Source organism: Xenopus laevis, chromosome 5L, assembly GCF_017654675.1.
Source record: "Xenopus laevis strain J_2021 chromosome 5L, Xenopus_laevis_v10.1, whole genome shotgun sequence".
Classification (NCBI taxonomy): Eukaryota; Metazoa; Chordata; class Amphibia; order Anura; family Pipidae; genus Xenopus; species Xenopus laevis.
In genome coordinates, this window is record NC_054379.1 from 108,843,201 (window position 1) to 108,987,379 (window position 144,179).

A 144,179-nucleotide genomic window follows, 5' to 3' on the forward strand; every position below is an offset into this window, starting at 1 on the left:
GCCAGTAATGCCTGGCTCTACAATATGTTTAGTGAATAAAAGTGATTGTATATAATCCCCTCTATAGTTTGGCTATTAAAGGTGCCCTTTATGGATGGAGTAATTCTCTTATTATAATGCACAACCCCTAGCTTTCCCGAGCTTGGCCACTAGGTGGCAGTGGGTTTCAATATAAAAGGGTAAGTCATGCATCTCTAGTGGCTTTTTGCCATAGTCTTTTTCCAGAGACTCCCCTAAGTGAAAGGGAGTCACTTTTGGAGTACATTCTTTGTGCCGGATAGTGTAAGGGGCAGCTAGAGCCTATCACAGTTCTCTCTAAAGGGTATAGTTATCAAAGAGTGAAGTTAATAGTGAAGTTCCGCCACTAGAGTGAAATTCCGCCACTTTCTATTCATTTCTATGGTATTTTTAAAGGCACATTTATCAAAGGGTGAACTTCCACTTTCACCCATTGATAAATATGCCTTTCAAAATCCCATAGAAATGAATTGTGAGCTGCGGATTTTCACTCTAGTGGCGGAACTTCACTCTTTGATAAATTTACCCCTAAGAGAGATAGCCAGGTTTAGGGCTACCTATATTAGCAGCTCTTGGCTCCACCAAGGACTGTTAGAAGGGGTTAGATCCCCAATGGTATTGTGGCCTAGAGAGGGAACCAGTTGACAGAATAAGGGAATTAGATAGATTGACTGATCAAGCAAAGTGAAGTTTTATTTGTCAACGTTTCGGTCCAGTCTGGACCTTTCTCAAGACATGTCTTGAGAAAGGTCCAGACTGGACCAAAATGTTGACAAATAAAACTTCACTTTGCTTGATCAGTACTCACCGTTTATAAGGATATAATTGACAAGATATTCATAGCTTTTGTGTATTTTTATATATATATATATATATATATATATATATATATATATATATATATATATATATAGATGCTGTATATACAGTATACTAATGGAATGTATTATAGGAATCTATGGAATCTTTTGGTAATATATACATTATTATGTAGCAGTTCTTAAATTGAATGTGGTGTTAAATTATACTGGACTAACACTTCAACATTATATTTTGAGTTAAAACATGTTTGGACAAATAGCATGGAGTGCTGACAGAGTACATCTGTAAAAGTACATTTCAAATCATACTTATCATGGAAGTTTGTAGTTGGCTACAAACTAAAGGATCTATACAACAATTTAAATCGAATCTGCCCAAGTAATGGTATGATAAAGCTGTGAAATTATAACTATACAAAGTGTACACCACTCTCACTGTTGTTTTCATACAAATGAATCTTATTAACATGATTTATTTTAGCAATGATGTACTAATGAGCACCACACCAGCCCTTTACAGCATTTCATAAAAGTATAATACAGTTTTGGGACCTGTTATCCAGAATGCTTGGGACCTGGGGTTTTCCAGATTGGGAAAAATTATTCAAGTAGAAGCTACTGTTTTATTATTATAGAGAAATAATGTTTTAAATGTTTAATTATTTTAAATGGAGTCTATGGGAGATGGTCATGTCATAATTTGGAGCTTTCTGGATACAGGGTCCCAGGTAAGAATGCATCCCATACCTGTACCAGAAAACCAAAAATGTACATTGATATGACTATATTAAGTTGAAATGAGTAAAAGCAGCATTAAAAACTCTGTTATATTTTCAGACTCACATCCATTTATTAAACATGATGTACGTTTACAATTTTAACACACTCTTTATTTCCCCTTGTCTCTAGCTTTTGCTCCAGCCTCCAGCCATAACTATACACCTGCATTGTAATTAATGTCATATTTGGAAGATTTGATTCTCCAGCCATTGCTCTACCCATATTTATGACACCCATATTGTAATTAAGGTTATATTTTTGTAAGCTTTTAACATATGACCTTAGTAAGAACATGGGTGTCATAGCTATGGGTAAAATAATAAGTGGAGACTTAAGTGGACTTATAGGTATAGTTGTAATCATTTTAAAAGTACATAATATTTGACAGAGGGGCGTGAGTCTCAAAATGTCACACATTTTTATACTGCTTAAATTTATAAAAACAATTAGCATATTTAAGGAGTACAAGTGACGTTTGTTTTGTATAAACTTTACCTTACCTTGCCTTAAATGTATAACAATTTTTAGGTATAAAGAAGTAACACGTGGAAATGTACAAGTGATAGGAATTATACCACCCATATTTGTATTTTTATTACAATTCCCAGTGCTACTGTAGCAAAAACAACTGTGAAGGATTTCTGTAAGGTAACAATTCATCTACAAATTGTAGTAAATTATATTCTTAATCATTTACCAGAATTTCTAATATACAAAAATGTATATACAACTAGTACCTGTTCTTTTTCCACATCGGACCAGTACAACCTTAACACTTGTAATCAATCTACATATATAGTTTTTTTTAAAAATAAGCAGTTTTTAAAAAAAACCTTACTTTGTCAAATGGGTTCTTTTACTGACAGAGTCCATACTGTGACTATAACATGCAAATGAGCTCACAAGCATGTTCAGATTGAAGAACTGCCCTGATTATTCTACCCAGAATGCATAGCTTTAGTAAACTCCTTCATTAGAAGTATCACAAGTTTTCCCTATCTTGTACCCTGCTGGTAATGTCATTATGCAAATGAAGGGCACACACTAACTTCCAGACAGGTGGCAGCATTACTGAACAGCAGCTGACGGGTTGCTAGGCAACAAAGGAATTTCAACTGAGCATGTGTGAGATTTCAGAGCTGCAGTTGGTTGTGAAGATATAGGTAGGAGGATACAGTGAAATCAAAGATGGCTGCCTCAGCTAGAACTGCAGTGGAGATAGGGGAGATTTTGCAGAAGGTATAGTGAGCTTACTGTTTTAAAAATCAGATTTCTAGAACCTTTACATAGTGTCTTTACTTAGTAAATTATTTTAGTTATAACTCGTTCCCTTGAAAGCAAGGTGACCTCTGTCTCTTCATACACAGAATCTTCAGCGACATCCACACCACTAATAAGAACCCCTGGCTCATCATCATCTACTAGTTTTTTGCCTTCAATAGTAACTTATGAAACAGGGGAAACTAGCTCAAGAACAGTACCATGGCCAACGGCAAGTTCTGCCATGGAAAGTGATTCAACCTCTGTCTATTCATCCACAGACTCTACACCTACAGTGATGACCATACCACTAACAAGCACCCCTTCCTCATCATTATCCACTAGTTCTCTGTCTTCAATGGTGACATCTAAAAAAGGAGAAACCAGCTATAACTCTGTATCAGAGCAGACAACAAATTCTGTTGCTGAAAGCGAGTTAACCTCTGTATCTTCATATACAGAATCTTCAGTGACATCCATACCACTAACATACACCCCTGACTCATCATCTTCTACTAGTTCTTTGCCCTCAATGATAACTTCTGAAATAGTAGAAACCAGTTCTCAAACCTTATCTGGGCAGACAGCAAGTTCCACCATAGAAAGTGAGTCAATATCTGTGTCTTCATTCAAAGTTTCTTCACCTACAGAAACATCTACACCACTAACAAGCACCCCTGCTTCGTCGGCATCAACTAGTTCTTTGCCTTCAATGGTGACATCTGAAAAAGGAGAAACCAGTTCTAACTCCGTATCAGAGCCGACAAAAAGCTCTGTTGCTGAAAGTCAGTCAACCTCTGTCTCTTCATACACAGATTCTACAACGATATCAATGCCACTAACAAGCACCCCTGACTCATCATCTACTAGTTCTTTGCCCTCAATGGTAACTTCTGAAACAGGAGGAACCAGCTCTAGAACAGAATTTGGACAGACTGCTAGTTCCACCATGGAAAGTGAACCAACATCTGTCTCTTCATCCACAGATTATTCACCTACAGCAATGTCCATAACACTAACAAGCACCCTTGACACATCATCATCCACTAGTTCTTTGCCTTCAATGGTGACAGCTGCAAAAACAGAAACCAGCGCTAACTCCGCATCGAAGATGACAAGTTCTGTTTCTGAAAGCGATTTAAACTCTATCTCTTCATACACAGAATCTTCAGTGACATCCACACCATTAACAAGCACCACTGACTCATCATCTTATTCTAGTTCTTTGCCCTCAGTGGTAACTTCTGAAACAGTAGAAACCAGCTCTAGAACAGTATCAGGGCAAACAACAAATTCCGCCAGGGAAAGTGAGACATCCTCTGTCTCTTCATCCATAGGCAATTCACCTACAGAAACATCCATACCACAAGCAAGCAACACTACCTCGTCATTGTCCACTAGTTCTTTGCCTTCAATGGTGACATCTGAAAAAACAGAAATCAGCTCTAACTCTGTATCAGAGCTGACAACAAGTTCTGTTGCTGAAAGTGAGTTAACCCATGTCTTTTCAGACACAGAATCAGCAGCGGCATCCACGCCACTGATAAGAACCCATGGTTCATCATCATCTACTAATTCTTTGTCGTCAATGATAACTTCTGAAACAGGAGAAACCAGCTTTAAAACAGTATCTGCAAGTTCTGCCATGGAAAGTGAATCAACGTCTGTCTCTTCATCCACAGAATCTTCCCATACAGCGACATCCATACCAGTAATAAGTACCACTGCTTCGTCATCATCCACAAGATCTTTGCCTTCAATGGTGACATCAGAAAATGGAGAATCCAGTACTAACTCTGTATCGGAGCAGACAACAAATTCTGTTGCTCACAGCGAGTTAACCTCTGTCTCTTCAGACACAGAATCATCAGCGATATACACACCACTAATAAGCAATCCTGACTTATCATCTTCTACTTTTTCTTTGCCCTCAGTGGTAACTTCACAGACAGGAGAAACCAGCTCTACAACGGTATCAGGGACAACAGCAAATTCTGCAAGGGAAAGTGAATTAACCTCTGTCTCTTCATCCACAGACTCTTCACTTACAGCAACAACCATACCACAAGCAAGTACTCCTACCTCATCATTGTCCACTAGTTCTTTACCTTCAATGGTGACATCTAAAATAGGAGAAACCAGCTCTAGAACAGTATTTGGACTGACTGCTAGTTCCACCATGGAAAGTGAACCAACATCTGTCTCTTCATCCACAGATTATTCACCTATAGCAACATCCATACCATTAACAAGCACCCTTGACACATCATCATCCTCTAGTTCTTTGCCTTCAATGGTGACATCTGAAAAAACAGAAACCAGCTCTTACTCCACATCGGAGATGACAACAAGTTCTGTTTCTGAAAGCGAGTTAACCTCTGTCTCTTCATACACAGAATCTTCAGCGACATCCACACCACTAACAAGCACCCCTGGTTCCTCACGGTCTACTAGTTCTTTGCCCTCAATGGTAACTTCTGAAACAGGAGAAACCAGTTCTCAAACCTTATCTGGGACAACAGCAAGTTCCACCATAGAAAGTGAGTCAACATCTGTCTTTTCATTCAAAGATTCTTCACCTACAGAAACATCCATACCACTAACAAGCACCCCTGCTTCGTCAGCATCGACTAGTTCTTTGCCTTCAATGGTGACATCTGAAAAAGGAGAAACCAGCTCTAACTCTGTAAAGGAGCCAACAAAAAGCTCTGTTGCTGAAAGTCAGTTAACCTCTGTCTCTTCATACACAGATTCTTCAGCGATATCAACGCCACTAACAAGCACCCCTGACTCATCATCTGCTAGTTCTTTGTCTTCAATGGTAAATTCTGAAACAGGAGAAACCAGCTCTAGAACAATATTTGGACTGACTGCTAGTTTCACCATGGAAAGTGAACCAACATCTGTCTCTTCATCCACAGACTATTCACCTACAGCAACGTCCATACCACTAACAAGCACCCTTGCCACATCATCATCCGCTAGTTCTTTGCCTTCAATGGTGACATCTGAAAAAACAGGAACCAGCTCTAACTCTGTATCAGAGCTGACAACAAGGTCTGTTGCTGAAAGTGAGTTAACCTCTATATCTTCATATACTGAATCTTTAGAAACATCCACACCACTAGCAAGCACCCCTGGCTCATCACAGTCTACTAGTTCTTTGCCCTCAATGATAACTTCTGAAACAGGAGAAACCAGTTCTCAAACCTTATCTGGGCTGACAGAAAGTTCCACCATAGAAAGTGAGTCAATATCTGTGTCTTCATTCAAAGATTCTTCACCTACAGAAACATCCATACCACTAACAAGCACCTCTGCTTTGTCACCATCCACTAGTTCTTTACCTTCAATGGTGACATCTGAAAAAGGAGAAACCAGCTCTAACTCGGATTCAGAGCCGACAACAAGTCCTTTTGCTAAAAGTGAATTAAACTCTGTGTCCTCATACACAGAATCTTCAGTGACATCCACACCACTAACAAGCAACACTGGCTCATTATCTACTAGTTCTTTGCTCTCAATGGTAACTTCTGAAATAGGAGAAACCAGCTCTAGAACAGTATCTGGCCTGACAGCTAGTTCCACCATGGAAAATGAGTCAACCTCTGTCTCTTCATCCACAGACTATTCACCTACAGCAACGTCCATACCACTAACAAGCACCCTTGCCACATCATCATCCGCTAGTTCTTTGCCTTCAATGGTGACATCTGAAAAAACAGGAACCAGCTCTAACTCTGTATCAGAGCTGACAACAAGTTCTGTTGCTGAAAGTGAGTTAACCTCTATATCTTCATATACTGAATCTTTAGAAACATCCACACCACTAGCAAGCACCCCTGGCTCATCACGGTCTACTAGTTCTTTGCCCTCAATGATAACTTCTGAAACAGGAGAAACCAGTTCTCAAACCTTATCTGGGCTGACAGAAAGTTCCACCATAGAAAGTGAGTCAATATCTGTGTCTTCATTCAAAGATTCTTCACCTACAGAAACATCCATACCACTAACAAGCACCTCTGCTTTGTCACCATCCACTAGTTCTTTACCTTCAATGGTGACATCTGAAAAAGGAGAAACCAGCTCTAACTCGGATTCAGAGCCGACAACAAGTCCTTTTGCTAAAAGTGAATTAAACTCTGTGTCCTCATACACAGAATCTTCAGTGACATCCACACCACTAACAAGCAACACTGGCTCATTATCTACTAGTTCTTTGCTCTCAATGGTAACTTCTGAAATAGGAGAAACCAGCTCTAGAACAGTATCTGGCCTGACAGCTAGTTCCACCATGGAAAATGAGTCAACCTCTGTCTCTTCATCCACAGACTATTCACCTACAGCAACATCCATACCACTAACAAGCACCCTTGCCACATCATCATCCGCTAGTTCTTTGCCTTCAATGGTGACATCTGAAAAAACAGGAACCAGCTCTAACTCTGTATCAGAGCTGACAACAAGTTCTGTTGCTGAAAGTGAGTTAACCTCTATATCTTCATATACTGAATCTTTAGAAACATCCACACCACTAGCAAGCACCCCTGGCTCATCACGGTCTACTAGTTCTTTGCCCTCAATGATAACTTCTGAAACAGGAGAAACCAGTTCTCAAACCTTATCTGGGCTGACAGAAAGTTCCACCATAGAAAGTGAGTCAATATCTGTATCTTCATTCAAAGATTCTTCACCTACAGAAACATCCATACCACTAACAAGCACCTCTGCTTTGTCAGCATCAACTAGTTCTTTACCTTCAATGGTGACATCTGAAAAAGGAGAAACCAGCTCTGTAAAGGAGCCAACAAAAAGCTCTGTTGCTGAAAGTCAGTTAACCTATGTCTCTTCATACACAGATTCTTCAGCGATATCAACGCCACTAACAAGCAACACTGGCTCATTATCTACTAGTCCTTTGCTCTCAATGGTAACTTCTGAAATAGGAGAAACCAGCTCTAGAACAGTATCTGGCCTGACAGCTAGTTCCACCATGGAAAATGAGTCAACCTCTGTCTCTTCATCCACAGACTATTCACCTACAGCAACGTCCATACCACTAAGCTCTAACTCCGCATCGGAGATGACAACAAGTTCTGTTTCTGAAAGCAAATTAACCTCTGTCTCTTCATACACAGAATCTTCAGCAACATCCACACCATTAACAAGCACCACTGACTCATCATCTTATTCTAGTTCTTTGCCCTCAGTGGTAACTTCTGAAACAGTAGAAACCAGCTCTAGAACAGTATCAGGGCATACAACAAATTCCGCCAGGGAAAGTGACACAACCTCTGTCTCTTCATCCATAGACAATTCACCTACAGAAACATCCATACCACAAGCAAGCACCACTACCTCATCATTGTCCACTAGTTCTTTGCCTTCAATGATGACATCTGAAAAAATAGAAATCAGCTCTAACTCTGTATCAGAGCTGACAACAAGTTCTGTTGCTGAAAGTGAGTTAACCCATGCCTTTACAGAAACAGAATCAGCAGCGGCATCCACGCCACTGGTAAGAACCCATGGTTCATCATCATCTACTAGTTCTTTGTCGTCAATGATAACTTCTGAAGCAGGAGAAACCAGCTTTAAAACAGTACCTGCAAGTTTTGCCATGGAAAGTGAGTCAACGTCTGTCTCTTCAACCACAGAAGCTTCCCCTACAGCAACATCCATACCAGTAATAAGCACCCCTGCTTCGTCATCATCCACAAGATCTTTGCCTTCAATGGTGACATCAGAAAAAGGAGAATCCAGTACTAACTCTGTATCGGAGCAGACAACAAATTCTGTTGCTCAAAGCGAGTTAACCTCTGTCTCTTCAGACACAGAATCTTCAGCGACATACACACCACTAACAAGCAATCCTGACTTATCATCTTCTACTCTTTCTTTGCCCTCAGTGGTAACTTCACAGACAGGAGAAACCAACTCTAGAACGGTATCAGGGACAACAGCAAGTTCTGCTAGGGAAAGTGAGTTAACCTCAGTCTCTTCATCCACAGACTCTTCACTTACAGCAACAACCATACCACAAGCAAGTACTCCTACCTCATCATTGTCCACTAGTTCTTTACCTTCAATGGTGACATCTGAAAAAGGAGAAACCAGCTCTAACGCGGATTCAGAGCCGACAACAAGTCCTTTTGCTAAAAGTGAATTAAACTCTGTGTCCACATACACAGAATCTTCAGTGACATCCACACCACTAACAAGCAACACTGGCTCATTATCTACTAGTTCTTTGCTCTCAATGGTAACTTCTGAAATAGGAGAAACCAGCTCTAGAACAGTATCTGGCCTGACAGCTAGTTCCACCATGGAAAATGAGTCAACCTCTGTCTCTTCATCCACAGACTATTCACCTACAGCAACGTCCATACCACTAACAAGCACCCTTGCCACATCATCATCCGCTAGTTCTTTGCCTTCAATGGTGACATCTGAAAAAACAGGAACCAGCTCTAACTCTGTATCAGAGCTGACAACAAGTTCTGTTGCTGAAAGTGAGTTAACCGCTATATCTTCATATACTGAATCTTTAGAAACATCCACACCACTAGCAAGCACCCCTGGCTCATCACGGTCTAATAGTTCTTTGCCCTCAATGATAACTTCTGAAACAGGAGAAACCAGTTCTCAAACCTTATCTGGGCTGACAGAAAGTTCCACCATAGAAAGTGAGTCAATATCTGTGTCTTCATTCAAAGATTCTTCACCTACAGAAACATCCATACCACTAACAAGCACCTCTGCTTTGTCACCATCCACTAGTTCTTTACCTTCAATGGTGACATCTGAAAAAGGAGAAACCAGCTCTAACTCGGATTCAGAGCCGACAACAAGTCCTTTTGCTAAAAGTGAATTAAACTCTGTGTCCTCATACACAGAATCTTCAGTGACATCCACACCACTAACAAGCAACACTGGCTCATTATCTACTAGTTCTTTGCTCTCAATGGTAACTTCTGAAATAGGAGAAACCAGCTCTAGAACAGTATCTGGCCTGACAGCTAGTTCCACCATGGAAAATGAGTCAACCTCTGTCTCTTCATCCACAGACTATTCACCTACAGCAACATCCATACCACTAACAAGCACCCTTGCCACATCATCATCCACTAGTTCTTTGCCTTCAATGGTGACATCTGAAAAAACAGGAACCAGCTCTAACTCTGTATCAGAGCTGACAACAAGTTCTGTTGCTGAAAGTGAGTTAACCTCTATATCTTCATATACTGAATCTTTAGAAACATCCACACCACTAGCAAGCACCCCTGGCTCATCACGGTCTACTAGTTCTTTGCCCTCAATGATAACTTCTGAAACAGGAGAAACCAGTTCTCAAACCTTATCTGGGCTGACAGAAAGTTCCACCATAGAAAGTGAGTCAATATCTGTATCTTCATTCAAAGATTCTTCACCTACAGAAACATCCATACCACTAACAAGCACCTCTGCTTTGTCAGCATCAACTAGTTCTTTGCCTTCAATGGTGACATCTGAAAAAGGAGAAACCAGCTCTGTAAAGGAGCCAACAAAAAGCTCTGTTGCTGAAAGTCAGTTAACCTCTGTCTCTTCATACACAGATTCTTCAGCGATATCAACGCCACTAACAAGCAACACTGGCTCATTATCTACTAGTCCTTTGCTCTCAATGGTAACTTCTGAAATAGGAGAAACCAGCTCTAGAACAGTATCTGGCCTGACAGCTAGTTCCACCATGGAAAATGAGTCAACCTCTGTCTCTTCATCCACAGACTATTCACCTACAGCAACGTCCATACCACTAAGCTCTAACTCCGCATCGGAGATGACAACAAGTTCTGTTTCTGAAAGCAAATTAACCTCTGTCTCTTCATACACAGAATCTTCAGCAACATCCACACCATTAACAAGCACCACTGACTCATCATCTTATTCTAGTTCTTTGCCCTCAGTGGTAACTTCTGAAACAGTAGAAACCAGCTCTAGAACAGTATCAGGGCATACAACAAATTCCGCCAGGGAAAGTGACACAACCTCTGTCTCTTCATCCATAGACAATTCACCTACAGAAACATCCATACCACAAGCAAGCACCACTACCTCATCATTGTCCACTAGTTCTTTGCCTTCAATGATGACATCTGAAAAAATAGAAATCAGCTCTAACTCTGTATCAGAGCTGACAACAAGTTCTGTTGCTGAAAGTGAGTTAACCCATGCCTTTACAGAAACAGAATCAGCAGCGGCATCCACGCCACTGGTAAGAACCCATGGTTCATCATCATCTACTAGTTCTTTGTCGTCAATGATAACTTCTGAAGCAGGAGAAACCAGCTTTAAACAGTACCTGCAAGTTTTGCCATGGAAAGTGAGTCAACGTCTGTCTCTTCAACCACAGAAGCTTCCCCTACAGCAACATCCATACCAGTAATAAGCACCCCTGCTTCGTCATCATCCACAAGATCTTTGCCTTCAATGGTGACATCAGAAAAAGGAGAATCCAGTACTAACTCTGTATCGGAGCAGACAACAAATTCTGTTGCTCAAAGCGAGTTAACCTCTGTCTCTTCAGACACAGAATCTTCAGCGACATACACACCACTAACAAGCAATCCTGACTTATCATCTTCTACTCTTTCTTTGCCCTCAGTGGTAACTTCACAGACAGGAGAAACCAACTCTAGAACGGTATCAGGGACAACAGCAAGTTCTGCTAGGGAAAGTGAGTTAACCTCAGTCTCTTCATCCACAGACTCTTCACTTACAGCAACAACCATACCACAAGCAAGTACTCCTACCTCATCATTGTCCACTAGTTCTTTACCTTCAATGGTGACATCTGAAAAAGGAGAAACCAGCTCTAACGCGGATTCAGAGCCGACAACAAGTCCTTTTGCTAAAAGTGAATTAAACTCTGTGTCCACATACACAGAATCTTCAGTGACATCCACACCACTAACAAGCAACACTGGCTCATTATCTACTAGTTCTTTGCTCTCAATGGTAACTTCTGAAATAGGAGAAACCAGCTCTAGAACAGTATCTGGCCTGACAGCTAGTTCCACCATGGAAATGAGTCAACCTCTGTCTCTTCATCCACAGACTATTCACCTACAGCAACGTCCATACCACTAACAAGCACCCTTGCCACATCATCATCCGCTAGTTCTTTGCCTTCAATGGTGACATCTGAAAAAACAGGAACCAGCTCTAACTCTGTATCAGAGCTGACAACAAGTTCTGTTGCTGAAAGTGAGTTAACCGCTATATCTTCATATACTGAATCTTTAGAAACATCCACACCACTAGCAAGCACCCCTGGCTCATCACGGTCTAATAGTTCTTTGCCCTCAATGATAACTTCTGAAACAGGAGAAACCAGTTCTCAAACCTTATCTGGGCTGACAGAAAGTTCCACCATAGAAAGTGAGTCAATATCTGTGTCTTCATTCAAAGATTCTTCACCTACAGAAACATCCATACCACTAACAAGCACCTCTGCTTTGTCACCATCCACTAGTTCTTTACCTTCAATGGTGACATCTGAAAAAGGAGAAACCAGCTCTAACTCGGATTCAGAGCCTACAACAAGTCCTTTTGCTAAAAGTGAATTAAACTCTGTGTCCTCATACACAGAATCTTCAGTGACATCCACACCACTAACAAGCAACACTGGCTCATTATCTACTAGTCCTTTGCTCTCAATGGTAACTTCTGAAATAGGAGAAAACCAGCTCTAGAACAGTATCTGGCCTGACAGCTAGTTCCACCATGGGAAAAGAGTCAACCTCTGTCTCTTCATCCACAGACTATTCACCTACAGCAACGTCCATACCACTAAGCTCTAACTCCGCATCGGAGATGACAACAAGTTCTGTTTCTGAAAGCAAATTAACCTCTGTCTCTTCATACACAGAATCTTCAGCAACATCCACACCATTAACAAGCACCACTGACTCATCATCTTATTCTAGTTCTTTGCCCTCAGTGGTAACTTCTGAAACAGTAGAAACCAGCTCTAGAACAGTATCAGGGCATACAACAAATTCCGCCAGGGAAAGTGAGACAACCTCTGTCTCTTCATCCATAGACAATTCACCTACAGAAACATCCATACCACAAGCAAGCACCACGACCTCATCATTGTCCACTAGTTCTTTGCCTTCAATGATGACATCTGAAAAATAGAAATCAGCTCTAACTCTGTATCAGAGCTGACAACAAGTTCTGTTGCTGAAAGTGAGTTAACCCATGCCTTTACAGAAACAGAATCAGCAGCGGCATCCACGCCACTGGTAAGAACCCATGGTTCATCATCATCTACTAGTTCTTTGTCGTCAATGATAACTTCTGAAGCAGGAGAAACCAGCTTTAAAACAGTACCTGCAAGTTCTGCCATGGAAAGTGAGTCAACGTCTGTCTCTTCAACCACAGAAGCTTCCCCTACAGCAACATCCATACCAGTAATAAGCACCCCTGCTTCGTCATCATCCACGAGATCTTTGCCTTCAATGGTGACATCAGAAAAAGGAGAATCCAGTACTAACTCTGTATCGGAGCAGACAACAAATTCTGTTGCTCAAAGCGAGTTAACCTCTGTCTCTTCAGACACAGAATCATCAGCGACATACACACCACTAACAAGCAATCCGGACTTATCATCTTCTACTTTTTCTTTGCCTTCAGTGGTAACTTCACAGACAGGAGAAACCAGCTCTACAACGGTATCAGGGACAAAAGCAAGTTCTGCTAGGGAAAGTGAGTTAACCTCTGTCTCTTCATCCACAGACTCTTCACTTACAGCAACAACCATACCACAAGCAAGTACTACTACCTCATCATTGTCCACTAGTTCTTTACCTTCAATGGTGACATCTGAAAAAGGAGAAACCAGCTCTAACTCGGATTCAGAGCCTACAACAAGTCCTTTTGCTAAAAGTGAATTAAACTCTTTGTCCTCATACACAGAATCTTCAGTGACATCCACACCACTAACAAGCAACACTGGCTCATTATCTACTAGTCCTTTGCTCTCAATGGTAACTTCTGAAATAGGAGAAACCAGCTCTAGAACAGTATCTGGCCTGACAGCTAGTTCCACCATGGAAAATGAGTCAACCTCTGTCTCTTCATCCACAGACTATTCACCTACAGCAACGTCCATACCACTAACAAGCACCCTTGCCACATCATCCGCTAGTTCTTTGCCTTCAATGGTGACATCTGAAAAAACAGAAACCAGCTCTAACTACGCATCGGAGATGACAACAAGTTCTGTTTCTGAAAGCAAATTAACCTCTGTCTCTTCATACACAGAATCTTCAGCAACATCCACACCATTAACAAGCACCACTGACTCATCATCTTATTCTAGTTCTTTGCCCTCAGTGGTAACTTCTGAAACAGTAGAAACCAGCTCTAGAACAGTATCAGGGCATACAACAAATTCCGCCAGGGAAAGTGAGACAACCTCTGTCTCTTCATCCATAGACAATTCACCTACAGAAACATCCATACCACAAGCAAGCACCACTACCTCATCATTGTCCACTAGTTCTTTGCCTTCAATGATGACATCTGAAAAAATAGAAATCAGCTCTAACTCTGTATCAGAGCTGACAACAAGTTCTGTTGCTGAAAGTGAGTTAACCCATGCCTTTACAGAAACAGAATCAGCAGCGGCATCCACGCCACTGGTAAGAACCCATGGTTCATCATCATCTACTAGTTCTTTATCGTCAATGATAACTTCTGAAGCAGGAGAAACCAGCTTTAAAACAGTACCTGCAAGTTCTGCCATGGAAAGTGAGTCAACGTCTGTCTCTTCAACCACAGAAGCTTCCCCTACAGCAACATCCATACCAGTAATAAGCACCCCTGCTTCGTCATCATCCACAAGATCTTTGCCTTCAATGGTGACATCAGAAAAAGGAGAATCCAGTACTAACTCTGTATCGGAGCAGACAACAAATTCTGTTGCTCAAAGCGAGTTAACCTCTGTCTCTTCAGACACAGAATCATCAGTGACATACACACCACTAACAAGCAATCCGGACTTATCATCTTCTACTTTTTCTTTGCCTTCAGTGGTAACTTCACAGACAGGAGAAACCAGCTCTACAACGGTATCAGGGACAAAAGCAAGTTCTGCTAGGGAAAGTGAGTTAACCTCGGTCTCTTCATCCACAGACTCTTCACTTACAGCAACAACCATACCACAAGCAAGTACTCCTACGTCATCATTGTCCACTAGTTCTTTACCTTCAATGGTGACATCTGAAAAAGGAGAAACCAGCTCTAACTCGGATTCAGAGCCTACAACAAGTCCTTTTGCTAAAAGTGAATTAAACTCTGTGTCTTCATACACAGAATCTTCAGTGACATCCACACCTCTAACAAGCAACACTGGCTCATTATCTACTAGTTCTTTGCTCTCAATGGTAACTTCTGAAATAGGAGAAACCAGCTCTAACTCCGCATCGGAGATGACAACAAGTTCTGTTTCTGAAAGCAAATTAACCTCTGTCTCTTCATACACAGAATCTTCAGCAACATCCACACCATTAACAAGCACCACTGACTCATCATCTTATTCTAGTTCTTTGCCCTCAGTGGTAACTTCTGAAACAGTAGAAACCAGCTCTAGAACAGTATCAGGGCATACAACAAATTCCGCCAGGGAAAGTGAGACAACCTCTGTCTCTTCATCCATAGACAATTCACCTACAGAAACATCCATACCACAAGCAAGCACCACTACCTCATCATTGTCCACTAGTTCTTTGCCTTCAATGATGACATCTGAAAAAATAGAAATCAGCTCTATCTCTGTATCAGAGCTGACAACAAGTTCTGTTGCTGAAAGTGAGTTAACCCATGCCTTTACAGAAACAGAATCGGCAGCGGCATCCACGCCACTGGTAAGAACCCATGGTTCATCATCATCTACTAGTTCTTTGTCGTCAATGATAACTTCTCAAGCAGGAGAAACCAGCTTTAAAACAGTACCTGCAAGTTCTGCCATGGAAAGTGAGTCAACGTCTGTCTCTTCAACCACAGAAGCTTCCCCTACAGCAACATCCATACCAGTAATAAGCACCCCTGCTTCGTCATCATTCACAAGATCTTTGCCTTCAATGGTGACATCAGAAAAAGGAGAATCCAGTACTAACTCTGTATCGGAGCAGACAACAAATTCTGTTGCTCAAAGCGAGTTAACCTCTGTCTCTTCAGACACAGAATCTTCAGCGACATACACACCACTAACAAGCAATCCTGACTTATCATCTTCTACTCTTTCTTTGCCCTCAGTGGTAACTTCACAGACAGGAGAAACCAACTCTAGAACGGTATCAGGGACAACAGCAAGTTCTGCTAGGGAAAGTGAGTTAACCTCTGTCTCTTCATCCACAGACTCTTCACTTACAGCAAAAACCATACCACAAGCAAGTATTCCTACCTCATCATTGTCCACTAGTTCTTTACCTTCAATGGTGACATCTGAAAAAGGAGAAACCAGCTCTAACTCGGATTCAGAGCCTACAACAAGTCCTTTTGCTAAAAGTGAATTAAACTCTGTGTCCTCATACACAGAATCTTCAGTGACATCCACACCACTAACAAGCAACACTGGCTCATTATCTACTAGTCCTTTGCTCTCAATGGTAACTTCTGAAATAGGAGAAACCAGCTCTAGAACAGTATCTGGCCTGACAGTTAGTTCCACCATGGAAAATGAGTCAACCTCTGTCTCTTCATCCACAGACTATTCACCTACAGCAACGTCCATAACAGTAACAAGCACCCTTGCCACATCATCCGCTAGTTCTTTGCCTTCAATGGTGACATCTGAAAAAACAGAAACCAGCTCTAACTCCGCATCGGAGATGACAACAAGTTCTGTTTCTGAAAGCAAATTAACCTCTGTCTCTTCATACACAGAATCTTCAGCAACATCCACACCATTAACAAGCACCACTGACTCATCATCTTATTCTAGTTCTTTGCCCTCAGTGGTAACTTCTGAAACAGTAGAAACCAGCTCTAGAACAGTATCAGGGCATACAACAAATTCCGCCAGGGAAAGTGAGACAACCTCTGTCTCTTCATCCATAGACAATTCACCTACAGAAACATCCATACCACAAGCAAGCACCACTACCTCATCATTGTCCACTAGTTCTTTGCCTTCAATGATGACTTCTGAAAAAATAGAAATCAGCTCTAACTCTGTATCAGAGCTGACAACAAGTTCTGTTGCTGAAAGTGAGTTAACCCATGCCTTTACAGAAACAGAATCAGCAGCAGCATCCACGCCACTGGTAAGAACCCATGGTTCATCATCATCTACTAGTTCTTTGTCGTCAATGATAACTTCTGAAGCAGGAGAAACCAGCTTTAAAACAGTACCTGCAAGTTCTGCCATGGAAAGTGAGTCAACGTCTGTCTCTTCAACCACAGAAGCTTCCCCTACAGCAACATCCATACCAGTAATAAGCACCCCTGCTTCGTCATCATCCACAAGATCTTTGCCTTCAATGGTGACATCAGAAAAAGGAGAATCCAGTACTAACTCTGTATCGGAGCAGACAACAAATTCTGTTGCTCAAAGCGAGTTAACCTCTGTCTCTTCAGACACAGAATCATCAGTGACATACACACCACTAACAAGCAATCCGGACTTATCATCTTCTACTTTTTCTTTGCCTTCAGTGGTAACTTCACAGACAGGAGAAACCAGCTCTACAATGGTATCAGGGACAAAAGCAAGTTCTGCTAGGGAAAGTGAGTTAACCTCGGTCTCTTCATCCACAGACTCTTCACTTACAGCAACAACCATACCACAAACAAGTACTCCTACCTCATCATTGTCCACTAGTTCTTTACCTTCAATGGTGACATCTGAAAAAGGAGAAACCAGCTCTAACTCGGATTCAGAGCCGACAACAAGTCCTTTTGCTAAAAGTGAATTAAACTCTGTGTCCTCATACACAGAATCTTCAGTGACATCCACACCACTAACAAGCAACACTGGCTCATTATCTACTAGTTCTTTGCTCTCAATGGTAACTTCTGAAATAGGAGAAACCAGCTCTAGAACAGTATCTGGCCTGACAGCTAGTTCCACCATGGAAAATGAGTCAACCTCTGTCTCTTCATCCACAGACTATTCACCTACAGCAACATCCATACCACTAACAAGCACCCTTGCCACATCATCATCCGCTAGTTCTTTGCCTTCAATGGTGACATCTGAAAAAACAGGAACCAGCTCTAACTCTGTATCAGAGCTGACAACAAGTTCTGTTGCTGAAAGTGAGTTAACCTCTATATCTTCATATACTGAATCTTTAGAAACATCCACACCACTAGCAAGCACCCCTGGCTCATCACGGTCTACTAGTTCTTTGCCCTCAATGATAACTTCTGAAACAGGAGAAACCAGTTCTCAAACCTTATCTGGGCTGACAGAAAGTTCCACCATAGAAAGTGAGTCAATATCTGTATCTTCATTCAAAGATTCTTCACCTACAGAAACATCCATACCACTAACAAGCACCTCTGCTTTGTCAGCATCAACTAGTTCTTTGCCTTCAATGGTGACATCTGAAAAAGGAGAAACCAGCTCTGTAAAGGAGCCAACAAAAAGCTCTGTTGCTGAAAGTCAGTTAACCTCTGTCTCTTCATACACAGATTCTTCAGCGATATCAACGCCACTAACAAGCAACACTGGCTCATTATCTACTAGTCCTTTGCTCTCAATGGTAACTTCTGAAATAGGAGAAACCAGCTCTAGAACAGTATCTGGCCTGACAGCTAGTTCCACCATGGAAAATGAGTCAACCTCTGTCTCTTCATCCACAGACTATTCACCTACAGCAACGTCCATACCACTAAGCTCTAACTCCGCATCGGAGATGACAACAAGTTCTGTTTCTGAAAGCAAATTAACCTCTGTCTCTTCATACACAGAATCTTCAGCAACATCCACACCATTAACAAGCACCACTGACTCATCATCTTATTCTAGTTCTTTGCCCTCAGTGGTAACTTCTGAAACAGTAGAAACCAGCTCTAGAACAGTATCAGGGCATACAACAAATTCCGCCAGGGAAAGTGACACAACCTCTGTCTCTTCATCCATAGACAATTCACCTACAGAAACATCCATACCACAAGCAAGCACCACTACCTCATCATTGTCCACTAGTTCTTTGCCTTCAATGATGACATCTGAAAAAATAGAAATCAGCTCTAACTCTGTATCAGAGCTGACAACAAGTTCTGTTGCTGAAAGTGAGTTAACCCATGCCTTTACAGAAACAGAATCAGCAGCGGCATCCACGCCACTGGTAAGAACCCATGGTTCATCATCATCTACTAGTTCTTTGTCGTCAATGATAACTTCTGAAGCAGGAGAAACCAGCTTTAAAACAGTACCTGCAAGTTTTGCCATGGAAAGTGAGTCAACGTCTGTCTCTTCAACCACAGAAGCTTCCCCTACAGCAACATCCATACCAGTAATAAGCACCCCTGCTTCGTCATCATCCACAAGATCTTTGCCTTCAATGGTGACATCAGAAAAAGGAGAATCCAGTACTAACTCTGTATCGCAGCAGACAACAAATTCTGTTGCTCAAAGCGAGTTAACCTCTGTCTCTTCAGACACAGAATCTTTAGCGACATACACACCACTAACAAGCAATCCTGACTTATCATCTTCTACTCTTTCTTTGCCCTCAGTGGTAACTTCACAGACAGGAGAAACCAACTCTAGAACGGTATCAGGGACAACAGCAAGTTCTGCTAGGGAAAGTGAGTTAACCTCAGTCTCTTCATCCACAGACTCTTCACTTACAGCAACAACCATACCACAAACAAGTACTCCTACCTCATCATTGTCCACTAGTTCTTTACCTTCAATGGTGACATCTGAAAAAGGAGAAACCAGCTCTAACTCGGATTCAGAGCCGACAACAAGTCCTTTTGCTAAAAGTGAATTAAACTCTGTGTCCTCATACACAGAATCTTCAGTGACATCCACACCACTAACAAGCAACACTGGCTCATTATCTACTAGTTCTTTGCTCTCAATGGTAACTTCTGAAATAGGAGAAACCAGCTCTAGAACAGTATCTGGCCTGACAGCTAGTTCCACCATGGAAAATGAGTCAACCTCTGTCTCTTCATCCACAGACTATTCACCTACAGCAACGTCCATACCACTAACAAGCACCCTTGCCACATCATCATCCGCTAGTTCTTTGCCTTCAATGGTGACATCTGAAAAACAGGAACCAGCTCTAACTCTGTATCAGAGCTGACAACAAGTTCTGTTGCTGAAAGTGAGTTAACCTCTATATCTTCATATACTGAATCTTTAGAAACATCCACACCACTAGCAAGCACCCCTGGCTCATCACAGTCTACTAGTTCTTTGCCCTCAATGATAACTTCTGAAACAGGAGAAACCAGTTCTCAAACCTTATCTGGGCTGACAGAAAGTTCCACCATAGAAAGTGAGTCAATATCTGTGTCTTCATTCAAAGATTCTTCACCTACAGAAACATCCATACCACTAACAAGCACCTCTGCTTTGTCACCATCCACTAGTTCTTTACCTTCAATGGTGACATCTGAAAAAGGAGAAACCAGCTCTAACTCGGATTCAGAGCCTACAACAAGTCCTTTTGCTAAAAGTGAATTAAACTCTGTGTCCTCATACACAGAATCTTCAGTGACATCCACACCACTAACAAGCAACACTGGCTCATTATCTACTAGTCCTTTGCTCTCAATGGTAACTTCTGAAATAGGAGAAACCAGCTCTAGAACAGTATCTGGCCTGACAGCTAGTTCCACCATGGGAAAAGAGTCAACCTCTGTCTCTTCATCCACAGACTATTCACCTACAGCAACGTCCATACCACTAAGCTCTAACTCCGCATCGGAGATGACAACAAGTTCTGTTTCTGAAAGCAAATTAACCTCTGTCTCTTCATACACAGAATCTTCAGCAACATCCACACCATTAACAAGCACCACTGACTCATCATCTTATTCTAGTTCTTTGCCCTCAGTGGTAACTTCTGAAACAGTAGAAACCAGCTCTAGAACAGTATCAGGGCATACAACAAATTCCGCCAGGGAAAGTGAGACAACCTCTGTCTCTTCATCCATAGACAATTCACCTACAGAAACATCCATACCACAAGCAAGCACCACTACCTCATCATTGTCCACTAGTTCTTTGCCTTCAATGATGACATCTGAAAAAATAGAAATCAGCTCTAACTCTGTATCAGAGCTGACAACAAGTTCTGTTGCTGAAAGTGAGTTAACCCATGCCTTTACAGAAACAGAATCAGCAGCGGCATCCACGCCACTGGTAAGAACCCATGGTTCATCATCATCTACTAGTTCTTTGTCGTCAATGATAACTTCTGAAGCAGGAGAAACCAGCTTTAAAACAGTACCTGCAAGTTCTGCCATGGAAAGTGAGTCAACGTCTGTCTCTTCAACCACAGAAGCTTCCCCTACAGCAACATCCATACCAGTAATAAGCACCCCTGCTTCGTCATCATCCACGAGATCTTTGCCTTCAATGGTGACATCAGAAAAAGGAGAATCCAGTACTAACTCTGTATCGGAGCAGACAACAAATTCTGTTGCTCAAAGCGAGTTAACCTCTGTCTCTTCAGACACAGAATCATCAGCGACATACACACCACTAACAAGCAATCCGGACTTATCATCTTCTACTTTTTCTTTGCCTTCAGTGGTAACTTCACAGACAGGAGAAACCAGCTCTACAACGGTATCAGGGACAAAAGCAAGTTCTGCTAGGGAAAGTGAGTTAACCTCGGTCTCTTCATCCACAGACTCTTCACTTACAGCAACAACCATACCACAAGCAAGTACTCCTACGTCATCATTGTCCACTAGTTCTTTACCTTCAATGGTGACATCTGAAAAAGGAGAAACCAGCTCTAACTCGGATTCAGAGCCTACAACAAGTCCTTTTGCTAAAAGTGAATTAAACTCTGTGTCCTCATACACAGAATCTTCAGTGACATCCACACCTCTAACAAGCAACACTGGCTCATTATCTACTAGTTCTTTGCTCTCAATGGTAACTTCTGAAATAGGAGAAACCAGCTCTAACTCCGCATCGGAGATGACAACAAGTTCTTTTTCTGAAAGCAAATTAACCTCTGTCTCTTCAGACACAGAATCTTCAGCGACATACACACCACTAACAAGCAATCCTGACTTATCATCTTCTACTCTTTCTTTGCCCTCAGTGGTAACTTCACAGACAGGAGAAACCAACTCTAGAACGGTATCAGGGACAACAGCAAGTTCTGCTAGGGAAAGTGAGTTAACCTCTGTCTCTTCATCCACAGACTCTTCACTTACAGCAACAACCATACCACAAGCAAGTACTACTACCTCATCATTGTCCACTAGTTCTTTACCTTCAATGGTGACATCTGAAAAAGGAGAAACCAGCTCTAACTCGGATTCAGAGCCTACAACAAGTCCTTTTGCTAAAAGTGAATTAAACTCTTTGTCCTCATACACAGAATCTTCAGTGACATCCACACCACTAACAAGCAACACTGGCTCATTATCTACAAGTCCTTTGCTCTCAATGGTAACTTCTGAAATAGGAGAAACCAGCTCTAGAACAGTATCTGGCCTGACAGCTAGTTCCACCATGGAAAATGAGTCAACCTCTGTCTCTTCATCCACAGACTATTCACCTACAGCAACGTCCATACCACTAACAAGCACCCTTGCCACATCATCCGCTAGTTCTTTGCCTTCAATGGTGACATCTGAAAAAACAGAAACCAGCTCTAACTCCGCATCGGAGATGACAACAAGTTCTGTTTCTGAAAGCAAATTAACCTCTGTCTCTTCATACACAGAATCTTCAGCAACATCCACACCATTAACAAGCACCACTGACTCATCATCTTATTCTAGTTCTTTGCCCTCAGTGGTAACTTCTGAAACAGTAGAAACCAGCTCTAGAACAGTATCAGGGCATACAACAAATTCCGCCAGGGAAAGTGAGACAACCTCTGTCTCTTCATCCATAGACAATTCACCTACAGAAACATCCATACCACAAGCAAGCACCACTACCTCATCATTGTCCACTAGTTCTTTGCCTTCAATGATGACATCTGAAAAAATAGAAAATCAGCTCTAACTCTGTATCAGAGCTGACAACAAGTTCTGTTGCTGAAAGTGAGTTAACCCATGCCTTTACAGAAACAGAATCAGCAGCGGCATCCACGCCACTGGTAAGAACCCATGGTTCATCATCATCTACTAGTTCTTTATCGTCAATGATAACTTCTGAAGCAGGAGAAAACCAGCTTTAAAACAGTACCTGCAAGTTCTGCCATGGAAAGTGAGTCAACGTCTGTCTCTTCAACCACAGAAGCTTCCCCTACAGTAACATCCATACCAGTAATAAGCACCCCTGCTTCGTCATCATCCACAAGATCTTTGCCTTCAATGGTGACATCAGAAAAAGAAGAATCCAGTACTAACTCTGTATCGGAGCAGACAACAAATTCTGTTGCTCAAAGCGAGTTAACCTCTGTCTCTTCAGACACAGAATCATCAGCGACATACACACCACTAACAAGCAATCCGGACTTATCATCTTCTACTTTTTCTTTGCCTTCAGTGGTAACTTCACAGACAGGAGAAACCAGCTCTACAACGGTATCAGGGACAAAAGCAAGTTCTGCTAGGGAAAGTGAGTTAACCTCGGTCTCTTCATCCACAGACTCTTCACTTACAGCAACAACCATACCACAAGCAAGTACTCCTACGTCATCATTGTCCACTAGTTCTTTACCTTCAATGGTGACATCTGAAAAAGGAGAAACCAGCTCTAACTCGGATTCAGAGCCTACAACAAGTCCTTTTGCTAAAAGTGAATTAAACTCTGTGTCCTCATACACAGAATCTTCAGTGACTTCCACACCTCTAACAAGCAACACTGGCTCATTATCTACTAGTTCTTTGCTCTCAATGGTAACTTCTGAAATAGGAGAAACCAGCTCTAACTCCGCATCGGAGATGACAACAAGTTCTGTTTCTGAAAGCAAATTAACCTCTGTCTCTTCATACACAGAATCTTCAGCAACATCCACACCATTAACAAGCACCACTGACTCATCATCTTATTCTAGTTCTTTGCCCTCAGTGGTAACTTCTGAAACAGTAGAAACCAGCTCTAGAACAGTATCAGGGCATACAACAAATTCCGCCAGGGAAAGTGAGACAACCTCTGTCTCTTCATCCATAGACAATTCACCTACAGAAACATCCATACCACAAGCAAGCACCACTACCTCATCATTGTCCACTAGTTCTTTGCCTTCAATGATGACATCTGAAAAAATAGAAATCAGCTCTAACTCTGTATCAGAGCTGACAACAAGTTCTGTTGCTGAAAGTGAGTTAACCCATAACTTTACAGAAACAGAATCAGCAGCGGCATCCACGCCACTGATAAGAACCCATGGTTCATCATCATCTACTAGTTCTTTATCGTCAATGATAACTTCTGAAGCAGGAGAAACCAGCTTTAAAACAGTACCTGCAAGTTCTGCCATGGAAAGTGAGTCAACGTCTGTCTCTTCAACCACAGAAGCTTCCCCTACAGCAACATCCATACCAGTAATAAGCACCCCTACTTTGTCATCATCCACAAGATCTTTGCCTTCAATGGTGACATCAGAAAAAGGAGAATCCAGTACTAACTCTGTATCGGAGCAGACAACAAATTCTGTTGCTCAAAGCGAGTTAACCTCTGTCTCTTCAGACACAGAATCATCAGCGACATACACACCACTAACAAGCAATCCGGACTTATCATCTTCTACTTTTTCTTTGCCTTCAGTGGTAACTTCACAGACAGGAGAAACCAGCTCTACAACGGTATCAGGGACAAAAGCAAGTTCTGCTAGGGAAAGTGAGTTAACCTCGGTCTCTTCATCCACAGACTCTTCACTTACAGCAACAACCATACCACAAGCAAGTACTCCTACCTCATCATTGTCCACTAGTTCTTTACCTTCAATGGTGACATCTGAAAAAGGAGAAACCAGCTCTAACTCGGATTCAGAGCCTACAACAAGTCCTTTTGCTAAAAGTGAATTAAACTCTGTGTCCTCATACACAGAATCTTCAGTGACTTCCACACCTCTAACAAGCAACACTGGCTCATTATCTACTAGTTCTTTGCTCTCAATGGTAACTTCTGAAATAGGAGAAACCAGCTCTAACTCCGCATCGGAGATGACAACAAGTTCTGTTTCTGAAAGCAAATTAACCTCTGTCTCTTCATACACAGAATCTTCAGCAACATCCACACCATTAACAAGCACCACTGACTCATCATCTTATTCTAGTTCTTTGCCCTCAGTGGTAACTTCTGAAACAGTAGAAACCAGCTCTAGAACAGTATCAGGGCATACAACAAATTCCGCCAGGGAAAGTGAGACAACCTCTGTCTCTTCATCCATAGACAATTCACCTACAGAAACATCCATACCACAAGCAAGCACCACTACCTCATCATTGTCCACTAGTTCTTTGCCTTCAATGATGACATCTGAAAAAAATAGAAATCAGCTCTAACTCTGTATCAGAGCTGACAACAAGTTCTGTTGCTGAAAGTGAGTTAACCCATGCCTTTACAGAAACAGAATCAGCAGCGGCATCCACGCCACTGGTAAGAACCCATGGTTCATCATCATCTACTAGTTCTTTATCGTCAATGATAACTTCTGAAGCAGGAGAAACCAGCTTTAAAACAGTACCTGCAAGTTCTGCCATGGAAAGTGAGTCAACGTCTGTCTCTTCAACCACAGAAGCTTCCCCTACAGCAACATCCATACCAGTAATAAGCACCCCTGCTTCGTCATCATCCACAAGATCTTTGCCTTCAATGGTGACATCAGAAAAAGGAGAATCCAGTACTAACTCTGTATCGGAGCAGACAACAAATTCTGTTGCTCAAAGCGAGTTAACCTCTGTCTCTTCAGACACAGAATCATCAGCGACATACACACCACTAACAAGCAATCCGGACTTATCATCTTCTACTTTTTCTTTGCCTTCAGTGGTAACTTCACAGACAGGAGAAACCAGCTCTACAACGGTATCAGGGACAAAAGCAAGTTCTGCTAGGGAAAGTGAGTTAACCTCGGTCTCTTCATCCACAGACTCTTCACTTACAGCAACAACCATACCACAAGCAAGTACTCCTACGTCATCATTGTCCACTAGTTCTTTACCTTCAATGGTGACATCTGAAAAAGGAGAAACCAGCTCTAACTCGGATTCAGAGCCTACAACAAGTCCTTTTGCTAAAAGTGAATTAAACTCTGTGTCCTCATACACAGAATCTTCAGTGACTTCCACACCTCTAACAAGCAACACTGGCTCATTATCTACTAGTTCTTTGCTCTCAATGGTAACTTCTGAAATAGGAGAAACCAGCTCTAACTCCGCATCGGAGATGACAACAAGTTCTGTTTCTGAAAGCAAATTAACCTCTGTCTCTTCATACACAGAATCTTCAGCAACATCCACACCATTAACAAGCACCACTGACTCATCATCTTATTCTAGTTCTTTGCCCTCAGTGGTAACTTCTGAAACAGTAGAAACCAGCTCTAGAACAGTATCAGTGCATACAACAAATTCCGCCAGGGAAAGTGAGACAACCTCTGTCTCTTCATCCATAGACAATTCACCTACAGGAACATCCATACCACAAGCAAGCACCACTACCTCATCATTGTCGACTAGTTCTTTGCCTTCAATGATGACATCTGAAAAAATAGAAATCAGCTCTATCTCTGTATCAGAGCTGACAACAAGTTCTGTTGCTGAAAGTGAGTTAACCCATGCCTTTACAGAAACAGAATCAGCAGCGGCATCCACGCCACTGGTAAGAACCCATGGTTCATCATCATCTACTAGTTCTTTGTCGTCAATGATAACTTCTGAAGCAGGAGAAACCAGCTTTAAAACAGTACCTGCAAGTTCTGCCATGGAAAGTGAGTCAACGTCTGTCTCTTCAACCACAGAAGCTTCCCCTACAGCAACATCCATACCAGTAATAAGCACCCCTGCTTCGTCATCATTCACAAGATCTTTGCCTTCAATGGTGACATCAGAAAAAGGAGAATCCAGTACTAACTCTGTATCGGAGCAGACAACAAATTCTGTTGCTCAAAGCGAGTTAACCTCTGCCTCTTCAGACACAGAATCTTCAGCGACATACACACCACTAACAAGCAATCCTGACTTATCATCTTCTACTCTTTCTTTGCCCTCAGTGGTAACTTCACAGACAGGAGAAACCAACTCTAGAACGGTATCAGGGACAACAGCAAGTTCTGCTAGGGAAAGTGAGTTAACCTCTGTCTCTTCATCCACAGACTCTTCACTTACAGCAACAACCATACCACAAGCAAGTACTCCTACCTCATCATTGTCCACTAGTTCTTTACCTTCAATGGTGACATCTGAAAAAGGAGAAACCAGCTCTAACTCGGATTCAGAGCCTACAACAAGTCCTTTTGCTAAAAGTGAATTAAACTCTGTGTCCTCATACACAGAATCTTCAGTGACATCCACACCACTAACAAGCAACACTGGCTCATTATCTACTAGTCCTTTGCTCTCAATGGTAACTTCTGAAATAAGAGAAACCAGCTCTAGAACAGTATCTGGCCTGACAGCTAGTTCCACCATGGAAAATGAGTCAACCTCTGTCTCTTCATCCACAGACTATTCACCTACAGCAACGTCCATACCACTAACAAGCACCCTTGCCACATCATCCGCTAGTTCTTTGCCTTCAATGGTGACATCTGAAAAAACAGAAACCAGCTCTAACTCCGCATCGGAGATGACAACAAGTTCTGTTTCTGAAAGCAAATTAACCTCTGTCTCTTCATACACAGAATCTTCAGCAACATCCACACCATTAACAAGCACCACTGACTCATCATCTTATTCTAGTTCTTTGCCCTCAGTGGTAACTTCTGAAACAGTAGAAACCAGCTCTAGAACAGTATCAGGGCATACAACAAATTCCGCCAGGGAAAGTGAGACAACCTCTGTCTCTTCATCCATAGACAATTCACCTACAGAAACATCCATACCACAAGCAAGCACCACTACCTCATCATTGTCCACTAGTTCTTTGCCTTCAATGATGACATCTGAAAAAATAGAAATCAGCTCTAACTCTGTATCAGAGCTGACAACAAGTTCTGTTGCTGAAAGTGAGTTAACCCATGCCTTTACAGAAACAGAATCAGCAGCGGCATCCACGCCACTGGTAAGAACCCATGGTTCATCATCATCTACTAGTTCTTTATCGTCAATGATAACTTCTGAAGCAGGAGAAACCAGCTTTAAAAACAGTACCTGCAAGTTCTGCCATGGAAAGTGAGTCAACGTCTGTCTCTTCAACCACAGAAGCTTCCCCTACAGCAACATCCATACCAGTAATAAGCACCCCTGCTTCGTCATCATCCACAAGATCTTTGCCTTCAATGGTGACATCAGAAAAAGGAGAATCCAGTACTAACTCTGTATCGGAGCAGACAACAAATTCTGTTGCTCAAAGCGAGTTAACCTCTGTCTCTTCAGACACAGAATCATCAGTGACATACACACCACTAACAAGCAATCCGGACTTATCATCTTCTACTTTTTCTTTGCCTTCAGTGGTAACTTCACAGACAGGAGAAACCAGCTCTACAACGGTATCAGGGACAAAAGCAAGTTCTGCTAGGGAAAGTGAGTTAACCTCGGTCTCTTCATCCACAGACTCTTCACTTACAGCAACAACCATACCACAAGCAAGTACTCCTACGTCATCATTGTCCACTAGTTCTTTACCTTCAATGGTGACATCTGAAAAAGGAGAAACCAGCTCTAACTCGGATTCAGAGCCTACAACAAGTCCTTTTGCTAAAAGTGAATTAAACTCTGTGTCTTCATACACAGAATCTTCAGTGACATCCACACCTCTAACAAGCAACACTGGCTCATTATCTACTAGTTCTTTGCTCTCAATGGTAACTTCTGAAATAGGAGAAACCAGCTCTAACTCCGCATCGGAGATGACAACAAGTTCTGTTTCTGAAAGCAAATTAACCTCTGTCTCTTCATACACAGAATCTTCAGCAACATCCACACCATTAACAAGCACCACTGACTCATCATCCTTTTCTAGTTCTTTGCCCTCAGTGGTAACTTCTGAAACAGTAGAAACCAGCTCTAGAACAGTATCAGGGCATACAACAAATTCCGCCAGGGAAAGTGAGACAACCTCTGTCTCTTCATCCATAGACAATTCACCTACAGAAACATCCATACCACAAGCAAGCACCACTACCTCATCATTGTCCACTAGTTCTTTGCCTTCAATGATGACATCTGAAAAAATAGAAATCAGCTCTAACTCTGTATCAGAGCTGACAACAAGTTCTGTTGCTGAAAGTGAGTTAACCCATGCCTTTACAGAAACAGAATCAGCAGCGGCATCCACACCACTGGTAAGAACCCATGGTTCATCATCATCTACTAGTTCTTTGTCGTCAATGATAACTTCTGAAGCAGGAGAAACCAGCTTTAAAACAGTACCTGCAAGTTCTGCCATGGAAAGTGAGTCAACGTCTGTCTCTTCAACCACAGAAGCTTCCCCTACAGCAACATCAATACCAGTAATAAGCACCCCTGCTTCGTCATCATCCACAAGATCTTTGCCTTCAATGGTGACATCAGAAAAAGGAGAATCCAGTATTAACTCTGTATCGGAGCAGACAACAAATTCTTTTGCTCAAAGCGAGTTAACCTCTGTCTCTTCAGACACAGAATCTTCAGCGACATACACACCACTAACAAGCAATCCTGACTTATCATCTTCTACTCTTTCTTTGCCCTCAGTGGTAACTTCACAGACAGGAGAAACCAGCTCTAGAACGGTATCAGGGACAACAGCAAGTTCTGCTAGGGAAAGTGAGTTAACCTCTGTCTCTTCATCCACAGACTCTTCACTTATAGCAACAACCATACCACAAGCAAGTACTCCTACCTCATCATTGTCCACTAGTTCTTTACCTTCAATGGTGACATCTGAAAAAGGAGAAACCAGCTCTAACTCGGATTTAGAGCCTACAACAAGTCCTTTTGCTAAAAGTGAATTAAACGCTGTGTCCTCATACACAGAATCTTCAGTGACATCCACACCATTAACAAGCAACACTGGCTCATTATCTACTAGTTCTTTGCTCTCAATGGTAACTTCTGAAATAGGAGAAACCAGCTCTAGAACAGTATCTGGGCTGACAGCTAGTTCCACCATGGAAAATGAGTCAACCTCTGTCTCTTCATCCACAGACTATTCACCTACAGCAACGTCCATACCACTAACACGCACCCTTGCCACATCATCATCCACTAGTTCTTTGCCTTCAATGGTGACATCTGAAAAAACAGAAACCAGCTCTAACTCTGTATCAGAGCTGACAACAAGTTCTGTTGCTGAAAGTAAGTTAACCTCTGTATCTTCATATACTGAATCTTTAGAAACATCCACACCACTAGCAAGCACCCCTGGCACATCACAGTCTACTAGTTCTTTGACCTCAATGATAACTTCTGAAACAGGAGAAACCAGTTCCCAAACCTTATCTGGGCTGACAGAAAGTTCCACCATAGAAAGTGAGTCAATATCTGTGTCTTCATTCAAAGATTCTTCACCTACTGAAACATCCATACCACTAACAAGCACCCCTACTTTGTCAGCATCAACTAGTTCTTTGCCTTCAATGGTGACATCTGAAAAAGGAGAATCCAGTATTAACTCTGTATCGGAGCAGACAACAAATTCTTTTGCTCAAAGCGAGTTAACCTCTGTCTCTTCAGACACAGAATCTTCAGCGACATACACACCACTAACAAGCAATCCTGACTTATCATCTTCTACTCTTTCTTTGCCCTCAGTGGTAACTTCACAGACAGGAGAAACCAGCTCTAGAACGGTATCAGGGACAACAGCAAGTTCTGCTAGGGAAAGTGAGTTAACCTCTGTCTCTTCATCCACAGACTCTTCACTTATAGCAACAACCATACCACAAGCAAGTACTCCTACCTCATCATTGTCCACTAGTTCTTTACCTTCAATGGTGACATCTGAAAAAGGAGAAACCAGCTCTAACTCGGATTTAGAGCCTACAACAAGTCCTTTTGCTAAAAGTGAATTAAACGCTGTGTCCTCATACACAGAATCTTCAGTGACATCCACACCATTAACAAGCAACACTGGCTCATTATCTACTAGTTCTTTGCTCTCAATGGTAACTTCTGAAATAGGAGAAACCAGCTCTAGAACAGTATCTGGGCTGACAGCTAGTTCCACCATGGAAAATGAGTCAACCTCTGTCTCTTCATCCACAGACTATTCACCTACAGCAACGTCCATACCACTAACACGCACCCTTGCCACATCATCATCCACTAGTTCTTTGCCTTCAATGGTGACATCTGAAAAAACAGAAACCAGCTCTAACTCTGTATCAGAGCTGACAACAAGTTCTGTTGCTGAAAGTAAGTTAACCTCTGTATCTTCATATACTGAATCTTTAGAAACATCCACACCACTAGCAAGCACCCCTGGCACATCACAGTCTACTAGTTCTTTGACCTCAATGATAACTTCTGAAACAGGAGAAACCAGTTCCCAAACCTTATCTGGGCTGACAGAAAGTTCCACCATAGAAAGTGAGTCAATATCTGTGTCTTCATTCAAAGATTCTTCACCTACAGAAACATCCATACCACTAACAAGCACCCCTGCTTTGTCAGCATCAACTAGTTCTTTGCCTTCAATGGTGACATCTGAAAAAAGAGAAACCGGCTCTAACTCAGTATCAAAGCCGACAAAAAGCGCTGTTGCTGAAAGTCAGTTAACCTCTGTCTCTTCATACACAGATTCTTCAGTGATATCAAGGCCACTAACAATCACCCCTGACTCATCATCTACTAGTTATTTGCCCTCAATGGTAACTTCTGAAACAGGAGAAACCAGCTCTAGAACAGTATCTGGGCTGACAGCTAGTTCCACCATGGAAAATGAGTCAACCTCTGTCTCTTCATTCACAGACTATTCACCTACAGCAACGTCCATACCACTAACACACACCCTTGCCACATCATCATCCACTATTTCTTTGCCTTCAATGGTGACATCTGAAAAAACAGAAACCAGCTCTAACTCTGTATCAGAGCTGACAACAGGTTCTGTTGCTGAAAGTGAGTTAACCTCTGTATCTTCATATACTGAATCTTTAGAAACATCCACACCACTAGCAAGCACCCCTGGCTCATCACAGTCTACTAGTTCTTTGACCTCAATGATAACTTCTGAAACAGGAGAAACCAGTTCCCAAACCTTATCTGGGCTGACAGAAAGTTCCACCATAGAAAGTGAGTCAATATCTGTGTCTTCATCCAAAGATTCTTCACCTACTGAAACATCCATACCACTAACAAGCACCCCTACTTTGTCAGCATCAACTAGTTCTTTGCCTTCAATGGTGACATCTGAAAAAGGAGAATCCAGTATTAACTCTGTATCGGAGCAGACAACAAATTCTTTTGCTCAAAGCGAGTTAACCTCTGTCTCTTCAGACACAGAATCTTCAGCGACATACACACCACTAACAAGCAATCCTGACTTATCATCTTCTACTCTTTCTTTGCCCTCAGTGGTAACTTCACAGACAGGAGAAACCAGCTCTAGAACGGTATCAGGGACAACAGCAAGTTCTGCTAGGGAAAGTGAGTTAACCTCTGTCTCTTCATCCACAGACTCTTCACTTATAGCAACAACCATACCACAAGCAAGTACTCCTACCTCATCATTGTCCACTAGTTCTTTACCTTCAATGGTGACATCTGAAAAAGGAGAAACCAGCTCTAACTCGGATTTAGAGCCTACAACAAGTCCTTTTGCTAAAAGTGAATTAAACGCTGTGTCCTCATACACAGAATCTTCAGTGACATCCACACCATTAACAAGCAACACTGGCTCATTATCTACTAGTTCTTTGCTCTCAATGGTAACTTCTGAAATAGGAGAAACCAGCTCTAGAACAGTATCTGGGCTGACAGCTAGTTCCACCATGGAAAATGAGTCAACCTCTGTCTCTTCATCCACAGACTATTCACCTACAGCAACGTCCATACCACTAACACGCACCCTTGCCACATCATCATCCACTAGTTCTTTGCCTTCAATGGTGACATCTGAAAAAACAGAAACCAGCTCTAACTCTGTATCAGAGCTGACAACAAGTTCTGTTGCTGAAAGTAAGTTAACCTCTGTATCTTCATATACTGAATCTTTAGAAACATCCACACCACTAGCAAGCACCCCTGGCACATCACAGTCTACTAGTTCTTTGACCTCAATGATAACTTCTGAAACAGGAGAAACCAGTTCCCAAACCTTATCTGGGCTGACAGAAAGTTCCACCATAGAAAGTGAGTCAATATCTGTGTCTTCATTCAAAGATTCTTCACCTACAGAAACATCCATACCACTAACAAGCACCCCTGCTTTGTCAGCATCAACTAGTTCTTTGCCTTCAATGGTGACATCTGAAAAAAGAGAAACCGGCTCTAACTCAGTATCAAAGCCGACAAAAAGCGCTGTTGCTGAAAGTCAGTTAACCTCTGTCTCTTCATACACAGATTCTTCAGTGATATCAAGGCCACTAACAATCACCCCTGACTCATCATCTACTAGTTATTTGCCCTCAATGGTAACTTCTGAAACAGGAGAAACCAGCTCTAGAACAGTATCTGGGCTGACAGCTAGTTCCACCATGGAAAATGAGTCAACCTCTGTCTCTTCATTCACAGACTATTCACCTACAGCAACGTCCATACCACTAACACACACCCTTGCCACATCATCATCCACTATTTCTTTGCCTTCAATGGTGACATCTGAAAAAACAGAAACCAGCTCTAACTCTGTATCAGAGCTGACAACAGGTTCTGTTGCTGAAAGTGAGTTAACCTCTGTATCTTCATATACTGAATCTTTAGAAACATCCACACCACTAGCAAGCACCCCTGGCTCATCACAGTCTACTAGTTCTTTGACCTCAATGATAACTTCTGAAACAGGAGAAACCAGTTCCCAAACCTTATCTGGGCTGACAGAAAGTTCCACCATAGAAAGTGAGTCAATATCTGTGTCTTCATCCAAAGATTCTTCACCTACTGAAACATCCATACCACTAACAAGCACCCCTGCTTTGTCAGCATCAACTAGTTCTTTGCCTTCAATGGTGACATCTGAAAAAGGAGAATCCAGTATTAACTCTGTATCGGAGCAGACAACAAATTCTTTTGCTCAAAGCGAGTTAACCTCTGTCTCTTCAGACACAGAATCTTCAGCGACATACACACCACTAACAAGCAATCCTGACTTATCATCTTCTACTCTTTCTTTGCCCTCAGTGGTATCTTCACAGACAGGAGAAACCAGCTCTAGAACGGTATCAGGGACAACAGCAAGTTCTGCTAGGGAAAGTGAGTTAACCTCTGTCTCTTCATCCACAGACTCTTCACTTATAGCAACAACCATACCACAAGCAAGTACTCCTACCTCATCATTGTCCACTAGTTCTTTACCTTCAATGGTGACATCTGAAAAAGGAGAAACCAGCTCTAGCTCGGATTCAGAGCCTACAACAAGTCCTTTTGCTAAAAGTGAATTAAACGCTGAGTCCTCATACACAGAATATTCAGTGACATCCACACCATTAACAAGCAACACTGGCTCATTATCTACAAGTTCTTTGCTCTCAATGGTAACTTCTGAAATAGGAGAAACCAGCTCTAGAACAGTATCTGGGCTGACAGCTAGTTCCACCATGGAAAATGAGTCAACCTCTGTCTCTTCATCCACAGACTATTCACCTACAGCAACGTCCATACCACTAACACGCACCCTTGCCACATCATCATCCACTAGTTCTTTGCCTTCAATGATGACATCTGAAAAAATAGAGATCAGCTCTAACTCTGTATCAGAGCTGACAACAAGTTCTGTTGCTGAAAGTGAGTTAACCTCTGTATCTTCATATACTGAATCTTTAGAAACATCCACACCACTATCAAGCACCCCTGGATCATCTTTGTCCACTAGTTTCTTGCCCTCAATGACAACTTCTGAAGCAGGAGAAATTAGCTCTAGAACAGTATCTGGGCCAACAGAAAGTTCTGCCATGGAAAGGGAGTCAACCTCTGTCTCTTCATCAATGAACTCTTCACCAACAGTGACATCCATACAACTAACAAGCATCCCTTCCTCATCATCATCCACTAGTTCGTTGCCTTCAATGGAGACATCTGAAAAAGGAGAAACCAGCTTTAACTCTGTATCAGAGCCCAAAACAAGTTCTGTTGCTGAAATCGAGTCAACCTCTGTCTCCTCACACACAGAATCTTCAGAAACGTCCACACCACTAACAAGCACCCCTGGCTCATCGTCGTCTACTAGTTCTTTACCCTCAATGGTAACTTCTGAAACAGGAGAAACCAGCTCTAGAATGGTATCAGGGCTAACACCAAGTTCCACCAGGGAAAGTGAGTCAACTTCTGTCTCTTCATCCACAGACTCTTCATCTACAGCAACATCTATACCACAAGCAAGCACCCCTACCTCAGTATTGTCCAGTAATACGTTGCCTTCAATGGTGACATCTGAAAAAGGTAAAACTAGCTCTAACACTGTATCAGACAGAGCAACCAGTTTATTTGCTGAAAGTGAGTTAACTTCTTTCTCTTCAGACACAGAATCATCAGTGAAATCCACACCACTAACAAGCAACCTTGACTCATCATCTTCTACTAATTCTTTGCCCTCAATGATAACTTCAGAAACAAGAGAAACCAGTTCTAGAACAGTATCTTGGCCAACAGCAAGTTCTGCCATGGAAAGGGAGTCAACCTCTGTCTCTTCATCAACGGACTCTTCACCAACAGCGACATCCATACAACTAACAAGCACCCCTGCCTCATCATCATCCACTAGTCCGTTGCCTTCAATAGAGACATCTGAAAAAGGAGAAACCATCTTTAACTCTGTATCAGAGCACACAACAAGTTCTGTTGCTGAAATCAAGTTAACCTCTGTCACTTCACACACAGAATCTTCAGAGACGTCCACACCGCTAAGAAGCACCCCTGGCTCATCATCATCTACTAGTTCTTTACCCTCATTGGTAACTTCAGAAACAGCTGAAACCAGCTCTAGAATGGCATCAGGGTCAACAGAAAGTTCCACCAGGGAAAGTGAGTCACCCTCTGTCTCTTCATCCACAGACTCTTCATCTACAGCAACATTTATACCACAAGCAAGTGCCCCTACCTCATCATTGTCCACTAGTCCTTTGCCTTCAATGGTGACATCTGAAAAAGGAAAAAACAGTTTTAACTCTGTATCAGAGCCGACAACAAGTTTTGTTGCTAAAAGCGAGTTAACCTCTGTCTCTTCAGACAGAGAATCATCAGCAATATCTACACCACTAACAAGCAACTCTTACTCATCATCTTCTAATAATTCTTTGCTCTCAATGGTAACTTCAGAAACAGCAGAAACCAGCTCTAGAATGGCATCAGGGTCAACAGAAAGTTCCACCAAGGAAAGTGAGTCACCCTCTGTCTCTTCATCCACAGACTCTTCATATACAGCAACATTTATACCACAAGCAAGCACCCCTACCCCATCATTGTCCACTAGTCCTTTGCCTTCAATAGTGACATCTGAAAAAGGAGAAACAAGCTCTTACTCTGTATCAGAGCTAACAAAAAGTTCTGTTTCTGAAAGCAAGTTAACCTCTGTCTCTTCATACACAGAATCTTCAGCAACATCCACACCACTAACAAGCACACCTGGCTCATTATTGTCTACTAGTTCTTTGCCCTCAATGGTAACTTCAGAAACTGGAGAAGCCAGCTCTAGAACAATATCTAGGCCAAAAGCAAGTTCCACCAGCGAAAATGAGTCAACGTCTTTCTATTCATCCACAGACAACTTACCTACAGCTACATTCATAACACTAACAAGCTCCCCTGCCTCATCATCATCCAATAGTTATTTGCCTTCAATTGTAACATCTAAAAAAGGAGAAACCAACTCTAACTCTGTATCAGATCTTACAAGTTCTATTTCTGAAAGTGAATTAACCTCTGTCATGCCATACACAGAATCTTCAGCGACATCCACACCTCTAGCAAGCACCCCTGACTCATCATCTTCTACTAGTTCTTTGCTCTCAATGGTAACTTCTGAAATGGGAGAAACCAGCCCAAGAACAGTTTCTTGGCCTACAGTAAGTTCAGCCATAGAAAGTGAGTCAACTACTGCCTCTTCATCCACAGAGTCTTCACCTGCAGCAACATCCACTCCACTATCAAGCACCCATGGCTTATTATCATCTACTAGTTTTTCGCCTTCAGTGGTCACTTCTGAAACAGGAGAAACCAGCTCTAGAACAGTTTCTGGGCCAACAGCAAGTTCTACCATAGAAAGTGATTCAACCTCTGTCTCTTCATCCACAGACTCTTCACCTACAGCGCCATCCACACCAGTAACAAGCACATCTGCTTTATCATCATCAACTAGTTCTTTGCTTTCAGTGGTGACATCTGAAAAAGGACATACTAGCTCTAACTCATTATTGGCGCCAACAACAAGTTCTGCTGCTGGAGGCAAGTTAACCTCTGCCTCTTCATACATAGAATTTTCAGCTACATCCACACCACTAAAAAGCACCCCTGACTCTTCATTGTCTGCTATTTCTTTGATCTCTATCATGACTTTTGAAACAGGAGAAACAAACTCTTACTCTGTGCCCATCAGCACATCATTGTCTTCATCATCTACTTTATCCAGTACTACTTCATCTGCCCACAGTAGTAGCATGTTAGCAGAGCCTTCAACATCTTCAATGATGCATTTTGAAATAATACAAGGTACTTCTTCCTTTTTTAAAGTGCTTGGCTATCCCTGTTCCTATAAATGATAGTGTGCAGTGTCAGTTTTTCAAAACTGCTCATGTAATATGTCTTCATAGATTATAGTGCATAATGCAGATTATAATGAATTTAAGAAGAATGTATTTCTATTTTTCTAGATACATCATCTACAACATCAAGAGAATTACCTCCAAATAATATAGCTACTTTACCCACTACTGTGGCTAGTGCACTTACAACTACTAAACCAAATAATATCACTTCCACAAATGTGACAGATAAAGGTAAAATATGACATACTTAAACAACGGTCAGAAACTTAAAGCTGAGGGAGAATGTCTTTCACACAGTAGTTCTACCAAGTTGCTGCAAAAATGTATTTAATGTACTGTCGCTTACTAGATGTTTAGGAAAAATATTATGTGCAGTGCATAAGAGTTTCTAGATTTTTGTTTATTTTGTTTATTCTTTTAATTCAGTCTTGCTATACTGTTCTGTGTTAGAGCAATTATCAATTTCTCATATATATAGTTTTCGATAATACAATGGAATATAGCTATTCAAAAATGATTATTCTTATTGTACTTATAATGTACTAATGAGTATTTAAATACTTTTTTGTTGTATATATACAATATATATATATATATATATATATATATTATATATATATATATCTCTAGAGCATAGGGTGCCGACACTGCACGTGTATCGGTATACGGTGTATACAAAGGTACAATGGAAGCTCGCACTCATAGGTCTTCTCAGCACTCTGAGAAAGGCTATGGACCTAGCCAAAATGTTAGTCGTATTTTTGTTGAAATAAAATCCTTTTTTCCACTTTAAGACCTGTGAGTGCGAGCTTCCATTGTACCTTTACACACATATATATATATATATATATATATGAGCTGTGGCACACACTTACTGGAGCAAGGACCCAGGTGCTATTCAGAGAAAAAATTGTATATCCATATAGATTTATTGGATCGACGTTTTCGGTCCACATCTTGATAAAGGTCCCTGTGTGGACAGAAACTATAATAAATTACGTTTTATTTTGACAAATCCCAGTGTGCTTCAGCTTTCTATATATATATATATATATATATATATATATATATATATATATTATATATATATATATATTTATTTATTTATAGCTAGCCAACCAATTATCCCTTCATGCATGCATTTTCCTGCAACATGAAAAAAGGCAATCATGACTACTTAAAATCATGCATGCTACTCTAATACCCAAGTGTCATATAATCCTTTTATATGAATTTATACTAGACTAAGGTGCATATATACAGATATGTAAAATGGCAAAAAGGCAATCCCCTACAAAATTGTTTTTTAAAATTATTTTGTTGGAAATGCTGTGTCCATGGTGACTTGTCTCATGACCCATTGCCAAAAATGTTTTTTATTTATGGTTTTTATATTTATAAAATGATGAAAAATTGTGTCAGTAATTAAATAGATTCATATTGCTTTTTAAAAAAACAAAAAAAAAACAATCACTATAACATTTCATTTGCTGTAAACCGGAAGGTTCATTTAAAACAAGTAAAACTGTTTGCAGCTATATTTAAAGGTTGTTGCTAAAATAAAAAATGTAATGTAACCCTTTCGACACCCCTTTGTTGGTGTACTCCACGTGTGGCGCTTACTTGATGGCACGGGACAAACCTGAGACACTCCACAGTGGTATGGGGAGAGACTGGGTTCCTGGCACTTACTAGCGAATTGCCTCCACCTAGTGGGATCCGGGAATGCACCTACGGGTGGCCCCACTAGGAATACAGTAATAACACACACACACAGCATTGGTTAACTTAAATAACTGTTTATCTAAAATAAATGGGCACCTAATACAGGCAGCACTCCTAACTGGTGGCAATAGGGCCTCACTAAATGACTTACTAGCGCAAACTGTCTAGCTAACTATGGAAAATCTTAGTCCTTTATTGTCTTTTAATAAACAGTCTCTGTATTTTCAGTGCCTCTTTTGGGTACTGTCCATTTAACCAGGATACTCACAAATCCTCTTCAGATACTTTAGAGCTTTCTTCAGGTGAATCCAGCATCTGTATTTCCAGGAACAGTATGTGGCTTTCCTGTGCCAGCCTGATCCAAATGAATGCTTCTGGTGCAGCCTCTCAGCTCTCTGGGCCCACCAGCAGCTCTCTGGCCTCTTTCTCTGTCCACCATGCCGCTTTCTATGCCAGGCTCTCTTCTTTTGCCAGTATCTGTGACTTCCTTTTCCTGCCAGCCACTCACTAGCTGCTGTGTCACTTCCTACTGCACTGAACAGCTGGTTGCTAGGTAATAGCTTACAGCACACAGACACAGGCTCTGTGCTTGATCTCTGCTTACAGGGATAAGTGCAAGTGTTTTGCACTAATTCCTTACAGTAAGATGCTCACACTGTATAAAAATAGCATTTGTATTTAGGGTTGTCTTTAACTACATGTCCATTGAAGTGAGCTTACCTCCAACAGTGAAGCCAACACAAGTAATTAACCTTAAGTCCACCCTAAACATATTAATGCATTAGAATCAGTGGTTGCCACTATTAGCGAAGTAGTAATATCTCAATGTCAAATATTCATATTGTATGAATATATGAATACCATCAAATTATTATTTAAATTCTGTTTTTCCCAAAACGTGTGATGTTGAGAAATTACAGATGAATTAGAGTTCTAAATCCAAAACCATTTTTTCAAAAGTAATTTTGTCACTGCTATACCATGTTGCATAAAGAGTAATTTTTTTTTACAATTTCTGATTCCCCTCCACATAAAACTATGATATTTAAATAGAACACCTTTGATTCATATTGGCATAGCTCCCCCACTGTAATAAAAAAAATAGGGACTCAACAATTATCTAAATAAATATTAGTGCTATTCCTGCAATCTGTTTATTTATGTTTTGCTCTGATTCAAAAGCAAATTGCTCTAGGATAACCATGTTCTTCATCAATGGCAAAAATATATTTTAATTATTGTAAGCAAAAATTACATTTTCAGTTTTCAATGGCTTTTGTCTGCAAAATAATCTTTTATGTCATATATTTTCATACTAGGAATAACACCATCTAACACGCTAAAAACAACAACGTCAGCATCAATGGCATCATCTATACACGCTGATATGTCTACTGCTTCGACTTCTACACTGGCTAAAACGTCTTCATTCTCTCAAGAAATAAATTCTTTTACAGATATGTCTACAAAAACAAATAATACCACTACTTTAAAGGAGTCTAATTTTACGAAAAAAGGTACATTATATCCTGTTTTTAGCATCTTTTTAAATGAAGTTGCAGGGATTCTAGGGGACAAAGGTGATTTTCTAAGTGCAACAAATGTGTTGCTGAATTAGATTTTCAATGTCTCACATATGACAATTCAAAAACCAAGTACTCTGTATTGATGGAATAGATAGCTTCTTCTGGCAATGTCAGAGTGGCTAACAGAACCTGCAGCTATTGTAGGAAGCACATGAAAATATGAGTGCAGCATTTCCTGGAAAATCTACAGTGCCCCCAAAGAATTACATTTTATTGATAACAACATAGTAACAAGGCTTCATTATTCCTTCTAGCCAGTTGGGTTGGCACTTTTCATCTTTTTGAGAATTTTCTAAAAAGCAAGTGATTGTAGATTTGTTTTTTTCATTGTACCCAAATTTATTAATTGGTCCAAATACTGTTGTACTCTTAAACTGGCCACGCATGGGCAACATTTTTACATAATTTTGCTTTGTACCAATTCAGTGCATGGGTAAATCTTACTTTACATGATTGATCACACAAATTGCACTATGAAGGAGTGGGCACAAGTAATTTAGACTGGATTATGACCCTTTACCCTACCATAAGGCCAGTTTTCGAACTAGACTTTGATCAGTCAAACAACCCACATGGGGACCCAAGCAAAGCCTTACTATTTAGTTGTGAATCATAAAACTGCTTAAAATAACCTTCTATGTCTTGCAGATATATATCAATGTCTAAGCAGCCCCTGTGTTAATGGAGCCACATGCACTAGTATGGAGAACTCTTTCTTTTGTCTTTGCCTTCCTGGATATACTGGAAAATTGTGTCAAATTGGTAAGTTAAAAGCACCCCAAATTTCCCAGTTTTAACATTTAAAAGGATTATTTTCAGCATATTGACTACTTATTGTAGTATCATAAAATGATTTTGAGAAAGAAAAACTACAATGTCGTAATTAAAACCCTGTGGCAGTGTAAACTTTTGTTTTAATATTTTAGATATTGATGACTGTGCTAATAATCCTTGTTGGAATGGAGGAATCTGCATAGACAGAGTTAACAGTTTTTTCTGCCAATGTCAGAAGGGGTGGCAGGGCAACAACTGTAGCCAAGGTTAGTAGAGCAAAGATGGCAGATGACCTTGTGGAAATATTTTTTAATACTAACAGTGCTACGTTTCAGCTGCACTAAAAACACAATAAGATATCATACAACACTTCTCTAATGCTTTAAGGATTTCAGAAATAAAAGATCATGTACTAACAGCCTTACCACTATTTTTCATCCATTTATTTTTTCATCCATGCAATTCTTCTTCTAGATGTGAATGAATGTTCTCTGGGTTCCAGTAATTGTGATCCTAATGCTGTATGCATCAATACTTTGGGCTCATACACTTGTAGCTGTACAGAAGGATATAAGGGAAATGGCTTTAACTGCAAAGGTAAATATATGCCACTTCATTTGCATGGACCTGTTTTCAACTCCTTGCCATGCCATCAACTAAACTCCTTGCCATGCCATCAACTAAATACAATTAAGTATTTAATGCAACTCTCTGAACTGAAAAGCTAACAAATATTTACAACATTTACCAATATCTGCCATATCCAGGTGTAAACATGCCGATATATTAATATATGAATTATTATTTCGAAGTTCTTGTAATGGTTGATATTATATACTGTTAAAATTGAGGTACAGTAGGCAACTCCAGCATACTAGATAACAGGCAATGAAAAAAATAACCTTTCTTTATCCTATATGTCTATTAACTATGCTCATTTGAGAGCATTAAAGTTAGATTTAGTCACAGCAAATTCAGGAATGAATACATGGTAAAATGATCTCCATACTTTGATTTCATGAGCAGAAAAGATCGAGAAAACATTTCTTGTTTGAGATTTAATTTCTAATTTAAAACATATTTTAAAAGTCACGGCAGAGCTATTTTTTGTTCTTTCCCTTTCCCTTTTTGCTATTAAGATGGGTTATTTGTGCTTTATTTGTATTTAATAGCAATTGCTTGTATTCAGTGTAATTTGTAATACACAACATAATCTGTATGCATCTTGTATTTACTGACATGTAGTATGAACACACATATTGCTTTAATTTTATATTTTCTGGTTTACTCGTTATGCTTGTAAGGCTGAAACAGTAAAACTGACTGATATTTAAATTGTACAATTTGAAATAGCAGTATTAACATTTATTTCCCTCACCTAGAAATACGCCTGTTCCCTTATGGCCCTGCAACCAAAGATGAAAAAGCAACTAAAAATTCTAAAGACTTCTTTTCTCCATTAATCAGTATTTCTATAGGATTCCCATTTGAGTCTGCATTCTACAATAAGCTTTATGTAAGTATACATAACAAGTTGTTCTTCAAGCTGCTGGTGGTACAGCAAGAGTACAGTATATATTAGGAATGTGCCAAATCCACTATTTTGGGATTCAACTGAATCCCGACTCCTTTGTGAAAGAGTCAGCCCAATACTGAACGGAATCTGAACCATAATTTGCATTTTCAAATTTGGGTCCAGATGTCTAAAGAGAGCCCTGAGCACAGTGTGTGTGGTTATAATTGTTTTTACTTCTTTGTGTGATGAAAAGGATCCAGTTCATGCCAGGCTTGTGGATTCTGCTGAATCCGAGTACTGCTGAAAAAGGCAGAATTCCAGACTGAATATCCTTGATTTGGTGCATCCCTAATATATCCAAGACCAAGAACAGCACTCCTAGGATGTAAAGAATTGACAAACAAAAAGTATAAATGCACAAAAAGAAAGGTTTATTACTCAACATTTTAGTCTCACACAGAGACCTTCATTTGATAAATACAAGTTTTTTTCTGTAAGACCCTGTTTATGCAACAGTTTTTTTTTGTATCTATATCTATCTTTATCTACAGTCCATAAATCTTTTGGTTCTGTACATTACCACAATGAAGTTTAATTGAAACAACTTATATGCAGTTGAACTGCAGACTTTCAGCTTTAATTCAGTAGGTTGAACAAAAAGATTGTATAAAAGCCTTTTTTTACACAATCAATTAATTTCAGGAGCTCATAAGTAATTAGACAAATTAAAAAACTGAAAATAAAATGTTCATTTCTAATACTTGGTTGTAAACTGTTTGCTGGAAATGGCAGCCTGAAGTATTGAACTCATGGACATCACCAGATACTGGGTTTCCTTCTTTTAATGCTCTGCCAGGCCTTTACTGCAGCAGCTTTCAGTTGCTGTTTGGTTGTGGGCCTTTCTGTCCGAAGTTTAGTCTTCAATAAGTGAAATGCATGCTCAATTGGGTTTAGATCAGGTGACTGACTTGGCTATTCAAGAATATTCCACTTCTTTGCTTTAATAAACTCCTGGGTTGCTTTGGCTGTATGTTTTGTGTCATTGTCCATCTGTATTATGAAATGCCTACCAATCAATTTGACTGCACCTTAGAATTAATTTGACTGCTACTGTCCTGTGTCACATCACTGATAAACACTAGTGTCCCAGTGCCACTGGCAGCCATGCATGCCCAAGCGATCACACTGCCTCCGCCATGTTTTATAGATGATGCGGTATGCTTTTGAGCATGAGCTGTTCCACACCTTCTCCATACTTTTTTCTTGCCATCATTCTGGTATAGGTTGATCTTGGTTTCATCTGTCCAAAGAATGTTTTTACAGAACTGTGCTGGCTTTTTTTTAAGTCTAAACTAACCTTTCTATTCTTGATGCTTATGAGTGGCTTGCCCCTTGCAGTGCACCCTCTGTATATACCTTCATGCAATCTTCTCTTTATGGTAGACTTGGATATTGATACACCTACCTCCTGGAGAGTGTTGTTCACTTGTTTGGCACTTGTTTGGCTGTGTGATGGGGTTTCTCTTCACCATGGAAATGATTATGTGATCATCCACCACGGTTGTCTTTCGTGGACGTCCAGGTCTTTTTGCGTTGTTGAGTTCACCAGCGTTTTCTTTCTCAGGATGTACCAAACTGTAGATTTTGCCACTCCTAATATTGTAGCAAATTTCTCGTATGGGTTTTTTTCTGTTTTTGCAGCTTAAGGATGGCTTGTTTCACCTGCATGGAGAGCTCCTTTGACTGCATGTTGTCTGTTCACAGCAAAATCATCCACATACAAGCACCCCCCCACTCAAATCAACTACAGGGATTTTATCTGCTTTATTGATAATGACTTAATGAAGGAATTGCCCACACCTGGCCATGAAATAGCCTTTGAGTCAATTGTCCAATTACTTTTGAGTGTGTGGTTGTTCATGCTACAATAAACACTTTTAAAAAAAAAAGTTTTTCACTTTAAACTCGGTGTTGCTGGTCTTCCCTATAGCATGTGGAACCTAAAAAAATAACATAATTTACCTTATGCTTTAACATTGTAACTTTCCTTTGCATTTGACAGTTCACAGACAATGGAGTCATCATATTCAAGCGAAATCTTTATGATAGTGCTTATGTATTGAGTTATCCATATACAAGTTTCCAAAGCAGCGACACTTTCACACCGCCAATGATAGCAGCTTTCTGGGCTGATGCAGACTTTTCAGGAGGCATTGGGGAGCTGTATTATAAGGTATAATTAAATACCCTTTTCTTATATCGTATTTGTCCCTTACCTTTCCCATTTCACAAGGAAAATTGGTTAAACATTTGTAGCATGTCAAATAAAATCTAAAATGAGTGTAAGGTTTTTATTTTGAAAATGGAAAGATAATAACCTTTTTCTCATATCATTTTTTTTCTAGATTATTATATATAAGAATACTTTAAAAGGTGCTGACTTTAATTTCTGTTTAATACAATTAAAATTAAGAAATTAAGTGCATCATATACACATATGCATAAAGGTAGACCACATGTTTAATAATCAAGCTCTTACAGTAGGTACATTCTCATCCTTTTTAAAAATAAGTTAGTACTCATATCATGGTGTTTTATAAATGTAGCAGTAATGTTGTAGTATTCATTGGTAGTTATAATCTTGTCTGTATACAATAAAATAGTTTTAGAAGGAAAAAACAAAGAACAGCCTATAATTGAACAACACTTCAATATTAAATTAAAGAATTAGTAAAACCCCCAAAAAATAAAGTGTTTATACTATATAAATATAATGTATAGTTAGCCTACATTGTTAAAAATTGTTTTGCTTCAGAAACACACATTATCCATAGGGGCAAACATTTAATTTGAACCAAAAGGCACTCATGTCACTGCAGAGTGCTTTAACAAAGTGATAAAGAAAATATGTTTTTAAAATTTGATATCGATATATATACAGAAATAGCATTAATGCTAGACTACAATAGCTTAGACTACAATAATGAAACAGCAGTTGGTTAACAAGAATGGGACAGGTGAAATATATGGGATGCTTAGCTAAACTGTCACAATAGATTTAACAATAAATATGGTTTTCCAGACAGTATTTATTCTGAAATTTATTGTCTATCACATGTCATGTAACTACAATAAATGCAGCTGTTCTTATGCAAACAAAGTAAAAATTCCTGCTGTGTTCCTGTTCCAGGTGTATGATTTCCATTCTTCAATGTCAGATGAAAACTTTAAAAATTCATTAGAGAAAGCAATTAATGCCTATTTTAGCTCTTCTCTGGATAAGCAATTTAATGCTCTTTGGGCCTTGAAAATAACATGGGAAAATGTTCTCCCCAGCACTTTGTACAATACAAATAGATACTGGAACACTCAAAGCAACTATGTGAGTATGACTGTCATTCAAGAGCACCCCTGTATTTCCATTATAAGAGCACCATAAGATTATTAAGACTTCACGAAATTGTCTAAGGATTTTTTTTTTTTCTGCTCCATAAAGTTTTTTTATTCCTATTTGAATATTTGCATTTTGTTTTCAGACTAATACTTACCAAGCAGTTTTGGCTACTGATGGTGTTTATTCTTTCATTTTGATCCTATTTGAGGATGGTGGCATGAACTGGAGATACAATGCCCTCTCAACTATACATCTGCCAAAAATGGGCTATTTCAGGTAATGTTTCTGTACAGGACAGTCTAACAAGAAAAAGTGAAATAAAACTGTTATTGGAGTCCTAAAAACCTACTTGTATAGGTTCTCAGATTATCAGGTGGTTGATATGAGTGTAATTAAAGGTAATCGTGTAATATTACAGTATTATAATACAAATAAAATAATCAGTCACCAAGTACTTTCATGACCATATCAAGGCACTGTCCTCAATACTAAGATGGTACATTGTACTTTACAATACATACAATAGCATTAGTGACCTAGATCTGATTGGTTGCTATGGTCAACATCACAATGATATTTGTCTCCAATGTTTTTACACAGCATGATAAATAGCCCCCTAAAGTGTATAGGTAGCTGTTTGAAAAACAAAAGGATAAAGGCAGTATGAGGTTTGGATGACTGGTTATATTGTACATCTGAGATGTATCCCTGAATTAACCTTATTATGAAGACCAAGACATGATGTAGTATGTAATCTGTTCATAATGATATAATGGATAATATAATGTAATCTGTGCTCTATGACATGAAGTGTTAATATAACATGAAACATGTAAAGCTACCTCTTCTTTTACATAAATATATTTCAACTTTGATTTTTGCATGCCAGTTTGGAGGACTGCTCGTTGAGTGCTTGCTCTCACAAAAATGGTTTTGTACCTATACATGCATGAATTTCTTCAATTAAATTCTAATAATTATCCTGATACAAGCTACAATCATAAAACTGTACACAATTGTAAATTAGTCTGAGAATTTGTCCTATTGGTAGATAGCAAGGACCAAGCTTGAGAGCCCAGGTTCCAAAATGTACACAAAGAACTATATTGTAGAGACTCAAAGGCTCATTCATTAAAAGTAAGTGCAGTGATAGGTGCCATAATTGTGCCCATTATCACACCATACACTGTATAGCCTGTAGCTTTTTATTCAGCACCTCCCCAGTTTGAAATTTTAGCAATCTGGCTGCTTGGGTCCAAATTACCCCAGCAATCATGCATTGCTTTAAATTAGAGACTTGGATATGAATAGAAGAGACTCCATTTAATCCAATTATTTCAAATGTCTTAAAACTGATTTCCTTTTACTCTATAATAATAAAACTAATTCATCCTTATTGGAAACATAACCAGTCTATTCGGTTTTAATGTGTACATAATTTTCTAGTAGACTTAAGGTTTGCAGATCGAAATTATGGAAAGATTAATTATTCGTAAAAAACCCAGGTCCCGAATATTCTGGATAACAGGTCCCAAACCTGTACTGGTACAGAATAGTACATTATAGTCCACAGCATCATGAATTATTCCTGTTTTATACACATACAGTATGTGCACGTTGCAAGGGATATATACTGTAGATCAGGGATCCCCAACCTTTTGAACTCGTGAGCAGCATTCAGAAGCAAAAGGAGTTGGGGAGCAACACTAGCATGAAAAATGTTCTTGGGGTGCCAAGTAAGTGCTGTGATTGGCCATTTGGTAGCCCCTATGTGGATTGTCAACCTACATTGAGACTCTGTTTGGCAGTACATCTGGTTTTTATGAAACCAAAACTTGACTCCAAGCTTGAAATTCAAAAATAATCATCTGCTTTGAGGCCACTGAGAGCAACATCCAAGGGGTTGGAGAGCAACATGTTGCTCACGAGCTACTGGTTGGGGACCACTGCTGTAGATGATACTTATGTAATCTAAAGTGGAGCTAGGGCAGGCAAGGAAATAAATGCCTAATAAATATACTTGTTAGTATATTCCACTTGTAAGCAAGGAACGTCGTTGCAAAGCAAAGCCTTTTTGGTTCAATAGAAGCGTTGGTGTTGAAGTGGGTAAGAAAAGACGTGCTTTTAAGGCTTTCAAGTTAGCTGGTACAGCCGAAACATTTATAAGGTACAAGGAAGCCAATAAATCATGCAAAGAAGCTATAAGGCAAGCTAAAATTGCTATAGAAAAGGATATTGCAGCAAGCAGTAAAAAAAATCCAAAATTATTTTTTAAATATGTTAATAGTAAAAAAATGAAGCAGGAAGGGGTGGGACCCTTACTATCAGAGGGGGGTCAGCTGGTTGATGAAAACAAAATAAAAGCGCAGATTCTGAACTCATATTTTTCATCTGTCTACACAAATGAGGAACCAGTAAGTGAAGGTTTCCTTCTTAACAGTCCCAATTCTAGTAATACAACTAATGATGCATGGTTCACACATGTAGAAATTCAAAAGAGACTTGAACATGTTAAGATTAACAAAGGTCCAGGGCCAGATGGTATTCATCCCAGGGTAATTAGCGAGCTTAGCTCTGTGATTGCCAAACCTCTTTACTTAATTTTTCAGGATTCATTGAGATCTGGCATAGTGCAGAGAGACTGGCGAATTGCTAATGTGGTGCCTCTATTCAAAAAAGGATCCTGTTCTGAGCCTCAAAACTATAGGCCAGTTAGTCTGACATCAGTGGTAGGAAAGCTTTTCGAAGGGTTAATAAAGGATAAGATACTGGACTTCATAGCAAATCATAATACTATGAGTTTGTGCCAGCATGGTTTTATGCATAATAGATCTTGCCAGACTAACTTAATTTCTTTTTACGAGAATGTAAGTAGAGACCTCGATTCTGGGATGGCAGTGGATGTGATTTACTTAGACTTTGCTAAAGCATTTGATACAGTGCCACACAAAAGGTTACTGGTTAAATTAAGGAATGTTGGCCTGGAACATAGTATTTGTACCTGGATAGAGAACTGGCTAAAAGATAGACTACAAAGAGTGGTGGTAAATGGAACATTTTCTAATTGGACCAGTTTTGTTAGTGGAGTACCGCAGGGCTCTGTACTAGGTCCCTTGCTTTTCAACTTGTTTATTAATGACGTGGAGGTGGGCATTGAAAGAACTGTTTCTATTTTTGCAGATGATACTAAATTGTGCAGAACTATAGGTTCCATGCAGGATGCTGCTACTTTGCAAAGTGATTTTTCTAAACTGGAAAACTGGGCAGCAAACTGGAAAATGTGGTTCAATGTTGATAAATGCAAGGTTATGCACTTTGGCAAAAATAATATAAATGCAAGTTATACACTAAATGGCAATGTGTTGGGAGTTTCCTTAAATGAAAAGGATCTAGGGGTCTTTGTAGATAACACGTTGTCTAATTCTGGGCAGTGTCATTCTGTGGCTACTAAAGCAAATAAAGTTCTGTCTTGCATAAAAAAGGGCATTAACTCGAGGGATGAAAACATAATTATGCCTCTTTATAGGTCCCTGGTAAGGCCTCATCTGGAGTATGCAGTTCAGTTTTGGACTCCAGTCCTTAAGAGGGATATAAATGAGCTGGAGAGAGTGCAGAGACGTGCAACTAAATTGGTTAGAGGGACGGAAGACTTAAATTATGAGGGTAGACTGTCAAGGAGGGGTTGTTTTCTCTGGAAAAAAGGCGCTTGCGAGGGGACATGATTACACTTTACAAGTACATTAGAGGACATTATAGACAAATAGCAGGGGACCTTTTTACCCATAAAGTGGATCACTGTACCAGAGGCTTTAGACTAGAAGAAAAGAACTTTCATTTGAAGCAACGTAGAGGGTTCTTCACAGTCAGGACAGTGAGGTTGTGGAATGCACTGCCGGGTGATGTTGTGATGGCTGATTCAGTTAATGCCTTTAAGAATGGCTTGGATGATTTTTTGGACAGACATAATATCAAAGGCTATTGTGATACTAAACTCTATAGTTAGTATAGGTATGGGTATATAGAATTTTAATTAAAAGTAGGGAGGGGTGTTTGTATGGATGCTGGGTTTTCATTTGGAGGGGTTGAACTTGATGGACTTTGTCTTTTTTCAACCCAATTTAACTATGTAACTATGTAACTAACTATGTAAGTTAATTTTCAGATCAGATAACAATTTTTTTTTTACAAATACTGTGTGCATTGCTTTGTATATAAAAATGATTTTTGTCTCTTTAGTGGTATTCCCAGCCCAAATAACACCAACAACTTTCCAGCATTTAATGACCCACAGACAGAGCCATCTGTAAGCATAGAGCACAGATACACCCCAGATCAATTCAGTGGCTACAACACAGGTAAGTCACAGGAAATTCTGGATGTTTAGTCAAAAGTAAGATTTTAGTTAGATTTTACAACAGGTAAAAAGCGAGAAAGAGAAAAATGTAGTCAAAAAGAAGACTGAATTTTCTAATTTTCAGGACACAGATAGTTAGCATTTTAGTCACAAAGGCTATAAGAAACACAATCTCTCTAAAAATCAGCATGCGTTTTATATATGATGTATTGATGGATAATCTGTGTACTATCTACAGGAAAGAAAGGTCAGTGGGCCTACCGTCTGGACACTAACTCTCAGAGCAATATTAGTCCAAGAATTCAATGTCTTAACTGGTACTTTAAAGAGCCAACTCTACCCTCAATAAACGAAGCACCCTCCTGCCCATGCACATATAAACAAGCAAGATTTGACCCAGCGTTTATTGATGGGCTTAATCTTTTCAAGTATGGTTTTAAGATGAAAAGTTTGGCAGGTAAGACACCTGGACTTCCAACTTACATTTTTAGTTTAATAATGTTAAATGTGAAGGAAAGGTCAATAACCTGATACTCTTCTCATAGAGCACCATGGAGTTATCTTCCCCCTGCTCATGCTTTCTTCCTTGCTGTGGTTGCACATTAAAAAATGTTAAACATGTGATATTGTATGGTTGGTACTTACTGGCACTCTGTAATTTACTGCCACAGCTAGAATAGCACAAAAGGTTAGAAGTGTTCTGGTTCACAGCAAGGTTCTATTGCTGTGATGAAGCCCTGATTTAGTAGCCACACCTAATGGTCACTTAGGGGTAAAATGACCCCACCAAAGTATGTTAGACCTCTTCTAGCTGAATAAACAAATAGTGTACAATTTGTAAATAATGCACTGCTCAAAAACTATGGCAGCTGATAACAGCTATGAAAGATCTTATTGGTTATTGTTGTAACACAATTTTGGGCAATGTAGGCCAACAGGGTCAACAACCAGCTAGTATACTAGAGCATCGGTTACACTTAACTCTTAACAATTAAGGCTGGGCCTTCGCAAAGTGGAAACAGAAGCATGGTGTAGTGCAAATACAACTCCCACAGGCTACTGTATATAAACTGAATAAATCAATGGGCACCAGGAGGTTCTTGCAAATACAGAACAGAATATTTCATTTGCATACAAGCATTTGCAGAATATATTCACAAGCTAGGACAGTACATCAGAGCCAACTGTATATGAATCCCCTAAGGATGTAGTCAAGGACGTTTAACACACCTCCAGGCAGAAATACCACAAATGGTCTGAATCCCACCCAGTGGAGTGATCAGAGTAGAGAACCTAGCGCCTGACACCCTATCCACTATGGTCCCTTCACTGTAGGCAAATCTTACAGCTTGGGAAGCTACTCCCTGCTACACCTCCTTGATGGAGCACAAAGCTGCTCTTTCTATCTTCCCTCATTGTCTTACTCTCCTAGAGAGTTTATAACAATTATATTTCTGTCACTCACTAGCCTCATTCTTGGGGGTTCAGGTCCCTCTAGGGAAAACTGGCTTTACTGGGCCATGGTGTACCCAGGCTTCCTGGAAACATCCAGCTGGGTCAGCAACCAGAAGCCAAAGAGGACCCCTTCTCACTGGTGACAATACCTATTGGCCAATACCAAAACTATGCAAATACAACTAGTTACATGGGCATCTGCCTAGCAACTAGGGAGATCAGGAAGCATAGGGATTTAAAGCCATAGGGGCACATTAACCCTATGGGTCCCTACAGTGTGATAAATCAGTATGTAGCTAGATGCTTGGGATATTAATTGAATGAGAATTCTTATTCCATCCTTGTCCTCTGCCTGGGTTAAATATACAATGTGACTTTGACATTAGGGCTATAGTGGACATTTCATAAATGAGCAATTCATAATAGCTCACAAATTTGGAATATCTTTACATGGATGTACCTACAGAAGAAAAGAATCTGGGCTATAAGGATGCAGTTCAATAATGTAGGAATGTTATTTTTTTTTTTATAAATGGGTGTTTCTGCTTTAGGGGGGATCTAGTCATATGGTTATAGTAAGAGGAGGGTTATTATACAAGTACAGTAGCAACAGTTTTCAATGGAATATATTGTGCAGAGAGGTAACAGGGAGGGGGTCCAGTAGAGACTAATTGTAGGGGGGCTGGGTTTTGAGGGGCTTATTTCTCCTTTGAGAAGGTATGAAATGCTCTTTTTGCTATTAGTTGTAATAAATTAAATAACATTGCAAACTGATCTATGTAAGTAAGCTATCAACTGCATTAACTGTAATGAATTAAAGTTAATATAGCTAACTATAAAATGATTCAGCAGTACATCAGATTTTTGTAAGTCTTAATAATATATCAATAATATGCTGTTCTTATTCTTTGCAGAACAATATTTGTCAGTGCAAAGTATGTTTCCAACAGCAAGTGGTGCTGGTACACGGTGTTACTATCGTCAGACTGGGTCTTTGGTCTATGGTGAGAAAGAGAGATTCTTTCCTACTCCATGGACTGATTTTGACTTCCTGAAATACCTTTCAAACCAGGATGCCTACAGTAAATACTTCTCGAACACAGTCGTTCCTCCCAAAAGACTTCAGTACATAGGTACAGTTATTAATAATGTACAAGTAAACTGTAAACTTTTGGTGGAATCCAGATAATTCCCAGTAATTACCTATTTTCAAGTTATTAGCATTTTTATTTCTTTGAATGCTTATGTATAATGGGGGAATAATAGAGACTTGATAACAGTGAGAAAAGGGATTGGGTGAGGTTTGGAAACTTTTTTGGAGGTTCACAAATTTTGTTGTGGCTCACTTGTCAGTCCTGGGCTAATTGACTAGCATAAACCAAACCTTCCAAATTCCATTGACCCATGTAGTGGCACAATGATTCAGAAAATGTCTGATACCCACACACTATTCTGTTTTTCTGAAACCTGCAAAATGGAATGGGAATCCAGCGAGTTCCCAGCAATTACTTATTTTTTTCAACATTACATATGTTTTTTTTAAAGATATTACCAATTGCCTATTTATGAAAGTATGGACAGTTTAAGTCAGTTCATTATAATACATTCAACTTCTCTGAGCCATTTAACTCAGTTCAGTACCACAATGTTAACCCCCACAAACTAATGAGCATTCATTAAAAATTGCAAAATCCAAGTCAATTTAGGGGCCTCATTATCTGGAAATAGCTATTTTCAACACTCTAAACAATTATCACAGCCATGTAATGATGTTTACCTTTATGAATGTTATGGTACAGTATTGGAATTCCTTTTATTGTTAAGGGGCCACAAAAAAAATAAAGACAAATGACAAACTGCCCCTCTTTGCTGAAGTTTGCTGGATGTCCATCAAGACATTACCAGTAAAAAGAGTTTACCATTTATAAGGGAACTTTAATACAGTAAGTACTGTAAGGTAATATCCATTGGATAAGGACAGCTGGGACACTTGTAATATGTCTCGGTTTAACTATTAATATTTTTTTTAGAACACTGTATATGATTGAATCATTGCAAGAATGTAAACATCTTTCATTCTGATTTTGCAGATGGAGAAATTGATCCTTATAATATGTGCTGCAGTTATTCTGGTTCTGATTATCTTTGTAAACTCTACATAGAAAAGAGGCCTCTTGATTATTGTGACAATTATTCTTCACCTCCAATAGGTAAGGGAAAAAATTGCCTTATTAATAGAAATTATGAACAAGATAGTAATTTAGATCTATATCCTTGTGTGTTTACTAATCGGAGTCATTAACTCCATAAATTAACCTTCATACCAATACAATCTGATACAATTAAATATTTGCATTTTCTTGTAAGGATTTTTTTACGGGGACCCCCACTTTAACACACTGGATGGGGCACAATACACTTTTAACGGCTTGGGTGAATTTACTTTGTTAAACATCAAAGACGAGAGCAATAATGTCTTCACACTCCAAGGACGGACTGCCCGAACTGAGAATGGGACCGGCAGTGCAACTAATTTTGTGGCGTTAGCTGCATATTCTTCTACTGGTGCTCAGGTATTTTAAGTGGTACTTATAACTGCAAATCATTTTGTAAACCTGTTGAAGATATCTATATATTTTTCTCAACTGAGAAGCTAGCTATTAAACTGGATAAAAAGAGTAATTGAATTAAATAAAACTGCATACTATGCATTATAATATACTGTCTATACTGTATACTGTATACTTTCAGACATCAAACAATATATCATGTATTTCTAACCATCTTTTCAATGTACTTTAATCAAACTTCAATGATTTTAAAGGAGAACTAAAGCTTAACTAAAGAAGTAGGCTAGAAATGTTGTACATTATGTTCTGAGCTTCTGTACCAGCCCAAGACAACCACAGCCCTTTAGCAGTAAAGATCTAGTCATAGAATCTAAATGTCACAATATAAGGCTGATTAATATTTAATACAGATAATTACTACGTCAGCTCAGAAACTAGCATCAGAATTAATAATCAGCCCTGTAGCGTCAGCTTATATTACAGGCCAACCTAATTTTGTGCTTGATATTTTGTGGCAACCCTTCAGCTTTGCTTATCAATAGCTACTCAGAGTCAGAGACTCTTTCCAAGATGGTGACCCCGCTGTGACAAGTTTGAAACCCTTGATCACTGCTGCTATTGAGGAGCTGACATTTTAGGCTGGTGCAATGAGTTAATTATATAAAATATGCCATTTTAGCCATATTTAGCCATATTTATTTTCAGGGTTTAGTTCTCCTTTAAAGTCATTTGTAACTATCTGTCCTTTGCTAGTCTCTCCATGGCTGCTTCTGACTCCATGTACTATTTAAGCTATTTTTCACTAGTTAAGTCCGTCTAACCAAGACTTAACTTTCTACAACACTTTTCTGGTTTTGTAATAGATCTGTAAAAAAAAAATCTGAAAATGCTGTACGTTGCAAAATACTCTCAACCATATTTTATATATGTTGTTTTCTTAGTTAAAGCACATGATGTACAATAGAAAATTAGGCAGTAGTTTGGTTTACACATGACGTGCCTTTTGATAAGGATTTTTTTTAACTATTAGTATACCTATTAGTATTAGACATAATATCAAAGGCTATTGTGATACTAAACTCTATAGTTAGTATAGATATGGGTATATATATTTTATGTGAAAGTATGGATGTGTGTGTGTATTGATGCTGGGTTTTGATGGAGGGGTTAAACTTGATGGACTTTGTCTTTTTTCAACCCGATTTAACTATGTAACTATATTCCTTATCTATATATTTCAGCTTCAGTGGACATTGGTCAGTGATACTGAAATATCGATAACGTACAATGGGACCAGTATTCCACTCACAGGTAAAACAGAGATCATTACATTAAAAACATTACCAAGCACAGCAGACTGAAGTTTCTAAGGCAGATATTCCCAAATTTGGGGTTGGTCCTTCTGCAGGGGGCCCTAAGTAATATATTCAGCGATGGCAAAGCTGAAGTCCATGTTGGATGCCATGGTGGGTGGCTGTTTATTTACTATCTTGGATACAGCCTAAGTATAGCCAGGTGGATATTATGATCATGCTTTTATTACCCTTTGAGTGGGTGTCACATGATGAACTGCAAAATGACCAGAACTCTTCACTTATTATTTTTAGACCTGACAAACATCATGTTATGAAATTCAGAATTACTTCTGGAATCCCATATACTGTAGACAGAAATGTTTAAACGATGTAGCGGATTGTCAGTCTGTCAGAAAATTGCTCAATGAATTGACACACTTATCAAAGCATTCTATTATATGGGGTTTTTTTGAGCCTCTCTACTGCACTGAATACTAACACCACACTAAAGCTTCAGGAAGTCAATGAGCATTGCAATAAAATGAACACAATTTAAGTTGCAGGGTGCTTAAGGATTAATTATTTTTCCTTTCAGAAAACATCATCTCTATCGACCAACTAATTCTGGAAAAGAAAGAAAAACAAATAACTGCATATTTTTATGGTGGAATATCTGTCTCAGTTTCTGCTGAGTTTGGAGTATTAGCTTTTGTTGTGACACCACTACCCAGATATCTCAACAGGACTGAAGGTCTCCTAGGTAAGTAAGAAGCACTAATCTGCCAGACAGTTGTAAAGTTAATCCATGTAGGACCATTTTGTGAATGACTGAATAGTTTATTACAAAAACATAATTTCTGAATAAACCATTTTTAAAAATGTTTGAAAATATTTATATAATATATTCCTGTGGAATGACAAGTTTCATAGAAATAAATCTAAAAATATTATTATGGTTCTTAAAAATTATGTTTCTTGTTCCCCTACCATAGGGTTGTACAATGGGGATCCAAGTGATGACCTTGTATCTGCAGATGGCCAGACTTTACCATACAATACAAGCACAAAGATAAAGGACTCAAAGATATTCACCTTTGGCATGACTTGTAAGGGGGTTATACCTTCTCTCAATATCTATTACTTCCTTCCTTCCTGATGCAGTAATGAAAAAAGCTTACTAAGCCTATAAATTGCATGGCCTGAAGATCTTTTTATTTTACCTTTATCTAAAAGGATATCTATAACTGCAAATACGAAAGAAAGAGAATTGTCATTTGAAAGGCAAAAAAAGACAGTGAACATTTCAAGAAGTCTTATTACATTTTCATTAGTAATAATCATATTTGAATATTCAGTATGAAATCATAGACTATGAATTAAATTATAGTTGCCAGTATTGAAACTCTTAGATTTGAGGTCAGCTCAGCCTCAGGTTTATCAACTTTCAACTAGATAGTGGCTTTAACATCAACTCTATCATCTTCTGTATATATTTGCATTATACCTGGGTACAGGGTTTCAGTAAAACTTTCCACCAGAGTTTAATGATTTGAATACTAGCAATTAGGTATCAATGAACTAACAATTTGTCTTTTATAGGGAAAAATACACCTGAAAATACTATCTTTACCTATAACACAAGTGTGGGGGAATCTTGGTACACATACAATTACAGTTTTGTGCCAGTGTTTTTTGATGAACTGCTGTCAACCACTGATACAGAAACTATTAATAAGGCAAACATAACCTGTAAAGGAAACACAGATTGTTTGTTTGATGCATTAAGTACTGGAAACTTGGAATTGGGATCATCTACAATGACAAATAGTATCATGTTTACAGAGCAAAGAGTTGCACTGGGTAAGAAAATTTAAGGATCATCCCGTGACACTAAAGTCTAGAATTTCTAACATCCAATGTTACTGTATGTTTTACTGCATACTGTTTTTACTAAGTTCACAATCTCCTGTCTATTCTAAATGAAACCCACTAGGTTTAAGGTACCAGTAGGCCAAAGATTTCATTGTCAGGCCACCACTTCTGTTAGTCATTTGTAATATATTCCTCAAGCATGTGACCTTATATATATAATATATATTTAGGCACAGAAGAAGAAAATAATCATGATGCCCAGGTGTGCCATTGCCATTAAAGCAGATAAATGAAAAAAATGGGCATACCAAATGAAAACAGTAAAATAAATGAACAATACTGCAGATTTCAGATGGTTAAAATGAAGGATCTACCATTTCTGCAGGATGATTCTGTCAAATTCTATACCTGATAAAACGTCTGCTGGTGGCCCCCCTGTCCTGGTGGGCTCTAGGCACATGCCCCTTTTGCCATTTATGTAAAATAAAGTCTGGTGGCAGTGAGCTTTACTAGCACTGAATAATGTTTCAGCTTTTTGATTATAAAGGTTTTATATGGCTCCTAAAATGCTCAAATAAATGGACTTTCAGCTTCATACTATTCCATCAGCAATATTGAATGGGGCATGCTGTGGGTCAATTCTCTTCCCCCAAATAAGAAAGGGTAAACCAAATATCCCATGTGTCATAGCCCTCTATGTTTGAGAGTTTGATTATTGAGACATGCATATTTTAAAAATTACATAGTAAGTAAGGTTGAAAAAAGACACATGTCCATCAAGTTCAACCTTTATTTTTTATTTTATTTTTTTAACTACCTATCTGCCAGTTATTAGCCATATCAATTCTCATTGAATAGCAAGCAGTAACATATTACATACACCTTGAAAAACACACAAGAATAAATATGTTTTCTCAGGGTTTATTGAATCAGCTTAATGGAGATATACTCTTGACTATGTAGAGAGCAGCTTTATTACTTTTAATATATTTTTCATATTATGTTTAAACTATACAACCTGCATTTTTTTATTTAGAAAATATGCCCCCAAATATCATGGGATCATCAATAATATTGGCATCATTAAATGTAGAGACCCGGGTCTACTACAATGCTTCTACACCTTTGACCTTGGAATCAACATCCCCCGACCTAAAAATAACAGGTATGCATATAAATTATACATTTGCTATAAATATCATTAGGTTTATGTTTTTTAAAATAATATATATATATATATATATATATATATATATATATAATATTATTACGATATATATATGAAAAATGTATGTATAATAATGTATACACAAAAGGGGTACAAAAAGAACTATTGCAAATGAAATTTTCCAGTTTGAAAATAAACACACATATTACTGGATGTCTGTTTTTTGTTGCAGAAAATGGAACCCTGATTTGGCACCCTATGTCTTCAAGTCCCATATTTGCTATGCTCAGAGCCAACAATTCAGATGCTGTAGCAGAACTAGAATTAACAATGATCCTATGTAACTGTAGCAATAATGGAACTTGTTACTATGATAACCCCATCTTGAAAAGTCAGAGGAACAACTCCAAGTTTATGGTAAGCAACTCCAACTACAGCAGCTCCTCATTTATGGAGAATAAGAAAAAGGGAATGGTTGGAAGTTACATAGCACCTTGTAATATATGACTGGTCCCAACAAAGAATATCCATGTAAAAGTATAAACAATACATAAAGTGCATTTCCAACACAATGAATAAACATCAACTGATGTCAGCAAACTTTTTACATTTTCTATTACTATAAAAATTCACTGAACCTAATGATTGTGGACCTATTACCATTTAACATATTCTCTACATATATTTATGTGTAATTTCATGGCATAAATATATGTCTGCCTTCAGCATTACACACGGGGTGTTTTTTCCACTGGCAGGAGAAAACTCTGATCCACCCCACAGACATACTGCACACATATTTGCATCAATATTTGCACAGCAATGTAATGTAAAGTATACTTTACATAGGCATCCACCTACTCATTTTTTAACCAGTGAGTTGGATGCAACCATGCTCTATTCTAATTAAGCACTTATTCAAGGAATCACTTTAACAATCTAGTTGTGGTGCACTCAAACACAGGGTGGATAAAACTTCTATCAACTCCTATCCACCCTGTGTTGCAAAAGCAATGAAAGGCAGAGCATCCACAAGTCAGTGCAGACACTGGATGTATTTCAGCACAAAAATGCAACACATCCAGCAGATGTGCAAGTTCTGTTGTGCAAATATTAATGCAAACTGAGAGGGACCTGGGCTATACTTGAACAGCAGAAAAAGTGTATGGATCAACCAAAACAAGGGATACATATTTTGGAATGTGCACCAATACCAAAAGCTTGGATTAGATAATAAGACGATTACTGCTAGTGATGAGTGAAACTGCCATATTTCGCTTGGGTGAAAAATGTGCTCATCCTTAGTTACAGTATCATTACAAAGGGGAACAAATGGCCACAGCATGGGATCCTCGGCTGCAGCTCCCCTAAGACGAAGCTTCCTGGATTGGATTTAAAAGACATGCATATGTAGAATTATTAAGCTCAACATATTAATTAAGCATAAGGAAAAGTGAGCTAGGCATAATACAGGGACTGAAAGTTTACAATATCAGCTGTATGGGATGATTATAATGAGCAACATATGTCTCTGGCATTTCCATCCCATGAGTTTAGCTTAACTTTTACAATATACCTGTTCATATTTCAGACAGCAACCTGTGGCTGCTCAGATGCGTGGACAGGAGAATTCTGTACCGACAATTTTGATGCTTGTATAGAGAACAGCTGCTATAACACATCATCTTGTGTTGATAATCCAGCTCCTCTGCAAGGCTGTAATTGTTCACCTTGTCCCAAAGGCTTGATTGGAGATGGCATAAAATGTTTTGGTAAGTATCTACCAAGCTTAGGAAATTACATATTCATAATAATGATCTTTCTCTGATTCTATTTAAATGATTCTATTTGATTTTCCCAGATTTTGATGAGTGTTTTGAAAACACATCAGACTGTGATCAGATATGCATAAACACATTCATGGGATACAATTGCTCGTGTAATGATGGTTTCAAAATTAACTCACAGAATGCATCGCAGTGTGAAGGTAAGGGGTCTGATGTATAGAGAGTCAGTATGAACAATAAAAATAAACTGGACTTTTGAAATTTCCCATTCAAACTAGAATCTAGTCAGTTCCTGAAGTGACATGTATCTAGATTTAGATTCCTTTATTAATTACTTTATGTGTAAGCTGTATATCATCCTACTGTTATTTGACAATTCTTTTCACCTTATTAAATGTTATCATTCATATTTTTGCTCTGAAATAATAACATAGGATCAGGTTTTACAAGCTTATTTATGAGGGTTATGTAGTTACAGGTCAAGAGTATACTCCAGTTGCTCCTAGTTTGTAAACTAAAGCAACCACTCATCAAGGGTACCCTTTACTAACCTGCTGAAATTAAGGAAATTGAAAGGAAAGTGTTTGCCCCACTGGCATTATTAGAGCTAGGCTGAAAACTCTTGTGTCATTAAGCATGTGGAATTTCTAATTTTGAAAGTGCTTTTAATCTTATTAAAGACATTGATGAATGCACCAGACATCTAAATCCATTTGGTGAAAATTCTCTCTGCACAAACAAACCAGAAACTATTCATTATCCACTATTTCTTTGCCTTGGCATCTGAAAAAGGAGAAACCAGCTCTGACTCCGTATTAGAGCCGACAACAAGTTCTTTAGCTGAATGCGAGTTTACCTCTGTCTCTTTTTACACAGAATCTTCAGTGACATCCACACCGCTAACAAGCACCCCTGCCTCATCATGGTCTACTAGTTCTTTGCCCTCAATGGTAACTTTGGGACCAACAGCAAGTTCTGCCAGGGAAAGTGAGTCAACCTCTGTATATTCATCCACAGACTCTTCACCTACAGCAACATCAATACCACAAGCAAGCACCCCTACCTCATCATTGTCCACTACTTCTTTGCCTTCAATGGTGACAGCTAAAAAAGGAGAAACCAGCTCTAACTCTGTGTCAGAGACAACAATACGTTCTGTTGTTGAAAGCGAGTTAACCTCTGTCTCTTCATACACAGAATTTCTAGCAACATCCACACCACTACCAAGCACCACTTACTCATCATCTTTTTCTAATACTTTGCCTTCAATGGTAACTGCTGAAGCAGGAGAAACCAGCTCTAAAGCAGTATCTGGGCCAACAGCACGTTCCGCCATGGAAAGTGAGTCAAACTCTTTCTCTTCATACATAGACACTTTGCCTACAGCAACATACATAACAAAAGGAAGCACTTTTACCTCACCATTGTCTGCTAGTTCTTTGCCTTCAATAGTGACATCTGAAAAAGTAGAAACCAGCTCTAACTCTGTATCGGAGATGACAACAAATTCTGTTGCTGAAAGAGTGTTAACCTCTGTCTCTTCATACACAGAATCTTCCATGCCACTAGGAAGCACCCCTGGCTCTTCATCATCTACTAGTTCTTTGCCCTCAATGGTAACAGGAGAAACCAGCTTTAGAAGTGTATCAGGGCTGACAGCAGGTTCCGCCATGGAAAGTGCATCAACCTCTGTCACTTCATCCATGGACTCTTCAACTACATTGACATCTATAACAGTAACAGGCACACCTGCATCATCATCATCCTCTAGTTCCTTGCCATCAATGATGGCATCTGAAAAAATAGAAACTAGCTCTAACTCCGTATCGAAGTCGACAACAAGTTCTGTTGCTGAAAACGAGTTAACCTCTGTCTCTTTATATACAGAATCTTCAGCGACATCCACACCGGTAACAAGCACCCCTGGCTCAGCATTATCTACTAGTTATTTGCCCTCAATGGTAACTTCTGAAATAGGAGAAATCAGCTCTAGAACAATATCTGGAATGACAGCAACTTCCACCGTGGAAAATGAGTCAACCTCTTTCTCTTCATCCAAAGACTCTTCATCTACAGCAATGTCCATACAACTAACAAGGAACCCTGCCTCATTATCATCCTCTAGTTTATTGCCATCAAAGTTGACATCTGAAAAAGGGGAAATCAGCTCTAACTCCATATTAAAGCTGACAACAAGTTCTGTTGCTGAAAGTGAGTTAACCTCTGTCTCTTCATACACAGAATCTTCAGCAACATCCGCACCACTAACAGGCAACACTGTCTCATCATCTTCCACTAGTTCTTTTCCCTCAGTGGCAACTTCTGAAATAGAAAAAGCCAGCTCTAGAATGGTATCAGGGCCATCAGCAAGATCCACCACGGAAAGTGAGTCAACCTCTCTCTTGTCATCCATAGTCTCTTCACCTATAGAAATATCCATACCAGAAGCAAGCACCTCTGCCTCCTTATCATCCACTAGTTCTTTGCCATCAATGGTGACATCAGATAAAGGAGAAACCAGCTCTAACTCTGAATCTGAGCCAAAAACAAGTTCTGTTGCTGAAAGCGAGTTAAGCTCTGAGTCTTCATTCACAGAATCGGCAGCAAAATCCAAACCACTAACAAGTACCCCTGGCTCATCATCATCTACTAGTTCTTTGCCATCAACGGTAACTTTTGAAACAGGAGAAACCAGTTCTCAAACAGTTTCTGGGCTGACAGCGAGTTTGGCCATGGAAAGTGAGTCAACATCTGTGTCTTCATCCAAAGACTCTTCACCTACAGAAACATCCATACCACTAACAAGCACCTCTGCTATATCATCATCCACTAGTTCTTTGCCTTTAATGGTGACATCTGAAAAAACTGAAACCAGCTCAAACTTTGTATCAGAGCCAACAACAAGTTCTGTTGCTAAAAGTGAGTTAACTTCTGTCTCTTCATACACCGAATCTTCAGCGACATCAACACTACTAACAAGCACCACTGACTCATTATCGTATACTAGTTCTTTGCCCTCAATCGAAACTTCTGAAACAGTAGAAACCAGCTCTAGAACAGTATCTGGGCCGACAGCAAGTTCCACCATGGAAAGTGAGTCAACCTCTGTCTCTTCATCCACAGACTATTCACCTACAGCAACGTCCATACCACTAACAAGCACCCTTGCCACATCATCATCCGCTAGTTCTTTGCCTTCAATGGTAACATCTGAAAAAACAGAAACCAGCTCTAACTCTGTATCCGAGCTGACAACAAGTTTTGTTGCTGAAAGTGAGTTAACCTCTGTATCTTCATATACTGAATCTTTAGAAACATCCACACCACTAGCAAGCACCCCTGGCTCATCACGGTCTACTAGTTCTTTGCCCTCAATGATAACTTCTGAAACAGGAGAAACCAGTTCTCAAACCTTATCTGGGCTGACAGAAAGTTCCACCATAGAAAGTGAGTCAATATCTGTGTCTTCATTCAAAGATTCTTCACCTACAGAAACATCCATACCACTAACAAGCACCCCTGCTTTGTCAGCATCAACTAGTTCTTTGCCTTCAATGGTGACATCTGAAAAAGGAGAAACCAGCTCTAACTCCGTATCAGAGCCGACAAAAAGCTCTGTTGCTGAAAGTCAGTTAACCTCTGTCTCTTCATACACAGATTCTTCAGCGATATCAACGAAACTAACAAGCACCCCTGACTCATCATCTACTAGTTCTTTGCCCTCAATGGTAACTTCTGAAACAGGAGAAACCAGCTCTAGAACAGTATTTGAACTGACTGCTAGTTCCACCATGGAAAGTGAACCAACATCTGTCTCTTCATCCACAGATTATTCACCTACAGCAACGTCCATACCACTAACAAGCACCCCTGCTTCGTCAGCATCCACTAGTTCTTTGCCTTCAATGGTGACATCTGAAAAAACAGAAACCAGATCTAACTCCGCATCGGAGATGACAACAAGTTTTGTTTCTGAAAGCGAGTTAACCTCTGTCCCTTCATACACAGAATCTTCAGCGACATCCACACCATTAATAATTACCACTGACTCATCATCTTATTCTAGTACTTTGCCCTCTGTGGTAACTTCTGAAATAGTAGAAACAAGCTCTAGAACAGTATCAGGGCATACAACAAATTCCGCCAGGGAAAGTGAGACAACCTCTGTCTCTTCATCCATAGACAATTCAAATACAGAAACATCCATACCACAAGCAAGCACCACTACCTCATCATTGTCCACTAGTTCTTTGCCTTCAATGATGACATCTGAAAAAATAGAAATCAGCTCTAACTCTGTATCAGAGCTGACAACAAGTTCTGTTGCTGAAAGTGAGTTAACCCATGCCTTTACAGACACAGAATCAGCAGTGGCATCCATGCCACTGGTAAGAACCCATGGTTCATCATCATCTACTAGTTCTTTGTCATCAATGATAACTTCTGAAGCAGGAGAAACCAGCTTTAAAACAGTACCTGCAAGTTCTGCCATGGAAAGTGAGTCAACGTCTGTCTCTTCAACCACAGAATCTTCCCCTACAACAACATCCATACCAGTAATAAGCACCCCTGCTTCGTCATCATCCACAAGATCTTTGCCTTCAATGGTGACATCAGAAAAAGGAGAATCCAGTACTAACGCTGTATCGGAGCAGACAACAAATTCTGTTGCTCAAAGCGAGTTAACCTCTGTCTCTTCAGACACAGAATCATCAGCGACATACACACCACTAACAAGCAATCCGGACTTATCATCTTCTACTTTTTCTTTGCCTTCAGTGGTAACTTCACAGACAGGAGAAACCAGCTCTACAACGGTATCAGGGACAACAGCAAGTTCTGCTAGGGAAAGTGAGTTAACCTCTGTCTCTTCATCCACAGGCTCTTCACTTATAGCAACAACCATACCACAAGCAAGTACTCCTACGTCATCATTGTCCACTAGTTCTTTACCTTCAATGGTGACATCTGAAAAAGGAGAAAACAGCTCTAACTCGGTTTCGGAGCCTACAACAAGTCCTTTTGCTAAAAGTGAGTTAAACTCTGTGTCCTCATACACAGAATCTTCAGTGACATCCACACCACTAACAAGCACCCCTGGCTCATTATCTGCTAGTTCTTTGCTTTCAATGGTAACTTCTGAAATAGGAGAAACCAGCTCTAGAACAGTATCTGGGCTGACAGCTAGTTCCACCATGGAAAGTGAGTCAACCTCTGTCTCTTCATCCACAGACTATTCACCTACAGCAACATCCATACCACTAACAAGCACCCTTGCCACATCATCATCCACTAGTTCTTTGCCTTCAATGGTGACATCTGAAAAAACAAAAACCAGCTCTAACTCTGTATCAGAGCTGACAACAAGTTCTGTTGCTGATAGTGAGTTAACCTCTGTATCTTCATATACAGAATCTTCAGCGATCATACTACTAACAAGCACCCCTGGCTCATCACAGTCTACTAGTTCTTTGCCCTCAATGATAACTTCTGAAACAGGAGAAACCAGTTCTCAAACCTTATCTGGGCTGACAGAAAGTTCCACCATAGAAAGTGAGTCAATATCTGTGTCTTCATTCAAAGATTCTTCACCTGCAGAAACATCCATACCACTAACAAGCACCACTACTTCGTCAGCATCAACTAGTTCTTTGCCTTCAATGGTGACATCTGAAAAAGGAGAAACCAGCTCTAACTCCGTATCAGAGCCGACAAAAAGCTCTGTTGCTGAAAGTCAGTTAACTTCTGTCTCTTCATACACAGATTCTTCAGCGATATCAACAAAACTAACAAGCACCCCTGACTCATCATCTACTAGTTCTTTGCCCTCAATGGTAACTTCTGAAACAGGAGAAACCAGCTCTAGAACAGTATTTGGACTGACTGCTAGTTCCACCATGGAAAGTGAACCAACATCTGTCTCTTCATCCACAGATTATTCACCCACAGCAACGTCCATACCACTAACAAGCACCCTTGACACATCATCATCCACTAGTTCTTTGCCTTCAATGGTGACATCTGAAAAAACAGAAACCAGATCTAACTCCGCATCGGAGATGACAACAAGTTTTGTTTCTGAAAGCGAGTTAACCTCTGTCCCTTCATACACAGAATCTTCAGCGACATCCACACCATTAATAATTACCACTGACTCATCATCTTATTCTAGTTCTTTGCCCTCAGTGGTAACTTCTGAAACAGTAGAAACAAGCTCTAGAACAGTATCAGGGCATCCAACAAATTCCGCCAGGGAAAGTGAGACAACCTCTGTCTCTTCATCCATAGACAATTCACCTACAGAAACATCCATACCACAAGCAAGCACCACTACCTCATCATTGTCCACTAGTTCTTTGCCTTCAATGATGACATCTGAAAAAATAGAAATCAGCTCTAACTCTGTATCAGAGCTGACAACAAGTTCTGTTGCTGAAAGTGAGTTAACCCATGCCTTTACAGACACAGAATCAGCAGCGGCATCCACGCCACTGGTAAGAACCCATGGTTCATCATCATCTACTAGTTCTTTGTCGTCAATGATAACTTCTAAAGCAGGAGAAACCAGCTTTAAAACAGTACCTGCAAGTTCTGCCATGGAAAGTGAGTCAACGTCTGTCTCTTCAACCACAGAATCTTCCCCTACAGCAACATCCATACCAGTAATAAGCACCCCTGCTTCGTCATCATCCAGAAGATCTTTGCCTTCAATGTTGACATCAGAAAAAGGAGAATCCAGTACTAACGCTGTATCGGAGCAGACAACAAATTCTGATGCTCAAAGCGAGTTAACCTCTGTCTCTTCAGACACAGAATCATCAGTGACATACACACCACTAACAAGCAATTCGGACTTATCATCTTCTACTTTTTCTTTGCCTTCAGTGGTAACTTCACAGACAGGAGAAACCAGCTCTACAACGGTATCAGGGACAACAGCAAGTTCTGCTAGGGAAAGTGAGTTAACCTCTGTCTCTTCATCCACAGACTCTTCACTTATAGCAACAACCATACCACAAGCAAGTACTCCTACCTCATCATTGTCCACTAGTTCTTTACCTTCAATGGTGACATCAGAAAAAGGCGAATCCAGTACTAACTCTGTATCGGAGCAGACAACAAATTCTGTTGCTCAAAGCGAGTTAACCTCTGTCTCTTCAGACACAGAATCTTCAGTGACATACACACCATTAACAAGCAATCCGGACTTATCATCTTCTACTTTTTCTTTGCCTTCAGTGGTAACTTCACAGACAGGAGATACCAGCTCTACAACGGTATCAGGGACAACAGCAAGTTCTGCTAGGGAAAGTGAGTTAACCTCTGTCTCTTCATCCACAGACTCTTCACTTACAGCAACAACCATACCACAAGCAAGTACTCCTACCTCATCATTGTCCGCTAGTTCTTTACCTTCATTGTTGACATCTGAAAAAGGAGAAACCAGCTCTAACTCGGTTTCGGCGCCTACAACAAGTCCTTTTGCTAAAAGTGAGTTAAACTCTGTGTCCTCATACACAGAATCTTCAGTGACATCCACACCACTAACAAGCACCCCTGGCTCATTATCTGCTAGTTCTTTGCTTTCAATGGTAACTTCTGAAATAGGAGAAACCAGCTCTAGAACAGTATCTGGGCTGACTGCTAGTTCCACCATGGAAAGTGAGTCAACTTCTGTCTCTTCATCCACAGACTATTCACCTACAGCAACATCCATACCACTAACAAGCACCCTTGCCACATCATCATCCACTAGTTCTTTGCCTTCAATGGTGACATCTGAAAAAACAAAAACCAGCTCTAACTCTGTATCAGAGCTGACAACAAGTTCTGTTGCTGATAGTGAGTTAACCTCTGTATCTTCATATACAGAATCTTCAGCGATCATACTACTAACAAGCACCCCTGGCTCATCACAGTCTTCTAGTTCTTTGCCCTCAATGATAACTTCTAAAACAGGAGAAACCAGTTCTCAAACCTTATCTGGGCTGACAGAAAGTTCCACCATAGAAAGTGAGTCAATATCTATGTCTTCATTCAAAGATTCTTCACCTGCAGAAACATCCATACCACTAACAAGCACCACTACTTCGTCAGCATCAACTAGTTCTTTGCCTTCAATGGTGACATCTGAAAAAGGAGAAACCAGCTCTAACTCCGTATCAGAGCCGACAAAAAGCTCTGTTGCTGAAAGTCAGTTAACTTCTGTCTCTTCATACACAGATTCTTCAGCGATATCAACAAAACTAACAAGCACCCCTGACTCATCATCTACTAGTTCTTTGCCCTCAATGGTAACTTCTGAAACAGGAGAAACCAGCTCTAGAACAGTATTTGTACTGACTGCTAGTTCCACCATGGAAAGTGAACCAACATCTGTCTCTTCATCCACAGATTATTCACCTACAGCAACGTCCATACCACTAACAAGCACCCCTGCTTCGTCAGCATCAACTAGTTCTTTGCCTTCAATGGTGACATCTGAAAAAGGAGAAACCAGCTCTAACTCTGTATCAGAGACGACAAAAAGCTCTGTTGCTGAAAGTCAGTTAACCTCTGTCTCTTCATACACAGATTCTTCAGCGATATCAACGAAACTAACAAGCACCCCTGACTCATCATCTACTAGTTCTTTGCCCTCAATGGAAACTTCTGAAACAGGAGAAACCAGCTCTAGAACAGTATTTGGACTGACTGCTAGTTCCACCATGGAAAGTGAACCAACATCTGTCTCTTCATCCACAGATTATTCACCCACAGCAACGTCCATACCACTAACAAGCACCCTTGACACATCATCATCCACTAGTTCTTTGCCTTCAATGGTGACATCTGAAAAAACAGAAACCAGATCTAACTCCGCATCGGAGATAACAACAAGTTTTGTTTCTGAAGGCAAGTTAACCTCTGTCCCTTCATACACAGAATCTTCAGCGACATCCACACCATTAATAATTACAACTGACTCATCATCTTATTCTAGTTCTTTGCCCTCAGTGGTAACTTCTGAAACAGTAGAAACAAGCTCTAGAACAGTATCAGGGCATACAACAAATTCCGCCAGGGAAAGTGAGACAACCTCTGTCTCTTCATCCATAGACAATTCACCTACAGAAACATCCATACCACAAGCAAGCACCACTACCTCATCATTGTCCACTAGTTCTTTGCCTTCAATGATGACATCTGAAAAAATAGAAATCAGCTCTAACTCTGTATCAGAGCTGACAACAAGTTCTGTTGCTGAAAGTGAGTTAACCCATGTCTTTACAGACACAGAATCAGCAGCGGCATCCACGCCACTGATAAGAACCCATGGTTCATCATCATCTACTAGTTCTTTGTCGTCAATGATAACTTCTGAAACAGGAGAAACCAGCTTTAAAACAGTACCTGCAAGTTCTGCCATGGAAAGTGAGTCAACATCTGTCTCTTCATCCACAGAATCTTCCCCTACAACGAAATCCATACCAGTAATAAGCACCCCTGCTTCGTCATCATCCACAATATCTTTGCCTTCAATGGTGACATCAGAAAAAGGGGAATCCAGTACTAACTCTGTATCGGAGCAGACAACAAATTCTGTTGCTCAAAGCGAGTTAACCTCTGTCTCTTCAGACACAGAATCTTCAGCGACATACACACCATTAACAAGCAATCCGGACTTATCATCTACTACTTTTTCTTTGCCTTCAGTGGTAACTTCACAGACAGGAGATACCAGCTCTACAACGGTATCAGGGACAACAGCAAGTTCTGCTAGGGAAAGTGAGTTAACCTCTGTCTCTTCATCCACAGACTCTTCACTTATAGCAACAACCATACCACAAGCAAGTACTCCTACGTCATCATTGTCCACTAGTTCTTTACCTTCAATGGTGACATCTGAAAAAGGAGAAACCAGCTCTAACTCGGTTTCGGAGCCTACAACAAGTCCTTTTGCTAAAAGTGAGTTAAACTCTGTGTCCTCATACACAGAATCTTCAGTGACATCCACACCACTAACAAGCACCCCTGGCTCATTATCTGCTAGTTCTTTGCTTTCAATGGTAACTTCTGAAATAGGAGAAACCAGCTCTAGAACAGTATCTGGGCTGACAGCTAGTTCCACCATGGAAAGTGAGTCAACCTCTGTCTCTTCATCCACAGACTATTCACCTACAGCAACATCCATACCACTAACAAGCACCCTTGCCACATCATCATCCACTAGTTCTTTGCCTTCAATGGTGACATCTGAAAAAACAAAAACCAGCTCTAACTCTGTATCAGAGCTGACAACAAGTTCTGTTGCTGATAGTGAGTTAACCTCTGTATCTTCATATACAGAATCTTCAGCGATCATACTACTAACAAGCACCCCTGGCTCATCACAGTCTACTAGTTCTTTGCCCTCAATGATAACTTCTGAAACAGGAGAAACCAGTTCTCAAACCTTATCTGGGCTGACAGAAAGTTCCACCATAGAAAGTGAGTCAATATCTGTGTCTTCATTCAAAGATTCTTCACCTGCAGAAACATCCATACCACTAACAAGCACCACTACTTCGTCAGCATCAACTAGTTCTTTGCCTTCAATGGTGACATCTGAAAAAGGAGAAACCAGCTCTAACTCCGTATCAGAGCCGACAAAAAGCTCTGTTGCTGAAAGTCAGTTAACTTCTGTCTCTTCATACACAGATTCTTCAGCGATATCAACAAAACTAACAAGCACCCCTGACTCATCATCTACTAGTTCTTTGCCCTCAATGGTAACTTCTGAAACAGGAGAAACCAGCTCTAGAACAGTATTTGGACTGACTGCTAGTTCCACCATGGAAAGTGAACCAACATCTGTCTCTTCATCCACAGATTATTCACCTACAGCAACGTCCATACCACTAACAAGCACCCCTGCTTCGTCAGCATCAACTAGTTCTTTGCCTTCAATGGTGACATCTGAAAAAGGAGAAACCAGCTCTAACTCCGTATCAGAGCCGACAAAAAGCTCTGTTGCTGAAAGTCAGTTAACCTCTGTCTCTTCATACACAGATTCTTCAGCGATATCAACAAAACTAACAAGCACCCCTGACTCATCATCTACTAGTTCTTTGCCCTCAATGGTAACTTCTGAAACAGGAGAAACCAGCTCTAGAACAGTATTTGGACTGACTGCTAGTTCCACCATGGAAAGTGAACCAACATCTGTCTCTTCATCCACACATTATTCACCTACAGCAACGTCCATACCACTAACAAGCACCCTTGACACATCATCATCCACTAGTTCTTTGCCTTCAATGGTGACATCTGAAAAAACAGAAACCAGATCTAACTCCGCATCGGAGATAACAACAAGTTTTGTTTCTGAAAGCGAGTTAACCTCTGTCCCTTCATACACAGAATCTTCAGCGATATCCACACCATTAATAATTACCACTGACTCATCATCTTATTCTAGTTCTTTGCCCTCAGTGGTAACTTCTGAAACAGTAGAAACAAGCTCTAGAACAGTATCAGGGCATACAACAAATTCCGCCAGGGAAAGTGAGACAACCTCTGTCTCTTCATCCATAGACAATCCACCTACAGAAACATCCATACCACAAGCAAGCACCACTACATCATCATTGTCCACTAGTTCTTTGCCTTCAATGATGACATCTGAAAAAATAGAAATCAGCTCTAACTCTGTATCAGAGCTGACAACAAGTTCTGTTGCTGAAAGTGAGTTAACCCATGCCTTTACAGACACAGAATCAGCAGCGGCATCCACGCCACTGGTAAGAACCCATGGTTCATCATCATCTACTAGTTCTTTGTCGTCAATGATAACTTCTGAAGCAGGAGAAACCAGCTTTAAAACAGTACCTGCAAGTTCTGCCATGGAAAGTGAGTCAACGTCTGTCTCTTCAACCACAGAATCTTCCCCTACAGCAACATCCATACCAGTAATAAGCACCCCTGCTTCGTCATCATCCACAAGATCTTTGCCTTCAATGTTGACATCAGAAAAAGGAGAATCCAGTACTAACGCTGTATCGGAGCAGACAACAAATTCTGTTGCTCAAAGCGAGTTAACCTCTGTCTCTTCAGACACAGAATCATCAGTGACATACACACCACTAACAAGCAATTCGGACTTATCATCTTCTACTTTTTCTTTGCCTTCAGTGGTAACTTCACAGACAGGAGAAACCAGCTCTACAACGGTATCAGGGACAACAGCAAGTTCTGCTAGGGAAAGTGAGTTAACCTCTGTCTCTTCATCCACAGACTCTTCACTTATAGCAACAACCATACCACAAGCAAGTACTCCTACCTCATCATTGTCCACTAGTTCTTTATCTTCAATGGTGACATCTGAAAAAGGAGAAACCAGCTCTAACTCGGTTTCGGAGCCTACAACAAGTCCTTTTGCTAAAAGTGAGTTAAACTCTGTGTCCTCATACACAGAATCTTCAGTGACATCCACACCACTAACAAGCACCCCTGGCTCATTATCTGCTAGTTCTTTGCTTTCAATGGTAACTTCTGAAATAGGAGAAACCAGCTCTAGAACAGTATCTGGGCTGACAGCTAGTTCCACCATGGAAAGTGAGTCAACCTCTGTCTCTTCATCCACAGACTATTCACCTACAGCAACATCCATACCACTAACAAGCACCCTTGCCACATCATCATCCACTAGTTCTTTGCCTTCAATGGTGACATCTGAAAAAACAAAAACCAGCTCTAACTCTGTATCAGAGCTGACAACAAGTTCTGTTGCTGATAGTGAGTTAACCTCTGTATCTTCATATACAGAATCTTCAGCGATCATACTACTAACAAGCACCCCTGGCTCATCACAGTCTACTAGTTCTTTGCCCTCAATGATAACTTCTGAAACAGGAGAAACCAGTTCTCAAACCTTATCTGGGCTGACAGAAAGTTCCACCATAGAAAGTGAGTCAATATCTGTGTCTTCATTCAAAGATTCTTCACCTGCAGAAACATCCATACCACTAACAAGCACCACTACTTCGTCAGCATCAACTAGTTCTTTGCCTTCAATGGTGACATCTGAAAAAGGAGAAACCAGCTCTAACTCCGTATCAGAGCCGACAAAAAGCTCTGTTGCTGAAAGTCAGTTAACGTCTGTCTCTTCATACACAGATTCTTCAGCGATATCAACAAAACTAACAAGCACCCCTGACTCATCATCTACTAGTTCTTTGCCCTCAATGGTAACTTCTGAAACAGGAGAAACCAGCTCTAGAACAGTATTTGGACTGACTGCTAGTTCCACCATAGAAAGTGAGTCAATATCTGTGTCTTCATTCAAAGATTCTTCACCTGCAGAAACATCCATACCACTAACAAGCACCCCTGCTTCGTCAGCATCAACTAGTTCTTTGCCTTCAATGGTGACATCTGAAAAAGGAGAAACCAGCTCTAACTCCGTATCTGTTGCTGAAAGTCAGTTAACCTCTGTCTCTTCATACACAGATTCTTCAGCGATATCAACAAAACTAACAAGCACCCCTGACTCATCATCTACTAGTTCTTTGCCCTCAATGGTAACTTCTGAAACAGGAGAAACCAGCTCTAGAACAGTATTTGGACTGACTGCTAGTTCCACCATGGAAAGTGAACCAACATCTGTCTCTTCATCCACAGATTATTCACCCACAGCAACGTCCATACCACTAACAAGCACCCTTGACACATCATCATCCACTAGTTCTTTGCCTTCAATGGTGACATCTGAAAAAACAGAAACCAGATCTAACTCCGCATCGGAGATAACAACAAGTTTTGTTTCTGAAGGCAAGTTAACCTCTGTCCCTTCATACACAGAATCTTCAGCGACATCCACACCATTAATAATTACAACTGACTCATCATCTTATTCTAGTTCTTTGCCCTCAGTGGTAACTTCTGAAACAGTAGAAACAAGCTCTAGAACAGTATCAGGGCATCCAACAAATTCCGCCAGGGAAAGTGAGACAACCTCTGTCTCTTCATCCATAGACAATTCACCTACAGAAACATCCATACCACAAGCAAGCACCACTACCTCATCATTGTCCACTAGTTCTTTGCCTTCAATGATGACATCTGAAAAAATAGAAATCAGCTCTAACTCTGTATCAGAGCTGACAACAAGTTCTGTTGCTGAAAGTGAGTTAACCCATGTCTTTACAGACACAGAATCAGCAGCGGCATCCACGCCACTGATAAGAACCCATGGTTCATCATCATCTACTAGTTCTTTGTCGTCAATGATAACTTCTGAAACAGGAGAAACCAGCTTTAAAACAGTACCTGCAAGTTATGCCATGGAAAGTGAGTCAACATCTGTCTCTTCATCCACAGAATCTTCCCCTACAACGAAATCCATACCAGTAATAAGCACCCCTGCTTCGTCATCATCCACAATATCTTTGCCTTCAATGGTGACATCAGAAAAAGGGGAATCCAGTACTAACTCTGTATCGGAGCAGACAACAAATTCTGTTGCTCAAATCGAGTTAACCTCTGTCTCTTCAGACACAGAATCTTCAGCGACATACACACCATTAACAAGCAATCCGGACTTATCATCTACTACTTTTTCTTTGCCTTCAGTGGTAACTTCACAGACAGGAGATACCAGCTCTACAACGGTATCAGGGACAACAGCAAGTTCTGCTAGGGAAAGTGAGTTAACCTCTGTCTCTTCATCCACAGACTCTTCACTTATAGCAACAACCATACCACAAGCAAGTACTCCTACGTCATCATTGTCCACTAGTTCTTTACCTTCAATGGTGACATCTGAAAAAGGAGAAACCAGCTCTAACTCGGTTTCGGAGCCTACAACAAGTCCTTTTGCTAAAAGTGAGTTAAACTCTGTGTCCTCATACACAGAATCTTCCGTGACATCCACACCACTAACAAGCACCCCTGGCTCATTATCTGCTAGTTCTTTGCTTTCAATGGTAACTTCTGAAATAGGAGAAACCAGCTCTAGAACAGTATCTGGGCTGACAGCTAGTTCCACCATGGAAAGTGAGTCAACCTCTGTCTCTTCATCCACAGACTATTCACCTACAGCAACATCCATACCACTAACAAGCACCCTTGCCACATCATCATCCACTAGTTCTTTGCCTTCAATGGTGACATCTGAAAAAACAAAAACCAGCTCTAACTCTGTATCAGAGCTGACAACAAGTTCTGTTGCTGATAGTGAGTTAACCTCTGTATCTTCATATACAGAATCTTCAGCGATCATACTACTAACAAGCACCCCTGGCTCATCACAGTCTACTAGTTCTTTGCCCTCAATGATAACTTCTGAAACAGGAGAAACCAGTTCTCAAACCTTATCTGGGCTGACAGAAAGTTCCACCATAGAAAGTGAGTCAATATCTGTGTCTTCATTCAAAGATTCTTCACCTGCAGAAACATCCATACCACTAACAAGCACCACTACTTTGTCAGCATCAACTAGTTCTTTGCCTTCAATGGTGACATCTGAAAAAGGAGAAACCAGCTCTAACTCCGTATCAGAGCCGACAAAAAGCTCTGTTGCTGAAAGTCAGTTAACTTCTGTCTCTTCATACACAGATTCTTCAGCGATATCAACAAAACTAACAAGCACCCCTGACTCATCATCTACTAGTTCTTTGTCCTCAATGGTAACTTCTGAAACAGGAGAAACCAGCTCTAGAACAGTATTTGGACTGACTGCTAGTTCCACCATGGAAAGTGAACCAACATCTGTCTCTTCATCCACAGATTATTCACCTACAGCAACGTCCATACCACTAACAAGCACCCCTGCTTCTTCAGCATCAACTAGTTCTTTGCCTTCAATGGTGACATCTGAAAAAGGAGAAACCAGCTCTAACTCCGTATCAGAGCCGACAAAAAGCTCTGTTGCTGAAAGTCAGTTAACCTCTGTCTCTTCATACACAGATTCTTCAGCGATATCAACAAAACTAACAAGCACCCCTGACTCATCATCTACTAGTTCTTTGCCCTCAATGGTAACTTCTGAAACAGGAGAAACCAGCTCTAGAACAGTATTTGGACTGACTGCTAGTTCCACCATGGAAAGTGAACCAACATCTGTCTCTTCATCCACACATTATTCACCTACAGCAACGTCCATACCACTAACAAGCACCCTTGACACATCATCATCCACTAGTTCTTTGCCTTCAATGGTGACATCTGAAAAAACAGAAACCAGATCTAACTCCGCATCGGAGATAACAACAAGTTTTGTTTCTGAAAGCGAGTTAACCTCTGTCCCTTCATACACAGAATCTTCAGCGATATCCACACCATTAATAATTACCACTGACTCATCATCTTATTCTAGTTCTTTGCCCTCAGTGGTAACTTCTGAAACAGTAGAAACAAGCTCTAGAACAGTATCAGGGCATACAACAAATTCCGCCAGGGAAAGTGAGACAACCTCTGTCTCTTCATCCATAGACAATCCACCTACAGAAACATCCATACCACAAGCAAGCACCACTACCTCATCATTGTCCACTAGTTCTTTGCCTTCAATGATGACATCTGAAAAAATAGAAATCAGCTCTAACTCTGTATCAGAGCTGACAACAAGTTCTGTTGCTGAAAGTGAGTTAACCCATGCCTTTACAGACACAGAATCAGCAGCGGCATCCACGCCACTGGTAAGAACCCATGGTTCATCATCATCTACTAGTTCTTTGTCGTCAATGATAACTTCTGAAGCAGGAGAAACCAGCTTTAAAACAGTACCTGCAAGTTCTGCCATGGAAAGTGAGTCAACGTCTGTCTCTTCAACCACAGAATCTTCCCCTACAGCAACATCCATACCAGTAATAAGCACCCCTGCTTCGTCATCATCCACAAGATCTTTGCCTTCAATGTTGACATCAGAAAAAGGAGAATCCAGTACTAACGCTGTATCGGAGCAGACAACAAATTCTGTTGCTCAAAGCGAGTTAACCTCTGTCTCTTCAGACACAGAATCATCAGTGACATACACACCACTAACAAGCAATTCGGACTTATCATCTTCTACTTTTTCTTTGCCTTCAGTGGTAACTTCACAGACAGGAGAAACCAGCTCTACAACGGTATCAGGGACAACAGCAAGTTCTGCTAGGGAAAGTGAGTTAACCTCTGTCTCTTCATCCACAGACTCTTCACTTATAGCAACAACCATACCACAAGCAAGTACTCCTACCTCATCATTGTCCACTAGTTCTTTATCTTCAATGGTGACATCTGAAAAAGGAGAAACCAGCTCTAACTCGGTTTCGGAGCCTACAACAAGTCCTTTTGCTAAAAGTGAGTTAAACTCTGTGTCCTCATACACAGAATCTTCAGTGACATCCACACCACTAACAAGCACCCCTGGCTCATTATCTGCTAGTTCTTTGCTTTCAATGGTAACTTCTGAAATAGGAGAAACCAGCTCTAGAACAGTATCTGGGCTGACAGCTAGTTCCACCATGGAAAGTGAGTCAACCTCTGTCTCTTCATCCACAGACTATTCACCTACAGCAACATCCATACCACTAACAAGCACCCTTGCCACATCATCATCCACTAGTTCTTTGCCTTCAATGGTGACATCTGAAAAAACAAAAACCAGCTCTAACTCTGTATCAGAGCTGACAACAAGTTCTGTTGCTGATAGTGAGTTAACCTCTGTATCTTCATATACAGAATCTTCAGCGATCATACTACTAACAAGCACCCCTGGCTCATCACAGTCTACTAGTTCTTTGCCCTCAATGATAACTTCTGAAACAGGAGAAACCAGTTCTCAAACCTTATCTGGGCTGACAGAAAGTTCCACCATAGAAAGTGAGTCAATATCTGTGTCTTCATTCAAAGATTCTTCACCTGCAGAAACATCCATACCACTAACAAGCACCACTACTTCGTCAGCATCAACTAGTTCTTTGCCTTCAATGGTGACATCTGAAAAAGGAGAAACCAGCTCTAACTCCGTATCAGAGCAGACAAAAAGCTCTGTTGCTGAAAGTCAGTTAACGTCTTTCTCTTCATACACAGATTCTTCAGCGATATCAACAAAACTAACAAGCACCCCTGACTCATCATCTACTAGTTCTTTGCCCTCAATGGTAACTTCTGAAACAGGAGAAACCAGCTCTAGAACAGTATTTGGACTGACTGCTAGTTCCACCATAGAAAGTGAGTCAATATCTGTGTCTTCATTCAAAGATTCTTCACCTGCAGAAACATCCATACCACTAACAAGCACCCCTGCTTCGTCAGCATCAACTAGTTCTTTGCCTTCAATGGTGACATCTGAAAAAGGAGAAACCAGCTCTAACTCCGTATCAGAGACGACAAAAAGCTCTGTTGCTGAAAGTCAGTTAACCTCTGTCTCTTCATACACAGATTCTTCAGCAATATCAACGAAACTAACAAGCACCCCTGACTCATCATCTACTAGTTCTTTGCCCTCAATGAAAACTTCTGAAACAGGAGAAACCAGCTCTAGAACAGTATTTGGACTGACTGCTAGTTCCACCATGGAAAGTGAACCAACATCTGTCTCTTCATCCACAGATTATTCACCCACAGCAACGTCCATACCACTAACAAGCACCCTTGACACATCATCATCCACTAGTTCTTTGCCTTCAATGGTGACATCTGAAAAAACAGAAACCAGATCTAACTCCGCATCGGAGATAACAACAAGTTTTGTTTCTGAAGGCAAGTTAACCTCTGTCCCTTCATACACAGAATCTTCAGCGACATCCACACCATTAATAATTACAACTGACTCATCATCTTATTCTAGTTCTTTGCCCTCAGTGGTAACTTCTGAAACAGTAGAAACAAGCTCTAGAACAGTATCAGGGCATACAACAAATTCCGCCAGGGAAAGTGAGACAACCTCTGTCTCTTCATCCATAGACAATTCACCTACAGAAACATCCATACCACAAGCAAGCACCACTACCTCATCATTGTCCACTAGTTCTTTGCCTTCAATGATGACATCTGAAAAAATAGAAATCAGCTCTAACTCTGTATCAGAGCTGACAACAAGTTCTGTTGCTGAAAGTGAGTTAACCCATGCCTTTACAGAAACAGAATCAGCAGCGGCATCCACACCACTGGTAAGAACCCATGGTTCATCATCATCTACTAGTTCTTTGTCGTCAATGATAACTTCTGAAACAGGAGAAACCAGCTTTAAAACAGTACCTGCAAGTTCTGCCATGGAAAGTGAGTCAACATCTGTCTCTTCATCCACAGAATCTTCCCCTACAACGAAATCCATACCAGTAATAAGCACCCCTGCTTCGTCATCATCCACAATATCTTTGCCTTCAATGGTGACATCAGAAAAAGGGGAATCCAGTACTAACTCTGTATCGGAGCAGACAACAAATTCTGTTGCTCAAAGCGAGTTAACCTCTGTCTCTTCAGACACAGAATCTTCAGCGACATACACACCATTAACAAGCAATCCGGACTTATCATCTACTACTTTTTCTTTGCCTTCAGTGGTAACTTCACAGACAGGAGATACCAGCTATACAACGGTATCAGGGACAACAGCAAGTTCTGCTAGGGAAAGTGAGTTAACCTCTGTCTCTTCATCCACAGACTCTTCACTTATAGCAACAACCATACCACAAGCAAGTACTCCTACCTCATCATTGTCCACTAGTTCTTTACCTTCAATGGTGACATCTGAAAAAGGAGAAACCAGCTCTATCTCGGTTTCGGAGCCTACAACAAGTCCTTTTGCTAAAAGTGAGTTAAACTCTGTGTCCTCATACACAGAATCTTCAGTGACATCCACACCACTAACAAGCACCCCTGGCTCATTATCTGCTAGTTCTTTGCTTTCAATGGTAACTTCTGAAATAGGAGAAACCAGCTCTAGAACAGTATCTGGGCTGACAGCTAGTTCCACCATGGAAAGTGAGTCAACCTCTGTCTCTTCATCCACAGACTATTCACCTACAGCAACATCCATACCACTAACAAGCACCCTTGCCACATCATCATCCACTAGTTCTTTGCCTTCAATGGTGACATCTGAAAAAACAAAAACCAGCTCTAACTCTGTATCAGAGCTGACAACAAGTTCTGTTGCTGATAGTGAGTTAACCTCTGTATCTTTATATACAGAATCTTCAGCGACCATACCACTAACAAGCACCCCTGGCTCATCACAGCCTACTAGTTCTTTGCACTCAATGATAACTTCTGAAACAGGAGAAACCAGTTCTCAAACCTTATCTGGGCTGACAGAAAGTTCCACCATAGAAAGTGAGTCAATATCTGTGTCTTCATTCAAAGATTCTTCACCTACAGAAACTTCCATACCACAAGCAAGCACCACTACCTCATCATTGTCCACTAGTTCTTTGCCTTCAATGATGACATCTGAAAAAATAGAAATCAGCTCTAACTCTGTATCAGAGCTGACAACAAGTTCTGTTGCTGAAAGTGAGTTAACCCATGTCTTTACAGACACAGAATCAGCAGCGGCATCCACGCCACTGATAAGAACCCATGGTTCATCATCATCTACTAGTTCTTTGTCGTCAATGATAACTTCTGAAACAGGAGAAACCAGCTTTAAAACAGAACCTGCAAGTTCTGCCATGGAAAGTGAGTCAACATCTGTCTCTTCATCCACAGAATCTTCCCCTACAACGACATCCATACCAGTAATAAGCACCCCTGCTTCGTCATCATCCACAAGATCTTTGCCTTCAATGGTGACATCAGAAAAAGGGGAATCCAGTACTAACTCTGTATCGGAGCAGACATCAAATTCTGTTGCTCAAAGCGAGTTAACCTCTGTCTCTTCAGACACAGAATCTTCAGTGACATACACACCATTAACAAGCAATCCAGACTTATCATCTTCTACTTTTCTTTGCCTTCAGTGGTAACTTCACAGACAGGAGATACCAGCTCTACAACGGTATCAGGGACAACAGCAAGTTCTGCTAGGGAAAGTGAGTTAACCTCTGTCTCTTCATCCACAGACTCTTCACTTATAGCAACAACCATACCACAAGCAAGTACTCCTACCTCATCATTGTCCACTAGTTCTTTACCTTCAATGGTGACATCTGAAAAAGGAGAAACCAGCACTAACTCGGTTTCGGAGCCTACAACAAGTCCTTTTGCTAAAAGTGAGTTAAACTCTGTGTCCTCATACACAGAATCTTCAGTGACATCCACACCACTAACAAGCACCCCTGGCTCATTATCTGCTAGTTCTTTGCTTTCAATGGTAACTTCTGAAATAGGAGAAACCAGCTCTAGAACAGTATCTGGGCTGACAGCTAGTTCCACCATGGAAAGTGAGTCAACCTCTGTCTCTTCATCCACAGACTATTCACCTACAGCAACATCCATACCACTAACAAGCACCCTTGCCACATCATCATCCACTAGTTCTTTGCCTTCAATGGTGACATCTGAAAAAACAAAAACCAGCTCTAACTCTGTATCAGAGCTGACAACAAGTTCTGTTGCTGATAGTGAGTTAACCTCTGTATCTTTATATACAGAATCTTCAGCGACCATACCACTAACAAGCACCCCTGGCTCATCACAGCCTACTAGTTCTTTGCACTCAATGATAACTTCTGAAACAGGAGAAACCAGTTCTCAAACCTTATCTGGGCTGACAGAAAGTTCCACCATAGAAAGTGAGTCAATATCTGTGTCTTCATTCAAAGATTCTTCACCTACAGAAACTTCCATACCACAAGCAAGCACCACTACCTCATCATTGTCCACTAGTTCTTTGCCCTCAATGATAACTTCTGAAACAGGAGAAACCAGTTCTCAAACCTTATCTGGGCTGACAGAAAGTTCCACCATAGAAAGTGAGTCAATATCTGTGTCTTCATTCAAAGATTCTTCACCTGCAGAAACATCCATACCACTAACAAGCACCACTACTTCGTCAGCATCAACTAGTTCTTTGCCTTCAATGGTGACATCTGAAAAAGGAGAAACCAGCTCTAACTCCGTATCAGAGCAGACAAAAAGCTCTGTTGCTGAAAGTCAGTTAACGTCTTTCTCTTCATACACAGATTCTTCAGCGATATCAACAAAACTAACAAGCACCCCTGACTCATCATCTACTAGTTCTTTGCCCTCAATGGTAACTTCTGAAACAGGAGAAACCAGCTCTAGAACAGTATTTGGACTGACTGCTAGTTCCACCATAGAAAGTGAGTCAATATCTGTGTCTTCATTCAAAGATTCTTCACCTGCAGAAACATCCATACCACTAACAAGCACCCCTGCTTCGTCAGCATCAACTAGTTCTTTGCCTTCAATGGTGACATCTGAAAAAGGAGAAACCAGCTCTAACTCCGTATCAGAGACGACAAAAAGCTCTGTTGCTGAAAGTCAGTTAACCTCTGTCTCTTCATACACAGATTCTTCAGCAATATCAACGAAACTAACAAGCACCCCTGACTCATCATCTACTAGTTCTTTGCCCTCAATGAAAACTTCTGAAACAGGAGAAACCAGCTCTAGAACAGTATTTGGACTGACTGCTAGTTCCACCATGGAAAGTGAACCAACATCTGTCTCTTCATCCACAGATTACTCACCCACAGCAACGTCCATACCACTAACAAGCACCCTTGACACATCATCATCCACTAGTTCTTTGCCTTCAATGGTGACATCTGAAAAAACAGAAACCAGATCTAACTCCGCATCGGAGATAACAACAAGTTTTGTTTCTGAAGGCAAGTTAACCTCTGTCCCTTCATACACAGAATCTTCAGCGACATCCACACCATTAATAATTACAACTGACTCATCATCTTATTCTAGTTCTTTGCCCTCAGTGGTAACTTCTGAAACAGTAGAAACAAGCTCTAGAACAGTATCAGGGCATACAACAAATTCCGCCAGGGAAAGTGAGACAACCTCTGTCTCTTCATCCATAGACAATTCACCTACAGAAACATCCATACCACAAGCAAGCACCACTACCTCATCATTGTCCACTAGTTCTTTGCCTTCAATGATGACATCTGAAAAAATAGAAATCAGCTCTAACTCTGTATCAGAGCTGACAACAAGTTCTGTTGCTGAAAGTGAGTTAACCCATGCCTTTACAGAAACAGAATCAGCAGCGGCATCCACACCACTGGTAAGAACCCATGGTTCATCATCATCTACTAGTTCTTTGTCGTCAATGATAACTTCTGAAACAGGAGAAACCAGCTTTAAAACAGTACCTGCAAGTTCTGCCATGGAAAGTGAGTCAACATCTGTCTCTTCATCCACAGAATCTTCCCCTACAACGAAATCCATACCAGTAATAAGCACCCCTGCTTCGTCATCATCCACAATATCTTTGCCTTCAATGGTGACATCAGAAAAAGGGGAATCCAGTACTAACTCTGTATCGGAGCAGACAACAAATTCTGTTGCTCAAAGCGAGTTAACCTCTGTCTCTTCAGACACAGAATCTTCAGCGACATACACACCATTAACAAGCAATCCGGACTTATCATCTACTACTTTTTCTTTGCCTTCAGTGGTAACTTCACAGACAGGAGATACCAGCTATACAACGGTATCAGGGACAACAGCAAGTTCTGCTAGGGAAAGTGAGTTAACCTCTGTCTCTTCATCCACAGACTCTTCACTTATAGCAACAACCATACCACAAGCAAGTACTCCTACCTCATCATTGTCCACTAGTTCTTTACCTTCAATGGTGACATCTGAAAAAGGAGAAACCAGCTCTATCTCGGTTTCGGAGCCTACAACAAGTCCTTTTGCTAAAAGTGAGTTAAACTCTGTGTCCTCATACACAGAATCTTCAGTGACATCCACACCACTAACAAGCACCCCTGGCTCATTATCTGCTAGTTCTTTGCTTTCAATGGTAACTTCTGAAATAGGAGAAACCAGCTCTAGAACAGTATCTGGGCTGACAGCTAGTTCCACCATGGAAAGTGAGTCAACCTCTGTCTCTTCATCCACAGACTATTCACCTACAGCAACATCCATACCACTAACAAGCACCCTTGCCACATCATCATCCACTAGTTCTTTGCCTTCAATGGTGACATCTGAAAAAACAAAAACCAGCTCTAACTCTGTATCAGAGCTGACAACAAGTTCTGTTGCTGATAGTGAGTTAACCTCTGTATCTTTATATACAGAATCTTCAGCGACCATACCACTAACAAGCACCCCTGGCTCATCACAGCCTACTAGTTCTTTGCACTCAATGATAACTTCTGAAACAGGAGAAACCAGTTCTCAAACCTTATCTGGGCTGACAGAAAGTTCCACCATAGAAAGTGAGTCAATATCTGTGTCTTCATTCAAAGATTCTTCACCTACAGAAACTTCCATACCACAAGCAAGCACCACTACCTCATCATTGTCCACTAGTTCTTTGCCTTCAATGATGACATCTGAAAAAATAGAAATCAGCTCTAACTCTGTATCAGAGCTGACAACAAGTTCTGTTGCTGAAAGTGAGTTAACCCATGTCTTTACAGACACAGAATCAGCAGCGGCATCCACGCCACTGATAAGAACCCATGGTTCATCATCATCTACTAGTTCTTTGTCGTCAATGATAACTTCTGAAACAGGAGAAACCAGCTTTAAAACAGAACCTGCAAGTTCTGCCATGGAAAGTGAGTCAACATCTGTCTCTTCATCCACAGAATCTTCCCCTACAACGACATCCATACCAGTAATAAGCACCCCTGCTTCGTCATCATCCACAAGATCTTTGCCTTCAATGGTGACATCAGAAAAAGGGGAATCCAGTACTAACTCTGTATCGGAGCAGACATCAAATTCTGTTGCTCAAAGCGAGTTAACCTCTGTCTCTTCAGACACAGAATCTTCAGTGACATACACACCATTAACAAGCAATCCAGACTTATCATCTTCTACTTTTTCTTTGCCTTCAGTGGTAACTTCACAGACAGGAGATACCAGCTCTACAACGGTATCAGGGACAACAGCAAGTTCTGCTAGGGAAAGTGAGTTAACCTCTGTCTCTTCATCCACAGACTCTTCACTTATAGCAACAACCATACCACAAGCAAGTACTCCTACCTCATCATTGTCCACTAGTTCTTTACCTTCAATGGTGACATCTGAAAAAGGAGAAACCAGCACTAACTCGGTTTCGGAGCCTACAACAAGTCCTTTTGCTAAAAGTGAGTTAAACTCTGTGTCCTCATACACAGAATCTTCAGTGACATCCACACCACTAACAAGCACCCCTGGCTCATTATCTGCTAGTTCTTTGCTTTCAATGGTAACTTCTGAAATAGGAGAAACCAGCTCTAGAACAGTATCTGGGCTGACAGCTAGTTCCACCATGGAAAGTGAGTCAACCTCTGTCTCTTCATCCACAGACTATTCACCTACAGCAACATCCATACCACTAACAAGCACCCTTGCCACATCATCATCCACTAGTTCTTTGCCTTCAATGGTGACATCTGAAAAAACAAAAACCAGCTCTAACTCTGTATCAGAGCTGACAACAAGTTCTGTTGCTGATAGTGAGTTAACCTCTGTATCTTTATATACAGAATCTTCAGCGACCATACCACTAACAAGCACCCCTGGCTCATCACAGCCTACTAGTTCTTTGCACTCAATGATAACTTCTGAAACAGGAGAAACCAGTTCTCAAACCTTATCTGGGCTGACAGAAAGTTCCACCATAGAAAGTGAGTCAATATCTGTGTCTTCATTCAAAGATTCTTCACCTACAGAAACTTCCATACCACAAGCAAGCACCACTACCTCATCATTGTCCACTAGTTCTTTGCCTTCAATGATGACATCTGAAAAAATAGAAATCAGCTCTAACTCTGTATCAGAGCTGACAACAAGTTCTGTTGCTGAAAGTGAGTTAACCCATGTCTTTACAGACACAGAATCAGCAGCGGCATCCACGCCACTGATAAGAACCCATGGTTCATCATCATCTACTAGTTCTTTGTCGTCAATGATAACTTCTGAAACAGGAGAAACCAGCTTTAAAACAGTACCTGCAAGTTCTGCCATGGAAAGTGAGTCAACATCTGTCTCTTCATCCACAGAATTTTCCCCTACAACGACATCCATACCAGTAATAAGCACCCCTGCTTCGTCATCATCCACAAGATCTTTGCCTTCAATGGTGACATCAGAAAAAGGGGAATCCAGTACTAACTCTGTATCGGAGCAGACAACAAATTCTGTTGCTCAAAGCGAGTTAACCTCTGTCTCTTCAGACACAGAATCTTCAGCGACATACACACCATTAACAAGCAATCCGGACTTATCATCTTCTACTTTTTCTTTGCCTTCAGTGGTAACTTCACAGACAGGAGAAACCAGCTCTACAACAGTATCAGGGACAACAGCAAGTTCTGCTAGGGAAAGTGAGTTAACCTCTGTCTCTTCATCCACAGACTCTTCACTTATAGCAACAACCATACCACAAGCAAGTACTCCTACCTCATCATTGTCCACTAGTTCTTTACCTTCAATGGTGACATCTGAAAAAGGAGAAACCAGCACTAACTCGGTTTCGGAGCCTACAACAAGTCCTTTTGCTAAAAGTGAGTTAAACTCTGTGTCCTCATACACAGAATCTTCAGTGACATCCACACCACTAACAAGCACCCCTGGCTCATTATCTGCTAGTTCTTTGCTTTCAATGGTAACTTCTGAAATAGGAGAAACCAGCTCTAGAACAGTATCTGGGCTGACAGCTAGTTCCACCATGGAAAGTGAGTCAACCTCTGTCTCTTCATCCACAGACTATTCACCTACAGCAACATCCATACCACTAACAAGCACCCTTGCCACATCATCATCCACTAGTTCTTTGCCTTCAATGGTGACATCTGAAAAAACAAAAACCAGCTCTAACTCTGTATCAGAGCTGACAACAAGTTCTGTTGCTGATAGTGAGTTAACCTCTGTATCTTTATATACAGAATCTTCAGCGACCATACCACTAACAAGCACCCCTGGCTCATCACAGCCTACTAGTTCTTTGCACTCAATGATAACTTCTGAAACAGGAGAAACCAGTTCTCAAACCTTATCTGGGCTGACAGAAAGTTCCACCATAGAAAGTGAGTCAATATCTGTGTCTTCATTCAAAGATTCTTCACCTACAGAAACTTCCATACCACAAGCAAGCACCACTACCTCATCATTGTCCACTAGTTCTTTGCCTTCAATGATGACATCTGAAAAAATAGAAATCAGCTCTAACTCTGTATCAGAGCTGACAACAAGTTCTGTTGCTGAAAGTGAGTTAACCCATGTCTTTACAGACACAGAATCAGCAGCGGCATCCACGCCACTGATAAGAACCCATGGTTCATCATCATCTACTAGTTCTTTGTCGTCAATGATAACTTCTGAAACAGGAGAAACCAGCTTTAAAACAGTACCTGCAAGTTCTGCCATGGAAAGTGAGTCAACATCTGTCTCTTCATCCACAGAATTTTCCCCTACAACGACATCCATACCAGTAATAAGCACCCCTGCTTCGTCATCATCCACAAGATCTTTGCCTTCAATGGTGACATCAGAAAAAGGGGAATCCAGTACTAACTCTGTATCGGAGCAGACAACAAATTCTGTTGCTCAAAGCGAGTTAACCTCTGTCTCTTCAGACACAGAATCTTCAGCGACATACACACCATTAACAAGCAATCCGGACTTATCATCTTCTACTTTTTCTTTGCCTTCAGTGGTAACTTCACAGACAGGAGAAACCAGCTCTACAACAGTATCAGGGACAACAGCAAGTTCTGCTAGGGAAAGTGAGTTAACCTCTGTCTCTTCATCCACAGACTCTTCACTTATAGCAACAACCATACCACAAGCAAGTACTCCTACATCATCATTGTCCACTAGTTCTTTACCTTCAATGGTAACATCTGAAAAAGGAGAAACCAGCTCTAACTCGGTTTCGGAGCCTACAACAAGTCCTTTTGCTAAAAGTGAGTTAAACTCTGTGTTCTCATACACAGAATCTTCAGTGACATCCACACCACTAACAAGCACCCCTGGCTCATTATCTGCTAGTTCTTTGCTTTCAATGGTAACTTCTGAAATAGGAGAAACCAGCTCTAGAATGGTATCAGGGCTAACAGCAAGTTCCGCCAGGGAAAGTGAGTCAACCTCTGTCTCTTCATCCACAGACTCTTCACCTACAGCAACATCTATACCACAAGCAAGCACCCCTACCTCAGTATTGTCCAGAAATACGTTGCCTTCAATGGTGTCATCTGAAAAAGGTGAAACCAGCTCTAACACTGTATCAGACAGAGCAACCAGGTTATTTGCTGAAAGTGAGTTAAATTCTGTCTCTTCAGACACAGAATCATCAGTGACATCCACACCACTAACAAGCAACCTTGACTCATCATCTTCTACTATTTCTTTGCCCTCAATGATAACTTCAGAAAATAGAGAAACCAGCTCTAGAACACTATCTGGGCCAACACCAAGTTCTGCCATGGAAAGGGAGTCAACCTCTGTCTCTTCATCAACGGACTCTTCACCAACAGCAACATCCATACAACTAACAAGCACCCCTGCCTCATCATCATCCACTAGTCCATTGCCGTCAATGGAGACATCTGAAAAAGGAGAAACCATCTTTAACTCTGTATCCGAGCCCACTACAAGTTCTGTTGCTGAAATCAAGTTAACCTCTGTCACTTCACACACAGAATCTGCAGAGACGTCCACACCACTAACAAGCATCTCTGGCTCATCGTCGTCTACTAGTTATTTACCCTCAATGGTAACTTCTGAAACAGGAGAAACCAGCTCTAGAATGGTATCAGGGCTAATAGCAAGTTCCGCCAGGGAAAGTGAGTCAACCTCTGTCATTTCATCCACAGACTCTTCACCTTCAGCAACATCTATACCACAAGCAAGCACCCCTACATCATCAATGCCCAGTAATTCTTTGCCTTCAATGGTGACATCTGAAAAAAGTGAAACCAGCTCTAACTCTGTATCAGAGACAGTAACAAATTCAGTTGCTGAAAGCGAGTTAACCTCTGTCTCTTCAGACAGAGAATCATCAGCAACATCCACACCACTAACAAGCAACCCTGACTCATCATCTTTTACTAATTCTTTGCTCTCAGTGGTAACTTCAGAAACATCTACAACCAGCTCTAGACTGGCATCAGGGTCAACAGAAAGTTCCAACAGGGAAAGTGAGTCAACCTCTGTCTCTTCATCCACAGACTCTTCATCTACAGCCACATTTATACCACAAGCAAGCACCCCTATCTCATCATTGTCCACTAGTCATTTGCCTTCAATGGTGACATCTGAGAAAGGAGAAACCAATTTTAAGTCTGTATCAGAGCCAACAACAAGTTTTGTTGCTGAAAACAAGTTAACCTCTGTCTCTTCATACACAAAATCTTCAGTGACATCTACACCACTAACAAGTACCCCTGCCTCATCATCATCCACTAGTTCTTTGATATCAATGGTTACTTCAGAAACAGGAGAAACCAGCTCTAGAATGGTATCAGGGCCAACAGCAAGTTCCACCAGGGAAAGTGAGTCAACCTCTGTCTCTTCATCCACAGACTTTTCACCTACAGCAATATCTATACCACAAGCAAGCAGCACTACCTCATCATTGCCCAGTAAATCTTTGCCTTCAATGGTGACATCTGAAAAAGGTGAAACCAGCTCTAATTCTGTATCAGAAACAGCAACAAATTTAGTTGCTGAAAGCGAGTTAACAGCTGTCTCTTCAGACAGAGAATCGCCAGCAACATCCACACCACTAACAAGCAACCCTGACTCATTATCTTCTACTAATTATTTTCTCTCAATGGTAGCTTCAGAAACAGCAGAAACCAGCTCTAGAATTGCATCAGGGTCAACAGAAAGTTCCACCAAGGAAAGTGAGTCACCCTCTGTCTCTTCATCCACAGACTCTTCATCTGCAGCAACATTTATACCACAAGCAAGAACTCCTACCCCATCATTGTCCACTAGTCCTTTGCCTTCAATAGTGACATCTGAAAAAGGAGAAACAAGCTCTTACTCTGTATCAGAGCTGTCAAAAAGTTCTGTTTTTGAAAGCAAGTTAACCTCTGTCTCTTCATACACAGAATCTTCAGCAACATCCACACCACTAAAAAGCACACCTGACTCATCATTGTCTACTAGTGCTTTGCCCTCAATGGTAACTTCAGAAACAGGAGAAGCCAGCTCTAGAACAATATCTGGGCCAAAAGCAAGTTCCACCAGGGAAAATGAGTCAACGTCTTTCTATTCATCCACAGACTACTTACCTACAGCAACATCCATAACACTAACAAGCTCCCCTACCTCATCATCATCCACTAATTTGCCTTCAATTGTAACATCTGAAAAAGTAGAAACCAACTCTAACTCTGTATCAGATCTTACAACAAGTTCTATTTCTGAAAGTGAGTTAACCTCTGTCTTGTCATACACAGAATCTTCAGTGACATCCACACCTCTAGCAAGCACCCCTGACTCATCATCTTCTACTAGTTCTTTGCTCTCAATGGTAACTTCTGAAATGGGAGAAACCAGCCCAAGAACAGTTTCTTGGCCTACAGCAAGTTCTGCCATAGAAAGTGAGTCAACCACTGTCTCCTCATCCACTGAGTCTTCACCTGCTGCGACATCCACACCGCTATCAAGCACCCATGGCTTATCTTTATCCACAGATTCTTCAACTAAAGCAACATCCATACCACTAGCAAGCACCCCAACCTCACCATCATTGACTAGTTTTTTGCCTCCAAAGGTGACATTTGAAAAAGGATTAACCAGCTCTGACTCTGTATCAGAGCTGACAACAAGTTCTGTTGCTGAAAGCGAGATAACCTCTGTCTCTTCATACACAGAATCTTCAGCCACATCCATACCACTAACAAGCATCCCTAACTTATCATTGTCTACTAGTCCTTTGCCCTCAATGGTAACTTCTGAAACAGGAGATACCAGCTCTAGAACAGTATTGGAGTCAACAGCAAGTTCCACCAAGGAAAGTGAGTCAAACTCTGTCTCTTCATCCACAGACTCTTCACCTACAGCATCATCTACACCACTAACAAGCACATCTGCTTTATCATCATCAACTAGTTCTTTGCCTTCAGTGGTGACATCTGAAAAAGGACATACTAGCTCTAACTCATTATTGGCGCCAACAACAAGTTCTGCTGCTGGAAGCAAGTTAACCTCTGCCTCTTCATACATAGAATTTTCAGCTACATCCACACCACTAACAAGCACCCCTGACTCTTCATTGTCTGCTAGTTCTTTGATCTCTATCATGACTTTTGAAACAGGAGAAACAAACTCTTACTCTGTGCCCATCAGCACATCATTGTCTTCATCATCTACTTTATCCAGTACTACTTCACCTGCCCACAGTAGTAGCATGTTAGCAGAGCCTTCAACATCTTCAATGATGCATTTTGAAATAATACAAGGTACTTCTTCCTTTTTTAAAGTGCTTGGCTATCCCTGTTTCTATAAATGATAATGTGCAGTGTCAGTTTTTTTCAAAACTGCTCATGTAATATGTCTTCATAGATTATAGTGCATAATGCAGAGTATAATGAATTTAAGAAGAATGTATTTCTATTTTTCTAGGTACATCATCTACAACATCAAGAAAATTAACTCCAAATAATACAGCTACTTTACCCACTACTGTGGCTAGTGCACTTACAACTACTAAACCAAATAATATCACTTCCACAAATGTGACAGATAAAGGTAAAATATGACATCCTTAAACAACAGAAACTTAAAGCTGAGGGAGAATGTCTTTCACACAGTAGTTCTACCAAGTTGCTGCAAAAATGTATTTAATGTACTGTCGCTTACTAGATGTTTTGGAAAAATATTATGTGCAGTGCATAAGAGTTTCTAGATTTTTGTTTATTTTGTTTATTCTTTTAATTCAGACTTGCTATACTGTTCTTTGTTAGAGCAATTATCAATTTCTCATATATATAGTTTTTGGTAATACAATGGAATATAGCTATTCAAAAATGATTATTCTTATAGCACTTATAATGTACTAATGAGTATTTAAATACTTTTTTGTTGTATATATACAATATATATATATATTATATATATATATATCTCTAGAGCATAGGGTGCCGACACTGCACGTGTATCGGTATACGGTGTATACAAAGGTACAATGTAAGCTCGAACTCATAGGTCTTCTCAGCATTCTGAGAAAGGCTAGGGACCTAGCCAAAACATTAGTCGTATTTTTATTGAGATAAAATCCTTTTTTCCACTTTAAGACCTGTGAGTGCGAGCTTCCTTTGTACACACACACACACACACACACACATATATATATATATATATATATATATATATATATATATATATATATATATATATATATATTTATATGTAGAAGAGCTGTGGCACACACTTACTGGAGCAAGGACCCAGGTGCTATTCAGAGAAAAAATTGTATATCCATATAGAAAGCTGAAGCACACTGGGATTTGTCAAAATTAAACTTAATTTATTGGATCGACATTTTCGGTCCACATCTTGATAAAGGTCTCTGTGTGGACCAAAACGTTGATCCAATAAATTAAGTTTTATTTTGACAAATCCCAGTGTGCTTCAGCTTTCTATATGGATGTATATATATATATATATATATATATATATATATATATATATATATATATATATATATATATATATATATATATATATAAATCCAAAAATGAGGTGCACACTGGGAACATTTATAAAGGTAAAAAATCTGAATTTTTATTTAATACATGATAAAGGTCTTAGGAAAAGACCGAAACATTGACCGGCTATTAAATAAAATTTCTGATTTTTTACCTTTATAAATGTTCCCAGTGTGCACCTCATTTTTTGGATTTTTGTATGCAGCATCTGGATGGTAGCACCTGGGTCGTATGTTTATTATCATTTGTTTAGTGGTGTGCTGAACATATTGGACTATTTATATATATATATATATATATATATATATATATATATATATATATATATATATATATATATAGTGAATAAAGTACCCCCTCTTGTAAAATATAAGGATATTATTAGTTACCAAGGAGTTTCATGACCATATAAAAACACGAGGCCGAAGGATATTATTAGTTACCAAGGAGTTTCATGACCATATAAAAACACGAGGCTGAAGGTAACTTCTAATATCCTCATATTTTACAACTGGGGGTACTTTATTTATTATAATACACAAATTTTAGTAAGTCATGTGACAGAAATTACATCACTACTCACTGTTTATAACTGATGACATCACTACTCACCGTTTATAAGGATATAATTTACAGGATATTCATGGCTTTTGTGTATTATATATATATATATATATATATATATATATATATACAAATTGTAAGACTGTTGCACACACTTCAAAAGAGGATAATGCCCTGGCGCCAACAGAATGTATATACAAAATCTGTAGAAGAAAAGCTGTTGCACGCAAGGGACTCTTGTCTGAAGAAAAAATATGAGCTTTATTTAGCTCATATTTTTTCTTCAGACAAGAGTCCCTTGCGTGCAACAGCTTTTCTTCTACAGATTTTATATATATATATATACATATATATATGCACTCTATTTAAATATCCCTGTGTTGCTGGTTCATTTGAGAGTGCATATGTGATTTGATAATTATCCCTTCATGCATGCATTTTCCTGCAACATATAAAAAGGCAATCATGACTACTTAAAATCATGCATGCTACTCTAATACCCAAGTGTCATATAATCCTTTTATATGAATTTATACTAGACTAAGGTGCATATATACAAATATGTAAAAAGGCAATCCTCTACAAAATTGTTATTTAAAATTATTTTGTTGGAAATGCTGTGTCCATGGTGACTTGTCTCATGGCCCATTGCCAAAAATGTTTTTTATTTATGTTTTTTATATTTATAAAATGATGAAAAATTGTGTCAGTTATGAAATAGATAGGCACATATTCATATTTTATATTGCTTTTTTTAAAAAAAAATAAAACAATCACTATAACATTTAATTTGCTGTAAACCGGAAGGTTCATTTAACACAAGTAAAACTGTTTTCAGCTATATTTAAAGGTTGTTGCTAAAATAAGAAATGTAATGTAACCCTTTCGACACCCCTTTTTTCGTGTACTCCACGTGTGGCGCTTACCTGATGGCACGGGACAAACCTGAGACACTCCACAGTGGTATAAGGAGAGACTGGGTTCCTGGTACTTACTAGTGCAGTGCTTCCACCTAGTGTGATCTGTTAATGCACCTTCGGGTGGCCCCACTAGGAATACAGTAATAACACACACACAGTATTGGTTAACTTAAATAACTGTTTATCTAAAATAAATGGGCACCTAATTCAGGCAGCACTCCTAACTGGTGGCAATAGGGCCTCACTAACTGACTTGCTAGCGCAAACTGTCTAGCTAACTATGGAAAATCTTAGTCCTTTATTGTCCTTTAATAAACAGTCTCTGTATTTTCAGTGCCTCTTTTGGGTACTGTCCATTTAACCAGGATACTCACAAATCCTCTTCAGATACTTTAGAGCTTTCTTCAGTTGAATCCAGCATATTAAGTCATACAGTGCAATTACCAGCCCCTTTGGATGCTCAGATAGGAATCTCCTGCTGGTTGTTCCTCTAGTCTGTATTTCCAGGAACAGTATCTGGCTTTCCTGTGCCAGCCTGATCCAAATGAATGCTTGTGGTGCAGCCTCTCAGCTCTCTGTGCCCACCAGCAGCTCTCTGGCCTCTTTCTCTGTCCACCATGCCGCTCTCTATGCCAGGCTCTCTTCTTTTGCCAGTATCTGTGACTTCCTTTTCCTGCCAGCCACTCACTAGCTGCTGTGTCACTTCCTACTGCACTGAACAGCTGGTTGCTAGGTAACAGCTTACAGCACACAGACACAGGGTCTGTGCTTGATCTCTGCTTACAGGGATAAGTGCAAGTGTTTTGCATTAATTCCTTACAGTAAGATGCTCACACTGTATAAAAATAGCATTTGTATTTAGGGTTGTCTTTAACTACATGTCCATTGAAGTGAGCTTACCTCCAACAGTGAAGCCAACACAAGTAATTAACCTTAAGTCCACCCTAAACATATTAATGCATTAGAATTAGTGGTTGCCAATATTAGCGAAGTAGTAATATCTCAATGTAAAATATTCATATTGTATGAATATATGAATACCATCAAATTATTATTTAAATTCTGTTTTTCCCAAAATGTGTGATGTTTTGAAATTACAGATGAATTCGAGTTCTGAATCCAAAACCTTTTTTTCAAAAGTAATTTTGTCACTGCTATCTATACCATGTTGCATAAAGAGTAAATTTTTTTTTTACAATTTCTGATTCCCCTCCACATAAAACTATGATATTTAAATAGAACACCTTTGATTCATATTGGCATAGCTCCCCCACTGTAATAAAAAAAATAGGGACTCAACAATTATCTAAATAAATATTAGTGCTATTCCTGCAATCTGTTTATTTATGTTTTGCTCTGATTCAAAAGCAAATTGCTCTAGGATAACCATGTTCTTCATCAATGGCAAAAATATATTTTAATTATTGTAAGCAAAAATTACATTTTCAGTTTTCAATGGCTTTTGTCTGCAAAATAATCTTTTATGTCATATATTTTCATACTAGGAATAACACCATCTAACACGCTAAAAACAACAACGTCAGCATCAATGGCATCATCTATACACGCTGATATGTCTACTGCTTCGACTTCTACACTGGCTAAAACGTCTTCATTCTCTCAAGAAATAAATTCTTTTACAGATATGTCTACAAAAACAAATAATACCACTACTTTAAAGGAGTCTAATTTTACGACAAAAGGTACATTATATCCCGTTTTTAGCATCTTTTGAAATGAAGTTGCAGGGATTCTAGAGGACAAAGATGATTTTCTAAGGGCAACAAATGTGTTGCTGAATTAGATTTTCAATGTCTCACATATGACAATTCAAAAACCAAGTACTCTGTATTGATGGAATAGATAGCTTCTTCTGGCAATGTCAGAGTGGCTAACAGAACCTGCAGCTATTGTAGGAACAACAGCAAGTGGTTGTAGATTTGTTTTTTTCATTGTACCCAAATTTATTAATTGGTCCAAATACTGTTGTACTCTGTAAACTGGCCATGCATGGGCAACATTTTGACATAATTTTGCTTTGTACCAATTCAGTGCATGGGTAAATCTTACTTTACATGATTGATCACACAAATTGCACTATGAAGGAGTGGGCACTAGGGATGTAGCGAACTGTTCGCCGGCGAACTAGTTCGCGCGAACTTCGACTGTTCGCGTCCGCCGCAAGTTCGCGAACGTCGCGCGACGTTCGCCAATAGGCGTTCGCGTCAAAATCGGTCGCCCATTCGACCATTCGATCGCTAAAATCGAACGATTTTCGTTCGATTCGAACGAAAATCGTTCGATCGAACGATTAAAATCCTTCGATCGTTCGAATCGAACGATTTTCGGATGATCGAAGTTCGCGAACAGTTCGCGAACAGTTCGCAAATTATGCCGGTGTTCGCGAACGGCGTTCGCGAACACATCGGCGGCGGTTCGCTACATCCCTAGTGGGCACAAGTAATTTAGACTGGATTATGACCCTTTACCCTACCATGAGGCCAGTTTTCGAACTAGACTTTGATCAGTCAAACAACCCACATGGGGACCCAAGCAAAGCCTTACTATTTAGTTGTGAATCATAAAACTGCTTAAAATAACCTACGTGTGACACTTTAGATATCCAGATAGAGCTAATAAAGCATAATCCCCATTAATATGACCACAATGTAAGAATGCCCTTCTGATTTTAAATGTTAATGAATGCATTCAAGGCTTAGCAAAATGTCATGATAATGCCATATATACAAACATACTCATGTTCTTGCAAAGAAGGATAAATAGGATATAGTTTTACATGTATTTGTAAGTAAGATTGACAGTTTACATTGACCCACATGTTGGTCAATTACATCAAGAAAGTAACACATTATAATCTTTACAATATAGTTTTTTCATTTCTGTGCAAAATAAGGAGTGCATGCCTAAACTACATTACTTCTATGTCTTGCAGATATATATCAATGTCTAAGCAGCCCCTGTGTTAATGGTGCCACATGCACTAGTATGGAGAACTCTTTCTTTTGTCTGTGCCTTCCTGGATATACTGGAAAATTGTGTCAAATTGGTAAGTTAAAAGCACCCCAAATTTCCCAGTTTTGGCATTTAAAAGGATTATTTTCAGCATATTGACTACTCACTGTAATATCATAAAATGATTTTGAGAAAGAAAAATTACAATGTCATAATCAAAACCCTGTGGCAGTGTGAACTTTTGTTTTAATATTTTAGATATTGATGACTGTGCTAATAATCCTTGTTGGAATGGAGGAATCTGCATAGACAGAGTTAACAGTTTTTCCTGCCAATGTCAGAAGGGGTGGCATGGCAACAACTGTAGCCAAGGTTAGTAGAGCAAAGATGACAGATGACCTTGTGGAAATATTTTTTAATACTAACAGTGCTACGTTTCAGCTGCACTAAAAATAAGATATCATACAACACTTCTCTAATGCTTTAAGGATTTCAGAAATAAAAGATCATGTACTAACAGCCTTACCACTATTTTTCATCCATGTAATTTTTCATCCATGCAATTCTTCTTGTAGATGTGAATGAATGTTCTCTGGGTTCCAGTAATTGTGATCCTAATGCTGTATGCATCAATACTTTGGGCTCATACACTTGTAGCTGTACAGAAGGATATAAGGGAAATGGCTTTAACTGCAAAGGTAAATATATGCCACTTCATTTGCATGGACCTGTTTTCAACTCCTTACCATGCCATCAACTAAATACAATTAAGTATTTAATGCAACTCTCTGAACTGAAAAGCTAACAAATATTTACAACATTTACCAATATCTGCCATATCCAGGTGTAAATATTATTTTGAAGTTCTTGTAATGGTTGATATTATATACTTTTAAAATTGAGGTACAGTAGGCAACTCCAGCATACTAGATAACAGGCAATGAAAAATAACCTTTCTTTATCCTATATGTCTATTAACTATGCTCATTTGAGAGCATTAAAGTTAGATTTAGTCACAGCAAATTCAGGAATGAATACATGGTAAAATGATCTCCATACTTTGATTTCATGAGCAGAAAAGATCGAGAAAACATTTCTTGTTTGAGATTTAATTTCTAATTTAAAACATATTTTACAAGTCACGGCAGAGCTATTTATTGTTCTTTCCCTTTCCCTTTTTGTTATTAAGATGGGTTATTTGTGTTTTATTTGTATTTAATAGCAATTGCTTGTATTCAGTGTAATTTGTAATACACAACATAATCTGCATGCATCTTGTATTTACTGACATGTAGTATGAACACACGTTTATATTGCTTGAATTTTATATTTTCTGGTTTACTCGTTATGCTTGTAAGGCTGAAAACTGTAAAACTGACTGATATTTAAATTGTACAATTTGAAATAGCAGTATTAACATTTATTTCCCTCACCTAGAAATACGCCTGTTCCCTTATGGCCCTGCAACCAAAGATGAAAAAGCAACTAAAAATTCTAAAGACTTCTTTTCTCCATTAATCAGTATTTCTATAGGATTCCCATTTGAGTCTGCATTCTACAATAAGCTTTATGTAAGTATACATAACAAGTTGTTCTTCAAGCTGCTGGTGGTACAGCAAGAGTACAGTATATATATTAGGAATGTGCCAAATCCACTATTTTGGGATTCAACTGAATCCCGACTCCTTTGTGAAAGAGTCAGCCCAATACTGAACTGAATCTGAACCATAATTTGCATTTTCAAATTTGGGTCCAGAATGTCTAAAGAGAGCCCTGAGCACAGTGTGTGTGGTTATAATTGTTTTTACTTCTTTGTGTGATGAAAAGGATCCAGTTCATGCCAGGCTCGTGGATTCTGCCGAATCCGAGTACTGCTGAAAAAGGCAGAATTCCAGACTGAATATCCTTGATTTGGTGCATCCCTAATATATCCAAGACCAAGAACAGCACTCCTAGGATGTAAAGAATTGACAAACAAAAAGTATAAATGCACAAAAAGAAAGGTTTATTACTCAACATTTTAGTCTCACACAGAGACCTTCATTTGATAAATACAATTTTTTTCTGTAAGACCCTGTTTATTCAACAGTTTTTTTTTGTATCTATATCTATCTTTATCTACAGTCCATAAATCTTTTGGTTCTGTACATTACCACAATGAAGTTTAAATGAAACAACTTATATGCAGTTGAACTGCAGACTTTCAGCTTTAATTCAGTAGGTTGAACAAAAAAGATTGCATAAAAGCCTTTTTTTACACAATCAATTCATTTCAGGAGCTCAGAAGTAATTAGACAAATTAAAAAACTGAAAATAAAATGTTCATTTCTAATACTTGATTGTAAACTGTTTGCTGGAAATGGCAGCCTGAAGTATTGAACTCATGGACATCACCAGATTCTGGGTTTCCTCCTTTTAATGCTCTGCCAGGCCTTTACTGCAGCGGCTTTCAGTTGCTGTTTGTTTGTGGGCCTTTCTGTCCGAAGTTTAGTCTTCAACAAGTGAAAGGCATGCTCAATTGGGTTTAGATCAGGTGACTGACTTCGCTATTCAAGAATATTCCACTTCTTTGCTTTAATACACTCCTGGGTTGCTTTGGCTGTATGTTTTGTGTCATTGTCCATCTGTATTATGAAATGCCTACCAATCAATTTGACTGCACCTTAGAATTAATTTGACTGCTACTGTCCTGTGTCAAATCACTGATAAACACTAGTGTCCCAGTGCCACTGGCAGCCATGCATGCCCAAGCCATCACACTGCCTCCGCCATGTTTTATAGATGATGCGGTATACTTTCGAGCATGAGCTTTTCCACACCTTCTCCATACTTTTTTCTTGCCATCATTCTGGTAGAGGTTGATCTTTGTTTCATCTGTCCAAAGAATGTTTTTACAGAACTGTGCTGGCTTTTTTTTAGATGTTTTTTTAACAAAGTCCAAACTAACCTTTCTATTCTTGATGCTTATGAGTGGCTTGCACCTTGCAGTGCACCCTCTGTATATACCTTCATGCAATCTTCTCTTTATGGTAGACTTGGATATTGATACACCTACCTCCTGGAGAGTGTTGTTCACTTGTTTGGTACTTGTTTGGCTGTTGTGATTGGGTTTCTATTCACCATGGAAATGATTCTGTGATCATCCACCACTGTTGTCTTTCGTGGACGTCAAGGTCTTTTTGCGTCGTTGAGTTCACCAGTGTTTTCTTTCTCAGGATGTACCAAACTGTAGATTTTGCCACTCCTAATATTGTAGCAATTTCTCGGATGGGTTTTTTCTGTTTTTGCAGCTTAAGGATGGCTTGTTTCACCTGCATGGAGAGCTTCTTTGACCGCATGTTGTCTGTTCACAGCAAAATCATCCACATACAAGCACCCCCCCACTCAAATCAACTACAGGGATTTTATCTGCTTTATTGATAATGACTTAATGAAGGAATTGCCCACACCTGGCCATGAAATAGCCTTTGAGTCAATTGTCCAATTACTTTTGAGTGTGTGGTTGTTCATGCTACAATAAACACTTTTAAAAAAAAAAGTTTTTCACTGTAAAGGTCTTCCCTATAGCATGTGGAACCTAAAAAAATAACATAATTTACCTTATGCTTTAACATTGTAACTTTCCTTTGCATTTGACAGTTCACAGACAATGGAGTCATCATATTTAAGCGAAATCTTTATGATAGTGCTTATGTATTGAGTTATCCATATACAAGTTTCCAAAGCAGCGACACTTTCACACCGCCAATGATAGCAGCTTTCTGGGCTGATGCAGACTTTTCAGGAGGCATTGGGGAGCTGTATTATAAGGTATAATTAAATACCCTTTTCTTATATCGTATTTGTCCCTTACCTTTCCCATTTTACAAGGAAAATTGGTTAAACATTTGTAGCATGTCAAATAAAATCTAAAATGCGTGTAAGGTTTTTATTTTAAAAATGGAAAGATAATAATCTTTTTCTCATAAACTTTTTTTCTAGATTATTATATATCAGAATACTTTAAAAGGTGCTGACTTTAATTTCTGTTTAATACAATTAAAATTAAGAAATTAAGTGCATCATATATACATATGCATAAAGGTAGACCACATGTTTAATAATCAAGCTCTTACAGTAGGTACATTCGCATCCTTTTTTAAAATAATTTAGTACTCAAGTCATGGTGTTTTATAAATGTAGCAGTAATGTTGTAGTAATCATTGGTAGTTATAATCTTGTCTGTATCCAATAAAATAGTTTTAGAAGGAAAAAGCAAAGAACAGCCTATAATTGAACAACACTTCAATATAAAATTAAAGAACTAGTAAAACCCCCCAAAAAATAAAGTGTTTATACTATATAAATATAATGTATAGTTAGCCTACATTGTTAAAAATTGTTTTGCTTCAGAAACACACATTATCCATAGGGGCAAACATTTAATTTGAACCAAAAGGCACTCATAACAAGAATGGGACAGGTGAAATATATGGGATGCTTAGCTAAACAATAGATTTAACAATAAATATGGTTTTCCAGACAACATTTATTCTGAAATTTATTGTCTATCACATGTCATGTAACTACAATAAATGCAGCTGTTCTTTTGCAAACAAAGTAAAAATTCCTGCTGTGTTCCTGTTCCAGGTGTATGATTTCCATTCTTCAATGTCAGATGAAAACTTTAAAAATTCATTAGAGAAAGCAATTAATGCCTATTTCAGCTCTTCTCTGGATAAGCAATTTAATGCTCTTTGGGCCTTGAAAATAACATGGGAAAATGTTCTCCCCAGCACTTTGTACAATACAAATAGATACTGGAACAATCAAAGCAACTATGTGAGTATGACTGTCATTCAAGAGCACCCCTGTATTTCCATTATAAGAGCACCATAAGATTATTAAGACTTCACGAAATTTTTTTTTTTGCTCCATAAAGTTTGTTTATTCCTATTTGAATATTTGCATTTTGTTTTCAGACTAACACTTACCAAGCGGTTTTGGCTACTGATGGTGTTTATTCATTCATTTTGATCCTATTTGAGGATGGTGGCATGAACTGGAGATACAATGCCCTCTCAACTATACATCTGCCAAAAATGGGCTATTTCAGGTAATGTTTCTGTACAGGACAGTCTAACAACAAAAAGTGACATAAAATTGTTATTGGAGTCCTAAAACCCTACTTGTATAGGTTCTCAGATTATCAGGTGGTTGATATGAGTGTAATTAAAGATAATCGTGTAATATTACAGTATTATGATACAAATAAAATAATCAGTCACCAAGTAGTTTCATGACCATATCAAGGCACTGTCCTCAATACTAAGTTGGTACATTGTACTTTACAATACATACAATAGCATTAGTGACCTAGATCTGATTGGTTGCTATGGTCAACATCACAATGATATTTGTCTCCAATGTTTTTACACAGCATGATAAATAGCCCCCTAAAGTGTATAGGTACAGTAGCTGTTTGAAAAACAAAAGGAAAAAGGCAGTATGAGGGTTGGATGACTGGTTATATTGTACATCTGAGATGTATCCCTGAATTAACCTTATTATGAAGACCAAGACATGATGTAGTATGTAATCTGTTCATAATGATATAATGGATAATATAATGTAATCTGTGCGCTATGACATGAAGTGTTAATATAACATGAAACATGTAAAGCTACCTCTTTTTTTACATAAATATATTTCAACTTTGATTTTTGCATGCCTGTTTGGAGGACTGCTTGTTGAGTGCTTGCTCTCACAAAAATGGTTTTGTACCTATACATGCATGAATTTCTCCAATTAAACTCTAATAATTATCCTGATACAAGCTACAATCATAAAACTGTACACAATTGTAAATTAGTCTGAGAATGTGACCTATTGGTAGATAGCAAGGACCAAGCTTGAGAGCCCAGGTTCCAAAATGTACACAAAGAACTATATTGTAGAGACTCAAAGGCTCATTCATTAAAAGTAAGTGCAGTGATAGGTGCCATAATTGTGCCCATTATCACACCATACACTGTATAGCCTGTAGCTTTCTATTCAGCACCTCCCCAGTTTGAAATTTTAGCAATCTGGCTGCTTGGGTCCAAATTACCCCAGCAATCATGCATTGCTTTAAATTAGAGACTTGGATATGAATAGAAGAGACTCCATTTAATCCAATTATTTCAAATGTCTTAAAACTGATTTCCTTTTACTCTATAATAATAAAACTAATTCATCCTTATTGGAAACATAACCAGTCTATTCGGATTTAATGTGTACATAATTTTCTAGTAGACTTAAGGTATGGAGATCCAAATTATGGAAAGATTAAATATTCGTAAAAAACCCTGGTCCCGAACATTCTGGATAACAGGTTCCAAACCTGTACTGGTACAGAATAGTACATTATAGTCCACAGCATCATGAGTTATTCCTGTTTTATACACAAACAGTTTGTGCACGTTGCAAGGGATATATAGATGATACTTATGTAATCTAAAGTGGAGCAAGGGCAGGCAAGGAAAGTTAATTTTTGAACATCAGATAACAATTTTTTTTTACAAATACTGTGTGTATTGTTTTGTATATAAAAATGATTTTTGTCTCTTTAGTGGTATTCCCAGCCCAAATAACACCAACAACTTTCCAGCATTTAATGACCCACAGACAGAGCCATCTGTAAGCATAGAGCACAGATACACCCCAGATCAATTCAGTGGCTACAACACAGGTAAGTCACAGGAAATTCTGGATGTTTAGTCAAAAAGAGGATTTTAGTTAGATTTTACAACAGGTAAAAAGCGAGAAAGAGAAAAATGTAGTCAAAAAGAAGACTGAATTTTCTAATTTTCAGGACACAGATAGTTAGCATTTTAGTCACAAAGGCTATAAGAAACACAATCTCTCTAAAATCAGCATGCGTTTTATATATGATGTATTGATGGATAATCTGTGTACTATCTACAGGAAAGAAAGGTCAGTGGGCCTACCGTCTGGACACTAACTATCAGAGCAATATTAGTCCAAGAATTCAATGTCTTAACTGGTACTTTAAAGAGCCAACTCTACCCTCAATAAACAAAGCACCCTCCTGCCCATGCACATATAAACAAGCAAGATTTGACCCAGCGTTTATTGATGGGCTTAATCTCTTCAAGTATGGTTTTAAGATGAAAAGTTTGTCAGGTAAGACACCTGGACTTCCAACTTACATTTTTAGTTTAATAATGTTAAATGTGAAGGAAAAGTCAATAACCTGATACGCTTCTCAGAGAGCACCATGGAGTGATCTTCCCCCTGCTCCTGCTCTCTTCCTTGCTGTGGGTGCACATTAAAAAATGTTAAACATGTGATATTGTATGGTTGGTACTTACTGGCACTCTGTAATTTACTGCCACAGCTAGAATAGCACAAAAGGTTAGAAGTGTTCTGGTTCACAGCAAGGTTCTATTGCTGTGATGAAACCCTGATTTAGTAGCCACACCTAATGGTCATTTAGGGGTCAAATGACCCCACCAAAGTATGTTAGACCTCTTCTAGCTGAATAAACAAATAGTGTACAATTTGTAAATAATGCATTGCTCAAAAACTATGGCAGCTGATAACAGCTATGAAAGATCTTATTGGTTAGTGTTGTAACACAATTTTGGGCAATGTAGGCCAACAGGGTCAACAACCAGCTAGTATACTAGAGCATGGGTTACATTTAACTCTTAACACTTAAGGCTGGGCCTTCGCAAAGTGGAAACAGAAACATGGTGTAGTGCAAATACAACTCCCACAGGCTACTGTATATAAACTGAATAAATCAATGGGCACCAGGAGGTTCTTGCAAATACAGAACAGAATATTTTATTTGCACACAAGCATCTGCAGAATACATTCACAAGCTAGGACAGTACATCAGAGCCAACTGTATATGAATCCCCTAAGGATGTAGTCAAGGACATTTAACACACCTCCAGGCAGAAATACCACACGTGGTCTGAATCCCACCCAGTGGAGTGATCAGAGTAGAGAACCTAGCGCCTGACACCCTATCCACTATGGACTATGGTCCCTTCACTGTAGGCAAATCTTACAGCTTGGGAAGCTACTCCTTGCTACACCTCCTTGATGGAGCACAAAGCTGCTCTTTCTATCTTCCCTCATTGTCTTACTCTCCTAGAGAGTTTATAACAATTATATTTCTGTCACTCACTAGCCTCATTCTTGGGGGTTCAGGTCCCTCTAGGGAACACTGGCTTTACTGGGCGATGGTGTACCCAGGCTTCCTGGAAACATCCAGCTGGGTCAGCAACCAGAAGCCAAAGAGGAATATCAACCCCTTCTCACTGGTCACAATAGCTATTGGCCAATACCACAACTATGCAAATACAACTAGTTACATGGGCATCTGCCTAGCAACTAGGGAGATCAGGAAGCATAGGAATTTAAAGCCATAGGGGCACATTAACCCTATGGGTCCCTCTGCCTGGGTTAAATATACAATAAGTGACTTTGACATTAGGGTTATAGTGGACATTTCATAAATGAGCAATTCATAATAGCTCACAAATTTGGAATATCTTTACATGGAGGTACCTACAGAAGAAAAGAATCTGGGCTATAAGGATGCAGTTCAATAATTCCTTCCCTGTAGGAATGTTATTTTATTTTTTTTATAAATGGGTGTGTCTGCTTTAGGGGGGATCTAGTCATATGGTTATAGTAAGAGGAGGGTTATTATACAAGTACAGTAGCAACAGTTTTCAATGGAATATATTGTGCAGAGAGGTAACAGGGAGGGGGTCCAGTAGAGACTAATTGAAGGGGGGCTGGGTTTTGAGGGGCTTATTTCTCCTTTGAGAAGGTATGAAATGCTCTTTTTGCTATTAGTTGTAATAAATTAAATAACATTGCAAACTGATCTATGTAAGTAAGCTTAGCTATCAACTGCATTAACTGTAATGAATTAAAGTTAATATAGCTAACTATAAAATGATTCAGCAGTACATCAGATTTTTGTAAGTCTTAATAATATATCAATAATATGCTGTTCTTATTCTTTGCAGAACAATATTTGTCTGTGCAAAGTATGTTTCCAACAGCAAGTGGTGCTGGTACACGGTGTTACTATCGTCAGACTGGGTCTTTGGTCTATGGTGAAAAAGAGAGATTCTTTCCTACTCCATGGACTGATTTTGACTTCCTGAAATATCTTTCAAACCAGGATGCCTACAGTAAATACTTCTCGAACACAGTCGTTCCTCCCAAAAGACTTCAGTACATAGGTACAGTTATTAATAATGTACAAGTAAACTGCAAACTTTTGGTGGAATCCAGATAATTCCCAGCAATTACATATTTCCAAGTTATTAGCATTTTTATTTCTTCGAATGCTTATGTATAATGGGGGAATAATAGAGACTTGATAACAGTGAGAAAAGGGATTGGGTGAGGTTTGGAAACTTTTTTGGAGGTTCACAAATTTTGTTGTGGCTCACTTGTCAGTCCTGGGCTAATTGACTAGCATAAACCAAACCTTCCAAATTCCATTGACCCATGTAGTGGCAGAATGATTCAGAAAATGTCTGATACCCACACACTATTCTGTTTTTCTGAAACCTGCAAAATGGAATGGGAATCCAGCGAGTTCCCAGCAATTACTTATTTTTTCAACATTACATATGTTTTTTTTAAAGATATGACCACTTTCCTATTTATGAAAGTATGGAAAGTATAAGTCAGTTCATTATAATACATTCAACTTCTCTGAGCCATTTAACTCAGTTCAGTACCACAATGTTTACCCCCACATACTAATGAGCATTCATTAAAAATTGCAAAATCCAAGTCAATTTAGGGGCCTCATTATCTGGAAATAGCTATTTTCAAAACTCTAAACAATTATCACAGCCATGTGAATATGTTTACCTTTATGAATGTTAAGGTACAGTATTGGTATTCCTTTTATTGTTAAGGGGCCACAAAAAAAATAAAGCCAAATGACAAACTGCCCCTCTTTGCTGAAGTTTGCTGGATGTCCATCAAGACATTACCAGTAAAAAGAGTTTACCATTTATAAGGGAACTTTAATACAGTAAGTACTGTAAGGTAATATCCATTAGATAAGGACAGCTGGGACACTTGTAATATGTCTCGGTTTAACTATTAATATTTTTTTTAGAATACTGCATATGATTGAATCATTGCAAGAATGTAAACATCTTTCATTCTGATTTTGCAGATGGAGAAATTGATCCTTATAATATGTGCTGCAGTTATTCTGGTTCTGATTATCTTTGTAAACTCTACCGAGAAAAGAGGCCTCTTGATTATTGTGACAATTATTCTTCACCTCCAATAGGTAAGGGAAAAAATTGCCTAATTAATAGAAATTATGAACAAGATAGTAATTTAGATCTATATCCTTGTGTGTTTACTAATCAGAGTCATTAACTCCATAAATTAACCTTCATACCAATACAATCTGATACAATAAAATATTTGCATTTTCTTGTAAGGATTTTTTTACGGGGACCCCCACTTTAACACACTGGATGGGGCACAATACACTTTTAACGGCTTGGGTGAATTTACTTTGCTAAACATCAAAGACGAGAGCAATAATGTCTTCACACTCCAAGGACGGACTGCCCGAACTGAAAATGGGACCGGCAGTGCAACTAATTTTGTGGCGTTAGCCGCATATTCTTCTACTGGTGCTCAGGTATTTTAAGTGGTACTTATAACTGCAAATCATTTTGTAAACCTGTTGAAGATATCTATATATTTTTCTCAACTGAGAAGCTAGCTATTAAACTGGATAAAAAGAGTAATTGAATTAAATAAAACTGCATACTATGCATTATAATATACTGTCTATACTGTATACTGTATACTTTCAGACATCAAACAATATATCATGTATTTCTAACCATCTTTTCAATGTACTTTAATCAAACTTCAATGATTTTAAAGGAGAACTAAAGCTTAACTAAAGAAGTAGGCTAGAAATGTTGTACATTATGTTCTGAGCTTCTGTACCAGCCCAAGACAACCACAGCCCTTTAGCAGTAAAGATCTAGTCATAGAATCTAAATGTCACAATATAAGGCTGATTAATATTTAATACAGATAATTACTACGTCAGCTCAGAAACCAGTGCAACTAGCATCAGAATTAATAATCAGCCCTGTAGCGTCAGCTTATATTACAGGCCAACCTAATTTTGTGCTTGATATTTTGTGGCAACCCTTCAACTTTGCTTATCAGTAGCTACTCAGAGTCAGAGACTCTTTCCAAGATGGTGACCCCCCTGTGACAAGTTTGAAACCCTTGATCACTGCTGCTATTGAGGAGCTGACATGTTAGGCTGGTGCAATGAGTTAATTATATAAAATATGGCATTTTAGCCATATTTATTTTCAGGGTTTAGTTCTCCTTTAAAGTCATTTGTAACTATCTGTCCTTTGCTAGTCTCTCCATGGCTGCTTCTGACTCCATGTACTATTTAAGCTTTTTTTCAGTAGTTAAGTCCGTCTAACCAAGACTTAACTTTCTACAACACTTTTCTGGTTTTGTAATAGATCTGTAAAAAAAAAATCTGAAAATGCTGTACGTTGCAAAATACTCTCAACCATATTTTATATATGTTGTTTTCTTAGTTAAAGCACATGATGTACAATAGAAAATTAGGCAGTAGTTTGGTTTACACATGACGTGCCTTTTGATAAGGATTTTTTTTTAACTATTAGTATACCTATTAGTATTAGACATAATATCAAAGGCTATTGTGATACTAAACTCTATAGTTAGTATAGATATGGGTATATATAATTTATGTGAAAGTATGGATGTGTGTGTGTATTGATACTGGGTTTTGATGGAGGGGTTAAACTTGATGGACTTTGTCTTTTTTCAACCCGATTTAACTATGTAACTATATTCCTTATCTATATATTTCAGCTTCAGTGGACGTTGGTCAGTGATACTGAAATATCGATAACGTACAATGGGACCAGTATTCCACTCACAGGTAAAACAGAGATCATTACATTAAAAACATTACCAAGCACAGCAGACTGAAGTTTCTAAGGCAGATATTCCCAAATTTGGGGTTGGTCCTTCTGCAGGGGGCCAAAAGTAATATATTCGGCGATGGCAAAGCTGAAGTCCATGTTGCATGCCATGGTGGGTGGCTGTTTATTTACTATCTTGGATACAGCCTAAGTATAGCCAGGTGGATATTATGATCATGCTTTTATTACCCTTTGAGTGGGTGTCACATGATGAACTGCAAAATGACCAGAACTCTTCACTTATTATTTTTAGACCTGACAAACATCATGTTATGAAATTCAGAATTACTTCTGGAATCCCATATACTGTAGACAGAAATGTTTAAACGATGTAGCGGATTGTCAGTCTGTCAGAAAATTGCTCAATGAATTGACACACTTATCAAAGCATTCTATTATATGGGGTTTTTTTGAGCCTCTCTACTGCACTGAATACTAACACCACACTAAAGCTTCAGGAAGTCAATGAGCATTGCAATAAAATGAACACAATTTAAGTTGAAGGGTGCTTAAGGATTAATTATTTTTCCTTACAGAAAACATCATCTCTATCGACCAACTAATTCTGGAAAAGAAAGAAAAACAAATAACTGCATATTTTTATGGTGGAATATCTGTCTCAGTTTCTGCTGAGTTTGGAGTATTAGCTTTTGTTGTGACACCACAACCCAGATATCTCAATAGGACTGAAGGTCTCCTAGGTAAGTAAGAAGCACTAACCTGCCAGACAGTTGTAATATATGTTAATCCATGTAGGACCATTTTGTGAATGACTGAATAGTTTATTACAAAAACATAATTTCTGAATAAACCATTATATAGTTTTTAAAAATGTTTGAAAATATTTATATAATATATTCCTGTGGAATGACAAGTTTCATAGAAATAAATCTAAAAATATTATTATGGTTCTTAAAAATTATGTTTCTTGTTCCCCTACCATAGGGTTGTACAATGGGGATCCAAGTGATGACCTTGTATCTGCAGATGGCCAGACTTTACCATACAATACAAGCACAAAGATAAAGGACTCAAAGATATTCACCTTTGGCATGACTTGTAAGGGGGTTATACCTTCTCTCAATATCTATTACTTCCTTCCTTCCTGATGCAGTAATGAAAAAAGCTTACTAAGCCTATAAATTGCATGGCCTGAAGATCTTTTTATTTTACCTTTATCTAAAAGGATATCTATAACTGCAAATACAAAAGAAAGAGAATTGCCATTTGAAAGGCAAAAAAAGACAGTGAACATTTCAAGAAGTCTTATTACATTTTCATTAGTAATTATCATATTTGAATATTCAGTATGAAATCATAGACTATGAATTAAATTATAGTTGCCAGTATTGAAACTCTTAGATTTGAGGTCAGCTCAGCCTCAGGTTTATCAACTTTCAACTAGATAGTGGCTTTAACATCAACTCTATCATCTTCTGTATATATTTGCATTATACCTGGGTACAGGGTTTCAGTAAAACTTTCCACCAGAGTTTAATGATTTGAATACTAGCAATTAGGTATCAATGAACTAACAATTTGTCTTTTATAGGGAAAAATACACCTGAAAATACTATCTTTACCTATAACACAAGTGTGGGGGAATCTTGGTACACATACAATAACAGTTTTGTGCCAGTGTTTTTTGATGAACTGCTGTCAACCACTGATACAGAAACTATTAATAAGGCAAACATAACCTGTAAAGGAAACACAGATTGTTTGTTTGATGCATTAAGTACTGGAAACTTGGAATTGGGATCATCTACAAGGACAAATAATATCATGTTTACAGAGCAAAGAGTTGCACTGGGTAAGAAAATTTAAGGATCATCCTTTGACACTAAAGTCTAGAATTTCTAACATCCAATGTTACTGTATGTTTTACTGCATACTGTTTTTCCTAAGTTCACCATCTCCTGTCTATTCTAAATAAAATGAAATGAAAAAAAAAAAAAACACTAGGTTTAAGGTACCAGTAGGCCAAAGATTTCATTGTCAGGCCACCACTTCCGTTAGTCATTTGTAATATATTCCTCAAGCATGTGACCTTATATATATAATATATATTTAGACACAGAAGAAGAAAATAATCATGATGCCCAGGTGTGCCATTGCCATTAAAGCAGATAAATGAAAAAAATGGGCATACCAAATGAAAACAGTCAAATAAATGAACAATACTGTAGATTTCAGATGGTTAAAATGAAGGATCTACCATTTCTGCAGGATGATTCAAATGCTATACCTGATAAAACGTCTGCTGGTGGCCCCCCTGTCCTGGTGGGCTCTAGGCACATGCCCCTTTTGGCATTTATGTAAAATAAAGCCTGGTGGCAGTGAGCTTTACTAGCACTGAATAATGTTTCAGCTTTTTGATTATAAAGGTTCTATATGGCTCCTAAAATGCTCAAATAAATGGACTTTCAGCTTCATACTATTCCAGCAGCAATATTGAATGGGACATGCTGTGGGTCAATTCTCTTCCCCCAAATAAGAAAGGGTAAACTAAATATTCCATGTGTCATAGCCCTCTATGTTTGAGAGTTTGATTATTGAGACATGCATATTTTAAAAATTAGCCATATCAATTCTTATTGAATAGCAAGCAGTAACATATTACATACACCTTGAAAAACACACAAGAATAAATATGTTTTCTCAGGGTTTATTGAATCAGCTTAATGGAAATATACTCTTGACTATGTAGAGAGCAGCTTTATTACTTTTAATATATTTTTCATATTATGTTTAAACTATACAACCTGCATTTTTTTATTTAGAAAATATGCCCCCAAATATCATGGGATCATCCATAATATTGGCATCATTAAATGTAGAGACCCGGGTCTACTACAATGTTTCTACAGTTTTGACCTTGGAATCAACATCCCCGGACCTAAAAATAACAGGTATGCATATTAATAATACATTTGCTATAAATATCATTAGGTTTATGTTTTTTAAAATAATATATATATATATATCTATCTATCTATATATATATATATATATATATATATATATATATATATATATATATATATATATATATATATATATATATATATATATATATAGAATATTATGATGATATATATGAAAAGGTATGTATAATAATGTATACACAAAAGGGGTACAAAAATAACTATTGCAAATGAAATTTTCCAGTTTGAAAATAAACACACATATTACAGGATGTCTGTTTTTTGTTGCAGAAAATGGAACCCTGATTTGGCACCCTATGTCTTCAAGTCCCATATTTGCTATGCTCAGAGCCAACAATTCAGATGCTGTAGCAGAACTAGAATTAACAATGATCCTATGTAACTGTAGCAATAATGGAACTTGTAACTATGATAACCCCATCTTGAAAAGTCAGAGGAACAACTCCAAGTTTATGGTAAGCAACTCCAACTACAGCAGCTCCTCATTTATGGAGAACAAGAAAAGGGGAATGTTTGGAAGTTACATAGCACCTTGTAATATATGACTGGTCCCAACAAAGAATATCCATGTAAAAGTATAAACAATACATAAAGTGCATTTTCAACACAATGAATAAACATCAACTGATGTCAGCACACTTTTTACATTTTCTCTTACTATAAAAATTCACTGAACCTAATGATCGTGGACCTATTACCATTTAACATATTCTCTACATATATTTATGTGTAATTTCATGGCATAAATGTATGTCTGCCTTCAGCATTACACACGGGGTGTTTTTTCCACTGGCATAAGAGGAGAAAACTCTGATCCACCCCACAGACATACTGCACACATATATACATCAATATTTGTACAGAAACGTAATGTAAAGTATACTTTACATAGGCATCCACCTACTCATTTTTAACCAGTGAGTTGGATGCAACCATGCTCTATTCTAATTAAGCACTTCTTCAAGGAATCATTCACTTTAACAATCTGGTTGTGGTGCACTCAAACACAGGTGGATAAAACTTCTATCAACTCCTATCCACCCTGTGTTGCAAAAGCAATGAAAGGCAGAGCATCCACAAGTCAGTGCACACACTGGATGTATTTCAGCACAAAAATGCAACACATCCAGCAGATGTGCAAGTTCTGTTGTGCAAATATTAATGCAAACTGAGAGGGACCTGGGCTATACTTGAACAGCAGAAAAAGTGTATGGATCAACCAAAACAAGGGATATATATTTTGGAATGTGCACCAATACCAACAGCTTGGATTAGATAGTAAGATGATTACTGCTAGTGATGAGTGAAACTGCCATATTTCGCTTGGCTGAAAAATGTGAAAAATGTGCTCATCCTTAGTTACAGTATCATTACAAAGGGGAACAAATGGCTACAGCATGGGATCCTCAGCTGCAGCTCCCCTAAAACGAAGCTTCCTGGATTGGATTTAAAAGACATGCATATGTAGAATTATTAAGCCCAACATATTAATTAAGCATAAGGAAAAGTGAGCTAGGCATAATACAGGGACTAAAAGTTTACAATATCAGCTGTATGGGATGATTATAATGAGCAACAAATGTCTCTGGCATTTCCATCCCATGAGTTTATCTTAACTTTTACAATATACCTGTTCATATTTCAGACAGCAACCTGTGGCTGCTCAGATGCGTGGACAGGAGAATTCTGCACCGACAATTTTGATGCTTGTCTAGAGAACAGCTGCTATAACACATCATCTTGTGTTGATAATCCTGCTCCTCTGCAAGGCTGTAATTGTTCACCTTGTCCCAAAGGCTTGATTGGAGATGGCATAAAATGTTTTGGTAAATATCTACCAAGCTTAGGAAATTACATAATCATAATAATGATATTTCTCTGATTCTATTTAAATGATTCTATTTGATTTTCCCAGATTTTGATGAGTGTTTTGAAAACACATCAGACTGCGATCAGATATGCATAAACACATTCATAGGATACAATTGCTCGTGTAATGATGGTTTCAAAATTAACTCACAGAATGCATCGCAGTGTGAAGGTAAGGGGTCTGATGTATAGAGAGTCAGTATGAACAATAAAAATAAACTGGACTTTTGAAATTTCTCATTCAAACTAGAATCTAGTCAATTCCTGAAGTGACATGTATCTAGATTTAGATTCCTTTATTAATTACTTTATGTGTAAGCTGTATATCATCCTACTGTCATTTTAAAATTCTTTTCACCTTATTAAATGTTAGCATTCATATTTTTGCTCCGAAATAATAACATAGGATCAGGTTTTACAAGCTTATTTATGAGGGTAATGTAGTTACAGGTCAAGAGTTTACTCCAGTTGCTCCTAGTTTGTAAACTAAAGCAACCACTCATCAAGGGTACCCTTTACTAACCTGCTGAAATTAAGGAAATTGAAAGGAAAGTGTTTTCCCGACTGGCATTATTAGAGCTAGGCTGAAAACTCTTGTGTCATTAAGCATGTGGAATTTCTAATTTTGAAAGTACTTTTAATCTTATTAAAGACATCGATGAATGCACCAGACATCTAAATCCATTTGGTGAAAATGCTCTCTGCACAAACAAACCAGAAACTATTCATTATCCACTATTTCTTTGCCTTGGCATCTGAAAAAGGAGAAACCAGATCTGACTCCGTATTGGAGCCGACAACAAGTTCTTTAGCTGAAAGCGAGTTTACCTCTGTCTCTTTTTACACAGAATCTTCAGTGACATCCACACCACTAATAAGCACCCCTGCCTCATCATGGTCTACTAGTTCTTTGCCCTCAATGGTAACTTTGGGGCCAACAGCAAGTTCTGCCAGGGAAAGTGAGTCAACCTCTGTATATTCATCCACAGACTCTTCACCTACAGCAACATCAATACCACAAGCAAGCACCCCTACCTCATCATTGTCCACTACTTCTTTGCCTTCAATGGTGACAGCTAAAAAAGGAGAAACCAGCTCTAAATCTGTGTCAGAGACAACAATAAGTTCTGTTGTTGAAAGCGAGTTAACCTCTGTCTCTTCATACACAGAATTTCTAGCAACATCCACACCACTACCAAGCACCACTTACTCATCATCTTTTACTAGTTCTTTGCCTTCAATGGTAACTGCTGAAGCAGGAGAAACCAGCTCTAAAACAGTATCTGGGCCAACAGCAAGTTCCGCCATGGAAAGTGAGCCAAACTCTTTCTCTTCATACACAGACACTTTGCCTAAAGCAACATACATAACAAAAGGAATCACTTTTACCTCACCATTGTCTGCTAGTTCTTTGCCTTCAATAGTGACATCTGAAAAAGTAGAAACCAGCTCTAACTCTGTATCGGAGATGACAACAAATTCTGTTGCTGAAAGAGTGCTAACCTCTGTCTCTTCATACACAGAATCTTCCACGCCACTAGCAAGCACCCCTGGCTCTTCATCATCTACTAGTTCTTTGCCCTCAATGGTAACAGAAGAAACCAGCCTTAGAAGTGTATCAGGGCTGACAGCAGGTTCCGCCATGGAAAGTGCATCAACCTCTGTCTCTTCATCCACGGACTCTTCAACTACATTGACATCTATAACAGTAACAGGCACACCTGCATCATCTTCATCCTCTAGTTCCTTGCCATCAATGATGGCATCTGAAAAAATAGAAACTAGCTCTAACTCCGTATCGAAGTCGACAACAAGTTCTGTTGCTGAAAACAAGTTAACCTCTGTCTCTTTATACATAGAATCTTCAGCGACATCCACACCACTAACAAGCACCCCTGGCTCATCATCATCTACTAGTTATTTGCCCTCAATGGTAACTTCTGAAATAGGAGAAATCAGCTCTAGAACAATATCTGGAATGACAGCAACTTCCACCGTGGAAAATGAGTTAACCTCTGTCTTTTCATCCAAAGACTCTTCATCTACAGCAATGTCCATACCACTAACAAGCAACCCTGCCTCATTATCATCCTCTAGTTTATTGCCATCAAAGGTGACATCTGAAAAAGGGATAATCAGCTCTAACTCCATATCAAAGCTGACAACAAGTTCTGTTGCTGAAAGTGATTTAACCTCTGTCTCTTCATACACAGAATCTTCAGCAACATCCGCACCACTAACAGGCAACACTGTCTCATCATCGTCCACTAGTTCTTTTCCCTCAGTGGTAACTTCTGAAATAGAAAAAGCCAGCTCTAGAATGGTATCAGGGCCATCAGCAAGATCTGCCATGGAAAGTGAGTCAAGCTCTCTCTTGTCATCCATAGTCTCTTCACCTATAGAAATATCCATACCAGAAGCAAGCACCTCAGCCTCCTTATCATCCACTCGTTCTTTGCCATCAATGGTGACATCAGATAAAGGAGAAACCAGCTCTAACTCTGAATCTGAGCCAAAAACAAGTTCTGTTGCTGAAAGCGAGTTAAGCTCTGAGTCTTCATTCACAGAATCGGCAGCAACATCCAAACCACTAACAAGTACCCCTGGCACATCATCATCTACTAGTTCTTTGCCATCAACGGTAACTTTTGAAACAGGAGAAACCAGCTCTAGAATAGTGTCTGGGCCGATAGCAAATTCCACCATGGATGAGTCAACTGCTGTCTCTTCATCCACAGACCCTTCACCTACTGTGACGTCCATACCACTAACAAGCACCCCTATCTCTTTATCATCCACTAGTTCATTGCTTTCAATGTTGACATCTGAAAAAACAGAAACCAGTTCTAACTCTGTTTCGGAGCCAACAACTAGTTCTGATGCTGAAAGTGAGTTTACCTCTGTCTCTTCATACACAGAATCTTCAGCGAAATCCCCACCACTAACAAGCATCACTGACTCATCATCTTATACAAGTGCTTTGCCCTTAGTGGTAACGTCTGAAACAGGAAAACCCAGCTCTAGAACAGTATCATGGCAAACAACAGGTTTAGCAATGGAAACTGAGACAACCTTTATCTCTTCATCCATAGACACTTCACCTACAGAAACATCCATACCACTAAAAAGCACCCCTACCTTATCATTGTCCACTAGTTCCTTGCCTTCAATGGTGACATCTGAAAAAAGAGAAACCAGCTCAAACTCTGTATCAAAGATGATAACAAGTTCTGTCGCTGAAAGAAAGTTAACCTCTGTGTCTTCTTACACAGAATCTTTAGCGACATCCACACCACAAACAAGCACCCTTGGCTCTTCATTGTCTTCTAGCCCTTTGCCCTCACTTGTAACTTCGGAAACAGGGGAAACCAGCCATAGAACGGTATCGGGGCTGACCGCAAGTTCTGCCATGGAAAGTGCGTCAACCTCTGTCTCTTCATCCACAGACTCTTCACCTACATTGACATCGACACCAGTAACAGGCACCCGTGCATCATCATCATCCACTAGTTCTTTGCCTTCAATGGAGACATCTGTAAAAATAGAAACTAGCTCTAACTCCTTATCGGAGCTGATAACAAGTTCTGTTGCTGAAATCGACTTAACCTCTGTCTCTTCATACACAAAATCTTCAGCGACATCCACACCACTAACAAGAACCACTGTCTCATCATCTTCCACTAGATCTTTGCCCTCAGTGGTAACTTTTGAAACAGGAAAGAACAGCTCTAGCATGATATCAGGGTCAACCGCAATATCCGCTGTGGAAAGTGATTCAACCTCTCTCTCGTCATCCATAGACTCTTCACATACAGAAATATCCATACCACAAGCAAGCACCCCTACCACATATTTGTCCACTAGATCTGAGCCTACAATGGTGACATCTGAAAAAGAAGAAACCAGCTCTAACTCTGTATCAGAGGCGACAACAAGTTCTGTTGCTGAAAGTAAGTTAACCTCTGCCTCCTCATACACAGAATATTCAGAGACATCCACACCACTAACAAGCACCACTGGCTCATCATCATCTGCTAGTTCTTTGCCCTCAATGGTAAATTCTGAAACAGGAGACACCAGCTCTAGAACAATATCTGGTCCGACAGCAAGTTCCACCATGGAAAGTGAGTCAACCTCTGTCTCTTCATCCACTGACTCTTCACCTTCAACAACGTCCATACCACTAACAAGCACCCCTGCCTCATTTTATACTAGTTCTTTGTCTTCAATTGTGACATCTGAAAAAGGAGAAACTAACTCTAACTCCGTATCTGAACCAACAACAAATTCTGTTGCTGAAAGTGACTTAACCTCTATCTCTTCATACACAGAATCTTCTGCGACACACACACCACTAACAAACTCCACTGTCTCATCTTCATATACTAGTTCTTTTATCTCAATGGTAAATTCTGAAACAGGAGAAACCAGCTCAAAAATGATATTGAGGCCGACCACAAGTTCTGCCATGGAAAGTGAGATAAACTCTGTCTCTTCATCAATAGACACTTCTCCTACAGAAACATCCATACAACAAGCAAACACCCCTAGCTCATCATTGTCCGCTAGTTCTTTGCCTTCAATGATGACATCTGAAAAAACAGATTACAGCTCTAACTCTGTATCAGAGCTGACAACAAGTTATGTTGCTGAAAGTGAGTTAACCCATGTCTTTTCATACACAGAATCTTCAGCGACATACACACCACTAACAAGCACCCCTGGCTCATCATCTACTAGTTCTTTGCCTTTAATGGTAACGTCTGAAACAGGAGAATACATCTCTAGAACAGTATCTGGGCTGACAGCTAGTTCTACCATGGAAAATGAGTCAAACTCTGTATCTTCATCTACAGACTATTCACCTACAGCGACGACCATACCACTAACAATCACCCTTGCCACATCATTATCCACTAGTTCTTTTCCTTCAATGGTGACATCTGAAAAAACAGAAACCAGCTCTAACTCTGTATCAGAGCTGACAACAAGTTCTGTTGCTGATAGTGAGTTAACCTCTGTCTCATCATACACAGATTCTTCAGCGATATCCATGCCGCTCACAAGCACCCCTGATTCATCATCTACTAGTTCTTTGCCCTCAATGGTAACTTCTGAAACAGGAGAAACATCCATATCACAAGCAAGCACCCTTGCCACATCATCATACACTAGTCCTTTGCCTTCATTGGTGACATCTGAAAAAACAGTAACCAACACTAACTCTGCAACGGAGATGACAAGTTCTGTTGCTGAAATCAAGTTAACCTCTGTCTCTTCATACACAGAATCTTCAGTGACATCCACACCTTTAACAAGCACCATTGACTCATTGTCTTATTCTGGTTCTTTGCCCTCAGTGGTAACTTCTGAAACAGTAGAAACCAGCTCTAGAACAGTATCAGAGCCAAAAAGTTCCGCCAGGGAAAGTGAGACAACCTACGTCTCTTCATCCATAGACACTTCACCGACAGAAACATCCATACCACAAGCAAGCACCCCTACCTCATCATTGTCCACTAGTTTTTTGCCTTCAATGATGACATCTGAAAAATTAGATAACAGCTCTAACTCTGTATCAGAGCTGACAAAAAGTTCTGTTGCTGAAAGTGAGTTAACCTCTGTATCTTCATACACAGAATCTTTAGAGACATCCACACCACTAACAAGCGCCCCTGGCTCGTCATGGTCTTCTAGTTCTTTACCCTCAATGGTAACTTCTGAAAAAGGAGAAACCAGTTCTCGAACCTTATCTGGGCTGACAGCAAGTTCCACCATAGAAAGTGAGTCAACATCTGTCTCTTCATCCAAAGATTATTCGCCTAAAAAAACATCCATACCACTAACAAGCACCCCTACTTCGTCATTATCAACTAGTTATTTGCCTTCAATGGTGACATCTGAAAATGGAGAAACCAGCTCTAACTCCGTAACGGAGCAGACAACAAGTTTGGTTGCTGAAAGCGAGTTAAACTCTGTGTCTTCATACACAGAATCGTCAACGACATACACACCACTAACAAGCACCCCTAGCTCATCATCTTCTAGTTCTTTGCCTTCAATGGTAACTTCTGAAACAGGAGAAATCATCTCTAGAACAGTATCTAGGCTGAAAGCTATTTCCACCATGGAAAATGAGTCAAACTCTGTATCTTCATCTACAGACTATTCACCTACAGTGAGAACCATGCCACTTACAATCACCCTTGCCACATCATTATCCACTAGTTCTTTGCCTTCAATGGTGACATCTGAAAAAACAGAAACCAGCTCTAACTCTGTATCAGAGCCAACAACAAGTTCTGTTGCTGAAAGTCAGTTAACCTCTGTCTCATCATACACAGATTCTTCAGCGATATCCATGCCACTCACAAGCACCCCTGATTCATCATCTACTAGTTCTTTGCCCTCAATGGTAACTTCTGAAACAGGAGAAACATCCATACTACAAGCAAGCACCCTTGCCACAGCATCATACACTAGTCCTTTGCCTTCATTGGTGACATCTGAAAAAACAGAAACCAACTCTAACTCCGCAATAGAGATGACAACAAATTCTGTTGCTGATAGTGAGTTAGCCTCTGTGTCTTCATACACAGAATCTTTAGAGACATCCACACAACTAACAATCACCCCTGGCTTGTCATGGTCTACTAGTTCTTTGCCCTCAATGGTAACATCTGAAACAGGAGAAACCAGTTCTCGAACCTCATCTGGGCTGACAGCAAGTTCCAGCATAGAAAGCAAGTCAGCATCTGTCTCTTCATCCAAAGATTCTTCATCTACAGAAACATCCATACCACTAACAAGCACACCTGCTTTTTCATCATCAACTAATTCTTTGCCTTCAATGGTGACATCTGAAAATGGAGAAACCAGCTCTAACTCCGTATCAGAGCCAACAACAAGTTCTGTTGCTGAAAGTCAGTTAACCTCTGTCTCATCATACACAGATACTTCAGCGATATCCATGCCACTCACAAGCACCCCTGATTCATCATCTACTAGTTCTTTGCCCTCAATAGTAACTTCTGAAACAGGAGAAACATCCATACCACAAGCAAGCACCCTTGCCACATCATCATACACTAGTCCTTTGCCTTCATTGGTGACATCTGAAAAAACAGAAACCAACTCTAACTCCGCAACGGAGATGACAACAAGTTCTGTTGCTGAAAGTGAGTTAACCTCTGTACCTTCATACACAGAATCTTTAGAGACATCCACACCACTAACAAGCACCCATGGCTCGTCATGGTCTACTAGTTCTTTACCCTCAATGGTAACTTCTGAAAAAGGAGAAACCAGTTCTCAAACCTTATCTGGGCTGACAGCAAGTTCCACCATAGAAAGTGAGTCAACATCTGTCTCTTCATCCAAAGATTATTCGCCTTCAAAAACATCTATACCACTAACAAGCACCCCTTCTTCGTCATTATCAACTAGTTATTTGCCTTCAATGGTGACATCTGAAAATGGTGAAACCAGCTCTAACTCCGTATCGGAGCTGACAACAAGTTTGGTTGCTGAAAGCGAGTTAAACTCTGTGTCTTCATACACAGAATCTTCAGCGACATACACACCACTAACAAGCACCCCTGGCTCATCATCTACTAGTTCTTTGCCTTCAATGGTAACTTCTGAAACAGGAGAAACCATCTCTAGAACAGTATCTGGGCTAACAGCTAGTTCCACCATGGAAAGTGAGTCAAACTCTGTATCGTCATCTAAAGACTATTCACCTACAGCGACGACCATACCACTAACAATCACCCTTGCCACATCATCATACACTAGTTCTTTTCCTTCAATGGTGACATCTGAAAAAACAGAAACCAGCTCTAACTCTGTATCAGAGCTGACACCAAGATCTGTTGCTGATAGTGAGTTAACCTCTGTGTCTTCATACACAGAATCTTTAGAGACATCCACACAACTAACAATCACCCCTGGCTTGTCAATGTTTACTAGTTCTTTGCCTTCAATGGTAACTTCTGAAACAGGAGAAACCAGTTCTCGAACCTCATCTGGGCTGACAGCAAGTTCCAGCATAGAAAGCAAGTCAGCATCTGTCTCTTCATCCAAAGATTCTTCGCCTAAAAAAACATCCATACCACTAACAAGCACACCTGCTTTGTCATCATCTACTAATTCTTTGCCTTCAATGGTGACATCTGAAAATGAAGAAATCAGCTCTAACTCCGTATCAGAGCCAACAACAAGTTCGGTTGCTGAAAGTCAGTTAACCTCTGTCTCATCATACACTGATACTTCAGCGATATCCATGCCACTCACAAGCACCCCTGATTCATCATCTACTAGTTCTTTGCCCTCAATAGTAACTTCTGAAACAGGAGAAACATCCATACCACAAGCAAGCACCCTTGCCACATCTTCATACACTAGTCCTTTGCCTTCAATGGTGACATCTGAAAAAACAGAAACCAGCTCTAACTCCGCAACGGAGATGACAACAAGTTCTGTTGCTGAAATCAAGTTAACCTCTGTCTCTTCATACAGAGAAACTTCAGTGACATCCACATCTTTAACAAGAACCATTGACTCATCATCTTATTCTGGTTCTTTGCCCTCAATGGTAACTTCTGAAACAGTAGAAACCAGCTCTAGAACAGTATCAGGGCCAACAAATTCCGCCAGGGAAAGTGAGACAACCTATGTGTCTTCATCCATAGGCACTTCACTGACAAAAACATCCATACCACAGGCAAGCACCCCTACCTCATCATTGTCCACTAGTTCTTTACCTTCAATGATGACATCTGAAAAAATAGATAGCTCTAACTCTGTATCAGAGCTGACAACAAGTTCTGTTGCTGAAAATGAGTTAACCTCTGTATCTTCATACACAGAATCTTTAGAGACATCCACACAACTAACAAGCACCCCTGGCTCGCCATGGTCTACTAGTTCTTTATCCTCAATGGTAACTTCTGAAAAAGGAGAAACCAGTTCTCGAACCTTATCTGGGCTGACAGCAAGTTCCACCATAGAAAATGAGTCAACATCTGTCTCTTCATCCAAAGATTCTGCACCTACAGAAACATCCAAACCACTACCAAGCACCCCTGCTTCGTCATTATCAACTAGTTATTTGCCTTCAATGGTGATATCTGAAAATGGAGAAACCATCTCTTACTCCATATCGGAGCCGACAACAAGTTTGGTTGCTGAAAGCGAGTTAAACTCTGTGTCTTCAAACACAAAATCTTTAGCGACATCCACATTACTAACAAGCAATCCTGGCTCATCATCTACAGATGCAGCCACTTTGGTTTGTCTGTTTGACACAGAATAACTAAACACAGATATCCCATTTATCTCATTTAACACAGAAAACTGTGTCACAACATCCCATCTAATTAAAGCATTCACCATTGTGAACAATGGTGCTTTGGTATGCTAATGAAAAGGTTAAATGCATTAAATGAGATAAGATAACTTTAGATAACACAGTTTCTTCAATTAACTCTGAGTCATGACGCATTTAACTCACAAATCCAAGTGGCTTCATCTGTACTAGTTCTTTACCCTCAATGGTAACTTCTGAAACAGGAGAAACCAGTGCTCAAACAGTATCTGGGATGACAGCAAGTTCCACCATGGAAAGTGAGTCAAGCTCTAGAACATGTTAAGGTTAACAAAGGTCCGGGCTCAGATGGTATTCATCCTAGGGTACTTAGTGAGCTTAGCTCTGTGATTGCCAAACTACTTTACTTAATTTTTCATTATTCATTTGGGTTCTGGCATATTGCCGAGAGACTGGTGAATTGCTAATGTGGTGCCTCTATTCAAAAAGTATCCCGTTCTCAGCCTCAAAACTATACACCAGTTAGTCTGACATAAGTGGTAGGAAAGCTTTTCAAAGATTTAAAACAGGATACGATACTGGTCTTTATTGGAAATCATAATACAATGAGTGTGTGCCAGCATGGTTTTATGTGTAATAGATCCTGCCAGACTAACTTATTTACTTTTTATGAGAAGGTAAAAGCAGGGACCTCGATTCTGGAATGGCAGTGGATGTGATTTACTTAGACTTTGCTAAAGCATTTGATACAGTGCCACACAAAAGGTTTCTGGTTAAATTAAGGACTGTGGGCCTGGAGATTAGTATTTGTACCTGGATAGAGAACTGGCTAAAAGATAGACTGCAAAAAGTAGTGATAAATGGAACATTTTCTAATTTTTCCAGTGTTGTTAGTTGAGTACCGCAGGGCTCTGTACTACGTCCCTTTAAGAATGGCTTGGATGATTTTTTTGACTTACAAAATAATAAAAGACTGTTGTGATACTAAACTCTATAGTTAGTATAGATATGGGTACATATTTTATCTGAAAGTTGGGAGGTGTGTGTGTGTCTGTGTGGATGCTGGGTTTTCATTTGGAGGGGTTGAATTTGATGGGCTTTGTCTCTTTTCAACCTGATTTAACTATGTAACTATGTAACTATTAAATATGTAACCTCTGTCTCTTCATCCACAGACATTTCACCTACAGAAACATCCATACCACTAACCAGCACCCCTGCTTCATCATCATCCACTAGTTATTTGCCTTCAATGGTGACATCTGAAAAAGGAGAATCCAGCTCTAACTCTGTATCAGAGCTGACAACAAGTTCTGTTGCTGAAAGTGAGATATCCTCTGTATCTTCATACACAGAATCTTTAGTGACATCCACACCACTAACAAGCACCCCTGACTCATCAAGGTCTACTAGTTCTTTGCCCTCAATGGCAACTTCTGAAACAGGAGAAACCAGTTCTCAAACAGTATCTGGGCTGACAGCAAGTTTGGCCATGGAAAGTGAGTCAACATCTGTGTCTTCATCCAAAGACTCTTCACCTACAGAAACATCCATACCACTAACAAGCACCTCTGCTATATCATCATCCACTAGTTCTTTGCCTTTAATGGTGACATCTGAAAAAACTGAAACGAGCTCTAACTTTGTATCGGAGCCAACAACAAGTTCTGTTGCTGAAAGTGAGTTAACTTCTTACTCTTCATACACCGAATCTTCAGTGACATCAACACTACTAACAAGCACCACTGACTCATTATCATATACTAGTTCTTTGCCCTCAATCGAAACTTCTGAAACAGTCGAAACCAGCTCTAGAACAGTATCTGGGCCGACAGCAAGTTCCACCATGGAAAGTGAGTCAACCTCTGTCTCTTCATCCACAGACTCTTCACTTACAGTGACGTCCATACCACTAACAAGCACCCCTGCCTCATCATCATCCACCAGTTCTTTGCCTTCAATAGTGACATCTGAAAAAACAGAAACCAGCTCTAACTCTGTATCAGAGATGACAAAAGGTTCTGTTGCGGAAAGTGAGTTAAGCTCTGTTTCTTCATACACAGAATCTTCAGTGACATCAACACTACTAACAAGCACCACTGACTCATTATCGTATACTAGTTCTTTGCCCTCAATCGAAACTTCTGAAACAGTCGAAACCAGCTCTAGAACAGTATCTGGGCCGACAGTAAGTTCCACCATGGAAAGTGAGTCAACCTCTGTCTCTTCATCCACAGACTCTTCACTTACGGCGACGTCTATACCATTAACAAGCACCCCTGCCTCATCATCATCCACTAGTTCTTTGCCTTCAATAGTGACATCTGAAAAAATAGAAACCAGCTCTAACTCCGTATCAGAGATGACAACAAGTTCTGTTGCTGAAAGTGAGTTAAGCTCTGTCTCTTCATACACAGAATCTTCAGTGACATCCACACCATTAACAAGCACCACTGACTCATCATCTTATTCTAGTTCTTTGCCCTCAGTGGTAACTTCTAAAACAGGAGAATTGAGCTCTAGAACAGTATCAGGGCCAACAACAAGTTCCGCCAGGGAAAGTGAGACAACCTCTGTCTCTTCATCCATAGACACTTCACCTACAGAAACGTCCATACCACAATCAAGCACCCCTACCTCATTATTGTCCACTAGTTCTTTGCATTCAATGATGACATCTGAACAAAGAGAAAACAGCTCTAACTCTGTATCAGAGCTGACAACAAGTTCTGTTGCGGAAAGTGAGTTAAGCTCTGTCTCTTCATACACAGAATCTTCAGTGACATCAACACTACTAACAAGCACCACTGACTCATTATCGTATACTAGTTCTTTGCCCTCAATCGAAACTTCTGAAACAGTAGAAACCAGCTCTAGAACAGTATCTGGGCCGACAGCAAGTTCCACCATGGAAAGTGAGTCAACCTCTGTCTCTTCATCCATAGACACTTCACCTACAGAAACGTCCATACCACAATCAAGCACCCCTACTTCATTATTGTCCTCTAGTTCTTTGCATTCAATGATGACATCTGAAAAAAGAGAAAACAGCTCTAACTCTGTATCAGAGCTGACAACAAGTTCTGTTGCTGAAAGTGAGATATCCTCTGTATCTTCATACACAGAATCTTTAGTGACATCCACACCACTAACAAGCACCCCTGACTCATCAAGGTCTACTAGTTCTTTGCCCTCAATGGTAACTTCTGAAACAGGAGAAACCAGTTCTCAAACAGTATCTGGGCTGACAGCAAGTTTGGCCATGGAAAGTGAGTCAACATCTGTGTCTTCATCCAAAGACTCTTCACCTACAGAAACATCCATACCACTAACAAGCACCTCTGCTATATCATCATCCACTAGTTCTTTGCCTTTAATGGTGACATCTGAAAAAACGGAAACCAGCTCTAACTTTGTATCGGAGCCAACAAGTTCTGTTGCGGAAAGTGAGTTAACTTCTTACTCTTCATACACCGAATCTTCAGTGACATCAACACTACTAACAAGCACCACAGACTCATTATCATATACTAGTTCTTTGCCCTCAATCGAAACTTCTGAAACAGTCGAAACCAGCTCTAGAACAGTATCTGGGCCGACAGCAAGTTCCACCATGGAAAGTGAGTCAACCTCTGTCTCTTCATCCACAGACTCTTCACTTACAGTGACTTCCATACCACTAACAAGCACCCCTGCCTCATCATCATCCACTAGTTCTTTGCCTTCAATAGTGACATCTGAAAAAACAGAAACCAGCTCTAACTCTGTATCAGAGATGACAACAAGTTCTGTTGCGGAAAGTGAGTTAAGCTCTGTTTCTTCATACACAGAATCTTCAGTGACATCAACACTACTAACAAGCACCACTGACTCATTATCATATACTAGTTCTTTGCCCTCAATCGAAACTTCTGAAACAGTCGAAACCAGCTCTAGAACAGTATCTGGGCCGACAGCAAGTTCCACCATGGAAAGTGAGTCAACCTCTTTCTCTTCATCCACAGACTCTTCACTTACGGCGACGTCTATACCATTAACAAGCACCCCTGCCTCATCATCATCCACTAGTTCTTTGCCTTCAATAGTGACATCTGAAAAAATAGAAACCAGCTCTAACTCCGTATCAGAGATGACAACAAGTTCTGTTGCTGAAAGTGAGTTAAGCTCTGTCTCTTCATACACAGAATCTTCAGTGACATCCACACCATTAACAAGCACCACTGACTCATCATCTTATTCTAGTTCTTTGCCCTCAGTGGTAACTTCTAAAACAGGAGAATTGAGCTCTAGAACAGTATCAGGGCCAACAACAAGTTCCGCCAGGGAAAGTGAGACAACCTCTGTCTCTTCATCCATAGACACTTCACCTACAGAAACGTCCATACCACAATCAAGCACCCCTACCTCATTATTGTCCACTAGTTCTTTGCATTCAATGATGACATCTGAACAAAGAGAAAACAGCTCTAACTCTGTATCAGAGCTGACAACAAGTTCTGTTGCTGAAAGTGAGATATCCTCTGTATCTTCATACACAGAATCTTTAGTGACATCCACACCACTAACAAGCACCCTTGACTCATCAAGGTCTACTAGTTCTTTGCCCTCAATGGTTATTTCTGAAACAGGAGAAACCAGTTCTCAAACAGTATCTGGGCTGACAGCAAGTTTGGCCATGGAAAGTGAGTCAACATCTGTGTCTTCATCCAAAGACTCTTCACCTACAGAAACATCCATACTACTAACAAGCACCTCTACTATATCATCATCCACTAGTTCTTTGCCTTTAATGGTGACATCTGAAAAAACTGAAACCAGCTCTAACTTTGTATCGGAGCCAACAACAAGTTCTGTTGCTGAAAGTGAGTTAACTTCTTACTCTTCATACACCGAATCTTCAGTGACATCAACACTACTAACAAGCACCACTGACTCATTATCATATACTAGTTCTTTGCCCTCAATCGAAACTTCTGAAACAGTAGAAACCAGCTCTAGAACAGTATCTGGGCCGACAGCAAGTTCCACCATGGAAAGTGAGTCAACCTCTGTCTCTTCATCCACAGACTCTTCACTTACAGTGACGTCCATACCACTAACAAGCACCCCTGCCTCATCATCATCCACTAGTTCTTTGCCTTCAATAGTGACATCTGAAAAAACAGAAACCAGCTCTAACTCTATATCAGAGATGACAACAAGTTCTGTTGCGGAAAGTGAGTTAAGCTCTGTCTCTTCATACACAGAATCTTCGGTGACATCAACACTACTAACAAGCACCACTGACTCATTATCGTATACTAGTTCTTTGCCCTCAATCGAAACCTCTGAAACAGTCGAAACCAGCTCTAGAACAGTATCTGGGCCGACAGCAAGTTCCACCATGGAAAGTGAGTCAACCTCTGTCTCTTCATCCACAGACTCTTCACTTACGGTGACGTCTATACCATTAACAAGCACCCCTGCCTCATCATCATCCACTAGTTCTTTGCCTTCAATAGTGACATCTGAAAAAATAGAAACCAGCACTAACTCCGTATCAGAGATGACAACAAGTTCTGTTGCTGAAAGTGAGTTAAGCTATGTCTCTTCATACACAGAATCTTCAGTGACATCCACACCATTAATAAGCACCACTGACTCATCATCTTATTCTAGTTCTTTGCCCTCAGTGGTAACTTCTAAAACAGGAGAATTGAGCTCTAGAACAGTATCAGGGCCAACAACAAGTTCCGCCAGGGAAAGTGAGACAACCTCTGTCTCTTCATCCATAGACACTTCACCTACAGAAACGTCCATACCACAATCAAGCACCCCTACCTCATTATTGTCCACTAGTTCTTTGCATTCAATGATGACATCTGAACAAAGAGAAAACAGCTCTAACTCTGTATCAGAGCTGACAACAAGTTCTGTTGCTGAAAGTGAGATATCCTCTGTATCTTCATACACCGAATCTTCAGTGACATCAACACTACTAACAAGCACCACTGACTCATTATCATATACTAGTTCTTTGCCCTCAATCGAAACTTCTGAAACAGTCGAAACCAGCTCTAGAACAGAATCTGGGCCAACAGCAAGTTCCACCATGGAAAGTGAGTCAACCTCTGTCTCTTCATCCACAGACACTTCACTTACAGTGACGTCCATACCACTAACAAGCACCCCTGCCTCATCATCATCCACTAGTTCTTTGCCTTCAATAGTGACATCTGAAAAAACAGAAACCAGCTCTAACTCTGTATCAGAGATGACAACAAGTTCTGTTGCGGAAAGTGAGTTAAGCTCTGTCTCTTCATACACAGAATCTTCAGTGACATCAACACTACTAACAAGCACCACTGACTCATTATCGTATACTAGTTCTTTGCCCTCAATCGAAACTTCTGAAACAGTAGAAACCAGCTCTAGAACAGTATCTGGGCCGACAGCAAGTTCCACCATGGAAAGTGAGTCAACCTCTGTCTCTTCATCCATAGACACTTCACCTACAGAAACGTCCATACCACAATCAAGCACCCCTACTTCATTATTGTCCACTAGTTCTTTGCATTCAATGATGACATCTGAAAAAAGAGAAAACAGCTCTAACTCTATATCAGAGCTGACAACAAGTTCTGTTGCTGAAAGTGAGATATCCTCTGTATCTTCATACACAGAATCTTTAGTGACATCCACACCACTAACAAGCACCCCTGACTCATCAAGGTCTACTAGTTCTTTGCCCTCAATGGTAACTTCTGAAACAGGAGAAACCAGTTCTCAAACAGTATCTGGGCTGACAGCAAGTTTGGCCATGGAAAGTGAGTCAACATCTGTGTCTTCATCCAAAGACTCTTCACCTACAGAAACATCCATACCACTAACAAGCACCTCTGCTATATCATCATCCACTAGTTCTTTGCCTTTAATGGTGACATCTGAAAAAACTGAAACCAGCTCTAACTTTGTATCGGAGCCAACAACAAGTTCTGTTGCTGAAAGTGAGTTAACTTCTTACTCTTCATACACCGAATCTTCAGTGACATCAACACTACTAACAAGCACCACTGACTCATTATCATATACTAGTACTTTGCCCTCAATCGAAACTTCTGAAACAGTCGAAACCAGCTCTAGAACAGTATCTGGGCCGACAGCAAGTTCCACCATGGAAAGTGAGTCAACCTCTGTCTCTTCATCCACAGACTCTTCACTTACAGTGACTTCCATACCACTAACAAGTACCCCTGCCTCATCATCATCCACTAGTTCTTTGCCTTCAATAGTGACATCTGAAAAAACAGAAACCAGCTCTAACTCTGTATCAGAGATGACAACAAGTTCTGTTGCGGAAAGTGAGTTAAGCTCTGTTTCTTCATACACAGAATCTTCAGTGACATCAACACTACTAACAAGCACCACTGACTCATTATCGTATACTAGTTCTTTGCCCTCAATCGAAACTTCTGAAACAGTAGAAACCAGCTCTAGAACAGTATCTGGGCCGACAGCAAGTTCCACCATGGAAAGTGAGTCAACCTCTGTCTCTTCATCCATAGACACTTCACCTACAGAAACGTCCATACCACAATCAAGCACCCCTACTTCATTATTGTCCACTAGTTCTTTGCATTCAATGATGACATCTGAAAAAAGAGAAAACAGCTCTAACTCTGTATCAGAGCTGACAACAAGTTCTGTTGCTGAAAGTGAGATATCCTCTGTATCTTCATACACAGAATCTTTAGTGACATCCACACCACTAACAAGCACCCCTGACTCATCAAGGTCTACTAGTTCTTTGCCCTCAATGGTAACTTCTGAAACAGGAGAAACCAGTTCTCAAACAGTATCTGGGCTGACAGCAAGTTTGGCCATGGAAAGTGAGTCAACATCTGTGTCTTCATACAAAGACTCTTCACCTACAGAAACATCCATACCACTAACAAGCACCTCTGCTATATCATCATCCACTAGTTCTTTGCCTTTAATGGTGACATCTGAAAAAACTGAAACCAGCTCTAACTTTGTATCGGAGCCAACAACAAGTTCTGTTGCTGAAAGTGAGTTAACTTCTTACTCTTCATACACCGAATCTTCAGTGACATCAACACTACTAACAAGCACCACTGACTCATTATCATATACTAGTTCTTTGCCCTCAATCGAAACTTCTGAAACAGTCGAAACCAGCTCTAGAACAGTATCTGGGCCGACAGCAAGTTCCACCATGGAAAGTGAGTCAACCTCTGTCTCTTCATCCACAGACTCTTCACTTACAGTGACTTCCATACCACTAACAAGCACCCCTGCCTCATCATCATCCACTAGTTCTTTGCCTTCAATAGTGACATCTGAAAAAACAGAAACCAGCTCTAACTCTGTATCAGAGATGACAACAAGTTCTGTTGCGGAAAGTGAGTTAAGCTCTGTTTCTTCATACACAGAATCTTCAGTGACATCAACACTACTAACAAGCACCACTGACTCATTATCGTATACTAGTTCTTTGCCCTCAATCGAAACCTCTGAAACAGTCGAAACCAGCTCTAGAACAGTATCTGGGCCGACAGCAAGTTCCACCATGGAAAGTGAGTCAACCTCTGTCTCTTCATCCACAGACTCTTCACTTACGGCGACGTCTATACCATTAACAAGCACCCCTGCCTCATCATCATCCACTAGTTCTTTGCCTTCAATAGTGACATCTGAAAAAATAGAAACCAGCTCTAACTCCGTATCAGAGATGACAACAAGTTCTGTTGCTGAAAGTGAGTTAAGCTCTGTCTCTTCATACACAGAATCTTCAGTGACATCCACACCATTAATAAGCACCACTGACTCATCATCTTATTCTAGTTCTTTGCCCTCAGTGGTAACTTCTAAAACAGGAGAATTGAGCTCTAGAACAGTATCAGGGCCAACAACAAGTTCCGCCAGGGAAAGTGAGACAACCTCTGTCTCTTCATCCATAGACACTTCACCTACAGAAACGTCCATACCACAATCAAGCACCCCTACCTCATTATTGTCCACTAGTTCTTTGCATTCAATGATGACATCTGAACAAAGAGAAAACAGCTCTAACTCTGTATCAGAGCTGACAACAAGTTCTGTTGCTGAAAGTGAGATATCCTCTGTATCTTCATACACCGAATCTTCAGTGACATCAACACTACTAACAAGCACCACTGACTCATTATCATATACTAGTTCTTTGCCCTCAATCGAAACTTCTGAAACAGTCGAAACCAGCTCTAGAACAGAATCTGGGCCGACAGCAAGTTCCACCATGGAAAGTGAGTCAACCTCTGTCTCTTCATCCACAGACACTTCACTTACAGTGACGTCCATACCACTAACAAGCACCCCTGCCTCATCATCATCCACTAGTTCTTTGCCTTCAATAGTGACATCTGAAAAAACAGAAACCAGCTCTAACTCTGTATCAGAGATGACAACAAGTTCTGTTGCGGAAAGTGAGTTAAGCTCTGTCTCTTCATACACAGAATCTTCAGTGACATCAACACTACTAACAAGCACCACTGACTCATTATCGTATACTAGTTCTTTGCCCTCAATCGAAACTTCTGAAACAGTAGAAACCAGTTCTAGAACAGTATCTGGGCCGACAGCAAGTTCCACCATGGAAAGTGAGTCAACCTCTGTCTCTTCATCCATAGACACTTCACCTACAGAAACGTCCATACCACAATCAAGCACCCCTACTTCATTATTGTCCACTAGTTCTTTGCATTCAATGATGACATCTGAAAAAAGAGAAAACAGCTCTAACTCTGTATCAGAGCTGACAACAAGTTCTGTTGCTGAAAGTGAGATATCCTCTGTATCTTCATACACAGAATCTTTAGTGACATCCACACCACTAACAAGCACCCCTGACTCATCAAGGTCTACTAGTTCTTTGCCCTCAATGGTAACTTCTGAAACAGGAGAAACCAGTTCTCAAACAGTATCTGGGCTGACAGCAAGTTTGGCCATGGAAAGTGAGTCAACATCTGTGTCTTCATCCAAAGACTCTTCACCTACAGAAACATCCATACCACTAACAAGCACCTCTGCTATATCATCATCCACTAGTTCTTTGCCTTTAATGGTGACATCTGAAAAAACTGAAACCAGCTCTAACTTTGTATCGGAGCCAACAACAAGTTCTGTTGCTGAAAGTGAGTTAACTTCTTACTCTTCATACACCGAATCTTCAGTGACATCAACACTACTAACAAGCACCACTGACTCATTATCATATACTAGTTCTTTGCCCTCAATCGAAACTTCTGAAACAGTCGAAACCAGCTCTAGAACAGTATCTGGGCCGACAGCAAGTTCCACCATGGAAAGTGAGTCAACCTCTGTCTCTTCATCCACAGACTCTTCACTTACAGTGACTTCCATACCACTAACAAGCACCCCTGCCTCATCATCATCCACTAGTTCTTTGCCTTCAATAGTGACATCTGAAAAAACAGAAACCAGCTCTAACTCTGTATCAGAGATGACAACAAGTTCTGTTGCGGAAAGTGAGTTAAGCTCTGTTTCTTCATACACAGAATCTTCAGTGACATCAACACTACTAACAAGCACCACTGACTCATTATCGTATACTAGTTCTTTGCCCTCAATCGAAACCTCTGAAACAGTCGAAACCAGCTCTAGAACAGTATCTGGGCCGACAGCAAGTTCCACCATGGAAAGTGAGTCAACCTCTGTCTCTTCATCCACAGACTCTTCACTTACGGCGACGTCTATACCATTAACAAGCACCCCTGCCTCATCATCATCCACTAGTTCTTTGCCTTCAATAGTGACATCTGAAAAAATAGAAACCAGCTCTAACTCCGTATCAGAGATGACAACAAGTTCTGTTGCTGAAAGTGAGTTAAGCTCTGTCTCTTCATACACAGAATCTTCAGTGACATCCACACCATTAATAAGCACCACTGACTCATCATCTTATTCTAGTTCTTTGCCCTCAGTGGTAACTTCTAAAACAGGAGAATTGAGCTCTAGAACAGTATCAGGGCCAACAACAAGTTCCGCCAGGGAAAGTGAGACAACCTCTGTCTCTTCATCCATAGACACTTCACCTACAGAAACGTCCATACCACAATCAAGCACCCCTACCTCATTATTGTCCACTAGTTCTTTGCATTCAATGATGACATCTGAACAAAGAGAAAACAGCTCTAACTCTGTATCAGAGCTGACAACAAGTTCTGTTGCTGAAAGTGAGATATCCTCTGTATCTTCATACACCGAATCTTCAGTGACATCAACACTACTAACAAGCACCACTGACTCATTATCATATACTAGTTCTTTGCCCTCAATCGAAACTTCTGAAACAGTCGAAACCAGCTCTAGAACAGAATCTGGGCCGACAGCAAGTTCCACCATGGAAAGTGAGTCAACCTCTGTCTCTTCATCCACAGACACTTCACTTACAGTGACGTCCATACCACTAACAAGCACCCCTGCCTCATCATCATCCACTAGTTCTTTGCCTTCAATAGTGACATCTGAAAAAACAGAAACCAGCTCTAACTCTGTATCAGAGATGACAACAAGTTCTGTTGCGGAAAGTGAGTTAAGCTCTGTTTCTTCATACACAGAATCTTCAGTGACATCAACACTACTAACAAGCACCACTGACTCATTATCGTATACTAGTTCTTTGCCCTCAATCGAAACTTCTGAAACAGTAGAAACCAGCTCTAGAACAGTATCTGGGCCGACAGCAAGTTCCACCATGGAAAGTGAGTCAACCTCTGTCTCTTCATCCATAGACACTTCACCTACAGAAACGTCCATACCACAATCAAGCACCCCTACTTCATTATTGTCCACTAGTTCTTTGCATTCAATGATGACATCTGAAAAAAGAGAAAACAGCTCTAACTCTGTATCAGAGCTGACAACAAGTTCTGTTGCTGAAAGTGAGATATCCTCTGTATCTTCATACACAGAATCTTTAGTGACATCCACACCACTAACAAGCACCCCTGACTCATCAAGGTCTACTAGTTCTTTGCCCTCAATGGTAACTTCTGAAACAGGAGAAACCAGTTCTCAAACAGTATCTGGGCTGACAGCAAGTTTGGCCATGGAAAGTGAGTCAACATCTGTGTCTTCATCCAAAGACTCTTCACCTACAGAAACATCCATACCACTAACAAGCACCTCTGCTATATCATCATCCACTAGTTCTTTGCCTTTAATGGTGACATCTGAAAAAACTGAAACCAGCTCTAACTTTGTATCGGAGCCAACAACAAGTTCTGTTGCTGAAAGTGAGTTAACTTCTTACTCTTCATACACCGAATCTTCAGTGACATCAACACTACTAACAAGCACCACTGACTCATTATCATATACTAGTTCTTTGCCCTCAATCGAAACTTCTGAAACAGTCGAAACCAGCTCTAGAACAGTATCTGGGCCGACAGCAAGTTCCACCATGGAAAGTGAGTCAACCTCTGTCTCTTCATCCACAGACTCTTCACTTACAGTGACTTCCATACCACTAACAAGCACCCCTGCCTCATCATCATCCACTAGTTCTTTGCCTTCAATAGTGACATCTGAAAAAACAGAAACCAGCTCTAACTCTGTATCAGAGATGACAACAAGTTCTGTTGCGGAAAGTGAGTTAAGCTCTGTTTCTTCATACACAGAATCTTCAGTGACATCAACACTACTAACAAGCACCACTGACTCATTATCGTATACCAGTTCTTTGCCCTCAATCGAAACCTCTGAAACAGTCGAAACCAGCTCTAGAACAGTATCTGGGCCGACAGCAAGTTCCACCATGGAAAGTGAGTCAACCTCTGTCTCTTCATCCACAGACTCTTCACTTACGGCGACGTCTATACCATTAACAAGCACCCCTGCCTCATCATCATCCACTAGTTCTTTGCCTTCAATAGTGACATCTGAAAAAAGAGAAACCAGCTCTAACTCCGTATCAGAGATGACAACAAGTTCTGTTGCTGAAAGTGAGTTAAGCTCTGTCTCTTCATACACAGAATCTTCAGTGACATCCACACCATTAATAAGCACCACTGACTCATCATCTTATTCTAGTTCTTTGCCCTCAGTGGTAACTTCTAAAACAGGAGAATTGAGCTCTAGAACAGTATCAGGGCCAACAACAAGTTCCGCCAGGGAAAGTGAGACAACCTCTGTCTCTTCATCCATAGACACTTCACCTACAGAAACGTCCATACCACAATCAAGCACCCCTACCTCATTATTGTCCACTAGTTCTTTGCATTCAATGATGACATCTGAAAAAACAGAAACCAGCTCTAACTCTGTATCAGAGATGACAACAAGTTCTGTTGCTGAAAGTGAGATATCCTCTGTATCTTCATACACCGAATCTTCAGCGACATCAACACTACTAACAAGCACCACTGACTCATTATCGTATACTAGTTCTTTGCCCTCAATCGAAACTTCTGAAACAGTAGAAACCAGCTCTAGAACAGTATCTGGGCCGACAGCAAGTTCCACCATGGAAAGTGAGTCAACCTCTGTCTCTTCATCCATAGACTCTTCACTTACAGTGACGTCCATACCAATAACAAGCACCCCTGCCTCATCATCATCCACTAGTTCTTTGCCTTCAATAGTGACTTCTGAAAAAACAGAAACCAGCTCTAACTCTGTATCAGAGATGACAACAAGTTCTGTTGCTGAAAGTGAGCTATCCTCTGTATATTCATACACCGAATCTTCAGCGACATCAACACTACTAACAAGCACCACTGACTCATTATCGTATACTAGTTCTTTGCCCTCAATCGAAACTTCTGAAACAGTAGAAACCAGCTCTAGAACAGTATCTGGGCCGACAGCAAGTTCCACCATGGAAAGTGAGTCAACCTCTGTCTCTTTATCCACAGACTCTTCACTTACAGTGACGTCCATACCACTAACAAGCACCCCTGCCTCATCATCATCCACTAGTTCTTTGCCTTTAATGGTGACATCTGAAAAAACTGAAACCAGCTCTAACTTTGTATCGGAGCCAACAACAAGTTCTGTTGCTGAAAATGAGTTAACTTCTTACTCTTCATACACTGAATCTTCAGTGACATCAACACTACTAACAAGCACCACTGACTCATTATCATATACTAGTTCTTTGCCCTCAATCGAAACTTCTGAAACAGTCAAAACCAGCTCTAGAATAGTATCTGGGCCGACAGCAAGTTCCACCATGGAAAGTGAGTCAACCTCTGTCTCTCCATCCACAGACTCTTCACTTACGGCGACGTCCATACCATTAACAAGCACCCCTACCTCATCATCATCCACTAGTTCTTTGCCTTCAATAGTGACTTCTGAAAAAACAGAAGCCAGCTCTAACTCTGTATCAGAGATGACAACAAGTTCTGTTGCTGAAAGTGAGATATCCTCTGTATCTTCATACACCGAATCTTCAGCGACATCAACACTACTAACAAGCACCACTGACTCATTATCGTATACTAGTTCTTTGCCCTCAATCGAAACTTCTGAAACAGTAGAAACCAGCTCTAGAACAGTATCTGGGCCGACAGCAAGTTCCACCATGGAAAGTGAGTCAACCTCTGTCTCTTCATCCACAGACTCTTCACTTACAGTGACGTCCATACCACTAACAAGCACCCCTGCCTCATCATCATCCACTAGTTCTTTGCCTTCAATAGTGACATCTGAAAAAACAGAAACCAGCTCTAACTCTGTATCAGAGATGACAACAAGTTCTGTTGCGGAAAGTGAGTTAAGCTCTGTCTCTTCATACACAGAATCTTCGGTGACATCAACACTACTAACAAGCACCACTGACTCATTATCGTATACTAGTTCTTTGCCCTCAATCGAAACTTCTGAAACAGTAGAAACCAGCTCTAGAACAGTATCTGGGCCGACAGCAAGTTCCACCATGGAAAGTGAGTCAACCTCTGTCTCTTCATCCACAGACTCTTCACTTACAGTGACGTCCATACCACTAACAAGCACCCCTGCCTCATCATCATCCACTAGTTCTTTGCCTTTAATGGTGACATCTGAAAAAACTGAAACCAGCTCTAACTTTGTATCGGAGCCAACAACAAGTTCTGTTGCTGAAAGTGAGTTAACTTCTTACTCTTCATACACTGAATCTTCAGTGACATCAACACTACTAACAAGCACCACTGACTCATTATCATATACTAGTTCTTTGCCCTCAATCGAAACTTCTGAAACAGTCAAAACCAGCTCTAGAATAGTATCTGGGCCGACAGCAAGTTCCACCATGGAAAGTGAGTCAACCTCTGTCTCTTCATCCACAGACTCTTCACTTACGGCGACGTCCATACCATTAACAAGCACCCCTACCTCATCATCATCCACTAGTTCTTTGCCTTCAATAGTGACTTCTGAAAAAACAGAAACCAGCTCTAACTCTGTATCAGAGATGACAACAAGTTCTGTTGCTGAAAGTGAGATATCCTCTGTATCTTCATACACCGAATCTTCAGCGACATCAACACTACTAACAAGCACCACTGACTCATTATCGTATACTAGTTCTTTGCCCTCAATCGAAACTTCTGAAACAGTAGAAACCAGCTCTAGAACAGTATCTGGGCCGACAGCAAGTTCCACCATGGAAAGTGAGTCAACCTCTGTCTCTTCATCCACAGACTCTTCACTTACAGTGACGTCCATACCACTAACAAGCACCCCTGCCTCATCATCATCCACTAGTTCTTTGCCTTTAATGGTGACATCTGAAAAAACTGAAACCAGCTCTAACTTTGTATCGGAGCCAACAACAAGTTCTGTTGCTGAAAGTGAGTTAACTTCTTACTCTTCATACACTGAATCTTCAGTGACATCAACACTACTAACAAGCACCACTGACTCATTATCATATACTAGTTCTTTGCCCTCAATCGAAACTTCTGAAACAGTCAAAACCAGCTCTAGAATAGTATCTGGGCCGACAGCAAGTTCCACCATGGAAAGTGAGTCAACCTCTGTCTCTTCATCCACAGACTCTTCACTTACGGCGACGTCCATACCATTAACAAGCACCCCTGCCTCATCATCATCCACTAGTTCTTTGCCTTCAATAGTGACATCTGAAAAAACAGAAACCAGCTCTAACTCTGTATCAGAGATGACAACAAGTTCTGTTGCTGAAAGTGAGATATCCTCTGTATCTTCATACACAGAATCTTTAGTGACATCCACACCACTAACAAGCACCCCTGACTCATCAAGGTCTACTAGTTCTTTGCCCTCAATGGTTACTTCTGAAACAGGAGAAACCAGTTCTCAAACAGTATCTGGGCTGACAGCAAGTTTGGCCATGGAAAGTGAGTCAACATCTGTGTCTTCATCCAAAGACTCTTCACCTACAGAAACATCCATACCACTAACAAGCACCTCTGCTATATCATCATCCACGAGTTCTTTGCCTTTAATGGTGACATCTGAAAAAACTGAAATCAGCTCTAACTATGTATCAGAGCCAACAACAAGTTCTGTTGCTGAAAGTGAGTTAACTTCTGTCACTTCATACACCGAATCTTCAGCGACATCAACACTACTAACAAGCACCACTGACTCATTATCGTATACTAGTTCTTTGCCCTCAATCGAAACTTCTGAAACAGTAGAAACCAGCTCTAGAACAGTATCTGGGCCGACAGCAAGTTCCACCATGGAAAGTGAGTCAACCTCTGTCTCTTCATCCACAGACTCTTCACTTACAGTGACGTCCATACCACTAACAAGCACCCCTGCCTCATCATCATCCACTAGTTCTTTGCCTTCAATAGTGACATCTGAAAAAACAGAAACCAGCTCTAACTCTGTATCAGAGATGACAACAAGTTCTGTTGCGGAAAGTGAGTTAAGCTCTGTCTCTTCATACACAGAATCTTCGGTGACATCAACACTACTAACAAGCACCACTGACTCATTATCGTATACTAGTTCTTTGCCCTCAATCGAAACTTCTGAAACAGTAGAAACCAGCTCTAGAACAGTATCTGGGCCGACAGCAAGTTCCACCATGGAAAGTGAATCAACCTCTGTCTCTTCATCCACAGACTCTTCACTTACGGCGACGTCCATACCATTAACAAGCACCCCTGCCTCATCATCATCCACTAGTTCTTTGCCTTCAATAGTGACATCTGAAAAAACAGAAACCAGCTCTAACTCTGTATCAGAGATGACAACAAGTTCTGTTGCTGAAAGTGAGATATCCTCTGTATCTTCATACACCGAATCTTCAGCGACATCAACACTACTAACAAGCACCACTGACTCATTATCGTATACTAGTTCTTTGCCCTCAATCGAAACTTCTGAAACAGTAGAAACCAGCTCTAGAACAGTATCTGGGCCGACAGCAAGTTCCACCATGGAAAGTGAGTCAACATCTGTGTCTTTATCCAAAGACTCTTCACCTACAGAAACATCCATACCACTAACAAGCACCTCGGCTATATCATCATCCACTAGTTCTTTGCCTTTAATGGTGACATCTGAAAAAACTGAAACCAGCTCTAACTTTGTATCGGAGCCAACAACAAGTTCTGTTGCTGAAAGTGAGTTAACTTCTTACTCTTCATACACTGAATCTTCAGTGACATCAACACTACTAAAAAGCACCACTGACTCATTATCATATACTAGTTCTTTGCCCTCAATCGAAACTTCTGAAACAGTCGAAACCAGCTCTAGAATAGTATCTGGGCCGACAGCAAGTTCCACCATGGAAAGTGAGTCAACCTCTGTCTCTTCATCCACAGACTCTTCACTTACGGCGACGTCCATACCATTAACAAGCACCCCTGCCTCATCATCATCCACTAGTTCTTTGCCTTCAATAGTGACATCTGAAAAAACAGAAACCAGCTCTAACTCTGTATCAGAGATGACAACAAGTTCTGTTGCTGAAAGTGAGATATCCTCTGTATCTTCATACACAGAATCTTTAGTGACATCCACACCACTAACAAGCACCCCTGACTCATCAAGGTCTACTAGTTCTTTGCCCTCAATGGTTACTTCTGAAACAGGAGAAACCAGTTCTCAAACAGTATCTGGGCTGACAGCAAGTTTGGCCTTCAAAAGTGAGTCAACATCTGTGTCTTCATCCAAAGACTCTTCACCTACAGAAACATCCATACCACTAACAAGCACCTCTGCTATATCATCATCCACTAGTTCTTTGCCTTTAATGGTGACATCTGAAAAAACTGAAACCAGCTCTAACTATGTATCAGAGCCAACAACAAGTTCTGTTGCTGAAAGTGAGTTAACTTCTGTCACTTCATACACCGAATCTTCAGCGACATCAACACTACTAACAAGCACCACTGACTCATTATCGTATACTAGTTCTTTGCCCTCAATCGAAACTTCTGAAACAGTAGAAACCAGCTCTAGAACAGTATCTGGGCCGACAGCAAGTTCCACCATGGAAAGTGAGTCAACCTCTGTCTCTTCATCCACATACTCTTCACTTACAGTGACGTCCATACCACTAACAAGCACCCCTGCCTCATCATCATCCACTAGTTCTTTGCCTTCAATAGTGACATCTGAAAAAACAGAAATCAGCTCTAACTCTGTATCAGAGATGACAACAAGTTCTTTTGCGGAAAGTGAGTTAAGCTCTGTCTCTTCATACACAGAATCTTCGGTGACATCAACACTACTAACAAGCACCACTGACTCATTATCGTATACTAGTTCTTTGCCCTCAATCGAAACTTCTGAAACAGTAGAAACCAGCTCTAGAACAGTATTTGGGCTGACAGCAAGTTCCACCATGGAAAGTGAGTCAACCTCTGTCTCTTCATCCACAGACTCTTCACTTACGGCGACGTCCATACCATTAACAAGCACCCCTGCCTCATCATCATCCACTAGTTCTTTACCTTCAATAGTGACATCTGAAAAAACAGAAACCAGCTCTAACTCTGTATCAGAGATGACAACAAGTTCTGTTGCTGAAAGTGAGATATCCTCTGTATCTTCATACACAGAATCTTTAGTGACATCCACACCACTAACAAGCACCCCTGACTCATCAAGGTCTACTATTTCTTTGCCCTCAATGGTTACTTCTGAAACAGGAGAAACCAGTTCTCAAACAGTATCTGGGCTGACAGCAAGTTTGGCCATGGAAAGTGAGTCAACATCTGTGTCTTCATCCAAAGACTCTTCACCTACAGAA

General features: G+C 39.8%; 6 protein-coding genes, 1 long non-coding RNA gene and 1 other non-coding gene across 8 annotated transcripts; all 8 read left to right on the forward strand.

The window, feature by feature from the left end:
- The first annotated feature begins 9,335 nt into the window (after window positions 1–9,335).
- Window positions 9,336–20,275, forward strand: LOC121393927 (serine-rich adhesin for platelets-like). The gene is made up of 7 exons (XM_041563777.1): window positions 9,336–11,251; window positions 11,524–11,775; window positions 12,246–12,479; window positions 13,137–14,072; window positions 14,190–16,697; window positions 16,815–20,149; window positions 20,258–20,275. Exons 1-7 carry the CDS (start codon window positions 9,493–9,495, stop codon window positions 20,273–20,275), a joined length of 9,042 nt encoding a protein of 3,013 aa, XP_041419711.1. The 5' UTR covers window positions 9,336–9,492.
- A 5,247-nt stretch (window positions 20,276–25,522) lies between these two features.
- On the forward strand, window positions 25,523–58,587 carry LOC108705319 (serine-rich adhesin for platelets-like). Its single transcript, XM_041563778.1, has 22 exons — window positions 25,523–26,457; window positions 26,782–27,783; window positions 28,328–28,907; window positions 29,109–34,996; window positions 36,137–36,659; window positions 37,221–37,988; window positions 38,150–38,275; window positions 41,089–41,286; window positions 42,604–42,726; window positions 43,512–43,645; window positions 45,708–45,878; window positions 46,836–47,027; window positions 47,182–47,315; window positions 51,276–51,394; window positions 51,632–51,850; window positions 53,763–53,981; window positions 54,939–55,058; window positions 55,216–55,421; window positions 56,660–56,729; window positions 57,309–57,473; window positions 57,706–57,819; window positions 58,313–58,587. Exons 1-22 carry the CDS (start codon window positions 25,684–25,686, stop codon window positions 58,585–58,587), a joined length of 12,120 nt encoding a protein of 4,039 aa, XP_041419712.1. The 5' UTR covers window positions 25,523–25,683.
- Window positions 38,160–42,110, forward strand: LOC121393788. The gene is made up of 3 exons (XR_005961358.1): window positions 38,160–38,275; window positions 41,089–41,286; window positions 42,004–42,110. It is a non-coding gene; the product is annotated as an uncharacterized LOC121393788 (long non-coding RNA).
- Window positions 58,588–62,424: 3,837 nt separating the features above from the next.
- Window positions 62,425–81,703, forward strand: LOC121393928 (serine-rich adhesin for platelets-like). Its single transcript, XM_041563779.1, has 18 exons — window positions 62,425–64,635; window positions 65,607–65,622; window positions 65,897–66,571; window positions 68,003–69,840; window positions 70,524–70,539; window positions 70,985–71,488; window positions 71,678–71,742; window positions 71,815–71,839; window positions 72,392–73,159; window positions 73,271–73,945; window positions 74,132–74,193; window positions 74,272–74,296; window positions 75,182–76,384; window positions 77,288–79,012; window positions 79,058–79,098; window positions 79,168–79,192; window positions 80,096–81,513; window positions 81,680–81,703. Exons 1-18 carry the CDS (start codon window positions 62,488–62,490, stop codon window positions 81,701–81,703), a joined length of 11,253 nt encoding a protein of 3,750 aa, XP_041419713.1. The 5' UTR covers window positions 62,425–62,487.
- A 398-nt stretch (window positions 81,704–82,101) lies between these two features.
- Window positions 82,102–90,705, forward strand: LOC121393929 (serine-rich adhesin for platelets-like). Its single transcript, XM_041563780.1, has 9 exons — window positions 82,102–82,275; window positions 82,347–82,935; window positions 83,080–83,220; window positions 84,832–85,373; window positions 85,608–86,973; window positions 87,118–87,258; window positions 87,634–88,175; window positions 88,410–90,527; window positions 90,700–90,705. Exons 1-9 carry the CDS (start codon window positions 82,102–82,104, stop codon window positions 90,703–90,705), a joined length of 5,619 nt encoding a protein of 1,872 aa, XP_041419714.1.
- An 8,309-nt stretch (window positions 90,706–99,014) lies between these two features.
- LOC108705316 lies at window positions 99,015–100,315 on the forward strand. The gene is made up of 3 exons (XR_005961359.1): window positions 99,015–99,122; window positions 99,326–99,448; window positions 100,188–100,315. It is a non-coding gene; the product is annotated as an uncharacterized LOC108705316 (transcript).
- Window positions 100,316–118,068: 17,753 nt separating this feature from the next.
- On the forward strand, window positions 118,069–118,859 carry LOC121393930 (flocculation protein FLO11-like). The gene is made up of 2 exons (XM_041563781.1): window positions 118,069–118,763; window positions 118,852–118,859. The coding sequence occupies exons 1-2, from the start codon at window positions 118,073–118,075 to the stop codon at window positions 118,857–118,859; spliced, it is 699 nt and encodes a 232-aa protein (XP_041419715.1). The 5' UTR covers window positions 118,069–118,072.
- Window positions 118,860–124,549: 5,690 nt separating this feature from the next.
- LOC121393133 (serine-rich adhesin for platelets-like) lies at window positions 124,550–140,332 on the forward strand. The gene is made up of 13 exons (XM_041563782.1): window positions 124,550–124,900; window positions 126,117–126,203; window positions 126,309–126,773; window positions 127,137–127,274; window positions 127,803–128,600; window positions 131,616–132,599; window positions 132,684–133,142; window positions 133,221–134,066; window positions 134,802–135,266; window positions 135,345–136,190; window positions 136,362–136,836; window positions 137,707–138,826; window positions 140,269–140,332. Exons 1-13 carry the CDS (start codon window positions 124,550–124,552, stop codon window positions 140,330–140,332), a joined length of 7,098 nt encoding a protein of 2,365 aa, XP_041419716.1.
- The last annotated feature ends 3,847 nt before the right edge of the window (window positions 140,333–144,179 follow it).

Bases quoted from the DNA above. Each gene is read 5' to 3' on its own strand.
- LOC121393927 (XM_041563777.1), top strand. From the start codon at position 9,493: ATGATAACTTCTGAAACAGGAGAAACCAGTTCTCAAACCTTATCTGGG. The intron at 11,252-11,523 runs GTCTGTCTCTTC...CTTTGCCCTCAG, and splicing joins GCCATGGAAAGTGAGTCAAC to TGGTAACTTCACAGACAGGA. The intron at 16,698-16,814 runs GTTCTTTGCCTT...CTTCATACACAG, and splicing joins CCTTGCCACATCATCCGCTA to AATCTTCAGCAACATCCACA.
- LOC108705319 (XM_041563778.1), top strand. From the start codon at position 25,684: ATGATAACTTCTGAAGCAGGAGAAACCAGCTTTAAAACAGTACCTGCA. The intron at 27,784-28,327 runs GTGACATCTGAA...CTTCTGAAGCAG, and splicing joins CTAGTTCTTTGCCTTCAATG to GAGAAACCAGCTTTAAAAAC. The intron at 53,982-54,938 runs GTACAGTTATTA...CTGATTTTGCAG, and splicing joins CAAAAGACTTCAGTACATAG to ATGGAGAAATTGATCCTTAT.
- LOC121393928 (XM_041563779.1), top strand. From the start codon at position 62,488: ATGGTAACTTTGGGACCAACAGCAAGTTCTGCCAGGGAAAGTGAGTCA. The intron at 73,946-74,131 runs GTGAGTTAAACT...AGTCAACCTCTG, and splicing joins AACAAGTCCTTTTGCTAAAA to TCTCTTCATCCACAGACTAT. The intron at 79,099-79,167 runs TCCACTAGTTCT...TCTGTATCAGAG, and splicing joins GCACCCTTGCCACATCATCA to CTGACAACAAGTTCTGTTGC.
- LOC121393929 (XM_041563780.1), top strand. From the start codon at position 82,102: ATGATAACTTCTGAAACAGGAGAAACCAGCTTTAAAACAGAACCTGCA. The intron at 83,221-84,831 runs GTGAGTCAATAT...CTTCATCCACAG, and splicing joins AGAAAGTTCCACCATAGAAA to AATCTTCCCCTACAACGAAA. The intron at 86,974-87,117 runs GCACCCTTGCCA...CTTTATATACAG, and splicing joins AACATCCATACCACTAACAA to AATCTTCAGCGACCATACCA.
- LOC121393930 (XM_041563781.1), top strand. From the start codon at position 118,073: ATGGTGACATCAGATAAAGGAGAAACCAGCTCTAACTCTGAATCTGAG.
- LOC121393133 (XM_041563782.1), top strand. From the start codon at position 124,550: ATGGTAACTTCTGAAAAAGGAGAAACCAGTTCTCGAACCTTATCTGGG. The intron at 124,901-126,116 runs GTTTGTCTGTTT...TCCACAGACATT, and splicing joins CTACAGATGCAGCCACTTTG to TCACCTACAGAAACATCCAT. The intron at 126,774-127,136 runs AGTTCCACCATG...GTAAGTTCCACC, and splicing joins CAGTATCTGGGCCGACAGCA to ATGGAAAGTGAGTCAACCTC.